This window comes from Giraffa tippelskirchi, chromosome 3 (genome assembly GCF_054371585.1).
Source record: "Giraffa tippelskirchi isolate mGirTip1 chromosome 3, T2T-mGirTip1v1.2.pri, whole genome shotgun sequence".
Classification (NCBI taxonomy): domain Eukaryota; kingdom Metazoa; phylum Chordata; class Mammalia; order Artiodactyla; family Giraffidae; genus Giraffa; species Giraffa tippelskirchi.
The window spans coordinates 92,867,990-92,976,322 of NC_137277.1; the positions used below are offsets into that span (position 1 = coordinate 92,867,990).

The following is a 108,333-nucleotide window of genomic DNA, read 5'->3' on the forward strand; positions in this document are numbered from 1 at the left end:
TATTCTTGCCTAGAGAATCCCTTGGATGGAGGAAACTGGTGAGCTACAGTCCATGGGTCTGCGAAAAGAGTTGGACATGATTGAGTGGCTGAGCACCACTACTCAGGCAGGACTGGGCTAAGGGTCCAAGATTTATAGCTCATTTTTGAAGTGTGGTTTCTCTGAGGTGTAACGACCAGTAGCGCTGAAGAAGCTGAGGTTGAACAGTTCTATGAAGACTGACAAGATCTTTTAGAACTAACACCCAAAAAAGGTGTCCTTTTCATTATAGGGGACTGGAATACAAAAGTAGGAAGTCAAGAAACACCTGGCATAACAGGCAAACTCGGCCTTGGAGTACAGAATGAAGCAGGGCAAAGGTTAATAGAGTTTTGCCAAGAGAACTGGTCATAGCAAACACTCTCTTCCAACAACACAAGAGAAGACTCTACACATGGACATCACCAGATGGTCAACACCAAAATCAAATTAATATTCTTTGCAGCCAAAGATGGAGAAGCTCTATACAGTAAGCAAAAACAAGACCGGGAGCTGACTATGGCTCAGATCATGAACCCTTTATTGCCAAATTCAGAATAAATTGAAGAAAGTGGGGAAAACCACTAGACCATTCAAGTATGACCTAAATCAAATCCCTTATGATTATACAGCAGAAGTGAGAAATAGATTTCAGGGACTAGATCTGATAGACAAAGTGCCTGATGAACTATGGACGGAGGTTCGTGACATTGTACAGGAGACAGGGATCAAAACCATCCTCAAGAAAAAGAAATGCAAAAAAGCAAAATGGCTGTCTGAGGAGGCCTTACAAATAGCTGTGAAAAGAATAGAGGCAAAAAGGAAAGGAGAAAAGGAAAGATATACCTATTTGAATACAAAGTTCCAAAGAATAGCAAGGAGAAATAAGAAAGCCTTCCTCAGTTATCAGTGCAAAGGAATAGAGGAAAACAAAAGAATGGGAAAGACTAGAGATCTCTTGAAGAAAATTAGAGATACCAAGGGAACATGTCATGCAAAGATGGGCTCAATAAAGGACAGAAATGGTATGGACCTAAGAGCAGCAGAAGATATTAAGAAGAGGTGGCAAGAATACACAGAAGAACTATACAAAAAAGATCTTCATGACCCTGATAATCACGATGATGTGATCACTCACCTAGAGTCAAACATCTTGGAATGTGAAGTCAAGTGTGCCTTAGGAAGCATCACTACGAACAAAGCTAGTGGAGGTGATAGAATTCCAGTTGAGCTATTTCAAATCCTAAAAGATGATGCTGTGAAAGTGCTATACTCAATATGTCAGCAAATTTGGAAAACTCAGCAGTGGCCACAGGCCTAGAAAAGGTCAGTTTTCATTCCAATCCCAAAGAAAGGCAATGCCATAGAATGCTAAAACTACCGCACAATTGCACTCATCTCACACACTAGTAAAGTAACGCTCAAAATTCTCCAAGTCAGGCTTTCAGCAATACGTGAACTGTGAACTTCTAGATGTTCAAGCTGGTTTTAGAAAAGGCAGAGGAACCAGAGATCAAATTGCCAACATCTGCTGGATCATCAAAAAAGCAAGAGAGTTCCAGAAAAACATCTATTTCTGCTTTATTGACTATGCCAAAGCCTGTGACTGTGTGGATCACAATAAACTGTGGAAAATTCTGAAAGAGATGGGAATACCAGACCATCTGACCTGCCTCTTGAGAAACCTGTATGCAGGTCAGCAAGCACCAGTTAGAACTGGACATGGAAAAACAGACTGGTTCCAAATAGGAAAAGGAGTATGTCGAGGCTGTATATTGTCACCCTACTTATTTAACTTATATGCAGAGTACATCATGAGAAATGCTAGGCTCGAGGAAGCACAAGCTGGAATCAAGATTGCTGGGAGAAATATCAATAACCTCAGATATGCAGATGACACCACCCTTATGGCAGAAAGTAAAGAAGAACTAAAGAGCCTCTTGATGAAAGTGAAAGAGGAGAGTGAAAAAGTTGGCTTAAAGCTCAACATTCAGAAAAATAAGATGGCATCCGGTCCCATTACTTCATGGCAAATAGATGGAGAAACAGTGGAAACAGTTGCTGACTTTATTTTGGGGGTCTCCAAAATCACTGCAGATGGTGATTGCTGCCATGAAATTAAAAGACGCTTATTCCTTGGAAGGAAAGTTATGACCAAACTAGACAGCATATTAAAAAGCAGACACGTTACTTTTTCAACAAAGGTCTGTCTAGTTAAGGCTATGGTTTTTCCAGGAGTCATGTATTGATGTGAGAGTCAGACTATAAAGAAAGCTGAGTGCAGAACAATTGATGCTTTTGAACTATGGTGTTGGAGAAGACTCTTGAGAGTCCCTTGGACTGCAAAGAGATCCAACCAATCCATCGTAAAGGAGATCAGTCCTGGGTGTTCATTGGAAGGACTGATGTTGAAGCTGAAACTCCAATATTTTGGCCACCTGATGCGATGAGTTGGCTCATTTGTAAAGACCCTGATGCTGGGAAAGATTTAGGGCAGGAGGAGAAGGGGACAACAGAGGATGAGATGGTTGGATGGCATCACTGACTCGATGGACATGAGTTTGGGTAAACTCTGGGAGGTGGTGATGGATAGGGAGGCCTGGCATGCTGTGGTTTCTGGGGACGCAAAGAGTCGGACACGACTGAGTGACTGAACTGATCTGAACTTCTCTAAGCTGATAATGCCATAGTGGAATAAGTATCATGATGTATCTGTGTGATAATCAGAAGATAGAGATTTGCTGTGATCCTCTCAACAGGATAATAATATTTACTAAAAAGCAAAACAAAACACAGCAGCAACAATCCCAAAGATAATTTGCTAAATATCTATTCTGTTTCAGCCTCTGGGGACCCAAATTTGAAGATTACATCATCCCTGCTGATAAAAATTTAAAATTCGTCATGATCAGTGCTGCAGTGTAGTATAAAGGCTGTGGGAAGCAGACAAAAACATAACTTACATGTGGGAAGACAAGGTTGTAGAGAACTGGTGAGATTGGAGTTAAGGCTTGAGTGACAGGTAAGATTTTACCTGTCAAGAAAGGGCAGAGGACATTCTCTGCAGAGAAAACAGGAGGTGTAAAGGTGGGGAGGCCCATGCCCTTGCAGTATGACTTTTGATGGAGGGGTTATGCTTTCCCCCAGACAAGTTCACTAGTGAACAGATACAGTTAGATCCACAGTGAGAAATATTCTATTACCCACAGCAACTTATAATTGAAATAAGAAACAGGTACTTAAAAAAAAAATCCTTGTAAAGCAAATGGACATTAAATGCTTTATAATTACCCTCCCCATTGCCTTTTTAAAGGAAGCTTTTGTGAAAGAAATTAAAAAAAGGAAAGAATGCATTTTGCACCATTTATTACAGAGGTTGTCATGGAAAAGCTGACCTTCTATGCAGGTCCTGAGGATGGGAAGTTACTAGGGCATGCACCAGAAACCACGTCTGTTGCTTTCAGGCATAAGACCGATTCCCCCATGGAATTAGAGACGATCTATTTTGACTATGTAATTTTTAGGATACTGTTATATAGTTAGAATAGGAAAAAGGAGTCCAGAATGGTGGTGGCTAAAAGACAAAGAAGGGAAAATTTGTGGAAATAGAGCAAAGGAAGGTTGAAGGACTGGAGTGAGGACCTCAGGTTAAACAAACAGCCCTCTGGCTAGTCCAGTTTACATAAGGCAGGCTCAGGGGGAGGAGAAAAAACATATAAAAAGAGGAACTTGGGCTTCTCTTCATGTCTTTTGGGTCAGCCTGCCCTCACACCTTGAGGATGTATTTTCCTTTGTTTGCAAATAAAACTGAGCTGTAACACAGAACTGTAACATTGGTCTGTCCACCGCTTCAAATTTTTGCTCTGGTGAGACAGAACCAAGGAAATTACAAACTTCCCCAACAATATTGTCATGTGCAGGGTAAGTCTTTTAAGAGACCAGTTTTATGGAGTCAGCTTTTATAACTGATAGATATTTATTAGGGGAACACTGAAAGCAAAACAGTGGAGTGCAAGGTTCAAATATAACTAACGTTAAATTCATTTGTTTTGCAATATTTTATTCTGAGCACCTTTCTGGGCTTTGAGACTAAAATGACAAACAAGACAGGAGTGAACCTGACTCCAGAAAGCTTTTATTTTAGCGGAAGCATCACTAAGCAACAGGGAGTGCTATTTCATCAGCAGTTCTCAAAGTGTGTACCATGGACCCTTTGCTGGTCCCCAGTACTCTTTTAGTGGATCCATGAGCTCAAACTGCTTTTCATAATAACATAAGACATTACTTGCTTTTTTCCCTACTTTGTTGACATTTGCACAGATGATGCAGAAGCAATAATGGGTAAAACTGCTGGTGCTTTAGCACAGATACCATCAGTGTCACCCTACTGTTTTCCATTTCTAGTAAATTTTGTTCTTACTACCGCAAATGTGTGGGAGAAAGAAAAAAAACAGCTTCACTTAAGAATGTTCTTAATGAAGCAGTAAAGATTAATTTCATTAAATCTTGATCCTTAAGTATACGTCTTTTAAATATTTTGTGTGATTAGAAAAAAGCAGATCTAGTACTTTAGCAAGAAGGCAGAGTAAGAAATGTCAGTTTTCATCCTCCTATAAAAAACATACTGCTATTCATGAACGAAAATAGCTCTGGGAAGGCTCAAGAGTTCAGTTAAGAGGCTACAGCAGCAGTGGAGAAAAAAGAAATGGAGAATAATAGCACAGAAAGGATTGCTGGGGAGACCAGCTTGGCTGAAACATCTGGAGAAAGCTGGAAACAAAGATGAAGGTCAAGAGGCTGCCATAATCCATACAGCATCAGCCACGTGGTGGGTGCCATCAAGATCCCCATTGGCCTGCTCTGTAGAGGACACTGTCAGCCTTTGTCCCTGAAGAGCTCAAGAGTCCCAGCAACAGCTGCAAACCTTGCAACTTTCACAATAGAGACCCCAAAGTCTTTGTAAGCAACCCACTGGCCTATTCCGCAGAGCTTTTGTCATTGCAGTAAACTGGTACAGCGCTTGGAACAGAATAGATGTTTAACAAATGGTATATGGGATTGTTTGTTTGTTTTAGGTCAACAAAATACTGCCAACCAGGGGAAGTTACCCAAGCTTCAGTGTCTAGCATTTGCATAGGGGTGTCATTGCATAAACGTGATTGAGTGAGTCATGGGCTACATGATCGAATTAAACCTACAACCCCCCATCCCTAGATATTGGGCTGCTGTCATGTGGCTCAAAATCCCAATCCTCCAATCACATGGTTGGTCCTGACTCAGCATAAACTTTCTAGGACACCCCTATGCATGGGTAACTAGTGAGATTAACTAGAATAAGTATTAGGAACCACCACTGTGAGTAACAAAAATACTCTTATCAGTTGGGAAGTTCCAAGGATTTAGAGGCTACTCCCCACAAACTGAAGACAAAGATCAGCTAAATTCTTCACTATATAAGAGAGACTAAGACACAGGTACTGAACTATAGAGACCTGAACAAATGTGTGTTGCATGAGTAAAGGCTTCTGGTCTGTGTGGGTTGACTCCAGGGTATTTTGAAACATAAAAATGAGGGCTAATCCATGGAAAGAAGTTTGAGGACATTTTATGAAGCATCTTTGAAAGTAGCCTAAGAATTTCATCTTTTCCTATTACCATATATATTAATTTCCAACTATGTTCATTACATGCATTACTTCTATTTGGTGAAGCTATAGCATCTCCAGGGGCTTCCCAGGTGGTGCTGGTGGTAAACACACACACACACACACACACACACACACACACACACACAAAAACCTGCCAATGCAGGAGACCCAAGAGATGCAGTTTCAATCCCTGGGTCAGGAAGATCCCCTGGAGCAGGGAATGGCTACCTACTCCAGTATTCTTGGCTAGAGAATCCCATGGATAGAGGAGCCTGGCAGGCTACAGACCAAATGTCACAAAGAGTTGGATACAGCTGAGCTGACTTAGCACTCATGCACACATAGCATCTCAAATGACTTTAACAAGGAGGATGGGCCTGGACCATGTTTCTAAAAGTCCACCTCATGTTTATAAACTGTTTCCACTGAGCCAAGAAAAAGTCACTGAGAAACTCGTAGTTTAACAAAACAACTGATGCAGCTATTTAGCAGAGTACCTATTTAGCTTCTTCCCTGAATTCTCTATCTGCTCTGGTCTCTGTTAGCCAGCTACCCATTTTGTTTCCTGACTCATTTTTTTCTCTAGATTTCTAGGTTTCTGGCTCCTTCCTGAAACCTTTTTCTGTGCCTCAACTTATCAATGTCCATGCTAACCCATTAGCTGGTCTGTATGTTACCTCCCATGATGGCATCACAGCCAGATGCCTAATTAGACAGCCCTGTGATCAGGATGGCTGTGCCAGGAAAGGGAATTGCCTACTAAATCTAGCCTTGCATTCCTTTCCTGTGGTGCTTGCCTTTTTCTTGGACAAGAGCCCTTCATTCGATTCCAGCTCTCAGCTCTGAGTCATAGGGTGGGATTCCACCCTTGTACACTGCTTGGGCATGGCACTGTGCATTGTACAGAATGGGCACTCTTACTCAGTCACATTATACCCACAAGCACTAATTCTTCTAAAGTCATCGACTACTATACTGTACATTTACCCTTTTCTGAAAAACATGGATCCTCAGGACTGTGGTATATGGTAAAGTAGTATCTGGTCTGGCTTACAAGAGCTTCTCAGCATGGTCATAAGCTAGATGCTAAATGAGAAATGACATGAGCCATTTCTCGATGGACATGAGTTTGAGCAAGCTCCAGGAGCTGGTGATGGACAGGGAAGCCTGGCGTGCTGCAGACCGTGGGGTTGCAAAGAGTCTGACACGACTGAGCGACTGAACTGACTGAAGTGAGAAATGTGGACAAATGAAAGGAGCCCTGACTTCATAAAGCTGACAGTCGAGTGGGTAGCTTATAACTTTTTTGAATATAAACACTACTAGCTAATTTTTAAACATATCCCTATTACGAATGTCTACATAATAATTACTATAGTAAGGCAGTTCTATAGTCTCCAATCCTTTACGTGCACAAGATGGGTTCTTTTCTCAAAGTAGCCATCCAAAGTGGTCTGGAATGAAAATCTCCAGGGACAAGTAAGTCACATGGACCTTGATTCTTCCTCTGGAATTTAATCCGGAAAAGAGAATCCTCAGGAGCAGAGTATGTAGGAGCAAAAGTTGAGAAGATGTCAGGGAAATGAGAACCATGACTGAAGCGAAGAAATGAAAAAGAAGAAGCTACAAAAAAGATGGACAAGCTGGTTGAGGAGTAGTAGAAGTAAAGAGAAGTCTCCATAATTGCCCAAGAAGGATGAGCTCAGTTAATGAGGTGATCAAATAAATGAACCCTAGTGCTGTGTAGATGATCCTGCCCCACTGTGTTCGGTTTCACTACATCTCAATCATTCAGCTGTTCCTGACTTCCTGGGGCGGGGGGGGCGGTTCTTGCCTCCCTGATTTCCACATGTATGCTTTTAGTAAATCTGTACATTCCCAGGTGGTGCTAGTAGTAAAGAACCTGCCTGCCAGTGCGGGAGATATAAGAGATGAGGGTTCTATCTCTGGGTGGGGAAGATCCCCCTGGAGAAGGGAATGGCAACCCACTCCAGTATTCTTGCCTGGAGAATTCCATGGACAGAGGGCCTTATGGGCTATAGTCCATGGAGTCACATGGAGTGGGACATGGCTAAAACGACTTAGCACGCACACACACACAGTGTAAGGTAGTCTAACTGAATTTCTGCTTCTGACCAACATGCAACTGAAATCAACCTGCATGATGCCATTCAAGAAATAGCCACTCTTGTTTGGAAGATATGGTGAAAATAGGCAAACAAGTAAAATAACAGATTTGTACATCCTTTAGAAAACCTGTTAATAATATACTATTACTAAAAACCCATGACTGTGGCCAAAACAAAATCATCTGGATGAATGTAAAATAAAAGGTAAAATTTCCAGTACAACCTCTAGCCCCCATTTCTACTTTCCAGAAGTAGTAACAGTTTCATGTTTATCCTTCCAGAATATTTCTTCTTATATATACATTCTTATACAGATAAACTCATCCTAAACATGCTATTCTTTAACTTTATTTTCTTACAGCAACTATCCATTTCTGTTAATACAAATCTGCCTCATTCTATCAACAGCTGTGTTGTATTATATTAAGTAGTTGTCACATTATTTAACTAGAGCTCTACTGTCAAGCATCTAGGCTATTTTCAGTTCTTTGCTCTTATAAATAATGCAGTAGTGAGCATTCTTCTTTTTGTACCATTGTGTAGTTGAGTGAATATTAAAGGATAAACACCTAGTAATGGATTTGCTGAGTAAAGGAGATATGTTAATTTAAAATGTCATAAATATTGTGAAATTGCCATCCCAAAAATGTTATTTCAGTTTACAAGAACCTTGTAAAAAATGCCTGTTTTCCCTCACCTATGCTAGACTGGATATTATGAAATCTTTTCATCTTTGCCAATATAATGTGTTAAAAATTCTGTGCTGTTTTAATTTGAATTTTTAAGCACTAGTGATGCCAAACATCAGATGTTTATTGGTGATTTGAATTTTGTTTTCCATGAACTATTTGTTTTTTTAAAAAAATGCTTTGTCATTCATGTTGAAATCTTGTTCCACTTTGTTATTTTTCCTGTGGATTTATTGAATGTTATCCTGCATGTGCATGTCTTTTAAAAAATATTTATACAAATTTAAGAGAATCAGTAATTTCCTTTGGACTCTGAGGATTTTTGTATACTTGGAAAGTCATTTAACCCCCAAAATGACATTTTTTTCTATATTTTTATGTTCTTTTAACATTAATATTTAAATTTGGATAAATTTATTTTGTTTTAAGGGGAAGATTGGGATTCACTTATCTTTCAGATGACTATACAGCTGCCCACCTAAATGCAATAAATAATCCAAATTTTCCCAACTGATAAGAAATATCATCTTTCATATCTTAAATCTCTATCCATATTTAAGTCTATATCTGGATTTGAATGACTATAAATGCATTAATATATCTCTTCCTATGCCAGTACAGGTTATTTAACTTTCCATAGCTTTGAAAATGCCTTAATATTTGGTAAGAGGTGTATTCTTTCTCTAGGGCAACTTGAAAATGTGTGTCAAAAAGGCAAAATTAACTGCAATCTTTGACCCAGCAATTTCACTTCTAGAATTTTTAACTAAGAAAATAATAAAACGTATGGTTTGTTATTCAGTCACTAAGTCATGTCCAACTCTCTGCAACCCCATCGACTGCAGCGCTCCAGGCTTCCTTATCCTTCACTATATCCTGGAGTTTGCTGAGATTCATGTCCATCAAGTCAGTGATGCCATCCAACCATCTCATCCTCTGTTGCCCTCTTCTCCTCTTGCTCTCAATCTTTCCCAGCATCAGGATCTCTTCCAACGAGTTGGCTCTTCACATCAGGTGACCAAAATATTGGAGTTTCAGCTTCCAAATAAAATGTATATATCATTTAATATGTATGATCCCAATTTCCCCAAGTCTAATTGGAATATGGGGCTTCCCCAGAGGCTCAGTGGTAAAGAATCTGCTTGCAATTCAGGAGACGTGGCTTTGATCCATGGGTCGGGAAGATCTCCTGGAGAAGGAAATGGTCAGGAAGATCTCCTGGAGAAGGAAATGGTAACTCACTCCAGTATTCTTGCCTGGGAAATCACATGGAAAGAGGAGCCAGGTGGGCTACAGTTCATGGGGTCACAAAAGAGTCAGACATGACTGAATGACTAAAGAACAACAACAAATCAGAACATAGGACAGATTGGAACACTGTAAGAGTTATAACTAGGAAGACCAAGCTTTCTCCTGGGATGAAAGGATTTCCCAGGACATGGGACTTTCAGTGCTGAAACCAGGAAATTCTCCAGTAAACTAGATGGTTAGTCACCCTAGCTACCCAAATATTTCTAGTTCTTGTTCTTCCTGTTCTATATGTTCTCTAGCCTCACAAATATTTCTAGGAGGTCCCAACTTTCATATGTGCTTACAAGTGTATGTTCTGTGTAAGCATACATGCATACTCATATTTACCTCTACTGCTACTGCCACTATTCCACGTGGAAGTCCCCAACTGATGCTACTCACTTCTACTTAATTGTTAAAACTTTCCTGGCTCTCTGTTGGGTATAGTGAGCATCACTGTCACTCTGATTAGATAGCATTATCCACCTGGCAGTAAGATATCTCTCAAGCTATAAGTCTCTGGTTTATATGACTCTATTGTGGCCACCCTGAAGCCACGAACAAGAACACAGCCTCCAAGAGATAGCCAGATTTCCAATCCTGAAACACCAGGAAGGCTACTCAGAGGACATGATGTCAGGCCCAGAATGTCAAAGGAACAATTAGTTTCCATGTTTCCTATTAGTTAACAGGAAGAGCTACCCTCACCCACTTACAGGAGAAAGCCAAGCTCCACTCCCCCCTGCCAGCCCCCGCCAAGGTTGTGCCTCCTCAGCCTCTAATCTGTTGGGTGAGCATCACCTGTGAACCTAGATGATTCCCCAGTGGCGACATGATCACAGACTCTGAAGTCTGGGCTCACTGCCAATTTCTATGTGCGAGTATATATCCTGCCATCTTTCGCTACTGAGTTTGGTTAAGAAATGAGTGACAGCAGGAAACTTGAATCACCCCCCTCTGTTACAGTGGGGTCAGAAGGAGTTGTAAAGTGAGACTGAATAATAACCACCAGCACTGCTGCACCCTTGAGAGCAAAACAGGAACTGAAGCGGACGGACCCCTGTGGCCCACAACACCGCCACAAGTGGGGGAGGCATGTGTTTCTGTGATATTAGTGGTTGCTATTCCAATGTCTGAGTACTAAATACAGTAATATCTTCAAACAGAAATATATATAATGGCTGGTTTTTTAGCTATTCTCTATATCCTCTTTGGGCATATATTTTAGCAATGAAAAGTAAGAATCAGCAATACACTATAAATCCAATTTTAGGTGACTCAGTGGTAAAAAGAATCTGCCTGCCAATGCAGGAGAGGCAAGAGACACGGGTTTGATCCCTGGGTAGGGAAGATCCCCTGGAGAAGGAAATGGCAACCCACTCCAGTATTCTTGCTTGGAAAATTCCACAGACAGAGGAGCCTGGCAGGCTAGTCTGTGGGGTTGCAAAGAGTTGGACACGACTGAGCAACTAAACACACACACATACACAAAGCAGATGAAGGTGTGCATTTTTTATAGTCAATAATATTTTAATAATTTTGTATGGTGACAGATGGTTACTAGACTTACCATGCTGATCAATTCTGAATACATGCAGACATCAAATCACTGCATTGTATACCTGAAACTGATATAATATTGTATGTCAACTATACCTCAATTTTAAAAAGAAAAAAAATAAGATTTCTCTGTGTGGTTAGGATATCAGTAATCTTTTTGTTTGTTTGTGAGGGCATACTTTTAATATGTGTCATACAATATTTTGTGGGTATAATGAAGGTATCTGATTACTTTAAATTTATTTAATATGCAATAGTTTTAGAGCACTTTTAGGGTCACAGAAAAATTGAGAGGAAGAGACAGCAATTTCTCATATACCCCATGCCGCTACACATGCAAAGCCTCCTCCATTATCAGTGCCCTCTGCCAGACTGGTACCTTTGTTATAACTGATGAACCTACACTGGTATATCATAAGCACCAACCCATAGCTTACCTCATAGCTCACCCTTGGTGCTGTACATTCTGTGGCTTTGAACAAATGTAAAATGACATGTATTTGTCATTACAGTGACCACTGAGACTTCACTGCCAAGAAAGCAAAGACTTTCTTCTGCTGACTTTGAAGGAACAAGCCACCATGGGTTCTATAGCTAAAAGAAAATGAATTCTACCAATCACCACATGAACTTTAAAGAGGACCTCAGGCATCAGATGAGACCTCAGCCCTGGCCACTACCTTGACTACACCCTTGTAATGCCCTGAATAGAGGACCTAGATAAGCTGTCGCCAACCTCTGATCTGTAGAAACTGTGAGATACTAAATAAGTTGTTTGAACCACTATGTTGTGATTATTACTCAGCAATTGAAAGGCAATATGCTATCTAGTTGGTACTTCATGTGTTGGTTTTTAGAACAACTGAATTGAAGCACTTTAGAAAAAATCTATATATGATTTATATATTGATTATAAAGTAGATTGTGGTATATTTCCAGATGTTTCTAAATAAAAGCCTATGATTAAGCTTGTGTTTCTAGATATTTTTTCCAGTTCCATATTGAGTCATTTCAAACTGTCTGTACTGGTATTCCTGCTTCTTATTTTATACAGGACTTAGTAGTGATATCATTCTGATTTTGTTCAGAGGATTGTCTTTATAGTGCTTACAAGATTTCTGAGGAAGGCTTTGCTTTCTCTTAGCATGTCTTGGAAAATGGTAACTGACCACTCTATAAATTAGCCCAAGAATAGCTGTACAATACTATAATTATATGGTACTAATCAGAATGCTTGGATCATATTTCTCTGTGGATTATATTTTCTTAAGCTATTTCTTCCTTGCCACAATTGGGATTTGTTGTTTATGGTAGCAGAAAGACTTTCCTTTTGTAAGAAGAGTAACTTATTGTGTGGTTTTGGATCTGATGATCTGAAAAAATATTCTATACATGGAGATAAATGACATTTCTTGGGCTTCTTAAGAAGCCCTAGCCATAGAAGCTCAGGGAGATTATGATCTAATTATTTTATTTCTGATTAGGCTTCAACAAATGTAGCTTTATTAATTTTAATACATGATGAAGTATTTCATGAATCATAGAAAGAAGTCAAGGCACGAGGTGAGTTGGATCATCAAATGTTACTGTGCTCAGGAAAATACAGATACTTTCAAGACTCTCTCAAGTACTCACAGTAATAACAGGGAAAAACATTTGAAACTTTGTGTTGATATGAATACCTAGACACTTTGCTCGTTAAGCTTTTTATGAGTCTCTGAAATGCTTTCCATTAACTTTTTCCTTTTAGTTTCATAATTTAGTCATGTTTAATTTTTGAACTAAGAGGTCTTCTATACTCAAGGAAAGAAATCTTAATACACCTTTTGCAAACTGCTTTTTTCTTGAAGAGGTATGCTCAAATGTGAACCATCGTTTTTCCAGGAATGTTTCCAAATGTACATTTGCTATCTTTTTTTTTTTTCGTCTAAAATAAATGCAAAACAAGAAGTGTTTTTGTAAGGCTAACTCCTACTCCGCCAAAGTCATGTTTCTAAATGGAAGTGGCGCCCTCTAGTGGATAGAGGTGCAATAATACAAACTTTTTTCCAAACACATTTCCCTTGAGGAGAAATTCGCAAAATATTATCATTTAAAGTGCACGATTAAGTGGTATTCCGTGTGTTAACAATATTGTGAAACCGCTAGCTCTCTCTAGTTTCAAAGCTTTTTAGTCATTCCATAAAATACCTCATAACCATTAGCTAATCCCTCCCTATTCAACGTTTCACCATCCCCTTGCAAGCTCTACTCTACTTTCTGTCTTTATGGATTTGCTTAATCTGGATATATCATATAAAAGAAACATGCAGAATGTGACTTTTGGTGGCTGGCATCTCTCATTTAGCATAATATTTTTGAGGTTCGTGTCAGTACTTTATTGCTTTTTATTGTTGAACAATATTTCATTGTGTGTATATGCCACAATTGGCTTATCTGTTCATTCACTGGTTGAAATTTGGGTTGTTTCTACCTTTTTGCTGTTACAATTAATCCTGTTATAAACATTTGTATACAAGTTTCTGTGTGAATATATGTTTCCTTTTCTTGTGGGTAAATACCTTGCAGTTTTATTGCTGGGTCATGTGGTAAGTCTGTATTTAATTTTTTGAGGAACCACACATGCAAAAAGGCCAACCAAGACACATCAGAATATGGTTTTCTAAAATACTGTCATGTTTTGCAAGAGAATGCTTATTTGTGTGAGAAAATAGTGACAATAGTTATAGTTACTTACATTTCCCTCTAATAATGCCAATCTTTTACAGAAAGCCTTTCTAGAATTTAACATGGGGTAATAACCATCCTTTTCCCATAAAGATTGACGTCAATGATATGCTATAAGATTTATCAATTAAAATATATATGATTATTTAGTATGTCAAGATGTTTGAGTTACCTATTGTATTTTGACTTCTACATAATTTTTTCTCCTTTTTCTTGATTCCTTTTCATCTGAAAAACATGACATTTTTTGTTTCATATAACAGGAATTCAGATATCAATTATATCAATTTAGAGGGGAAAAAACATTGCCCTTCTCCAAACTTGATATTTATAAATTTATAGTAATGTTGAATTTTTACATATTAAGATTCCGAGTTCAGAGAGTTGAATAAAGTATAGGCTCTAGAATAGGAAGAGTAGTACATTATATAAAGGAAGTTCTTGTCTCACAGGAAAGGGAAAACATTTCCTTTTACTCTTCAGTAACAGAACAAAAGAGAAAAAATTAATAAGAAAAGGAGATCAGATATTAGTGACCTGATTCTCTCTCCCAGCTCATAGCTAAAAGTAGTATTAGAAGCGGTGGTGGTAGACTATTACCATTCAAAGATGGATTTAAGTGACTCTCAAGCAGAGGGCATATTCTGCACTTTTCAGGGCATAGCTGAAAGCTGGCAAGTAAATTGATACAGCCATCATGGAGAATAATACAGAGGTTCCTTAAAAACTAAAAATAGAACTTCCATATGACCTAGCAATCCCACTACCGGGCATGTACCCTGAGAAAACCATGGTTCAAAAAGACACATGTAGCCCAGTGTTCACTCAAGCACTGTTTGCAATATCCAGGGCATGGAAACAACCTAAATGTCCATCGATACTGAATGGATAAAGAAGATGTAATACATATATACAGTGGAATACTACTCAGTCATAAAAGGAATGAAATTGGGTCATTTGTAGAGATGTGAATGGACCTGGCGTCTGCCATACAGAGTGAAGTAATTCAGAAAGAGAAAAACAAATATCGTATATTAGCACGTATATGTGGAATCTAAAAAAATGATATAGATGAACCTATTTGCAGGGAGGGATAGAGAGGCAGACATAGAGAATGGACAGATGGGAAGGGGAGGATAGAATGAACTGGGAGATTAGGATTGACATATATACACTGCAGTGCATAAAGTAGATAGCTAGTGGGAGGCTGCTGTATAGCACAGGGAGCTCAGTTCAGTGCTTTGTGATGATCTGGAGGGGTGGCTTGGGGGTTCAGGAGGGAGATTCAAGAGGGAGGGGATGTATGTATACTTACAGCTGATTCACCATGTACAGCAGAAACTCATACAACATTGTAAAGCAATTACACTCCAATTAAAAATTAACTTTAAAAAAGATACTCTTTAATATGACAAAAAAGAAACCCCTACACCTGGGACTTTGCTGGCAGTCAAGTGGTTAAAACCTCGTGTTTCCAATGAAGGGGGGCTTGGGTTCCATCCCTGGTCATGAAACTAAGAGTCCACATGCCACATGGCCAAAAATAAATAAATAAATAACCTATACCAAACAGCATACTTAATAGTAAATAATTAAAATATTCCTCAAACTCAAATGGAAAGTAAACAATCTAACCATTATCATCATACCCCTTAAATGTTATAATGGATATCTATCTAGTCCAGTAAGGGAAGAAAATGAAAATGATGGTAATAGGATTAAAAAGAGCAGAAATCAATGAAATAGAAAATTGAAAAACTGTAGAGAAAACTCAGTAAATCACAAGTTGGCATTTTTGAATACATTAGTAAAATTGGAAAAATCCTTAGATAAGCTGATTACGAGAAAGAGATAAACTACACATTTTCAATACCAAAAATGAAAAAAGGTATATGACTAGAGAGGCCACAGACATTACAAGCATAAAAAAGGGATGATTTGAACAATTCATACAACAAATGCAATAACTTAGGAATTCTTAGAGGAAATCCTTAGAAAAATGTAGCTTACCAAAATTAAAAGAAAAAAAAAAAGTAGGAAACTATCTCCATAGCCTTATATCTGTTGAAGAGATTAATGTCTTTAATTTAAAACTTCTGCACAGGGAAGACTCAAGTTACAGATGGCTTTAATAGTGAGTTATCAATATGGAAAGTGAAAGTGTTAGTCATTCAGTCCTGTCCAACTCTTTGTGACCCCATGGACTGTAGCCTGCCAGGTTCTTCTGTCCATGGAATTCTCCAGGCAAGAATACTGGTGGAGGTAGCCATTCCCTGCTCCAGGGGATCTTCCTGACCCAGGGATGGAACCCAGGTCTCTTACAAGCAGTTTCTTTACTGTCTGAGTCACCAGGGAAGTGCAATATGGAATGGAGAAATAATTCCACTCTTACAGAAATTCTTTCAGAAATGAACACTTTCTAATTTGTTCTATGAAGACAGCATTATCCTGATACTAAACCTGACAAGTTATCCAGAAAGAGCACTAAAAATGAGAGACGCTATGAAACATGAAAGAAAGATTTAGAAATTTCAACGTGTAACTCTCAAAAGTTCCAGATGGAGAGAACAGAAAAATATGAAATGAGACTATATCTCTAATGCTAAAAGTTAGAGTGTTTTTGAAATTTTCTTAATTAAAGATACTGATAAATATCTTAAAATTATATTAGCATAAATTCTGTCAGATTAACAAAAGTAATTTTATAATGACACAAAAAATTTAAAATAATTAAAAAATAATTATAACTAAGCTGATCTATTAAAAATGTGGCTGACTAGACATTTTCAGGAAAAGAAAAACTAAGTCAGCTTGCTGTCCACAAATGTCACTAACAGAATTCCTCATGTATTTCCAGAAGGAAATAGAGCACAAAGCGAAGTAAGCAGAAGCAAATTTAAAGAAATTATTATAATTAACATCTGAGTAAGTCTAAATAAGCACTGCCTAAATAAAGCCTCAATAATAATACTGTTTAATTCGTTGGGTGTCAGACAAGGTAGTATTAAAATAGTAGACAATAAAAACACAAGAAGTGAGCAAAGATATGAAATCAGCTAGGAACTTCATTGTTCCAGATAAGGATACAACTATTGATTGTATTTCACTGTTTAAGCATGCACATTAAAATTTTAAAGTAATCACATAAAAAGGAGCAAAGGAGAAGGAGGAAGGAAGTATGTATCTTCACAACAGTAGTGCTGGAGGGGAAATGATGATAAAATTAATGCAAAAGAGGACAATTAAAAAGAAAAGGAAAAAAAGCTTAAAAAATCAAAATAAGGTGATATAAATAAAATCAAATACATCTGTACATAAAATAAACATAAGATTTTAGATTTTACATTTGGCTTAATATAGGCTATTAATAGAAAATGTTAGGTTGGTTTTTTAAAAAAAAGCAATGTTCTTTTAAAAAGATATGCTAAGAGGTAAAAATACAGATACCTTTAAAAAAAACGAGATGGGAAAATGAAATCTCTGTAAAACATTAGCAAAAAATAGTCAATGTACCCTTATTACTATCATCTTAAATAGGCACAGATGTATCTGATTTTACTGATGATTCTATTGCTTAGGTGCAATCAATCACATCCTGCTGCTAACCGAATAAATTTAAGACTCTAGCATAACTTTCAAAGTTCTTCAGCTTTAGCTACAAAGTTCCTTTGGACAATGAAGTTCATCTTTGATCTCTCAGCTCCTATCGTAAAGCTAATATGAAGTAGAACTCAAATATTTATTTAGTTCAGATGAGAGAAAAAAAATCATGATTCATGCAATCATTGTGACATTTACTTGCATAATGTCCTTTTCAGCGTTTTTTTAGATCTATTTTTCTCTGAGAAAAAATAGAGAGGAGGAGCACATTTATACTGTGGATCTAATGTATTGACAACTAAGCAAACTTTCTTTCCCACATGGCTCTTCTTTTCCTGTTTCCCCTCTATTGCTGTGCATGGTAACAACAAAAGACTTTATTTTTTCAGAGGATAATTTATGAAGAATTCCCTTCTGTTTCTTATACTCCCTTTCCTCAATTTTCCCATTTTTTCTTCCTTCTTCTTCCTTTTCCTGTCCCTTTACATACTCTTCCTTCTTTTCTTCACTCCTCCCTTCTCTTTGTAAGTTGATCTATATTATTCAGAGCTTAGGAAAACAAGTGATGGTAAGAGGTGCCCAATGCCAAAATAGAAAGTCTTTCCTGTTTAGATTTGCGGATTGACAATGACAAATTAAATGAATATTTTATATAAGCTGCCTCTCATTGGTCCAGACCTAATGGTTCTTATCCAACAGGGCATCTGGACAGCTGTTCTATGAGTCCACACTCTTTCCTTAATCATCCTTGTATGCACTAGGGATGGTTGGGGTACAGTTTTGCATGTGTGAGTGTATATGTATAATTTGAAGAAGCTCTCTAAACTATTCTGATAGAATTCCCTTTCCACCAACTATAGTCCTAGAAGAGAATCCCTGACATAAATGGAACAGTGTCACACCTGAAAATAAATACCTCTCTCTTGTAGAGCACAGTGAATGATATTCAGTATCTGGTGATAAACCATAATGGAAAAAAGACTGAAAAGAATACATATGTATGTATAACTGAGTCACTTTGCAGAAATTAAACACATCGTAAATCAACTCTACTTCAGTAAAATTTAAAAAACAATAAATACCTCTCTTACTACAAGATAAGTACTTCCAATGTCATATATTGGGAACTTGTATCTGATGATTTATACAATGAAGCCCTGAAGGGGACAGGGATATTTTCTATAGAACACTTTTTTCATATTGAGCAAGGATACGCTAACTCCTTGGCCCTCAACCTAAGTATGAATCAGCATCAATGGGGAGCCTTAAAAAATTAGGTGCTTGAGTTTCATTCCCAGAGATATGAATTCAGTTGGTCTGACTTCGGTCCAAAAGGCGTTTTTTAAAACTTCTCAGGCATTTCTAATAGGTAATCAGAACTGAGAAATCTTTCCCAAACTTGTCATGATTAAATAGGTGTCATTTGGGGAATTTGTTTATATATTATGAAGAGTGAGATCCAAGCTCACTTAGAACATTTGCCCCCAAAATTATACATATGAACATGTATGAACTTTTTGTGGTGCAGCAGATTATTAGAAGTCTAAGTATACAGACTCTGTTGTGTATAGACGGTAATAAACACGAGATTTGGCAAGCAGAAAAGAAACAAAGAGAATACCCTTAATGAGAAATACTGAGAGCCTAGGGACGTGATGGAAAGTATATAGGAAAGTAGATCAAGAATACATAGGGAAGGAACCAAAATGGGAAAAGAGAATAACAAGACAAAAACAAAGCAGCAGGTAGACAGGAAGGAGAAAGGATGCACAAGTTAAAATGTTAGTCAATTTTTTATTAATTTTTGTAATTTTCCACTATACTATCCAATACCATATCTAGGTTTTTGGCCAATTTTAAAACTAGATATCCAGTACACTCTTCTTAATTAATTTCCATTCCATGAAAAATTTAAAGGTGAATTATTATATTTAATGTGTATTTTTTTACATTTTTTCTGATAGATCATTTTACATGATAGAAATGTACCTTTAAATGGCATTTCCAAGATAGAAACAAAGACAGAACAATTAAATACAAAAACAAAAGCAAAACCTTTATTCTTTGCCTTGATTGTAATGTGGTTTACCGTTCTTTATGGTAATAGCATTTTCCTGCATGCATTTCACCAACACACTACAAGTCAATAGCTTTAGTATAAAGAATCTACATTTAATGTTGCTTGTGAAAGAAACACAAAATGTTTTGCTGTGACTGGTAATATAATTTCATTTATATAATTTTTGTGGAATAAAGCTTGGATCTCATGTCATATTTGATAAAGTTCTAATGTCATATGGGTTGGTAAGAATACGATCTATCTGTGTAAACAAACACTGGAAAAGACTGATGATTTACCGAATAAAAAGACTAGGTGGAAACATCTGATTCAAGCAATGCCAAGAATATCAACTCATCGTTCCTTAAGCCTCTTTCGATGATAAGGCATCACTATGAAAGCAAATAAATGCTGGACTCAGTCTGAGATTCGTTTCACATTGAAATGTGTGCAAAGTTTACAGTACTAATAAAAAGCAGGAATCTACACTGCATTTTAGTCTTTGTTTCTTACTTCGTGAAGTGCTTTAATTTAAAAGTGCTAGGAACAGAAACTAACAATAGTGACTGTGACATCAACCTGAAGATACTTTTAATTTCTCATTTATGTACAAAAAGGCTGAAAAAGAAAATAAAATGAACTTTGTACAATATTTATATTTTCTTAGAAAACTCTAACCATATATTTTCAACAGAATTAAGCAGCTTGCAACGTTTGTACATCGGGCTTTTTACCATAGAGTATTCAATTAAGATTGGAAGGATAAAATGCAAGAAGCTCTTCATTGTTTGCTGCAACCTATTGCTTAATGACATGAAGAATGAGGTCTTGGTAGAACAATTTGCTTCACTTTACCACTGACATATGGCTTCCCATATTAGACTTCTGAACAGTGGAAGGAATAAGATGCAGCAGCAGAGGCAAGATAAACATGCAGCAGTGACAGTGTCAAACTATAATGGAACCAATTACATCATATTACCTGTTGAAAGCTTGCAAACTCTACTTCTGTGGTACATATTTGATGCAATAAATACTGTGCTTAAGTCATCATTTTTGTTTGCTCAAACATGCACCACTGGGTAAAATTACTATTTACAAAGCAGACTTTTTTATTTTTTAAATTGACATATTCTATGTCAACCTTACCAAGAGCAGAAGATGGCTAAACAATACTGTAGGAAAAAGCAGAATCAACTTTATAAAGTGGTGGTGGGGGATGCTTTTTGGTCAATTCAGGTTTTTGGAAAGGACTGATAGGATATTTTTATTTTACGCCAAAGGACACTTATCAAAAATGTTATAGTCATGCTGCCAGGACTCAGAATGACTATGTAAGGGTATGCGTATATGTGTGTGTGTGTGTCTGTGTCTGTGTGTGTATACATATATATGTATATACATGCACATATACATATATACATGTATATGTAATGAATTATGTAAAAATAAAACAACTTTTTAATGCTTGTGGATTCTATGGAACATTTACAGGCACAGTAAAATTTTTCTGGATGAGACACCTTAAAAACATGAATAGCTATTTAAGCACCTCAAAAATCTGAAAACATCCTGACACAAGAAGTAAACTCTTTCCTTTTGTGACGTGATTTTTTTTTTTATGTGAGAATGAGAAGTGCAGCATGCTTTCATTTAAAATATATCCAGTTATACAATAGATAAACATAGAATTTCTTACCTTTACTCCCTCTCCCCAAACATAAACCCATTTACAAAAATAGTCACATATAATAGTAAACAACCTGTGAATTAAAAAAAAAAGTGACCAATTCACAGCATACGTTTTGTAAAAATATGGCAGGTGTGGCAGTTAGAACATAAACAGTGGTGACAATTACTGTTATCAAGTGTCGCATGTTGAATTTACATAAAAATTTAACTTCCCTCCCCCCTTTAAATTGGTTCCTAGAGTCTGAGTAGCCATTACTCTCTGCTCTTCAGCAGTGTCAGCTGGTTGTGAACACAGAAACCTCCTGTCGATGCTGTTTCTCTGGTTTGTTGAGTCCCAGTTTGCTGACCAGAGGCCCCTGTCTTGTTATAGGCACTGACCTTAAGTATACATTTGTAAAAACAGTCAGTTTGGCATAGACCTCCTGTGGGAGTCCTGTTGACACCAACACATCACCATCACGGGCTGTAAACAATTGATCACAAAATGGAATATTCTTTGTTTCCTTTTACTTTTTACTTTCCCTGATATCTTTCCCTTTGTCTTCCTTTTCTGATTTGTCTTTTTCAAATTTTTCTTTCTCGGGTTTGGTCACACTGTCATAGGAAGGTGGAGATGTGGTGGAAGGGGTCATGTCGGTTTTCTCTGGAGTTGAATTCTCATTTAGTTTATCAATGAGGATATCTTCTTTGATGGGTGTTCCCTCACCTTCTTTGCCTTTGTCTTTCTTATATATACATGAAACTTTTTTAACTTTTTGCTTCAAGAGGTAGCGTCTATAAGCCCTCTGGATAACAATAGCAGACACCTCCTCTTGTTTGCGTTTCAGAGTGGTTGTAATGGGCTCATACGAGACTTTGGAGGGGTTTGATGCCATGAATCTTTCTTCCATCTGGATTCGAAGGGCATCCATCTCTCCACTCTCACCCAAAACACGCTTTGTAAAGGCAAATAAGATGTCGAGGCAGTGGATCCTGTCCCCACTGACCATGGGCAGGTCCATGGCAATGAGCTGGACTTTGTTTGGTTTTGCTATGAGAAGAGGAGGATCCAGGGCCGCTGCAAAATCAGAGAGCTTGGAGAACTCTATGAACTGGGTGGCATCCGGATCAAACTTCTCCCAAACCTCATAGAACATCTCAAAGTCGTCCTCACTCAGGGGCTCTGCACTTTCTTCAGTAGCAACACTGAAGTTCTCCAGGATGACAGCAATGTACATGTTCACCACGACCAGAAATGATATGATGATGTAACTGACGAAAAAGAAAATCCCAACAGACGGGTTTCCACAGTCTCCCTTAACTGAGCTGCCAGGGTGATCTTTTTCAGGGTCACAGTCTGGAGGTCCACTATTGAGGATAGGTGCTAGCAATCCATCCCAGCCAGCAGAGGTGGTAATCTGGAACAGGCAGATCATGCTGTTGCCAAAGGTCTCAAAGTTGAACATGTCATCAATTCCAACCTCCCTCTTAACATACGCGAAGTTGGACATTCCAAAGATGGCATAGATGAACATAACCAGAAAGAGCAGGAGACCAATGTTAAACAGCGCAGGAAGGGACATCATCAAAGCAAAGAGCAGTGTGCGGATCCCCTTAGCCCCTTTGATCAGACGCAGGATTCGGCCAATTCTGGCAAGACGGATCACTCGGAACAAGGTAGGGGACACAAAATATTTCTCTATCAGCTCAGCCAGAAACATACCTATGGAAAGCCAAGACACAATGTTATATGTAATGGCAGCAAACAAAAATGTACATTTCTAAGATAAGCACTAACTATTTTTACTAAATGTGGACATGAGAATTAGACACACATACACACATGCACATACTAGTTTTATAAAATGTGGACATGAGAATTTGGTACACACACACACATACACACATTTACATATACATAATCTGCAATATTCATTTAGCAAAATGAAACTGGTATGTTTAGTGCTGTAACATTAACAGTTTTATACTAACTGAAGGTATTAATGGTCATTTTTCCTGGTTCAAGTAAAGCATATACCAAAAGACACAATGTATATGGTAGCCAAGCACAGAAATGGATTTATGTTTCTGAAATACTAGTTTTATACTAGTATTTGCATAAGGACTAATGGATAAAGCATGTGATTTTAGATTAGGAATATGAGACTTATTCTTCTGAGATGGTTTGATCAATTTTATTTGGGAGGTGGCAGAAGAGACAATCCAGGCTTTCCAGACAGACATACTTGGGACTGAATCCTGGCAATGATTTTATGCATTGTCAAATGGTGATAATAGCTATTAAATAGTTTTGTTGTTGTTGGTTAGGCTTAACGTTTACTAAGTCTTTTCTTTGTGCTAGACATAAGTGCTAAGTGCATTTACTTTCATAATCTCATTTAATCCTCACAACACCACTTTACAAAAATATTTCTTGGGAAATCAGGGATTGGAGAGGTGAGATCCCTCTTGCCACAGGTCACAGAACTGGTAAAGAGTGAAAACATGGATGCACCAGGTCGAGTCTGTATAACCCAGGAGTCTCCTCCCTTAATCACTACATTACTTCCCTATAGCACCATCATTGGGATCAAATGGAATATATCTCATTTCAAAGTTCTGTTTAACCAGCAAAAGTATATAAACAGTGGAATACTACTTTTCTATGTGTATGTTCTCTTTCCTCAAACAGGCAGAACTTTACTTCCAGCACCTGATTTAACATCCTACACACAAGCAATATGTATTGATGAAATGAATCTGCTTTGATTTTTTTGAACAAATGTCTACTTTTGGAAAAGAATATTACACACTGTAGAAAATTATCTGAACCCAAATATGACATGAGGCTTGTTTGAGTGTGAATACATATAAACACACAACATGCTATTCCAATTATCAAGGACAATTATTTGACTACTTCTATTGATTAATATGTGTACATGTGTGTGAACTGCTTATTCAAAGCAATACTTGTCTATACCACAGGAGTATGACTGTTCATTATGCCAAAGTTGCAGTTATTTTCTTCTGACATGAGACAAGATGATACATGAAAGCTGCATGTATAATATAAATGTAAATAATATAAATTCTCTTTTTTTTACATATAATTTCATGCACAGCACACAGATAAATGACAAGCTGAGAATGGACACTTCATTAGACTTTATTTGAAGTTTGGGGATGAATGAGAAAGTATTAGTGAAAAATACTTTAAAGTTTTAAAACACAAATTTTTACTCCTAAAAATTGCACTTGAGTGAAAGCACCTCTTCTTACCTACAATGGAGAGAATAACCACCACAAAATCAAAAATATTCCATCCGATGGTGAAATAGTAATAACGAAGAGAGATCAGTTTCAGCACACATTCTCCAGTGAACAGAACGATAAACACCAGATTAATCCAGTACAGAATGTTGGTCATTTCTTGACTCTGGTCGTCAGTCTCCACCATCATGGTGACCATGTTGAGGCAGATAAGGATCATGATGCTGATATCAAAGACTTGTTTGGTTACAAAATCAAAGACCATCCCTTGGAATTTGTTCTGCAAAAAAAAGAGTATGTGAAATTCCCTTAGAGACTGAAAAGCAAATCAAGTCCAACTTATCTGATTTTAACATGCTACTGCTAAGTCGCGTCAGTCGTGTCCGAATCTGTGCGACCCCATAGACGGCAGCCCACCAGGCTCCGCCGTCTCTGGGATTCTCCAGGCAAGAATACTGGAGTGGGTTGCCATTTCCTTCTCCAGTGCATGAAAGTGAAAAGTGAAAGTAAAGTCGCTCAGTCGTGTCCGACTCTTCGCGACCCCAGAAAAGTCTGGACCATCCTAACATGTTCATTCTCACCATGTCCCAAATGAACACCCACCCTCTGCACTCCAGCCTCACTGGCCTTCCTACCTCAGGACCTTCACATATACATTCCTCTTTTCTTCTTACATGGCCTATAGACACGTCCTCCTTCTTCTTCAGGACTAGGCTCATGCTCAGTAAAGCCTTCCCTGATTAATCAGCCCCTTCTTTCTTATCAGCTCTCATAGCTAAATGGATTCTTTCCTTCTTGGATATTTCTATTTGTTGGTGTGACTATTTGATTACCAAATAGACTCTCTATTTAGCATTTAATTCCAAATTCTTAGCATCATACGTTGTAAATGAATGACTGAAGAGATGGATTTTACCAAATCATTTATCAATTTGCCAAATTGTCGCCAATAATATTCTAGCTAAATGTACTAATCATTTCCTGTGCATCCCTACCCCTATTAAAGTAAATCTACATGTTATCTGGTGTAACTAAACAGCCATTAAATTTTTTTTCTCATTATCTACATGTATGTGCTGCTTTAATAATAAATCTCACTCTTTCACTGATTTACCTCTTCTATAATGGTGAAGTGCACAAGACTTCATGCTCAGCACTTTTTTTTGGTGAATTATAATTATCTTTCAAAAATGAGCCTATGCTTTAGAGCTCAACTGAATTATGTCTGACAATGACAACTCTAAAATCCTTATCCCATATTCGTAAGACCTAATCTTTCCAAATGCCTTTATACGACTTTCAGCTACATTAACAGAATCAATAATTTCACAAAACATTAACTGCTTTACATTCTTTATTATCTATATGTCCTCCCTATTTTCCTATATTTTATAGGTTCCTCATCCCACTGAGCCTTCTTGTTGGCTCATTTATTTCCAGTCCTATTGGCATGACCCTATATTGTGGACTCATCTTCTTGTATATAAGGGTTCATCTTCTTGTCTAAGGCCCAGCCTTACTTTGTCTCTAACATTTTCCCATACCAGTCTCTAAAAATCTCTTTTTCTTCACGTTACCATGCTGTTCACTTAACTATATCGTGTTTTTACTTGGCTAAATTAAGATGGATTTATTTGGATTCATAGTGGGCTTGAGTCATTTAACCCAGAAAACCTCGTGTTTCCTACTTACTGTTTCAAAAATATATTGCTATTCTCCACTGCAATATTTATTTCCATGACTTTGGAGTGTATGTTTTTTCATATAGGTCATTACTCTGCTTTTCTCCCTTATCCATTCAAGTTGTATTATTTCTCAAAAAGTAGGCTCAAATTATACACTCCTTATGTTTTGTCCAATATTACTATCCACTTTCTTTGGGCTTTTGGCTAACTTACAAACAGAATAGGGGCATGGCTAGTTTTAGATTAGCTAGTTTTACATCATCACTAATGGAGTCATAGATTCCTGGGGAACACTTGATTACCTTGTACCATGTATACCTTGAGAGAGGAGTTCTGAAACATGAAAGAACTCAGGGACTCTTCTGACAACAATTCCTTGCAGCAACCAAACAGACCAGTAGCCACTGGCAAATATACAATCGCAATCACCATAAAAAGCCATAGAGAATGATGTCATCTGATTTAGAGGCAAGATGCTTGGAGGAAATAGGAAATTTTTCTTAAAAACCAGGAACAAACAAAACCTATGACTTGTTTCATTAATGATTCCATTCAATCTACAAAGTTGGACAGAATATGGGGCCTATCCAAGATGTATCAATTATCCCAATTGGTCCTCACTGCACTCTGAGAACATTCAATATTTCCATACTATGTATATATGAATATGTTTTCTTCTCTACATTATCAGAAGCTCCTCAGTGACATCAATTCTATGGAATAATATTGATATATAAGCCTGAACATTTTTACTTACATATATTTTATGTCTGTGTATAAAATATATTACATAATTTCTACACATTATGTATCTAAAAAATACCGAATACTTAGACTATTGAGGCTATCTGGTCACATTGTTAAGGCAGAAACTGTTTTGCAAATACATGAAAATTAGTATCTAGCAATTTGGGCTATAAAAGTGATAGATAACATAGCTTTTATTAATGATGAAAGTATGCTATTCTTACAGCAGGTCGAGGTATGGGTTTTTGTGGTTTCTTTGAACCCAATTTTTTCATTGCATTGTAGTATTTCTTCTGTTCTTCTGTCATAAAAATATCTTGACCTCCAAAGTAAAGAAATGAAAGGAAAACTTGTAAAAATCATGTTCTTTGCTAGCTAAAAAATCCATATTAGTAATTGTGTCAAAAATATCTCCAGATTCTACTCTAAAGTTACTAACTAACATGTATTTTAGATATGCATATATTCAACATGTAAATTAGTCAGATTTCTATACTGGAAATATCAGCACTTTCAGATAGCTGATAGTAACTCAGCTATCTGAATTATAAATCATTTAGAAACTCACAGATGATTAAGTCAAAATAATTTCTGAATTTTATATTCTTTCTTTTTGATGACTGCACTTGGAGCCAAAAGGAAACAGTGTGATATGTTTAGCTAGCACTTTAGAGCAAAGATGAAGTTTCAGTATACTTATCTTTTTTTTCTGCTGGTTGAAGTTATCTATGATGACACCAATGAAAAGATTTAGAGTAAAGAATGAACCAAAAATAATAAAGATGACAAAATACAGATACATGTACAGATTGTCTTCATACTTGGGTTGTAATTCTACCTACAAAATATGAAAAATGATAACAATTAGACCTAAAACTTGTTTCATAGAAGAGACATCAGTGAATTTTCAATTCTCAAAGCACATCTCTATCACTGGAAATTTTTAAAAAGTTAAACAGATTTTAGGAAAGATCAAATTCAACACACTTATTGAAGAGTCTCCAAACTCTTTCATTGACTTGAGAAAATGAAACAACTCATAGAAAAGTCTGAATAATTAAAATTCATTTCACCCAATAAATGCCTAGGATATGAATGCACTTTTAAGACCCCAATGGGGCATGCAGAGAGTGAGGACTTCCTCTTCCTACAGAAGATATGCTACAGTTACACTAGCTTATGTTAAAAACTTTCACATTTTACTCTCTCTGACTCAGTTTCTTCATCTGTAAAATGGAAAAAAAAAAAAACCAACCAACTCTAATATGGTAGTTCAGGAAGCTAATATGTTACTATATGAGAAGTGTTAGAACAGAACCTGGCCAATAGTAATAGGTAAGAGTAAGGGTTTGATTTCTGTTATATAGTTCTCTTGCTAGACTAGAATTATTACCATATGTGTTGACATAAGTACATCAGTAGGATCTTTCCATTCTGAAAATCAGTCTATTGATTCATTGTACTCAGCAGGTCTTAAGTACTGTTTTTGTAACAATGATGCGCTCTCTTATCCAACACAGTTCTGTTTTTTTTTTTAAGTATGAATAATGTTGATAATGCTCAACTCTTTTAAAGAAATGAAAGTGAAAGTGTTAGTCACTTAGTTGTGTCTGACTCTTTGCGATCCCATGGACTGTAGCCTGCCAGCCTCCTCTGTCCATGGAATTCTTCAGGCAAAAATACTGCAGTGGGTAGCTATTCTCTTCTCCAGGAGATCTTCCCGACCCTGGGTTTAAACTGAGGTCTTCTGTACTACAGGTGGATTCTTTACCATCTGAGTCACCAGGGAGGCCTTTTAAAGGAATATTTACCCATTTCCCATTCCCCTACCCCACTTGCAGTTCTTGCAATTCTTGGCAGTACTAGATATTGTCAGACTTTTAAATATTGCCAATCAGGAAAGTATGTAGGTAATACGTAATTTTGGTTTAAATTTGCATTTCTGTCTTGACTAAATGAGAGTAAGGGTGAATAACTCTCCATACTTTTAGAAGCCAATTGAATTTCATCTTTTGTAAAGTGTTTGAATGCTGAGGGATTATATAATAGTGTGACCTCTGAAGAACTGATGCTTTCAAACTGTGGTGCTGGAGAAGACTCTTGAGAGTCCCTTGGACTGCAAGGAGACCAAACCAGTCAATCCTAAAGGAAATCAACATTGGAAGGACTGATGCTGAAGCTGAAGCTCCAATACTTTGGCTACCTGATATGAACAGCTGACTCATTGGAAAAGACCCTGATGCTGGGAAAGATTGAAGGCAGGAGCAAAGGGGGGCGATAGAGGATGAGATGGTTGGATGGCATCACAGACTCAATGGACATGAGTTTGAGCAAACTCTGAGAGATAGTGAAGGGCAGGGAACCATGGTGTGCTGCAGTCCATAAGGACACAAAGAGTCAGACATGACTGAGCACCTGAACAGCAAAACACAGTAGTGTGTGCTAAGTTATGAAGGAAGAAACTGAGAGTAATTTGCATGTCATGTAGGTTATTGATTAGAAAGGTGGAGAGAACTCTGAATTAATCAAAAGGTAGGAAACTACTGTAGAAAATGAGATAATGTAAGAAAGCCTTTAACACAGTGAGTGGTAATAAATAATAAATTATTAATATTATTCAAAAGAGCCTATAAATGGGACTCCTGATAATAAAAGAGATAAAATGTGGGGTGTCAAGCTCTTATAGTTTCTTTTTTTTAATAAGGTGAAAAAAATTCAGGAACTCTCTCCAAGTTACCACCTGTTTTTGGTGTCAGGGATATAACATCTTGAGCTTAATTACTATGCTCTGACAATATATGAGAAACCAATCTCTTTTTTAAAACGTCATTTCCTTCCTTATTGTTAAATAGTGAGAAATTACATGGAGATTACCACAAAAAAATTCAAAAGTGCTGATGTGTGTAAGATACATTATGAAAGCCCTTTCTGTCATAAAATCTTACTTTCCAAAAAGAAATATGATTATATTTGTTTTGTTTTCTTTTTTCTTTCTTTTATCGTAATTCAGACTTTTCTATCACAAAAAATACCAAAAGCTGGAGGAAATCTGAGACAGATGAAGACAGCACCTGTAAGGGCTTTTAATTCATGGTTAGAACTATTAGAATCAAAAATAAAATGTCTCTATTTACAAATAGAATAAATAGAATCTACAAATTTTTAAGTACCAGTTGCTATTCTAGACACTAGGAAAGATATGCTAGAACATTCACAGTGAACAGAGAAATACATTCAAATAAAATTTTGGAAGAAGTAATGTAAGGTTGAATATTTTATTTTTCTAACATAGATATTCTATATAAATTGACCCGTGGTTTTATTTTATTGACAATATCACTAAATTACAACACTGTAGAAATAGTCGCTAGATCTAATTAAACAATTTTCCCTCTAAATAGACTTACATTTCGTGAATCAACTGCTGCATACATGATATCCATCCATCCCTTAAATGTGGCCTGAAAAAAAAGTTACACCATTGAATTTTTTCCCCTCACAAATTATAATTCTAGAAGAGACTAAATATCAGATTTATTAACCGAGATTTATTCAAAAAAACAGGTATATAAAATAGTTTGAAATTAATATTTAAGGTCTTTTGGCAAAGTTTTAAAACATATGCATTGAAAACTCTTCCTTCATGTTCTTTCATAACATCTTTCTGTGTGACTTTAACATCTATACTTAAATCACGATAGATTATAACAATGTGCTATCATAAAAGCAATTATCAACAACCTTTAACTCTTATGTATATATACAAGAATGTAACATGAAATAATTTCACGTGCATAGTATTACCTTCAGACAAACTGAAAAATATTTTGCATTATTTGATCTTAAGTGTGTCTTTTCTGCTTATCTTTTCTAAATGATATTTTCACCAACCACCAATCATGATGGTTTGTTCTTGAAATTGCCAAATATACTATTTTGAGTCAATTATTCTGTAAGAGGAAGCTTTATAATCTAAAAACTATTGTACCTAACTGCAATTTACTTTTTAAAATTTTTGGTTGAAGAGACATAGCAATTCTGAAGACAAGTCATGTACGTTTGTTTTTCAGTTTCTTAATGCCGCAGGACCCTGCAGTATTCATCTAGTGTTGGGTATCGTGTTAGTGGATCATCTCAGGGAGCATGTGAACATGACTTACAGTGGTCAGTTGAGAAGCTAAATGGAGTTTTGTGAAATTATAGCAGGCATAATAGACTTGATAGGAAGGTTTTCATTTGCAAGAGAGCAATCTCCCTATCTTAAAGCATTCAAGCAACAGGTGGGAAGATGGAAATCAAGGTTGGAGTCCATGTGAAGGGAATATTTGGTTACGGTGTTCATGAAAGTTGGGTGAGTGGAGACTTGGCAAGGGTCTAGATACTGTCTGGTATCTGAGAAGGACAGAAATCTACCACCCCTCCCCCTACTTTTCCAATCCCATCCTCGGGTCAATGTCTCTACTTTGCTCAGATTGGGGAAAACAGTGGGAACCTACATAAAAATTTCAGTAACAAAGACTTGTTTTGGGAACCTAAGGCATAGTCTGGGAGACTTTAAACTTTATACAGCCATCCAGTCTCCAACATGGTGCAGAAAAGACAGTTCATCCATGATTAAGGAAGAATCTAGGCAGATGGGCTTAAGGAAATATGAATTGCAAACTGTGAGTAAGAAGAATTTTATACTCATCTTAGTAACACATCACAGTGAATAATAAAATGGTTACTTACTACCTGAAGCAGAGAAAGATACCCAAGTCCCACATTATCAAAGTTGACTTTCACGTTCTTCCACCGGGCAGTTTGGTTGCTATCTATGAGGGCCTTACATTCGCTGTAGTTGTTGACCACGCTGACATCAAACATTTCTCCAGTAGTGTAGTTAATACAGTGATAAAACTTGCCAGCAAAAAGATTCACCCCCATGATACTGAATATCAACCAAAAGATCAGGCAAACCAGAAGTACATTCATTATGGATGGAATGGCTCCTAAAAGAGCATTAACAACAACCTGGCACAGCAACGAGATGGGAAAAGAAGTGAAAAGAGAGTCAGATCTAGGGAAGAACTAGAAATTCAGGTCATTATACATGAAAACTCAACAGAGGAAATCTAAAAATCATTCTAGTACTGAAAGCTTGATTCTTTTTTTAAAAAATTAAAATAGCTACTGCAAAAACAGGTTTCTAAATTGGTAAACTGAAAAGAATTTAATAGCTGGCCATTCCTTTCTATGATACCATGCACACACAAACACAGAAGCACATACACCTCCACATATCATCCATTTCTGGTTGTGTTTGCAATGTTCAAAGAAAATCCTAAGTAACTATTTTAAAATATCACAAAACAACACCCAAAAGTTCCTTTTCGAATAGCCAAACCTACCTGGACAGGGCATCATCATTTCCTCAGTACTGAGGGTATGTAGTCTCAGGTTTTGTGCCTCAGGGGATGACAAATGGCAGTACAAACGCCTCCCGGTTCCTTTGTACCACCTTTCTAAATGAGTGTTAGATTTCCACAGCTGACCTATTTTTTAGCTAGCTCAGCCTTTGTTTAAGAGCAAAAAGGCCAGGGTTGGACTTTAAAAGGCTCAGAAGACATCATATGGAGCAGGCAGGGAAGAAAAATGATGAGGAATGATTTGGTGGTTTCAAATTACAGTGAGTGGGATTTCCTTCACATTTATAAACTGGAATGAACATAACTAATGTTGACTCACATCAGAAGTCTACACAACATGCTCGAAATTTCCCACAGAGTGAAAAAAGTCCAGGTAGAAGCCATCTCATTGTTTCTAATTAGAACCCATCATTCAGGCATTATGTTGTGTGAGTGCCTGCAACAGTGTCATTTATGGATGTCTGACAAATATTACTGATTGATTTGTTACATGAATATAAATGTAGAAGACACAAATTTAACCTGGTTGTGTCACTTCTAAGGTTCAAAACGGCAGTTTATACTGAAAGTGTTAGTCATGTCCAACTCTTTGCGACTCCATGGACTGTAGCCCGCCAGGCTCCTCTGTCCATGGACTTCTCCAGGCAAGAATACTGGAGGGGGTTGCCATTCCCTTCTCCAGGGGATCTTCCTGACCCAGGGATTGAACTCGGGTCTCCTGTATTGCAGGCAGATTCTTTACCACCTGAGCCACCAGGGAAACCCTGTTTTCAATTATAATCCCAACAAATACTAAAGCATTTGGTCTTACCCTCATTCCTTCAAACCGGGATAAGGCTCTCAGTGGCCTCAGAGCTCTTAGTGTTCTGAGGGATTTGATGGCACCAAGTTCTGAGTATCCCAGAGCATTTGCAGTTAAGCTAACCAATGAGACCTATACAGAAAAACGCAACACAATTTTCTTACTTATAGGCAAAAAAGATTACACAACTCAACCTTGCTCTATGCTATAAACCAGTTCCAAAACTTTAGCGAGTATCAAAATCACTTGTTGCAAACACAGATGGCTGGCCAAGGTTCGGATGAGACCTGAGAATTTGCATTTCTTTAAGTTCCCACTTAAGCTTAATGATACTGGCCAGTGAACCACACTTTGAGAACCACTGCTATAAACTTACAAAAAAGCAGCAGCAATATATGCTCTTTTTATCAAGATTCTTGACAAGAAAATTTAAAAGAATTAAATGTAAAGAAAGAAAAAGAATGACACCAAAATGAAATTTTCATCTATAAATTTATAAAACTTTATCATTTCTCATATTATTTAGCAGACCTGAAAGAGAAAAGAAAACCTAGTACAAGTATGCAAGTAAACTATGCAAGATATAGTTGACTCTGAGTATAAACACACTCAGAAAGATCTAGATTTCTAAACAGTGGTTTAGTCTTATTGTAAATGTCAGTGTGAAGGCCTAAGATTATTAATTACGGAAAAGTGAAATCATTAAGTTTAAAAAGTTGAGATTTTAGTATAACTAATTAGAAATTGTCAGAACAATGTTTTCTTTAGTTATTTATACAGATGGCTAATATAGTTGATATAAGTTGTAACATCACAGCGAAAAAGGAAAAGAATAACTGCCACAGGTGGCACAGAAATGTCTGATTTCCTTTGAAAATACATAGAAAATCCATTAAAACTATATAAGCTAAAGAAAAGATATTTTCTCCTAAAGTGCACCTGAATTTCAAAAGCAGGAAAATGAAAATAGATGTGTAATATAGCTTTTAAGAATATGGTGTTAGTGGATATTTGAAAAATACATTTTTTTAAGAAAAGTAAATGAGGCACGTAAAAATATTTTACAACACAACTCGACTTATTCAAACTAATTTTGCACATGTAATATGAAATAGAAAAACCTTTAAATTTGGACAAAATTAATCTATAAAATTTTGTTAAGGAGTTTCTATATTTTTCCTAATATCTAAATTTTTAGAATTTGCAAATCTCTTCAAAGACAAATGAAAGATAAAGTTACTGAATTATCATTTATTATGAAGATTTTCTAGGTATAAAACATGAGGACTTATAGTACTTTATCTTCTCTGAAGACAGAATGAAAAAGAGATAGGTATAAATTAAAGAATGAAAGATAAGAGTTAGACATAAGAAAAAAAATTCTGAACAGGGGCAGTATTTATTGGCTAAAGAAGTAGTAAACATTCAATTTTATGTGTCTTGTGTAGCTGAATATGAAAAGGAGATACATGTAGATCTTCTCTTTCTGGTCTTCTCTTTTTGGCCTCTAAATATTAATTTTCTTCTATTCCATCCTTGACATGTCCAGCAAATTTCTTTCCCTAAAAAAGGTGAGCTTTTCTTGTCACTTTCCATAGATACTCTTCAGTAGAAGAGTATCTTCTAGAACTCTTCGATAGCTTCTTTACTAAATCACTAAATCATAGATCTATTAACAAATCTCTTTGAATGGCATCTCAGGTCCTTCAACCTCGTCTCCAACTTACCTTTTTTATCTACCAATTACAAAGTATCAACCAATTACTTTCCCTCACCCTGTGGCACAGAGCTTATCCTATAGGACTACTTGGTGGTTGAACAAGCCCTGCTTGGCATGTAGCAGTGTCTTCAAGGCTTTGATGTCCTTGCCTCATCTGTACCTGCTGACGCTGACATCCTTCACATGCCAGTTCACACTGCACTGCCCTCATGAAGCCTGTGCTCCTTCCTCAGCGAAGCAGATGAAACTTCTAATAGAGATGTCACCTTCTCATTTTATACAAATCTATCCTCACTAGTGGCCTGTAAGCTCCCATAGGCCCAGAAAATGGCACACATATTTGTCTCTTCCATACAAAATAGATGATTGATAAATATGTTTGACATAAATCAAAGCATTAATTAGCTTAATGTATTTTTGTAATAATTTTCTTAAATCCAAGAACGTAAACATCAGAATATACTAGGTAACATGAACAGCAGCTCACAGATTTATCTTAAGGTATTCTTTATATTTAGGTAGTGTTGACTTAATGCCTTTATTATTACATGGATATAGTAGACATAAGATATTTGTATTAAAAATTTACAGTGTATCATAACCACAGATGGAAAATAAAGTATCATCCATAATCTCATTATACAAATAAAAGAACTGGTATTGTCATGGTATATTTTTCTTTTGCTCATAGTGCTCAAACACATGTGATTTAAAGTATTATTATTGTCATTTTATTGCCAGTAAACTTTTGATATAATTCTGCATGTAGCTTTACATGTTAATATAAATAATAGGGTTGCTTTATGCAGATTCAGCAAGAGGAAAAGATATTTCAGTCTCTTAAATTCAAAGAAATCTCTTTATTCCTTACAAATTTTTTCTGTTTGGTGACTAGAAAGTTCCTACTAAATTAAGTTGAATTTTTTTCACCTGCAACTATAAAAACTTTCTCCATGAAAGAGTCCATTTTTCTCTTTTTCTAGTATATGTAAATTTTATATATCATAATATTTCTTTAATTGCCAAGGAATTATTATAATCAACAGAATATTATCTTAAAGTTCAGTACTTAAAACACACATTGTTCTTTCCTAAAAATTTCAGTGTCTTTCTTCTTAATTAATCTGAGTATCATTCTATCCCCTCCCTCCAGGTTTCCAGTCCCTTGTTCCCTCTGGCTCTCCTAGTTTTTTCCTAGACAAAAGGCCTTAAATTTCTAGACAAAATTAATTATTAATTTAAAGGCATTTAAGAAGTATATCTTCAAAATTAACTAAAATTGATTTTTAAAATTTTGTCTGGTTAAGATCTTCTTCAAAAATTTCCCTCAGAAGTAAGGGAATAAACTCATATTCATATTTTTAAAGCCACTTACTTTCTGGCACTCCATCTTATTAATATATTGTTTTCAACACCAATATAGTTTCATAAAACTCTTAAGTAATTGGCCCATAGCTAATCTGTTTCTACAATCAAACAAACCAAGAAGTGTCTCTTGCTACTTGGACTTTCGTATTTCTTTGTAATTACTAATCCACCTGTGGGACACACTTTGCAAAAGGTTCTGGAGATGACAAAAATGCTAACATCAAAGATGCCCGTGAAGAATTTAAATACAGTTATATGTGAGAGTGACAAAGCAAAACTTCTACATTTATATATTGCTTTGTGTAACTTGGGATTTTAAATATTAATTTAACTATTTTGTCTGTGAAACTCTGGAAAAAAATGTTGTGGGGCATTTTCTTATTGGGAAAATGGGACCCATCATTTATATTTGGGATCCTGCAGTCGTATTGAGTGCCTACCATGTGCCAGGCACCAAGCAAGGTCTAGAAGTTACCATTCACATGCCAATAAAATGAAACAATAACATGCAGAATACTCACATCGACAATTAGGAAATCTAGCCAGCACCAGGCATTGGTAAAATACACTTGAAAGCCATATGCAACCCACTTGAGAAGCATTTCCAGTATGAATATATAAGTGAAAACTTTGTCAGCATATTCTAACATGGTCTTAATGGTTTTTCGCTGTTCAATATATATATCTTCAAAGGCCTGTAAGTGAAAAAACTCCATTGAATTTCATTGTCATAAACTGTCTCTAATTGGTATTTTATTAGAAAAAGTCATGCTTGCAAGCATCTTTTCAGGTGCCTAAGGCTGGAAGACTTCACACTTCCCAGAGCTGCGTTTTGCTCTATAGTTATCTATATGCAAATGACACTTAACTGGGCATTTCATTCAACAAATTAATTCAAATAATCTTTAAATTTTGGTATCAGAATATCCCATCAGAGCTTAAAATTTTTGAGACAATGCCAGCTGCTTCTCTCTACAATAGGAGGCACAAAATCATCTGCAAGCATATATGTTTTGCTCAGTGCAGAGTTGCTTGACTGTAACCCTAAAACTGTAACCCTAAACCCATTTAGTGATGAAAATGTAAGGCGAGGAGTCCCCTTAGCTTGGGAAAGCGGCAGGGATTAGTCTTTTGCTTTCTCTGTCTCTCTAGCTCAATCTGAGCATGTATGTAGGTGTCTGGAACCTCCCTTTGCCACTATTCTGCAGAGCTCTTTGGAAAGGGCAAGGGAACTCATTTGCAGGAGTCCCTGGGTCTTCTGGAATGAAAAGAGCATTTGTCTATTAATAATTCAATCCCTTCACAGGAAAAACTATCAGGACTTGGTGATCTGGATTAAGGAGAAAGGAGAAATTGGTTATTTTTTTGCTTTTTTGACCATTCTGTTGAGTGAAATCAGATATAAAATAAGTCTGTAATGATCTCACTTTGCTACTTGTAGGTAATTTAATCTATTTACCATTCAATGTGGTTGGCACTAGTGAGCTGGTGTGAACACAGCAATGGAGCTTATGTTAAGCAGATTGATATTTAGCTGACAATCCCATACCCTGTCTACATATTGATTCTTAATAGGAACTGGTTCTGATGACTAAAAGTTAAAAGGGTCCTTCTTTAAATATTCACAAAAAAATCATACTGCTCTAAATTTGATTCAATCTCAGGCCTACGGCAGAACAATAAAAGTTGCTACTTAGCGAGCTCTCAACACTGTGCTAAAAATATCATACAATGTCTCTCATCTTCACAAACACCTTCTTGTGAAAACATGCAATAGGAGGTTGATTGAGGGCAAAGGTAAAGGGTTTCAGGTAAAAGTAAAGGAGCAGATCATGTACCTACCAGTGCCCCACTGCTGACCAGAATCATGAAGACAATGAAGGTTTCGAACCAGTTATGCTCCACTATCTTATAGCAAGTTTTTCTCAAGTTCCACCAGAGTTTCCCTTTGCCTTCGTCTATGCTTATCTGACAACACTTAAACTTCCGCACACAGTCTAAAATATGCCAAAGTAAATGAAGAAAAAATATCACTCTTTGATTATGCATATTTGTGTTGGTGGGAGATTCATCTACATTATTACCTGATACATTATAAATAACTTTATTTTTTAAGGTGGCTTTCATTTGTAGACATAGAAATCATATATATTTTTTAAAATCATTCATCCAAAAACTATTTTTTAGTGCTTATGGGGCTAGTATAATGGTCTAATAATATAGTATAATGTATTACATTATAAAACCACAGTACAGAACAAGAGAAAGAAATGAAATCACCAAAGGCTGGTATTTCCATCCTATCCCTATCCTATAATTCCACTCATATTTGAACTTTATATGTGATTTCTAATTAGTTCACTTACTGATACAATGTAAACATTTTCCTTTTAATCACAAGTAAATAGAATTTTGGAAAGTTTCACAATACTTCTCTAAATAAGATAACCAGACATAAACAAGAATTGATATAAAGATCCTATTATTATTGAATATGTATGTTTCTGCAACTCCAGCCATTATCAGCAAAAGTGTAACAAACACCTTTGTAGCCTACTAGATCAAAGGCTTCTCAACAAATATTTATTGCATACCTATTTATTCAAGGAATTATACTGGACAATTATAATACTAGGTTAATTGCTAATACTAAGCTTTACAGAAGAAGTGGATTTGGGGTAAAACTTTGAAGGATGTATTAGAATCAGGTCTAGTACATAGAGCTGCAAAGGAATGGAGAAGCAATGAAATAAATAAAATTTGGAGGCAGGGAAGTTTGGAAATTGTATGAAGCAGAAAAGTGGGGAATTACCACCAGAAAAGACAGCTAGAGCCAATCTGAAAAGGATCTGAAAGATTCTGTTAGAGAACTTAGATTTTTTGTGCTATCTAATGGGGACAACAATGAAGGGTTTATTTGGGGGTTATGAAGATTTACCTGATAAGAATATTGATTTAGAATGATCTATGCCTGTACAAGGCATTGGATGGCTAGAAGACAAAAGATGGACAAGTAGTCAAGAGTCTAGGAGATTCAGTCAATGTAACATGAAAGAAAGTGAAAACAAGGGTGATGGTGGTGACAACAGTCAGGGGCAAAAGTGTCGACAGGACCTGGCAGCACATGTATATGGGGGCGCTAGGGTGTGAGAAAGAGAGGATTCGTGACATAGAGGTTTAACTAGGACAGAGAGCTCTTGTTCAATGAAAGAAAAATGGAAACCTCATTTTGAAGAAGCATAATATTTTAATGCACAGATATTTATCAGATGCTACTTTATAATGTCAGCCAGATCATATACTTTGTTTCATGAAAATGTAATGAAGTCCTCTTAAATATTATTAGTTCCTCAAGTAATAAATAAATAGCATATATTTCTTGTTTCTTTGAGGGTGATCTTTTTCACATTTCTGTCTTACAAAGGATTAAGAGTAACATGCCTTGAAAATATTTGTTGTAATGAACTAGATGGAACTGAAATTAGTTTTTTTTTTCCCCTAAAGAGGATATGAGATGAAAAAATACTCTTCAATATAAAAAGACCAATGGGAAGGATAAATGCCAAATTTGAGACACTGGTTCACTTCTGAGAGGGAAGCAAAGGATGGGATAAGGAAAGGGTACAAAAGGGGTCAAATCTATATCTGATTTATTCTTAAACAAAAAGCCTGAAGCAAATACAACAAAAATATTCCAACTGTTAAAGTTGGTTGGTGAGCATCTAAGTATTTTTTATAATGTTTTCTATAATGTTATGGTTGGTGATGTTTCATACTGAAATGTTTTTTAACTTCACAAAAAACAAATGTTGATATTACCATAAATATTATTATTAACATATTGTGACCCTAAAAATAAGCTAATTGTCTGGGAAAGAATAACAACTAATGCTACACAAATTATTTTTGTGATATATCTAACCTCTTGAATGTTTTGTGAATTCATAATTTTTTTTCAAAGTCAACTAACTTCACTGAAATATGTGCAGAATTTTAGAGGAAAGAGTGGAAAAAAGCGGCTTCCCTCACAACTTATGCTGAAAAAATATCTCTTCCTCTGAAGTAATTTAAAAATTGACAATGAATACATAAATATTTGTTTTCTCTAATGCATTCAAGTCCAAAAGAAATAGGTGTATTCAACATACTCATCTGCAAAACTCTTTATTGACATCAATTTTGACACTTGCATAATCACATATTTTTAAAATTAGCTTAAAGTTCAAATTAAACAGCTTTAATGTTCTTAAATGAAATGAAAATGAAGGGAACACTTCTAGAATTAGTTGTAATTAAATAGCATTACTACCATCATTATCAAAATAAACATTTGTTTAAGCCTGGGCCAGTGTGTGGATGGAGCTGAGTCAGGCAATTGTCTCATCTAAGACCTAAGCCCTATGACTAATCCCAACCAAGATCAGCAAAATCATCTTGCCAGCCATGGGCTTGTGAGCAAAGATACGTTTTTTTGTTATATGATAAGTTTTGAGTGGTTTGGTATACATTATTATTGTTCCAGAGATAACTGATCCACACCTCAAATAACATAATTTTAGCTTTCTTCACAAAATCCTCTTAGTATTACTCCAATGACATGGTGTCCCATACTGTATCACTCAGTATATTTTTGTATTTCATTATTGATTATCTAGTATCATTCAGAACTAACAATATATATTTGACTTTGACAGATACAGGTAATTATTATTCATGGACAGTTCCTTTTTAATAGCATAGCCACATTTATATAAGAATGTGTTCCAATATCAAATGACAAAGTATTCATGGACAGTTTTAAATGTAAATTAATCAATTCGTACCATTATAACCTGACAAAACAGTAAACAATAAATTACTCCTTCAACTTAAATTTTTTTTCTTTTATTTTTCAAAAGTAGAGAGAGATATGTATGATTTGGTTTTCTTGCCTATCAAAGATTCTACAAGGCCACCAAAAACCCCAGATAGTTAGCAGCATTTCTTAGAGTAGGACAGGATTCACAAAAATAGAAAACTGGATCTGATGCCATAAATTAAATCTTAATTTTTCAAAAATTATCTATGCTTTGATATAGAAAAAGCAACCAACAAAAAAGTAAATGTACAGTTGCTAGATACCTATAGAGGATCAGAAAAAGCCAGGGAGGGAGAGAAGAGACAGCTAGATCAGAGAGGTCTAAGATGCGTACATGCTCTGTTCCTCACCTTCCGTAAAACAGGCTTCAGGCTCCAGAGATTCTTCAGGCTCAGCTTCAGGTTGTTCTCCCTCCGCGGGAGCTCCTATATCAACTGTGCTGCCTTCAGATGAACTAGTTGCATTTAGCTTCTGAAAATCAATCCCACAGAAAAGCTTTTAAAATAGTTTCTTTAATCTATAATATAAAAATTCCAAAGGTGTGCCCTTAAGTCTTCTGTATTCATTTCCTTGATCTGTAATTTAAGAATATCTTAAACATAATGCCAGTCTGCTTTGGTAGAGGTGGGGGGTCACAAGATTAGATACAGCACCACAGTATTTTTTTTTCCTTTAAAAATGTGGTGCTAACAACTTAAGTAATCTTTGATTAAGCTCCTGTATAGAGAGAGATTCTGAAATAAAATCATGCAGAGCTTACATAAGCTGCCAGAGTTGTATGGTAGTCTGTGATCTTGCTCTTGTGAAGTAGTTTAGATGGTTTTATTCTAAAATTGTGACCCAACCAACAGAAGCTGCACAAGTGTATTTTCATGTCAAATGCAGAAAAGATTTGATCAAACGCACATAAACAGCAAAGTCTAAATTTATCCACTTTTCATTGACATGAAAACATATACCACTGGTTGTTATTAAACATATTCTCTAATTTTCTAATTCTGAAAAGAGCAGCACATTGTTAGCTTTATAGCAAGAGCTGGTTGTTTGCATTCTCTTTGGCCAATGCACTCCTGTATTTCATTGTGCATTTGGAAACTACTTGTTACTCTGGCACTCTTACCTCTCCAGTTAATAAAGGCAGAAATGAATCTTTGGTTGTTGTTTTGTTTTCCTTTAAGTTAAATCAAATACCACCGAAAGAAAAATATAATAGAAAGAAGTTGTTTTAAATCTTGAAATGCAACAAACTTTAGCCAAGTCAGGTTGTTCATGGGATCAGCATAAATGAAGGGATTCAGTCTTTAACCCGGTCTTAAAATGCTGCAGGAACGACACAGGGCCAGGTATGAGTGCCACGTGGAATCAGAGTAGTTTGGGCCACAGCATTCTCGGACCTGTTACAATGTTATTACTATTAGTGCATAACATTAGGAAATGGCTGAGCTGATAGGAGCTACTTTATAAAGGGGATGAGATAAGCACATGATAAAATGCACACTGAAGTATGTTGAACCTATTCTAAAATAGATGTTGCAGTCAGTACTGGAAACATTTTATTTATATTTGGGCTAAGGATTCCATGGATTTCCCTAAGAAGCTGGTTTCTTTATTTTCTGAAAATAATTTTCTTTATATAAAATATTTCCTTTGCATAGTAGTGCTGATAAAGTAAAAATATTTATACACACTATAGATATAACAGAAAATACTTTTGTGTGTAATTTAACAATACCACTGATAGAAGCATAAATATCATATGTCTCCTGCATTAAAATTAGTTCAGGATTATTTTTAAATTCAACCAAACCATTTAAAATTAAGGATTACATGTTATAAGGCACTTGAAGTTTATTGATTTCTTTTTCTACTATCAGTTATATCACAACATTGGACAGATACTCAATTATAATATCTTTGTTTTTAGAATTTGAATATACAGTATTCTAAGATGAAATATTAAAAGAGTCGGACACGACTGAGCGACTGAACTGAACTGAACTGGAGATGAAATATTACATGACTTTTTCTAATTTCCTATCCTTTATAGCTAAATTATCCTATCAATCTTATTTACATGAAGATGTTATAGTATTTGGGACCTGAAATATTGATCATATTATTTACTGGATATTGAAACATGACATAGGTAATCAGAATAAGTGAAGTTTAGTTATATCTAATCTAACTACAAACAGCCCAAACAAGAAATGGAAAACATTCATTTTAGGAAAAAGGATCACACTGCAATTACGGGTTGGTTAGGGATTAGGGGATGATTCTAGGTTTACTATACCCCACTTTGCCAGGATTCCCTGGAGAATTTCTTTAATGATCCATTTTCAGGGTGCTCCATACTGGTGAATGGCTGCATCAGGACTTGCAGCAGTGCTAGGTATATACAGCTCAGGTACTCTATAAATATTCTTTAGGGAAGGTGGGAGGGAGGTTCAGGATAGCGGGAAAAAGGTATACCAGTGGCCTATTCATGTTGATGCAAAAATCATCACAATATTGTAAAGTAATTATTTTCTAATTAAAATTAATTGAAAAAAATTAAAAATGAATGAGCTTCTTCATAACAGAATAAAGGCTAGTCCTTGATAGTGACTAGCAGAAGTCACCAGACAACATTCCATAGAATTTTGGTTTAAAATATTCAAAAGTTTCCGGATGATCTCTGTAACATCAACTACAATACCTTTCATTTAGTGTCATGTCTTAGTACTGACACTGAATTAATAGATATCTTTCTAACCGAAGTCAGATATTTGTATAGTTAGAGGTCAGATTATTTTTTAAAGGTGCAACATAAAATTTTGTGCTTCTAGAATATGTATCTCACCAGACTTAACCCTCTGAAGCAAAGATCATGCTTTTGCCATCTCGGCATCCCTAGGAACTATCACTAATGTCTGTGTTTAATAGATGCTCATTGAATAAATGAATGAATGCCCAATTCAGGAACTCTTTTATTCTACCACTAACTACTTCTAACACCTCCTATCTTTTACATTCACATTCAAGGGAATACACATAACATTCTCACGTTAGTACAGAGAAACACAAATCTCTTCCAGATTCTAACTTGCGTAAGTAATGACCAATGACCTTTAGAATCAGAAGTGCTGTCTAAACATCAGGGTTCCAATTAATCAGACCTAAGATGAAACTATAAAATAAACTATGAAATAAATAAACTGTACTTTAATTCTGGAGTCAGGAAAACTAACACTAACTCATTTTGACAATGTTTTTCCTCTTTCTACTCTGTGCACATGGGTCTACAATCCCAGCAGCGAATGGAACCTCTCTAAGGAAAGGCAATCTCATCCTTCTCCATCTTCCTCCTCAAGTGGAACAGCAGAGGATCTACCTGTTACACATATTACTTGAATACCTTTACTTGGTCTACAAATTAAAAAGCTAGGGTGCACATTAATCCTCAACACCAACTAATCCAGGGTCTAGTTAGAGAAAGAAATGTGGCTTTAATTATATTGTCAAAAGGCATACTGAGTTAGTAGCTGGATTCAAGGTCTTCTGTATCCCACTTTGTTAGGATTCCCTAGAAAACTATTTGATGATTCATGAGTTAAGCCAATCTTTATCAATTTAAAACATTTAGTAGATGTGATATGTAACTAAACATTGTGGTTTCAAGATAGTGCCTGGGATACTGTTGAATCCCAGGTGCTATGACCATGAACTAGTATAGTTTGTTATAGTCATATCCTTATATGTATTAATATAAAGTTAAATATACATTGGGACATTTCATTAAAAAGCTTACTTTAAATAGAGATGTAGGCATCTTGAGATGTAGGCAAGAAATTCTGATTTATGAAACCTTTCCTGACATCAATTCAATGACTTTCTTAAAATCACATGAGGCAAATATCATAATATTATAAAATATGTTAACTAAAACAGTTAAAATGCATAAAGAGTCTATAAAATCCAAGTGAATCAAATTAAGAATATAAAACTTTTCAGCTTCAGATAAGGTCGTAATCACGATTACGTATTTTTAACTACAGTACAAATTCACCAATTAGAATTGTCAAATGTATGTCATTTATATGGAATTATTAGTACTCATATACTTAAAAGAATAACTTTCAAACAAAGCTTCTCTGTAAATTTTACAATGTAGGCATCATTCACTGCAAAATGCCACATGAGTAAGAGAGCAAAAAATTAACCAGTTAGATATACAACCAGTTCTTCTTCGCTTTGATAAAATTTAGATGTTTAGGTTCCCTTATTATAATCTACGCTTATTTATTGGAAGACAAGTGAACTGAACGATACTGTTAGTACAGGCCTTCCCTACTCTAACCTTAAAATATGGATGTCCCCCAATGTCAGGATAGTCAAGAAATTAAACACTCATAGAGAATTATTTGCTATGCCTGGCATTGGCAATCCTTTATTTTCAGGTGAAATATTAGCTGAACTTTTTTTTTTAAGTGAAAATTTCATGTTACAAGGTTCTTACTACTGAAAGTCTGTAGGATCCTCAAAGTGCTGGGTCACCATAATCATAGGGGTTAAGCAGGGCAGCATTGTACTTTGCTTAATGATCTAATAAATAAATATCAAGATTCAATATTTCATTTCTTATTTTTAAACACTATACTTCTAACTTTTACTTTCCACATCATTGACAAACTATTATCAGACATCTGCCAAACTCATAGTCCTTCTCTCAGAAAGTAGAAGCATTTTTGAAAACATAACACAGAAAAGGGACAGAAAACATCATTTTCTATTAAGTTTTTCAAAGGTACACTCTTTTTATTATGAAGTTAAGATATTTTTAAGAAAATGTAATCAATAAATAGAGTATATAATTTGGACAAAAGGTATATTCTAATCCTAGTCAATAAAAGAAATTGAGATCTTTTTTAAAAAAAGAGAGATAATTAAAATAGATTAAATCAAGTATTCCATATCTATTTTGGTCACCAAGAATGACAATTCTTTGCTCCACGTGGATCTTAATTCTAGTCTGTACTTAAGTAATTCTAGGTCATTTTATGTGAAAAATCTTAACATCAAAGTAATGAAAGTGATGGTTATGGTTCTTATAGGATAGGCCAAAGTGACACATCAGTAATAGAAAGGAATTATTCTTCTTAGTAAGGGAAAGCAAAATTAAAACTGTTATTATCATCATATTACATTATTAAAATAATCATTTTTGTCTTTATAACAGACACGTTACAAAATTCTGTAATCCATAAATAGCAAAGTTTTAAATGTCTTTCTTGGGATGGCAAAAATAACCCTTAAGTCTCAAAGACATGTTTGGTCAATTTTTTTTCTTACATTAAGCATATTTAGAGCTTTTTAAAAATCCTTGAATCACTATCCCACTGGAAAACTTTCCCTTGAAGATTTATATGTTCTCCAGGATAAAATTATAGATGGGTTTTTACTGAAACCATTCTACCACTGCTTACCCAAACCTTCTCTACACAGCCTTCTCTCCTTTCCTACTCCTTATACTAGAATTCAGTATACTGCTCTATTAGGGCTTCTCTGGTGGCCCAGTGGTAAAGAATCTGCCTGCCAATGCAGGAGACTAGGGTTCGATCCCTGGGTTGGGAAGATACCCTGGAGAAGGAAATGGCAACCCACTCCAGTATTCTTGCCTGGGAAATCCCAGGGACAGAGAAGCCTGGTGGGCTACATTCCGTGTGGTTGCGAAAGAGCTGTACATGACTTAGCAACTAAACAACAATAATAACTCAGAGAATAAGAAAACTAATCTTACCTCTTTCTAAGAAACTAGGAAAAAGAAGCTATTATCTTAAGGAGTCAAATGTCATACTTTCTGAAGAATTAATGCATAACAGGAAAAAATAACTCTCTCTAGTTACTGTGTATATGGCTATCTGTTTTATTTGGGGTCTTAATTTATATGATTAATGATATTGGCCTCATTCCTCCAGTATATAGGGCATTATCTTTCACGAATGTAGAGTGCCAGTGACTGAATATTTTGTTCCAAAACATTAAAAAAATGCTCCCCCAAATCCATGATCGTTGTTCCACCCAAAGAGCCAAATGTGCTTATGTTAGGGTTGTTTTATGCTTTTAATGGCAGAAGGAGAGGAAAATGCATCTGAAGTACAAAGCATTTAATTAACATTTCTTGAAAGAAATTAAATTGGGTTGAGCAATTTGGTTAACATATTTTAGGAGAAAACTATGATTTTAAACACCAGGAAATGAAAGTTCCGCTAAATGGAGCCTATAGAATGGTGCTACATTCACTGCCTTGGCTGAATGACTAGTAGGTCCCTTCATTTAATAAATATGAAAGGAGTAGAGTTCACATTGGTTTTCTTTCTATATGGGTTTGTGTTGCATGATATATTTAAATAATATTCTTCAAGAGAAAGTTTCCCAGAAGTTTTAGATGAAATAAAGGAGAAACAAAAACACAAAGTATTGAGGAGCAATACAATGAAGAAAGTAGATTTCAGATCTTTTTTCAGAATGGATATACCTCTATAACATTTTTGTTTGTTTCTTTTTCTTCCTTCCTTCTCTCCTTCCTATCTTTCCTTTTTAGCGTACAAAAGAAATTCATTTCCTTTTCTTTCATTCTCAGGAGTTTTATGGGTAAATATCAACAGATTCTCCAGGAGAATTGTATTCTAAAGGCAAAATACTCTTGATCAAGTGCTAAATAGAGCGATACCATTTTCTCTGAAATGAAGCAGATAAAAATTGTACCAGTGCTGCTGGCAGCAAAAACATAACATTCCACTTACATTATTATCACATTAAAACATCCTTTAGAAAGTTTGTACATGAATAAGGGATTGCTCTAACTTGCAGATTACCCTTCAGAAAAATTTAATATGACACTGAACAACAAATTACCAACAAAGTACACTCATAGGGGCTTTATTTACTTAAGAAAAGGGCAGAGGAGTGAAAACGTCCTGCAAGAGTTTGTCAGAGAGTACCTTATATTTCTCCTTTAGACCTTTAGCATGTTCAAAACTCTGTAACATTAAATGGAATTAAATAATTTATAAATGCATGCACTTTTATTTTTCACTGAATGTAATTTCTGTAAAAATCTATGTAAGAAAATTAGCAGCTACCTCATTTTTTAAAAAGTTAGGGTTGCCAGACTTGCCTGACCGTGCTTTATGACTCAGCATAAGAGCAGCTGTGCATGTTTTTATTTTACTGCCAATGGATGGGCAAGGAATGTAGCTGAGTAACATGCAGGCCAGTCAAAATTCATTTAGAAACTAATCGTATTTATATATGTACAATTTGCTTAGGTAACCTGAGTAAAAGTGGTGGCAGGAGTCTCTGGCTGGTTAAAAAACACCAGAGCTGCATTCTTGATGGCTCCAGCTTGTTTTTACCCCTGTGAGAAGTAAGAACGGTAAGCAGTGAAGGTCACCATATTGCACTAGTAAATTTTACTTTGAAAAATAATCATTCAAGCATGGCTTAAATTATTAAAACTCTATAAAAGAAATCAAGCATTTGAAATCAAAAGTATGAAAGGAATGACATTACATACGGTCAAAGTAAGTTGAGTTAAAGCATACAATTACCATATGAATTTAAAATGATATACTCTAGAGAATCTACAGAAAGCTGTCAAAGAATCACACAATTTGGCAAAGATAAAATAGAAGAGGATTTAGTTCAAACACCTAAATAACCTCTGTGTCCACTTGGTTAGTCTGCCTTATAAGAAGGGATTCATTATAGGCATTCCAAAAATTAAAAGGTGCTCTATTTTTTTCCTTTAATATTTCAAATCATTTAGAAAGAATATCATTTAGTATGAATATCTTATTCCATTTGTTAATACTTCACATGTAATATTTAATACCACAATCCAACCCTACCAATTAAGAAAATGACCAGACAAAACTAACTTGAAGGCAGAACCCTAAAACGATATCTCAGGTGGGAATATTTGTCATTCTTGAATACTTACTTCAGTTCTCTTTTGTTTTCTAGTGTAGAGTTACCTGGCAAAATGCCAAAAGATTGTAACTTGAACATAGTCCCTTCCTAGACTATTGCTCCAATCCTTTATTTGTTTATGAGTTTATATTTAAGAAGTTTTACATAAAGCCATAATCGAAAATTTTACCAAATAATAAATTTTAAAACACAAGTAGCAATCTCTACACAAGTACTGAAAGGACTCCACAGCTAAAACAACAAAATAATTCTACTTTCAACTGGCAGATTAGCTCTCTGCCTCCAATTCCAAAGTAGTGATTTCACATGTGTTATTTTGGAATACCTAACTCAAATGGAAAACACCTGAAAAAGTCTAATGTTTACAAGAGAAACTGAGAAGAGAGTTTTGATTTTTCCCTACTATAAGCCCCATCTTACTAGATATTTCTCTAATGTGAAACACAATGGTTTGAGATAAGGCAAAATACATGCCTTTTTGGAGAAGTTTGAGGTTTTAAAATTGCTTCAAATTAAGAATAGCGAATGTCAAGTTATTCTACCTCAAAGGATACTCAAACTTAGCCGAAGGTTTAAATGGACTGGTGACTTCAACATTTGATTCTTCATAATTCATTTTTAGTTAACACCATAAATTAAACATGTGCTGTGCTGTGCCTAGCTGCTCAGTCATATCCAACTCTGCGAACCCATGGACTATAGCCCACCAGCCTCCTCCGTCCATGGGGATTCTTCAGGCAAAAATACTGGAGTGGGGTTGCCATGACTTCCTCTAGGGGATCTTCCCAACCCAGGGATTGAATCCACCCTGGGAACCACCAGGGAAGCCCAAGAATACTGGAGTGGGTAGCCTATCCCTTCTCCAGGGGATCTTCCCGATCCAGAAATTGAACTGGGGTCTCCTGCATTGCAGGCGGTTTCTTTGCCAGCTAAGCTAAATTAAACATACATAAAAATAAAAATTGACCTCCCTTACTCTAAAGGAGATATTTACTATTAGGTAAAATAATGAGAGGGGACTACATATTAAAATTTAATGACCCAATTCTATTTTCTAAATGCTGACTTTAGTATCTGGGCTTCCCCGGTGACTCAGATGGTAAAGAATCTGCATGCAATGCAGGAGACCTGGTTTCCACCCCTGAGTGGGAAAGATTCCCTGGAGAAGGGAATGGCTACCCACTACAGTATTCTTGTCTGGAGAATTCCATGAACAGAGGAGCCTGGCAGGCAAGTCCATGGGGTCGCAAAGAGTCAGACACTGAGTGACTAACCCTTAGTTTCTAGAAACTTACAATACAAGAAATTAGGCCCCACCATTTCAGCATAGCCCAGCCAAATACACTTATCCAAAATTTAATTAACTAGATATTAAGATATTATTCAGCTTTAAAATAATGATCTTATTAGTGTACATTTGAGTTCAACTAATTACAGCAATTATTTGTTCCAGGCTATAAGGATTTTTTAATTTCCCCCTGTAATCTCATTGTTGTTTTGTGAAACTAGTACCTATGGTCTTGCTACCTAAATGTTACTTTTAGAAACTATATTTAAACTTTCTCTGAAATTAATGTTTAATACCTACTTCCACCTAATCGGCAATGGCACCCCACTCCAGTACTCTTGCCTGGAAATTCCCGTGGACGGAGGAGCCTGGTAGGCTGCAGTCCGTGGGGTTGCAAAGAGTCGGACATGACTGAGCGACTTCACTTTCACTTTTCACTTTCGTGCATTGGAGAAGGAAATGGCAACCCACTCCAGTATTCTTGCCTGGAGAATCCCAGGGAAGGGGGAGCCTGGTGGGCTGCCGTCTTTGGGGTCACACAGAGTTGGACATGAATAAAGCAGCTCAGCAGCAGCAGCAGCCACCTAACCACTGAATTAGCAATATCTTACAAATAAGAACAAACCGAAATAGCATCTTTTTCCATAATTATATAGGATAAATACAGTAAAACTGATTTAAAAAATCTAAGGTTCTTTTCTTAGAAAAATATTTTTGCTCTTAATTTTATTAACTGATCCCTAATTTTTGTGACACTGTTTCATTACTTAAATTACATCCTTCAGTGTCTCCAACTCTCCCAAATCATCATTCTTAGGGTGAGAATAATAATAGAGGTCTTTCTGTTTCCTGCCAATCAATTCAAATGACAACAAAGAATGAATCTTTGTTTTTGGTTGTTATTTTTATTTGTTGATGCAAGTGTTAATTGCTGGGAATTCTGGCTTCATTTTTGTGTAAATAAACATTAAGGGTTTAAATTCCTGCTCTTTATTCCCAACTCTGTGCTTATTAATCTATAAACAAACCAAGAATATACCCTGGTATTTATACTCTTCTAGTAAATCAAAGAATTCTTTAAATTACCAAGAGTCTTATTGTAGTTGGAAAATTTAGAATTTTACATTTAGACAGCATGCACTGTGCTCAGTAGGGTTAAAAATATTTTCAACCTGATTCTTCATCACTACCTTCACTTCCTTCAAAACACTGTTTACTTCAGGAAACATGAAACTACAAGTAAATATCAAGCCAAGATCCCAATGATACTTCCATTAAAAATATGCCTGTGAAAACTAAATAAAATCACATTTTATGTTATTCCGAAAGAGCAAAGAATGTAGCAAAATGAGGATTGGAACTGCCCCTCACCAAGCATTTTTCTAGTATATACAATAAAATACCATTGTGGGAAAATTAGAAGGAAGAAAGTGGATAAACTGAGGCATTTTTCACAAATCAAAAATTATTTAAAATCTTTTTAAAAATTCATATTAACCTGAATATTAATATTATCAGCAACTTAAAATGGTGACTACTTGAAAGAATGAGTTAACTATCATTTGTTTAGCTATGTACTATTATATTGTCAATTTGTCTATCACCAATTTTGCCACAGAAATTGTTTCAATAGGTATTTCTTATTTTCTTATAGAAAGAAAATAATTTTTAAAAGTCTGGATGGTTTAAAGCAAACATAATACCAAAATATCTTCTTATGTAGAAATTCCTACCTCTTTGCTTTCTTCCATATCTGACTCGCTGCTGAATTCTTCAGTATTTAAATTTTCAAAGTCAGACTCTCCGACAGCAATTGGTACAGTCACAGTGAGGCTGGGGTTGTTTATGAAGGACATGTAATCACTTTCATCCACGACATATTTTTCTACACTGCTGCCTATGCCACTGGTAGTTCCATTGCCATCTTTGAGATAATTGAGGTCTTTGCCTATTTCTATAGTGGTATGATTGGAAATACAGCTGTCTTTTTTGTTATTTAGATCTTCAAGAGGTTTAATTTCATCTAAAGCTTTCTGCTTTCTAACAAAGGCTTTCTGAATAAATTCACGTATTTTTCTTTTAACAAAATCGATTCCTTTCTGCATCCTTCCCACAGCAATCTGGAGATTATTCATTTCATTATCATCATCAGTGGCGGCAAGATTGTCAGAACTGAATGAACTCAAGAGTAAGGCCAGGAAGAGGTTCAGAACCTAAAACACAATAGGAAAGCTGGTGATCAAAACATTCCATTGTTTCTATCTCTCCGAACTACAAATTTTCCAAAGTTGTTCTTACACCTCACTTTTCACTAATAGATATTCTTTCTAATTTATGATAAACTATCCTGGAAAAAAAAACACCCGGCCAATAATACTGCATTAACACTATTTACATTTTAGTCATTGCATAATTACTAAAACCACTGCTATGTAAAACTTCTATATTAAGTTCAATTCCAAATGAAAAATTTTAGCTATCTAGATAACTATACAATGAAAAAGAAAAAAAAATGTTTTATTTGGAATGTCAAGTCTTTTCCCCATGTAACCTGGGTTTTCCAGGACACTGATAATTTATTATACTTTTATTCCTGAACCAAAGATGATTCCACTATATTTAAATATTATTTTATTTTTATGTTTGTACCTATTCTTGCACTTTAGATAACTTGTCAATTTAGAAAAAAAATATACCTACCACTAGATCAAAAATCTCAGTTTTTGGTTCAGAAAATCATGGCCACTAGATTTCTACAGTAGTTGGAAATAGTGTAAATAAATGGTTACAGACCACTAATTAGTCTAATAACTTGAGTCTTCAAAAATAGGACCCACTGATATGGGTTAGCAAAACGATTAGTGACCATAAATCTGCTATGTACACTCAAAAAGAGGTAATTTACTAAGAAATAGAGCACTCTCATGGGCACAAGACCAAGTATATGAGTCCTTGATCATTCAAACAGACAGAACAATGACAAAAAGGGATATGGCCCTGAAGGGATCCAAAGACAAAAAGTAAATAACACAGAAGAGGAATCCTAGGAAAGGTTTTAAGGAGAACTCCAATGAAAAGGATGCTGAATTCTTGCTATATTCCTATCTTTCTAATAGGTTAATGAGCCTCAGAGTTCCTTTGTCTAACCAGTTATGAGTCAATCTAACCAATGGTATTAAGAAAGGTAAAAACCTATAAGATCCAACAAGAACTGCACATAATTCTGTGAGTCTATACTGACATCTTTCAGTTGCTATACCATGGTTGCTAGTATTAGTACTAAGACCTGAGCCTTCACATCTGAAATTTACCAATAAAGTTATATTTTATTGTGATTTGCCTTGAATGTATTATTTGGATAAAAATAGATGAAAGAGAAAAAATTAAATGCTACATTTTGGGTTTTATCCATAATAAAACTGAATTTTGGTACCATAATTTTTTCTAGATTTGATTTATTAAGGTTCATTAATGAACTTTTTCTATTAGGAACTTTTTCTTGACAAATATTAGTCAGCCTTCCCAGAGTGTGATCCAACTATAGCTCCTCTCAAAGCATTGGAACAGGTATCTATTATGTGTCATTTACTGTTATATCTTATGGCCCATTCCCTTTTCACATTAGAATTAAAGCATTGGGTAGGAATCAAGTTTATGTCAATTTTCTCAGTGCTAAGCTTACAAGATTGTTCTAAGGACTCAGTTAAAGGATCCTTGTGGCCCTCACAAAGCTACTGGCACAGGGTAAACCCTTGGGAAAGTTTAGCTGTTACATCACTGTTACTATGATCCAACCTTCTCTCTGTTATACTATCTTTCAATTTACCTTTTTTTGTTTTCAATCTAATCTCTTTTTCTAGACCTCCTTTATTACCAAAGGGTATTGATCAGTGTAACAGCTGACCAAGGTGGTGCATGTGACCAAAGGCAATTTAAAGGAATACAGTTCAACAAGCTTACTCAGGAACTAAAACCTGGGATCCTGTTTCACACATGGTCATGGACAGACTTGATAGCTCACTGAGTGAAACTGTTTCTTTCATATGTCCCCAAATTATTTTCTTGGAATAATAATTTCCATTTGGGATTCAAGATTGAAACATACTGTCTGTATCAATACTTTTTCTAGCCTGATTTTTAATTGGTGAGAAAAACTCACTTTCACATCCTTCTTGTGTGCTAATGCCCCACTTAGAGGTGGCTACTTCTAGATGTGATAATCTTCAAAAAAAAATATTCTCTTTCTGCAGCACCTGTCTTGAACCTGTAAGAGGATTTCTGGCCATAGTGTTAGCAAACCAAGATGATAACCTGGGAAAAGCAATCTATAGCCCCACCTCTGTCTTGTCTGTGGACTAGGCAGTGATTACTCACACCTCTTGCTGTCGAGCATTACATGGAAGTTTATGTGTGTTTATAGGAGGTTATGTCAGCTTGTCTTTGGGGGACATGAACCTTTTGGGTGAGGATGAGAAGGAAGATTTGTAAGAAGTAGTGCACCAGGTTCAGTCAATCTTATTTAAGGAAATGTGATGTGAACATATTTCCTTAATAGTGATAAATGTGACAGATATTATTACCACCTTAGTTACTCCAGAAGAAATATACAAGATATCACAAAAGGAGGAATACTTTTTAACTTATAATAAATAAGGAGATTCTTTAATTTTTTAAAAAAGGTACAGAATTTAAATATATCCAATAGATGGAAATTATTATTTTATCTGTTATACCTTTTTATGTATATGTAGCAATCCAAATTAATATAAATGGCTACTTCCTGAAATTCTCTTTCAACTTGAAATCCTTTGTACAGTTGGAGAGATGTGTCCTATTTCAGTAAACTAAAGATGATATGTGATATGCTGAGTTTCTTTAAATTCACTGTGTTTTCTGGCTACATAAATTCTACCCAAATTCCACTTGCTCATTGCCACTTTCCTGATAAAAAGACATCTGTAGCTTTCAACTGTCTACAGAAAAACATACTCGATTTGGTAACACATAATCAGCCTTTTCATAAATTAAACTACACAGTCTGACCTCAAACACTTCCTGCTACCCCAGTATGAATTTTCATTGCTTGTGTCCAGTCTTCTCACTCATTGTTGTCATAAAGGATTCTGTTCTCTGCCTTCTATTCTCTTCTTCCAATGTATGCCAAATATATAAATGAAATCAAATCAAATCTAAAATACAAACCAATGACATTTTCTCTGTTTTTCTTCTATGTAGCCCTGTGATCGTTTCTTCCTGTTCCATGCATTTTGCATCTTCTGAAAGCAAGCAAGTTATATCTGGAATTGTAGTGGTTTTAAAATTATTTGATACTCATCCCTTCAAAAGTTAAAGTCTAATCCCTTTTTCTTAAATGTGAGATCTTTTTAATGACTAGTCAATAGAATATTGCAGAAGTGACAGAATGTGACTTCAAGATTAGAACATAAAAAGAGCTTTCTCCTTGCCCTTTGCTTTGTGTCTTGTGCTCTGGAAGAAAAAGCCAACTGCCGTGTCATGAAGATAATCAACTCTATGGCAAGATCCATGTGGAGAGAAACTGAAGCCTTCTACCAACAGCCAGTAAGGCTGAACTGGGACCTCTCACCAATAGCCATGAGAGTGAGCCTTATTAGAAGTCAATTCTTCAATCTTAGTCAAGGTAACTGTCTCCCATCAACATCTTGATAGAAATCTTTAAACTAACCCAGGGCCAGAACCGGATAGGTGGTTCCCAAATTTCTGACCCACAGGAACTGAGATAATTAATAAATGTGTATTGTTATAAGCCACTGTTCACATTTCTGGATTGTACACTATTCATGTTTTTTGTTATTTTAAGAACAGGTCAGAATTAACAACAGGATACTGAGAAGACTGAAATATTGCAAAAAATAGAAATAAATAATAATTTTTTGTTTTTTCCCTCCCCCTTTTCTCTTCCTCTAGGGGACTGAGCCAATCAGTCCACTCTAAAGGAAATAAGTCCTGAATATTCATTGGAAGGACTGATACTGAAGTTGAAACTCCAATACTTTGGCCACCTGATGCGAAGAACTGACTCATTTGAAAAGATCCTGATGCTGGGAAAGACTTAAGGCGGGAGGAGAAGGGGAGGACAGAGGATGAGATCATTGGATGGCATCACTGACTTGATGGACATGAGTTTGAGTAAACTCCAGGAGTTGATGCTGGACAGGGAAGCCTAGCATGCTGCAGTCCATGGGGGTGCAAACAGTTGGACATGACTGAGCCACTGAAGTGAACTGACTAGGGGATTGGAGGTTACTTTTAATGTGAAAGAAAATGAAGTCTATAAATTGCAGACTTTAAAATATTGGTTACAATAGTCCTTGTTCTATCCCACTGAATTGGGGCCTGATCAAGCAACTTAGTATAATAAATTTAATGTATAAGAGTCTGATCTCTCTCACATAAATCTATTGTCCTTTCTTCCCCAACCACTGTGTCCACTATCTCCTGGCTTGGGATGGTCTACTTTCTTCTCACATCTCAATTAAAGATATATGCAGGTCTGAACTCTTTGACAAAGCCTTCTGTGATGATCCTTGCCATCGCAAAGCAACATTTTCATCTTGTGAACTTTACATATAACACTTTGCTTTCACATTTTTTTCACTTACTCTTTTTATTCCTGTTTGAGTAAATGTCCTATCACTGTGCCATATATATTGTCCTACCATCATCCCCAGGCCTCCAGGACTCAGTAGAGGTGTGCTGGGCAGAGTTCATTTTACACAGAAATGATAACAAATGATTCTTGAGTCAGTGTTACTTGTTCATACTGTCATTTCTATGCAACAAATACTGATGTGCTTTTAATCAACTGAGATGATCACTATTTTTTTTTAACTCCAACTTGCAGAGAACCCAAACGTGAAACATTTTCAAGTGACAATATTGTTAGTATTTATAAATAAAATGAATGACTGTCTAATAGCACTGCCATACTTTAGCACAAGAACTGAAAGATAAAAGCCAAAAATGGCCCTCTCCATGGAAGAGTAAGAGGTACAGAGATGAAGAACAACTTTGGTTCAAAAGCTATTTTAAGAGTTTGTGTTACATGTCAATTAAAGTTCAATATAGCTGGAAAAAATTTAAAATAATGTAAGCAAATATTAAAAAGTTCATGTAGATTTTATCATCTGACTGACTCCTGCCATCATGAAGAATTTAAACTTGATTTAAAAAATATATACAAAATATTCCTGATGGTTACAATCTTTTACTGAAAATGAGAAAAATGTTTGACCACATACCACCAGGTTTCCAATGACCATGACCATCATGAAGACAGTAAGGCACATGGTTTGACCGGCGACCTCCATGCAGTCCCACATGGTCTCTATCCACTCTCCACACAGCACCCGGAACACAATCAGGAAGGAGTGGAAGAAGTCATGCATGTGCCAGCGAGGGAGTTCACAATCATTGGAAATCTTGCAGACACATTCTTTGTAGCTCTTACCAAAGAGCTGCATGCCGACCACGGCAAAAATGAAGACGATGATGGCCAACACCAAGGTGAGGTTACCCAGAGCCCCTACAGAATTGCCGATGATTTTAATTAGCATATTCAGGGTGGGCCAGGATTTTGCCAACTTGAAAACTCTAAGCTGAAAACAGAAACAAGGTCATTACTGCTCTGCATTTGGAAGAATCTGTATATTTGTTTATAGGGAAAATCTACAGTGTCTCAGTTTTAGGTGATGGGTTATTTGTGTGCCAAACTATTGTCTATATTTTTCATTCTGAAATAGCATATATTGTAAATAAAATAAGAATACAGTTTTTTTTTAAATTGGCATTTAAATTCCAGAATCTTACATAAGCATTTATACTATTCTTTTTGTTTTTCTGTAAGGAACTGAAATACCTAAAATTAATGGTGATTAATTAGCAGAAACGGCTTCAGAGAAGTAGAGGCTCTAGTAGAGGCTCTCATTATTTAAAAGCCCAAAGTGGATATATTTTTCAGTGTACTTGAAATATCATGTTGAAATGCACAAGTGTAAACAACATTAACACTTAAATTAGGTAAGATACAAGGGAAAAACCAACTAATTTCTTTAAATCTTAGACTTCTTTGACCTTTAGCATGTTCTAATATTAGGCTGTATTTTAAAGGAGATTTATTATATTCAAATAAGAAATATTTGGATTTGAATAAAAAGCTGTATTTTGTCAACCTTTATGTCTTCAGTGATTTAATTAATCAACTCATTATAGTGTGTAAATGGCTTGCCACCACTATGCCTGATACATTGGTTGTATTAGCTCATAAAAGCCTCTAGAGTACCATTTACCATTAAACAGCATCAGCATTTTATTTCTGATACTTCAGTAAATGTCAGGCTAAGAGTAGTGCATTATTTAATGGCAACTAAGTGACCCAAAGGAGCGAAGATAAGAACCAAAAATTTTAATTTATTCCCAGAGAATAATTAATGCAAAAGAGCCTGATATACTAAGCAAGACATTAGTGATATTATGCTTTATACCTTCCTAAACTGCATCACATTATCATAAAGACTTACTAAGCATTTTAAAAGTAGTTGCCCATCTTTACTTGTTATATAATCACTGCTAATTTTTTTTTTTAATCCTTCTAGCATCAAATTAGATCCCCAGCTAAAGACTAGGAAAGGAAATCACAGCTCTAAGGAGCTTAACAAATATTTGAAAGTAGTAAGGAAATTTCTAAACAGACTTGATCACAAATTCTTGAAACTAATCACCATTAAGGTAGGTTGCCTATAGGAATCTATCTTTACCACCTATATACAATGTCTGTTGTTTGAAAATAAATCACAAAAAGTTGGACACAACTCAAATAAACAGCGCAATAAAACATATCAAATTCTAAATGGAAGTGGGTCATGATATTTTGTCTCTTAATTTAAAAATATCCCTAAACTTATTAAATATAAAGAACAAATGAAAGATCTTTTCCTTAAAATTAAAATATTATACAGGCAACTTTTCTTAGAGAGTGGATTTGGTGACTTCCTGACCTGGCTGAAGGCACAGATGAATAGTTCTGTCCTCTTTTCTGTGCACTCTACCCAGTCCCGAGTCTTGAATTCTATGGGGGCAAAGTGGGCAACTCCATAATCTCTTAGCCTCTAGTAGAAAGAAGAGCCTATCCAAAGCCCCAGTCAAGTCCCTTATTATGATTAAGCAAACCCCATATAGCTGAGAGGTATGTATTGTGTTGTTTAATCTGATTTGGGATTATGTATGACCTCCATTTTCTCTCTTCCCATTAGCCTTGACATTCAATTACTAAGGAGAGAATTATTGGCTATTCATTTGAATTAAACTTAATCTGTGTATTAAAACTGTAATGAAGAAGAAATTACCATCTGCTTTGTTAGAAACATATTCAAACAAAATTAAAGCTATGGGAAATCTTGAAATTTTTACAAGAAAAGAATGACTACTAATTAAATTATTTATAAAAATATTATGGTTACTCTCAGTTAACTTACCAGTCGAAATGATCGGAGAACTGACAGTCCTTCCACATTTGCCAAACCAAGTTCCATTAAACTAAGGCTCACAATTAAACCATCAAAAATATTCCAGCCTTCTTGAAAGTAATAATATGGATCCATGGCAATTATCTTGAGAAACATTTCTGCTGTGAAGATCCCAGTGAAGACCTAAGTGAGAAATGTTTATTACATGAGTGAAGACTTTGAAAGCATAAACAAATATTAAGCAATTTAATTTATTCCCAACAAATCACAATTTAGTTCTGAGTTTTAAAAATTGGTTTAGACCCAGGAAATTAGTATCCTCAAGTGGTTTGTATTCAAGTTGATATTTAATTGTTTACTATAGTTAAGGTTTATCAAGTGATGAAGAATATAAGAATTAAGACAATAAAACCAATATTCTCATTTTTATATTCTTAAGTGAAAGGTTCAGGTAACTCATTGCGGTCAACACCCTGACTTTGCCTCTGATCTCCCTAGCTTTCCCAAAACTCACAAATGATTACATTTTAAGGCATTCTAACCCTAGAACCAGATTGACTGGCTTAGAAATGGTTCTATAACTCCAACCAGGTTAATGGTATTCAATACTTGGGCTTATGTTAGAAATACTAGTTAGGAGGCATACTCCTTCTGCTTAATGAGCTGTGTCGGTAGGATAGAAGTTGGTAGAACATTGCCATCAATAATATCCTGCCAGAAATGAGAGAAACGTACTGGGAAAAAGCTGGCAAGAAGCTAACTTCCAATGACATTGATTGAGAACTTGAATCTAGAAATATTAAAACCTGGAGCTTTGTCCAAATGGACTTTAGTTACTTGAAGTAATGAATTATTTTTTAAAATGTGTTTTGCTTATTTTTTCTTAAGCCCATTTGAGCTATTTCCTAATACTCATCTCCATAAAGCTTATTTTATCCCTTGCTCAATTTTATAGATAATGTTGAGGTGATTCCTACATATGTGAAAAAATTTGGACTAGGTAATATTATAGTCCTTTCCTAAAGTTCTGTGATTTGGGGGCACAGCTTAAAACAGTCTCTGAAATATCTTTTAGAGTCTCTGATACAGTGTTTAGAGCTTTCATTGCTCTGTCAATTTCTTATGGGTATAGATTCCCTCACTGTAAAATGCAGACAATCATAGTATCTACCTGAGGACTGACTTTGACCTAGAAAGAGGGATTTTATGTAAACCATTTAGCACAATGCCTGGTACAAAATAAGTGGTCAGCATATATATTGTAACTTTATCAGTTAAGACCTATATGGATTATAACAGAACAATAATGGTTACTTCAGAGTCTAAAAATATTTTGTATCATATTTCAGAATATATAATTTACTATCTATATAGAACCTGTCTATATGTTCATTTAGCAAGGTGGGAGGTTCATGAGAACTTAATAAACCTCTTATATTGATATCAATATATTTTTGTTACCTGAATTTATTCATTTTGACTTTCATTTCTATCACTCTACCATGTAACCACGAATGTTAGTACAGAATTTTAAGTAAAAAAGTATGCAAAAATTAATCATTTATAAATTTCTAAATGTATAGGACAAATTCAAACAGAAATGATAACTTCTATATGATGTTTCTTCCCTTAAAAATCCATCTTCAGGTATGAACAGATATTTCAAAATTATCTGACTTAATTTGTTTGACAAATGTAAACATGTCTGAAAGAGTCTATTCCAAATACCTGAGGAACACATCAGCATTTTACCATAGATTATGTCCCCTGTAATTCATAATGATCTTTTTAATGAATGGGCAATCTATATTTAATTCTATGTCAAACTATAAATAAAATCTTTGATTCTTTTCTACTGCTTAACTGAAGCAATATAGTTTGTTATAAAAAAGTAATGCTGAACTTTTGCTGTCCAAGTAAATATGGCCAATTAATTCATATTTAATTTGAGAGTCATATGTGAAATTCATTAAAGTAACCATAAACTCTTTCAATGAGCAGAGTAACCCTCAGTGAGCCTTACCAGGTTCCCAACTGACAGCACACTGCTAAACTGCTCCGTCATGGGATAATGCTCCATGGCCATGAAGAGGGTATTTAAAACAATGCAGATGGTGATGGCCAGGTCAACAAAAGGGTCCATCACAACCAGGTTGACAACATGTTTCACCTTTAACCATGGCTTACAGCAGTCCCAAATCAAACACATGTTAGCAAATTTATACCAGCACGGTGGGCATTTCTGTCTGGATTCTTCAAGTTCTGGAAGAAAACAGAATACTTATGAAAACTGCTTCCTCCCTTTTAAGAAGCCTTTGGTTTAAATTGAAAATGATTCTTAAAAAAATTCTGAAGTTGTTAAAAGGCATTATAGGTTAATCTGATGGTTGAGCAGGAAAGCACTGATAGACTAGCTGTCATAAAAAATGTGGAAGGGCTAGTAAACTTTACAAATGTATCTTAGTTAAACATGGTTTCCAAGATTCTATCTATAACATTAAACTATCTGATAATTATCTTCAAGGCTATCATAAATTAATGGGTAGGACTTGTGTCGAGTATACTTAAACGTCATCTATGATCCATATAGAGCATTTATATTATGACTGTCTCTCAGGAGAAGTCTTTAAAACCTTTATTAGTCATGATGAATTTCAGTTTCCTGGATCGATATGTTTTTTGGGTATTTTAATGAAAGAGTTTTGTCAGTATCACCAATCTTAAAAGTTTCTGGTTAAACCTAATTAGATATAGTATTATATATTAAACTCAGCAAGACTCTTTTTTTCCTCCGTATTTCTTAATTTAACTAAACGACACGGAAGAAGAGGAAATATCCACCCTAAGAAAGTGAGATCCTCACTTTTCACAAAATGTGACTTATGCACTATTGGTAAAATGCAAGAGGATTTTAGATGGAACATATGCATAATTAATAAATTTTCATGAAATGCACTTATTTTAATGTGTTAAAATAACAATCACACCAAACCTATGATAAAAGATTTCATATGAAAACACATTTACTTAAGAAAATAGTATAATGATTTCAAAAAGAATTTCAACTAAATAATAGGAGAGAAAAGACAGAAATGCACAGATCTTTAAGGCGATGCTCAAAATACTGAAAAAGTAAATATTGGCAAAGAATTTGGAAGAATTAGAAAGTGGGAAATTATCTACTATTTTTCTTTGGTATATTTATCTCAATCAATCATTGAGTGAGAAAAGGATAGAGTTGTTGTTTTCTGCCAATATCACACTCTATTACTTGCTCAGCCAAATGTGAAACCTGATTAGCACTGATGAGCACTAAAATTGAGGAAAAAATTCTTTGTTCATCAATAGCATAACTGACTCTGGTTGGTCAATTTAGTATTACAACTGTGGCAACTGGAATATCTCTCCAAATCTGGGACTCAATGGACATGGGTTTGGGTGGACTCTGGGAGTCGGTGATTGACAGGGAGGCCTAGCGTGCTGCGGTTGAGGGGTTTGCAAAGAGTTGGACACGACTGAGCAACTGAACTGAACTGAACTGAACTGAAGGGAATTCATACAATATACAAACACTACCATAGGTAGTGATTTTTGCTTTGCTGATAAACATTTATTACTAATTTTATAAAGTTTGTTACTTCACTAAAGTAAATTAATTTCCTGATTATTTTTCACAGAATTCCATTAGAAGCAGATTCTTCAATTGTGTCTTTAGATACTGAAATACTTTAAGTACCCAGTTTGTTTCCATTTCTCTTAATATGTAATTTTGTAAACAATAAAGAATAGTTAAGTTGTAAATCAGAAGAAAAACGTATAGTTTTTATGTGCTATTCTGTAGATGCTTTTAAGACTCCCAAATAAACTCATATTTATACTGAAGATAAAAGGACAATATCATTTACAGTAAATAACTAAAGAGAACTGAAAAAAATCTCTTTGCCTTTGTACAGTCAGCATAAGTATTTTTTAAAATGCTACTTTCAATTTAGTAGATAAGGAGAAGCAAACAGAAACTGTGTGGAAAAAAATAAGAGAAAAGTTCAAAAGGTAAAACACAGCCAGTGTTGCTCATCTTGACACCAGGAAAAAGTGGAGCCGAGTTGTTAAGTTCTAAAATAAAATCTTTCAATTATTCATGCCAAAAAGAAAAAAGAATTATCACACTTTGAAACAAAACAAAGCACTCAGGAGAGAACTACAGCCACATCTCCATTATTCCTGGGTGGGTTATCCACACTGAGACGCATTTACAACTCGGTTTAGATCTTTGCTGGCTTCCCTTAATTCCCCAGTGCTTCCACCTCACCTCCCACTGTTCCTCCCAAAGATGTGACCAGGAAATATTTCCATATGGTTTTTGCGTTTTAAAAACTTGAAAGGAAACAATTCATTTCTGTGATCTCCTACAGTGTCATTAGGTAGGAGGCTATTCACTACCCTGGACAATGGAAACTGAGCTGTAGTTCAAAAGAGGGAAAACAAAAGTTGTCAGCGTGGGTCAACAAGCCTGGTTGAAAAAAGCAAAGGTGAACTAAAACACGATTAGACTTAGAAGAAAGGATCCCCAAATAAACAGATTATGTCAACCTAAGACACTTTTCCACCATTATCAAGAACTAAAAATGACTATATTAAAGACAGTTCTAGTTGCCTGTGTGCACTATGTAGCTAACAACTAGCCTTGATTAATGCCAGGTTCAAAGTGTTTAGACATAACAGAATAAAGAAAAGTATGCTTTGCATTCTACACAACCAATGAAAAATAGAATGAAAACTCAGCCATTGTTCCTCGCAAAAATATCAAGTTAAAAGCTCTGCAGATATTGAAGCCAAACACTCAGTCTCCTGCTTCCTAAGTTACTCTTATCTCTAGGACATCATTTCACTCTAAGCAATTCCATGAGACACATATTCATGGAGGGTGATATGGGAATGTGTGCACTCATTTTTAACTCCGTATCTTAGTGGATAAGTTCAATTTTGTGGTGGTGGCTTGATGTTTTTAAGTAACTTCTTAGGTTAATTCAAACTTAATGTCATCAGTAGTGCAAATTAGTGTTAATTAAGACTTACCCTGTCTCCTTCTCTACTTCTTGCTTTAGGGAGCAGACATGCTGCTGACATCGGTAGCAGAACCACTGGCAGCTTCCTCTCAGTGGTTTTGCTATGGCAAGGAGCAGAAGACCAGAGAATCTTCAAAAGATTTACCTGGAGGGACAGGGAGGAGCAAGCTACTGGCAGCTGGGGGGGAAGAGGGAGTGCAAGCTAACGCAGGCGAGGTTGGGGAAGAACGTACTGAGTTTAATATCCCATAGAAATCAGTAAAAAGATTTCTGATATTGCATTAGGACATTACGAATGTTGGGACTGTAGTAACTGACATGGCTGTGATATATATGGCCATCTACATTGTGATATTTCCCTGGCTGTGACTCTCAGGTTCTGGGTATTGATATTAAATATCACGGGATCTTTGCATTCAGACTGGAAAATAATTATTCCAAGAATCTATCCAGTATTAAGAGAAGCTACAACTAACAGAGAAGCATGAGCACATGCTTGTGTTCTCTCTTTCTCATTCTCCGTCTTTCATTTCCCTTCCACACACCTACACACACACACACACACACACACACACACTTGGGAGGCGAAGGAAAGGGAGGGTTATAAAGTGAAAGGGAGAGAAGGGCAAAGGAGAGCAAGGGGGGATGATAGAATACATTTTATATGAAAGTATTTTCCAAGGTGAAATTGATAGTTGATGTTTGAATTCATTAACAGTACAGAAAGGCATAAACATGTGAATTAACAAAACAATGATAAGGCAACCAATAATGCTAGTTATTGACTGCCTTCTACATGCCAGGAACATAGATGTTTTATGGATGAGGTCTTATTTAGTCTTTACAACAATGTTATTCTAAACATCATTATCAACATATTACTGATGAATAAACAACTACAGAGCCACAAATAGACACACAGAGCCAATAAGTGATCACAAATCAAGCTGTCCCCAAATTCTTTATTTTGGAATTATAGCATCCAGACCTCTTAACAATATATTAACTACTCATATATAATCAGCAACTAAAGAGAAAGCTGAGATATTATTAAACTCTGATCAGAGAGAAAGGCAAAAGTAGTTTTACAAAATTTTGAAAACTTTCCTTCAAAGTGGTTAGTATTAAACCTTAATTTCCATTTTTTTCATTTATACTTCTAGTTAAATCAATGGGTTTATAGCTTGAGTCTCAAGCAGTTAATACAATTCAACTGTGTTAGTATCACTATAAAAATAAACATTTATCATTACATTCCTTTTGATGTCATGCACATGACAAACTTCAACAGTTTAGGAACTTAATCTACCAAGGTTATATTCCAGGTATACCTTGAGTTTGCAGTAGCTTCCTGGAGGCTAAATGTAAAAATCTATATGAGACAACAGAATCCATGTATTGCATGTGGATTTTACTTTTATTTAGTAAAAGAAATAATAATATTGTGGTATCAGTTCAGGAAGAATTTAACTCAGAATTTATGAAAGTTTTTTATCACCATTACCAAAGATCCACCAAGTAACTGTACTGTAAGACTTTTGACATACCTTCCATGGTGTTGGTCAAAATACTAGCCATACTCATTGCTCTTTGCCTTGCTGTAGGATCTTCCAAAAGATCCATGGAAACATGATAAGAACTGGACCGTCTCTTTCTTATTTCTGTTTCAGTAGTTGTGCCCTAAAAATAAAATTTCATATGAAATAACTATTATTTTTAAAGGGCAGCAAAACCCAAAGTGTTCACTCAATAGGTGTTATTTAGCTAAATATTCACTATGCTTTGTCAGATATAAATAGCTCACTAAGACATTGCTAGAATCATCATTCTTGGGAAGAGTTTGAAAGCCCATCATATTCTCAGCATTCAGGGATGCCTGGGTTTGTGATCAAGATGGACTTTTCTAATTCCTCCATCTTGGAGCTTTGGGCTGGAGGAATCTTGCTTCTTACAGGATAGATAACCTTTTAGCATTTCAGTCAATCCTATCTAGAATTTTAAACTGAAGCATATTACTCCTTGATTTACTCACATGTTATTAGATCTTTATATATATTCATGTGGTTTAATGAATGAAGAGAACTTTACAGGTTTCCCTAATATGCATCAGTAGTAGCTCTCCTAAAGTGTGAATTCCATATTAAAATGCTTCTGTTCATTATAGACAGGTACAGATACAGGACTGCACGTATGATTTTGCATAGAGCAGATGGGACTATATGACCTTTAAGCAACCCCATTTTTTACCTTCACACTTTGCCTTTCCCTGATGAGGCTAAATATTTTCACTTCTAAGAGACAACTTTTTGATTTAAAAAGCTTTGTTTCAAGAGGGTTTGTTTTTTCTCATGAATTTTACTTTTCTTTCATAGTAAAATTAATTTCAGGGTGACCTAAATGAATGTTCATCCTCATTAATGACAATCCTATTAATGGAGTGGAAACTCTGCTTTTGACTATGTATGTATTAGAGGTAACAAGGTTAATAAAATAATGTTAATTACTGATAGCACAATAAAGTAGGTGAGCAGGACTCATATTGCTGTTTTATAAATAAGGAAAATCCTCAGAAGAATAAAAGTGACTTTTTCTTTATTATTAGCACTCTGACTTGCACTAGAAATGCTTGAGTGTTGCCCTTTTTTTCTCCTGTGATCGCTAACTTCGTTGTTTGAACTCTTGAAGTAGGAATAAATTTCTGCCCATAATTAAATTCTGGTGAGTTTATTTTGGAATAGAAAAGAATCAATTCATTATATCATTGCTAAAAATCAAAGATCCCCCATTATGATGTCTTGCCTTAAATTAGAGTTTCAATGCCAAGGATGGGTTCTCTTGTAAGTGTAAGATAAAGTTATTTAGTTTAATTATTATTTAGTTAATTATTAAGAATATAACATCCTATTAATGTTGCATCAGAACTGAAAATATTTTGCCTCATCAGAGAAAGTCAAAGTTTGGAGGAAAAAAAAAATGGGGTCACTTAAAGGCCATCTAGTCCCTTCTGCTCTACACAAAATCATATATGTTATCCGATATGTGTCTAATTTTTAGTGCTAGATTTCAAACTCTCTAATGATATTATCAAGGAAATTCTTTCTTAAATTAAATTGCTTCAATTGAACTAATGTGAAAGTTCAGGATATTGTGTGCTCTGGAAGGTAGCATTTGCCCACAGCTGTTTATTTTCTGTTCTTCTTTCTCTCTGCAGTCTTGCAAAACAACATCTTTGGTCTGCCTCTGCAGCTCCTGCTATACCATGGTGTGGTGCCCTGCCTCACAGCACTTGATTTCAACACTGAAGGACGGACACCAAGCAGCAGGAAACAGATACTAAACTAGGAGATAGGTGGCTCAGCTGGTAAAGCGTCTGCCTGCAATGCAGGAGACCCAGGTTCAATCCCAGGGTCAGGAAGATCCCCTGGAGAAGGAAATGGCAACCCACTCCAGTACTCTTGTCTGAGACATTCCATGGACAGAGGAGTCTGGCGGGCTACAGTCCATGGGGTCGCAAAGAGTCGGACACGACTAAACTAGGCTTTGTTTAAACTGCCCGAATTTACCTTCAGAGATTTATTCTACCCTCTGTGATAGGACAGGAGTGATAATTATTGATAAACGCTAAATATTTTCTGATGGACTGAAATTCTCTTGCATTTATGTAAAGAAGTTGTAGATTTATTTTTGTGTCCTCAATTAACATTTATCAAGATCAGAAATACTCATACTTCATTATGTGTAAGAACCATGTGGGATGCTTTCAAGAAAGAAGAAATCACTGATTCCTGGCCTTTTGGTCTGGGTCTGAGTAAATCTGAGTGGGCCCAGAAATCTTCATTTCTTTCTTTAAACCACTTTTGTGAAGTATTATCAACATGTAAAAAGCTATGTATACTTCACGCTCACAACTTGATGAGTTTAAGGATAAGTATATACCTGTGAACCATCACCACTATCAGTTCATAAACATTTCCATCACCTTCTACAATTTCCTTCCACCAGTTTATCATTGTTGCTGCTGCTATTTGGGTTGAGAACACAGCATAAGATCTATCTTCTTAGCAAATTTTAAGTTTACAATTCAGTATTCTTAGCTCTAGGCACTATGCCATACGGTAGATCTCCAGAACTTATTTATCTTGCATAACTGAAACACTGGACCCTTTGGTTATCAAACTCAGAGAAGCAGAGGAGAATGATGGCTGCCAGGGGTAGAGGGAGGCAGAAATGAAGAATCTCCATTTTAAGAAGTATCCCAGGGAATTCTGAGACAAGTAGTCCAATGACAAAATATATCTTGAGAAACACTGGGTAAAAATGAAAGTGGTTGTTTCCTTAACCATCTCTTCTTTCCATTTAAGAAAATTTAAAGAAAATTAGTGGGAGGTAATATTGCAATATGGACAGAATGTAGGTTCAGTAGCCAGCACATATAGGGTCAAATCCTAGCTCCATCATGCACAGGCCTCAGTTTCCTCTCTGTAAAATGGAGATAATATTAATAACTATGATAAAGTATTGTTGTGAGGACTAAATGAATTAATGCAAGTAAAGTGTTCTGGACACTGTCTGGTACATAGTTAGGCATGATTATTTTTTAAGAGAAGTTGACATTCCTTTTGCATTTTTCCAGGTTCTTTCACAATAAAGTTCTATTTTTATTCATGATTTGATCTGATTCTAGGATACTTGAATATCTCTCTTGGAGAAGTGGTGGGGAGAGGCCAGACAAAAAAAGTAAAGATGATCAATGGCTGTTTCTATAATCCAAGATAAGAAGTTCTTCTATTGGGTGACTGAAAGCTGATTCCATATGATTTTAATGTGGCTGACAGAGCTCATCCAACTAGAATGAGTAAAATTTTGCAAAAAAAAAAAAATCATAGAAAGAAGAATTTAATATGATTTGGTAAAATATAAAGTACAACCAAATTGCTAGAATATTTTTATACTGGCAAATGAAATCTTATTTAATACCAAAGTTAAAAAGCACTTATGTTTTACAAAGGAAATGTCAATAATATATCCCAGTGTCTGGTATTTAGCTGAAACTAAATTCCACTAAGTTCCAAATGCATGATTTATGGCCATTATGTTTATTAAAAAACTCAGGACAGTAATATAAAAATTGAAATCTGCTCTAACAGTTATAACACATTACTTTACCAAGTACTTCGATTGGCTTCTTTACCATATAAATGTACGATGGTCATTGATTGGGAGCTAAAATGTTATAGCACCCTGACCTGCCAAGAGGAAGAACGTTGTGTTGCAGAATTTAGATGCATTTAGTAATACTATCTACTTCAAGTGCAAGTATCAAGTTCTCCTTCTAAAGGATTAGAAATAACAAGATCCTTAAGATGGGTATTTATATCATTTATTGCACTTATTTTGCTTATATTAATTAAAAATAATGCACGATAAATTATTGCTATATTTTTGGCAAGTTTGATACTGTGGTAATAATGATGGAGGTCTTCTGATTATAGTCTATGAGATCCAACCTATGTTTTTAATTCATTTGTAGAAAAGTCTGAAAGGAACAATTTGACAAAATAAGTTCATAACTTGACTGAACTGACCCTTGGCCTTTGAAGAGTAGACTCACTAAAATTCATACAGGTGGAAATAGAAAACCATTCCTGCCTGCACCAGCCACACCTCCCTTCCCAACAGCTGCAGGTTTCACTGGTCTCACCTCTGGCAGGAGCTGCCCAGCAGGAGATGTGAGGGCAGAAGGGCCCCCGACCAGGGAGACCACTCCGTTGCAGTCCACAGCGCTGTGCATCTTCCCGTTCACGGGCAGAATGGGGAGCACCCTGGAGGCACGGCTGGCCTGGCTGACGTTGCTGTGGCGCCGCTCCCCATGTCTGTGCGGCACAAACAGAGAGTCTCTTCTGCTGTCATTGTCTTCAAAGGTGCTGTGCTCGTCATCCGCAAAATCATTCTCAGAGCCAATATCCTTGGCTCGGCCTCTGAAGCTGAAAAGGCTCGCCCTACTGTTGCGTCTTGGAGAGAACAGGGAGCCACGGATGCTCAGTAACGACTATCAACAACAAGGAAGGAAACAAAAAACCAGATGAACAGAATTAAGTGTTCTGGAAAATATGAGCCAGGACTCATCGTTTCATAGCTGCTGACTTACCTAAGATAAGGCATTGGATGGATGTGGTCAAGGGCTTATGTGGTAACTGCTGGTGGCATTCTGGAACTTTCTCCCGGGTTCAGCTCTTTTATTTTGCTTTCCCTGTTTCTTCCTTTCTTCATTTTCATCTTCTGAGCTCTGATTTTTCTGTTATTTTCTTCTACATTACGCATGACTTCAGAGAGTCTGAAGTACTCCTAAAGACTGTTTTGTTTCATTTCTGGCACTCGGAACTGAAATCTTTACTAAACTCTTCTCTACAAACTGTTCTTATTTAACAATCCAATGGAGAGCAATTAAGTACACAACTACATTTGGTTCCTTTGAAGCCAAAACTACACCAGTAAGAGTGCACTAGTGACCACATGACCACACCCCAATGCAGATCTCATCACAGAGAAAAATGAAATCAATCTTGCTAGTAGGTCTGTTTAATTATAGTAACAAGGAGCAATTTCTCCCCTTCTCCTTGCATATTTTATAACAGTCTTCATGAATAATTTAAACAAATCAAACCAAAAAACCAAACTGAAAGACTGTATGATTCATTCCCTGATTTTCACTCTTCTGTCTGTCTCAAGAAATCTGAAGAGCACCATATTTACAAAAACCTGGTTTTCAGTAAGTGTCTGGTCACAATCATTTGACAATTTTCTAGATGGCTACAATGTCACCGGCATCATTCAGTTTACTTTGATTCTCAAGCACAGTAGCATTGAGCACAATGAATCATTTGCTGTTTACTACTAGTCCACTTTTACAACTTCACTCTAGGGAGCACTTGTTTCTGCTTCTCCAATATCCATTTGTCCTTTGTCTGTGGACAGTACCCTGATTATCTTCAAGAAATGCTCTCTGGCAAGACCATGATCCAGGTCTAGCCAATGAGTATATTCCATGCCTCTGGCCATGGATCCTGGTTTAAAAATGTGTAGGGGACTCTGCATGGTGCACTGACAGTCACCAATTTCTTTTGCAGTTGAAAGGGGTGCATTTTTTATTGAGGTTGCTAAAAACCACTGACTATAAGTTCGGAGCCATGGTGGGCATCTTACCACCATATTGGAGGAATCTGTAGATGTGGAGAGATACTTCACCCTGGTAACATGTTTGAGCCCTTGAGTCCAGCTGTGCCTAAAGCTACTCATCGATATTATTTACAGTATCTAATTCTCTTTTTTGCTTAAGTTGGCTTAAGTTGGATTTCCATGATTATTAATAGAATACTAACTCATCATTTAAACATTACTAGTTTCATCTTTTTATCGCCTAAGGATTTAAAGCTAACTAAAATTATTTTGCACCTATATATATTCTACATTCCCTGACTAATAAGTATTCACTTAATTTTATTTTCAGCTAAAGAATGATTTTCTCAGTGACACCTATGAACATCTATAAAATGTCTGTAATCTTTAAATACTATCTTATATTGTGTGATCTTAGTCATTATTTACAGAAAGAAACACATCTAAGAATACTGATCTACTCTCCCAGAAGAACTTATTTCTTCTTTTCCTATACTCATGTTTTTTCATCCTATTATCAACTTCATTAGTAAGATAATTCATTTCCTTTATTATTCCCATATGAATATTTTTAAAACTTCTCTTACACTATCCGATTTCTTTCATGTCTCCTTTCTCTAGTCACAAGGGACTTTAAATTAGATATAAGGACATAATATCTACAGAATTTGTGACCTACTGGTCATCATTACCTCAGAAAGAAAGCCAGACAATAAATGCTTGACAATAGGAAATAAAGCAGAAATTATGTATATGTACCACTCTTAGTAACAGTTTATATTTTTATACTACAAGTACTGCCCTCAATTAGTGTCAGTAGATGGTTTGGAGAGAAATAAGTTATAAAATTAGACACAATGTCTCTCAAAGTTCAAAGGTGAATTATGCCACACAAGGGCATAGTTTACATGTGGCAGCTATATGAAAAATGATTGTTCTCCATGTGTTAGCCTCAAGTACCACTGCTTATATTAATTATATAAATCTATAGCAATCAAATGTCCTGTTACAAATAGAGGATGGATGGACAGTAAAAAAAATCTGCCATAATAAGTGGATCTTTGGCTTATCACAAATACAGAGGGAAATAATAACTTTAGAAGGCCAACAGTATCTTATAAAGGCTTTAAAAATAAAATATCCAGATTGTCTTGAGCTGTGGTTAGAAGCTGAACTCTTGACTTCCTTCTTTCCCCTATTCCACACTAACAAGTCTTATGAAGTCTAAAAAGTATTTCATACAATCCACTTACTCTGAGGAAATTATAATCCAGTGGTAAAAGTATATACTGTATTTTTTCAATATGAAAATAGCAATGGTTACCAATACAATTGCCTATCATGTTCCTATAAAACAATAGTTTTTAATACATTTGGGCCTTGTGCCCTTGCAAAACCTAGCAAAAACTATGACCCTTCACCACTGTACCCAGGCTCACTATTTTCAGTATTACTTACAAGGTCTTGCAAAGTGAAATTAGTATGACTTCAACATCCCTGCCTTCTTTCCCCTCCTTCTCTTTCTCCCTCTTTGTATCTTCATCTTCTTAATTAGTTGCTTGATTACTTCTTTATCAGATACAAATCTTCAGTTCTATTTTTGTACAAATACCACTTCAGAAACAAATATCCATTTGAGCCAGATATTACATGTTGTATAAGTCAGTCATCACCTATGATACCCAACTAGTTAGGAAGCAGAAGTTTTAAGAAGATGGTATGGGGAAAACGTTACATCTTTGGACAACATGTACAGAAAAAGGTGGGCTAGAACCTAACATTTTCAGACTTTACTGTTCTGTCTAGAATTAGTTCTATCGGACTCGAGATAAAGCATACTGGGGTAACTCTCTGTGGTATCTGGTATCTAGTTTGCAGTTTCAAATTTTGGTAGTTTTTCCTCAGCTAACTTATTTCCCTTCTTTTCTCCCTCTCTCCTTTCCCTCTTCCCTTCCTTCAAAACAAACAATACTCTAAAATGGAGATTTTATTTTTTACTTTCACATTTATTGAGATTCATGTCTCCACTAATGGAATCATAATGATTATGACAACAACATGAACAATGCCGATACTTATTTTAAAACAGATTCTACTTCAAATTTGAATTCAACTGCACTAATCCTTTCATTTAGCATATCTCATAATGTTACTGAGACTTGGAGTGAATCAGGCTGACCTATAAAAATTATATACATATTAAACATAAGGTTATGTGAGACTGTGGATACAAAGAACATATGTAATCCTAAATATACATATCTTTTAAATGAAATCAAACTGCACATTTTCTCATCAGTTTCTTGAGACCTTTTTAAAAATATTCTTTCTAGTCAGCCTAATACAGCAGAAAGTTCAAGGGTTTCAGTGTCAGGCCAACTGTGAATGCCACTTCAACCTTTAATAACTATATGACATATAGTTTAATAACTATATGACATTGGGTAATTATTTAACTTCATTGAGCCTAAAAAGAAGTGAAAACAGTCATATTCAGGGTTTTTAACATTAATTACAGTAGAAGAAGAAGAATGCCAAACACAAAACAGGCACCCAACAAAGAATACCACCCCTCCCCTTGTCTTCACATCTGCAGATTGGGGATGAGGATGGCAGTACCCCCTAGGCCGGCAGTGAGTGGCCTCAATAAGTTTATACTATACGAAGCAATGCACCATGTAAGTGTTAGCCATTATCATTGCTTTCAGTGTTCAAATTGTTACTGTTAATTGTATGGACATGAAGTTTTTCAGTACCGAAAACCTGTAATTCTTTTGGTAATTTTAAAAACAATTAATGATCCTAAATTTAAAAGTTACAGCAGCTGGTGTTGGTATATAAGCCAGAAGCATCTAGATAGCATTTTCTGCACTATATAAGTCAACATATTATTTTCATTCAAGTCTCCTTAAACACGAGACACAGGTAATCAAGTGCAATTAAACACAATTGTTTATTTAGTATCATAGATCTTCCTCAGTGCACATCTACCTAAAATTTTTGATGACACTTGTAGAAAAATGATGCTCCGGTTTCCCTTGAAACAAGAACACAAAGAATACATTCCTCAGATGAAGTTGGCAGGTGGATGGGAACAACTGCACAGATGGTCTGAGAGAATCCACTCTTCAGTTCTAGGAAGCTGCCACTCAGAAAACCGACAGTTCACTGGGTCCCGGCACCACAGCTAAGAAGGGACGGGAACCATCTGCTGATTATTCCTCAGGTGGAAAATTGCCCTGAGATGCTTACCAGTCTTTAGGGAAATCTCAAAATCACAAGCCTTCCCAACTGCAGTGGGCTATATGCTCTAAAAATGCTTTCCTGGAATTCCAAAAAGTTGCAAAGCTCACAAATTCCTTGAGGTGATAACCAAAACTTATTCATCAATCATTACCATTCTGAAAGTATCGTGCCATCAAGGAGGAAAGCAGTTTTATCTCTAACCAAATTCTGGCATATTTTAGATACATGTGTTTGCTATAACAAATGCAATTTATATAATATAATATGTTTACCTGATGTGGAGAGGAAAACCTCTTTTCATATGTCAGCCTGCTTCCTTCTAAGGAAAACCGGAAACCTTTTCTTCTTATGCTGTCTTCAGATTCAGATTTGTGGACCCCTTCTTCCTTTTCTTCTTCTCCAGACTGTTCTTTCTGTTTCTTCTTCTTCCTTCTGTTTTTCAGCTCTTTTTCACTCTTGGAGCTCAACTTTGATGCTACTGAAGAACTCTCTGAGAAAACCCCGATCCCACCAGCACCACTGAAGTCTCTTGATTCAGCCGAAGCTGCTGCAGCTGCTGCCTAGAAGGGTCCAAGGGAAATGGCAGTTGCATATAAACTTTGAAAAACTCTATCCATGTTCCTGCTTCACTTATCTTTGGTATCATGAATATGTGACTTTTAAAAATGATTCTTCATTCTAATATGTATTTTGGAAAACAGCTCATGTATTGTCATTGTCAGGCTTCCCAGGTAGTGCTAGTGGTAAAATTCCCACCTACCAATGTAAGAGATATACAGGTTCAATCCCTGGGTTGGGAAGATCCCCTGGAGGAGCACATGGCAACCCACTTCTGTATTCTTGCCTGGAGAATCCTACAGACAGAGGAGCCTGGCAGGCTACAGTCCATAGAGTCGCAAAGAGACAGACATGACTAAAGCGACTTAGCACACACACACATTATCATTAAACCAATTAAAGAATTAAAATTAAGAGAAAAGTGAAATATGACACATGTGACTTCAAGGAAGATCTTCAAGCTGTGGCTTCACACTACACATTCTAATTATCTAATAAAATGCATAAGACACTCAAATATCATAAAGATTTTTTCTATTATTTAAACAAGGTCATAAGAAGCAAATAATTGAAGAACTAAAGGTTTCCTATTTTAACCTGATCTAGCAAAAAAGCAAGAGAGTTCCAGAAAAACATCTATTTCTGCTTTATTGACTATGCCAAAGCCTTTGACTCTGTGGATCACAATAAACTGTGGAAAATTCTGAAAGAGATGGGAATACCAGACCATCTGACTTGTCTCTTGAGAAACCTGTATGCAGGTCAGGAAGCAACAGTTAGTTTAGAACTGGACATGGAACTACAGACTGGTTCCAAATAGGAAAAGGAGCACGTCAAGGCTGTATCTTGTCACCCTGCTTATTTAACTTATATGCAGAGTACATCATGAGAAACGCTGGGCTGGAAGAAACACAAGCTGGAATCAAGATTGCCGGGAGAAATATCAATAACCTCAGATATGCAGATGACACCACCCTTATGGCAGAAAGTGAAGAAGAACTAAAGAGACTCTTGATGAAAGTGAAAGAGGAGAGTGAAAAAGTTGGCTTAAAGCTCAACATTCAGAAAACTAAAATCATGACATCTGGTCCCATCACTTCATGGGAAATAGATGGCAAACAGTGGAAACAGTGTCAGACTTTATATTTTTGGGCTCCAAAATCACTGCTGATGGTGATTGCAGCCGTGAAATTAAAAGACGCTTACTCCTTGGAAGGAAGGTTATGACCAACCTAGATAGCATATTTAAAAGCAGAGACATTACTTTGCCAACAAAGGTCCATCTAGTCAAGGCTATGGTTTTTCCAGTAGTCATGTATGGATCTGAGAGTTGGACTGTAAAGGAAGCTGAGTGCCCAAGGCTTGATGCTTTTGAACTGTGGTGTTGTAGAAGACTCTTGAGAGCCCCTTGGACTGCAAGGAGATCCAACCCATCCATCCTAAAGGAAATCAGTCCTGGGTGTTCATTGGAAGGACTGATGTTGAAGCTGAAATTCCAATACTTTGGCCACCTCATGCGAAGGAGTTGACTCATTGGAAAAGATCCTAATTCTGGGAAGGATTGGGGGCAGGAGGAGAAGGGGATGACAGAGGATGAGATGGTTGGATGGCATCACCGACTCGATGGACATGGGTTTGGGTAAACTCCGGGAATTGGTGATGGACAGGGAGGCCTGGAGTGTGGCGATTCATGGGGTCACAAAGAGTCGGACATGACTGAGCAACTGAACTGAACTGAACTGAGCACATTTTCACTTGACAATGATTTTTAGTACCAGTATAAATTATTAAATTTAATTCAGTCAAGTATTTTGTTTTAATAAACCTTTTTTTCTCCTTGACTTAAAATGATTATTTCACTAAGAAATGTACAACGAAAACAAATTAGAGACTGTATATAAGAAAATCCCCAATCATGGCATCTGAGTGAATTTATAAATTACAACAGTACAATTATTGGAAAGATAAAGTGCTCGATATTTTTGCTGCTATTCCAGTATAATTTTATTGATCTGATCTTTATTACATATTGAGGATACTCAGTGTTAAAAAGGCACTGTACTGTACATTCAATAAAAATGAATACTGGCGATTGTATTAACAACATTGTCAAGCACATATAATTAGAGAAATTATTTTGAAACTTCATCAAGTTCGAATTATAAGATTTACAGGATAGTGGGCACAGAATGTAATGATTTAGCATGTTTATATACCAGTGTTTTCTTTATGCAATCCACAAACTTGCATTTGAACTCTTTAAATAGAAAATAAATATTAAATAGGTCTTTGTCTTTTTTTCCAGATTCTATAAAATAATCTTCTCAGTTTGACCCAGGTTTTCTGACCTTTCCCACCTCTAGTGACACTAAGGAAAAAACAACCAGAACTGAATTCTGCTTCTCCAGAAGATTAAGAAAATAGTTCAACCGAAGGCACGTAGGTATAACTATTTTGTGAGCTTGAGTGAATGAAGAGTCACAAGGGAGAAAAAAATGCCAATAAACTCATTATAATTTGCCATGTTTCGATGCCATTACTATAGTTAACTGATCATGTTGGTGGTTCAGTCACATCTGACTCTTTGCGACTCCATGCATTGTAGACTGCCAGGCTCCGCTATCCATGGGATTCTCCAGGCAAGAATACAGGAGTGGGCAGCCATTCCCTTCTCCAGCATTATCTTCCCAGCCCAGGGATCAAATCCATGTCTCTGGCATTGCAGGTGGATTCTTTACAGTCTGAGCCACCAGGGAAGCCCAAGTAATCATCAAAATAAAAGCATAAGTCTCTAATTACCAAATAGGCTCCAAACACTTATTAAACACACACGGCATGTTTCTAATGTCAGTTATCACTGCTGATTTTGTGTGTTTAAATGTCTCTGATCTTGACAATTTGGTCAGAGGATGGAGATAAACACAAAAGTGCTCGATACTTGCTACTATACCTGAGCTTCTTCTTGTTGCTTTTTAAGCTGTTCAAGCATCTGCTGAAATTCAGCTTCTTTCTGTTCAGCCTCTTCCAGCGTTGCCTGATTCTGTTCTTCATAGGCCATGGCCACCACAGCCAGGATCAAATTGATTAGATAGAAGGAGCCCAAGAAAATGACCAGCACGAAAAATATCATGTATGTTTTCCCAGCAGCACGTAGTGTCTGCAAAAATGGAAGAGATATTTTATTAAATTTTATACAAAATGTTACAAGCATGCACTCTCAGTAATAAAGTATTTTATAGCAGTTCTCTTGATCTCAGTAGTTCATGCTTCCCAGAAGAATCATTTTATCTGTTCTCACCAGTTGATAAAGGTTTTCCCAGAAGTCTTGAGTCATGAGACGAAATAAGGACAGGAAAGCCCAGCTAAAGGTGTCAAAGCTTGTGTAGCCATAGTTGGGGTTTCGACCAGCCTTCACACAGATGTATCCTTCTGGACACTGGCTGTGATTAGGTGAAAAGAAAGAGGGAACATCAGTCACTGCAAGTTGGATGGCTGGCTTTCATGTTTTTATAGACACTGATGTCTATTTTATGCAACACAAGAAAAAGCAGATTGTTCTCACTTTACCCAGTGCTGAGTCCAGGACTAAGAGGACTGATTTACATAACAACAGGATCTGCTAAGTCTATTTTTGGATTTCTCTGTGATTCATGATTGCCATTATTATATTTATCATGCCTCCCTATAAAAGCAATCGTATTATGATTACTATCTTCTGAGATTTGTGAACATGAACAGAAAGATAAGTCTGCAGGGAAAAATTTGATTTGCACTGAAGATATATAGAGGCAGAAGTGTGCTGAGTGTGGAGGTAGTAAAGTGGGGCAAAAAAAAGCTGGGGGATTACATACCAAGAGGAATGAATGAGTCTGCAGAGTGAACATTTCACAGTATGACCTTAATGATTAAGCTGACCTGGACTCAACATTGTGCTTGACACTGGGCTGTGTGATCTTGGGCAAGTTGCTGTTTTGGAACACCTTGTATGTAAGAAAAGGCTAATAACAGAACCTGTCTCCAAACTTACAATCACTGAATAAGACATCATAAGTAAAACACTTAGTACAGAGAAGAGTCAAAATCAGTCTGCTTTACTTATCATTAAGATCTGGAGATAAACACAGCACAGTATCATATGAGCCAAATGCAAAGCTTGTTACAGTTGGGGATTCTGCTACAGGTACTAGTTACTAATGTCCACAATAGCACCTCCCTCAGAAAGAACATCAGAGTTCCATTTATGATTCTAAAATCTCGTAAATACAGAAAGAACTATTTTTCTGAATTTTCCTCCTAGCTTTAGCTCCAGGGAAAATGCTTCTTAATAACAAGCATTCACATAATGCCAGTTATGATAATTAAAAGTACTTGTTGAACGCTGTAATAGCTATACATTCATTAATCCATTTAATTCTCACAGCCACCTTATAATTTATTCCTACTTATCCCTTGGGGAAATCAGGGCAAGGAGAGGTGACATTATATGGTGAAGTTCAGGTTTGAATTCGTGTAAACTCTCCAGTCTATGCTCTTAACCACTTTGCTAAAATACGCTAAACATGTACTCACCACAGATCAGATACTGACATTATCTTCGGATATATTTTATGCCATGGAGACCACATTAGCATATAAAGAATAGCACACTTATAAAAGAACATGGTTATGAATTCTATTAACTTGAGCTTTTTAAGTATATGTATTGTTTTTCTTTCTATTTCCCATTGAACTAATTTGGAAGATTAGCTGTGACCTAGTATGGAAAAATAATTGCTGCATGAGTGTGTGAAGGAGGTGAGAATCCACACTTATCCCAGCTATTTTGAGCCAGCATGAAGTGGAACTTATGGAGGGCTTTGAATGAGGAGCAAGCGGGGGCAGAGTGGGCAGGAGGTGGCGGGTTAAGGCCGATGGAGCAGTGTGGACTGAGGCTCGACACAAAACAGCACTTACCCTGCATCAGAGCTGTTGCCACAAAGCAGAGCATCATTTTGCCCTTCCAAAAAATAAAAGTGACCTATTTAAAAGAGCAAAGAATAGAAAGAATCATTTTGAAGAACCTTCAAAACACTTCAGCCACTGTGTCTGGGTAATAAAGCTTACGTTTTTTTTAAAGCATAATAAAATTGATGAAATAATAAATATGTGTATGAAGTGAAGTGAAGTGAAAGTCACTCAGTCGTGTCTGACTCTTTGCGACCCCATGGACCATACAGTCCATGGAATCCTCCAGATCAGAATACTGGAGTGGGTAGCTGTTCCCTTCTCCAGGGGATCTTCCCAACCCAGGGATCAAACCCCAGGTCTCCCGCATTGCAGGTGGATTTTCTACCAGCTGAGCCACCAGGAAAGCCCAAATATGTATATGGCTAAATGAAAATAATAACTGATACTATACAAATATCACAAACATTTTTGATTAAACAAATGTTCAGAAAATCTGTTTAAAAAGAAGTGTTTGTAAGATGTAACTATTATAGCATTCCCTATCAGTATTTATTCCAAATACAAACTCAAATCGCTTAAGTAAGTGTTAGTCTCTTAGTCGTGTCCAATTCTTTGTGACCCCATGGACTGTAGCCCGCCAGGCTCCTCTGTCCATGGAATTTTCCAGGCAAGAATACTGGAGTGCCATTTCTTTCTCCAGCAGATCTTTCTAACCCAGTGATCGAACCCAGGTGAGATAATTCAAAAAATAGTTGCCAAACTGATGTTTTTTACTTGGCACAGAAAGTGAGAGAAAGAAAAGCTTTGTTGCTTCTAAACGCTGCCATGAAATTACATTTTACTCTACAAATAAATTTTGTCTGTACTCAAAATGGATTCAGACATTTTTCCCCACCACTCTTAACTTAGGTTCTTAAGAAAAGTGGGCTTAGTTGTTTGCTCTTTCCATGATGCTATAAATAAGTGTTTTGTTTAGAGTTTTGGCTTGATTATTGCCTTTCAAGATAAACTTGTCCCTTTGGAAATAAAGATTTTCTAAGTATACCTAGTTTTTATTCTTAAGGAATACTTTATATATGATGCAAATAAGTTGCAAAGAATATCTCAGGAAACAGACAAATGCATAAACATACATATTTACATATTCACATACAAAAGCACACAGACATAAACACATTAAAACACACACAAATATCCCTCACAAAAATTTTTTTTAGTTTTCAGAAATACTTACAGTCTATATTCAAAGAATATCTTAATTTATTATGTAGGTCAATCTGAGTCATAGTTTTATGGAAAAAATTAGATCCTTACCTCATAACATATATCAAAAAATAATTCTAAAGATTTGGAAACAAGTCCATTATATAATATAAAAGTATGAAGACTTTCTATAATGTAGAATATATGAGGCTGTTTTATATGTAGAATATCTAGGTGAAAATTTGTATTATCTCTGAATCCAGAGGCATTTATAAACTTAAATATGGGAAAAAAAGAACACAAATTTGATGACTTGATTGCCTAAAAATCAAAGTCATTTAGGCATCAAAAACAATGAGAAAAAATACAAGCTAGAGAATACATTTGCAAAAAAAAGACAAAAGGTTAATACACTTGATAAATTATAGAATTCTGATGAATTTCCCAAAATATACTATCATTTCATATAATAATGAGTAAAAATACCAACAGATAATTCACAGTATATAAAATATATTAATTGCTAATGCTACTGATAAACATATTATAAATTCTACCATATTAATAATTAGGAAGAGGATATACTTTTCTCTCTACCACACAGTAACAGTTAATATTAATGGGAATTCAGTAAGATAGACACTGCTCTAGGAGTTATATAGCTTGATCTCTCTAGAGAGGAATTTGAGACTATGCCACTCTAGCCATCTTTCATGCAAAGATGGGCACAATGAAGGACAAAAATGGTATGGACCTAACAGAAGCAGAAGATATTAGGAAGAGGTGGCAACAATACACAGAAGAACTATACTAAAAATGATCTTCATGACCAGATAACCATGATGGTGTGATCACTCATCTAGAGCCAGACATCCTGGAATGTGAAGTCAAGTGGGTCTTAGGAAGCATCACTACAAACAAAGCTAGTGGTGAACTATTTCAAATCCTAAAAGATGATGCTACTAAAGTGCTGCACTCAATATGCCAGCAAATTTGGAAAAGTCAGCAGTGGCCACAAGACTGGAAGTGGTCAGTTTTCTTTTCAATCTCAAAGAAAGGCAGTGACAAAGAATGTTCAAACTACCACACAACTGCACTCATCACACACACTAACAATATAATGCTCAAAATTCTCTAGGCCAGGCTTCAACAGTACATGAATTGTGAACTTCCAGATGTTCAAGCTGGATTTAGAAAAGGCAGAGGAACTAGAGATCAAATTGCCAACATCTGTTGGATCATTTAAAAAGCAAGAGAATACCAGAAAAACATTTACTTTTGCTTTATTGACTATGCCAAAGCCTTTGACTGTGTGGATCACAACAAACTGGAAAATTTTTAAAGAGATGGAAATACCAGATCACCTGACCTGCCTCCTGAGAAATCTGTATGCAGGTCAAGAAGCAAGAGTTAGAACTGAACATGGAACAACAGACTGGTTGTTGCTGGGAAAGGAGTATATCAACACTGCATATTGTCACCCTGCTTATTTAACTTAATGCAGAATACATAATGCAAAATGCCAGGGTGGATGAAGCACAACCTGGAATCAAGACTGCCGGGAGAAATATCAATAACCTCAGATAGGCAGATGACACTACCCTTATGGCAGAAAGTGAAGAAGAACTAAAGAGCCTCTTGATGAAAGGGAAAGAGGAGAGTGAAAAATTTGGCTTAAAACTCAACATTCAGAAAATGAAGATCATGGCATCAAGTCCCATCACTTCATGGCAAATAAATGGGGAAACAATGGAAACAGTGACAGACTTTATTTTTGGGGGCTCCAGAATCACTGTAGATGGTGACTGCAGCCATGAAATTAAAAAAAAAAAACAAAAAACCTTGCTCCTTGGAAGAAAAGTTATGAACAAACTAGACAGCATATTGAAAAACAGAGACATTACTTTGCCAACAAAGGTCCATCTAGTCAAAGCTATGGTTTTTCCAGTAGTTATGTATGGATGTGAGAGTCAGACTATAAATAAAGCTGAGCATCTAAGAATTGATGCTTTTGAACTGTGGTGTTGAAGAATACTCTTGAGAGTCCCTTGGACTGCAAGGAGATCCGACAAGTCCATCTTAAAGGAAATCAGTCCTGATTATTCATTGGAAGGACTGATGCTGAAACTGAAACTCCAATACTTTGGTCACCTGATGTGAAGAACTGACTCATTGGAAAAGATCCTGATGCTGGGAAAGATTGAAGGCATGAGGAGAAGGGGACGACAGAGGATGAGATGGTTGGATGGCATCACAGACTCAATGGACATGAGTTTAAGCAAGCTGCAGGAGCTGGTGATGGACAGGGAAGCCTGGCGTGCTGCAGTCCATGTGGTCCCAAAGCATCGGACCACCACTGTGTGACTAAACTGAACTGAACTGAGCCTTAATATGGTCAAACTCTTTGACATTCCAAAATTCTGTTAGTATAAATCTATCTGAAAGAAACAATCAGAAATACATGAAAACTAATAATCAAGAGACCGATGGAAGTTGGCTAGTTAATTGTACACAGAGTGAGGAATTTGGACATTCCAATGACAGAGGGGCTGCTGTCAATAAGAAATTATACTGAAGTGTGTATGTGTGTTTAGTTGCTAAGTTATATCTGACTCTAAACTCCATGGACTGTAGCCTGCCAGGCTCCTCTCTCCTTGGGATTTCCCAGGCAAGAATACTGGAGTGGGTTGCCATTTTCTTCTCCAGGGGATCTTCCCAACCCAGGGATCAAACCCACATCTCATTCATTGGAAGGCAGATTCTTTACCGCTAAACTACCAGGGAAGCCCTATACTAAGTGTATCATTCCTATGTTTTTAAGTACATCTCTAAAATAAAATCAAACAATTCTAATACAATGATTGATACCAAAGAGATAAGCTGGAACAAAAATATTATAAAGGTAGGTCTTGAGTTTATACTTTCTCATTAATAAGTGACACTGGACTAAAGCTGCTTAACTTAAATTTCTGATGAGTACACAAATTCAGATTTCATCTTGATTTTTCTAATCCCATATACATCATAAGTGCTCAGGACATATATTGAGTCAAATTCCTCAGTCTTCTTAACAATTCATTTCAAAAATACTCTGAATACTTCAAATTACTGACTTATTTATTAAGATGACTGAAAACTCTTGATCAATGTCTTTCAAATAAATATTTTTGTTTATACAACATTATATTGTGTTGCTATCAACTCAAGACTGGTTGGGGAAAAGAATATATCTTCAAATGGTAAGTTTTATCATGTTGATCAAAAGATAAGGAAAAAGGAGTAAGGTATCATTTGATTCCTATATCTTTTTCTTGGGGATGGCCTTGATCCCTGTCTCCTGTACATGTCACGAACCTCCATCCATAGTTCACCAGGTACTCTGTCTATCAGATCTAGTCCCTTAAATCTATTTCTCACTTCCACTGTATAATCATAAGGGATTTGATTTAGGTCATACCTGAATGCTCTAGTGGTTTTCCCCACTTTCTTCAATTAAGTCTGAATTTGGCAATAAGGAGTTTATGATCTGAGCCACAGTCAGCTCCCGGTCTTGTTTTTGCTGACTGTATAGAGCTTCTCCATCTTTGACTGCAAAGAATATAATCAATCTGATTTTGGTGTTGACCATCTGGTGATGTCCATGTGTAGAGTCTTCTCTTGTGTTGTTGGAAGAGGGTGTTTGCTATGACCAGTGCATTCTCTTGGCAGAACTCTATTAGCCTTTGCCCTGCTTCATTCTGTGCTCCAAGGCCAAATTTGCCTGTTACTCCAGGTGTTTCTTGACTTCCTACTTTTGCATTCCAGTCCCCTATAATGAAAAGGACATCTTTTGGGGGTGTTAGTTCTAGAATGTCTTGTAGGTCTTCATAGGACTGTTCAACTTCAGCTTCTTCAGTGTTACTGGTTGGGACATAAACTTGGATTACCGTGATATTGAATGGTTTGCCTTGGAAATGAACAGAGATCATTCTGTCGTTTTTGAGATTGCATCCAAGTACTGCATTTCAGACTCTTTTGTTGACTATGATGGCTACTCCACTTCTTCTAAGGAATTCCTGCCCACAATAGTAGATATAATGGTCATCTGAGTTAAATTCACCCATTCCAGTCCATCTTAGTTCACTGATTCCTAGAATGTCGATGTTCACTCTTGCCATCTCCTGTTTGACCACTTCCAATTTGCCTTGATTCATGGACCTAACATTCCAGGTTGCTATGCAATATTGCTCTTTACAGCATCAAACCTTGCTTCTGTCACCAGTTCCATCCACAACTGGGTGTTGTTTTTGCTTTGGCTCCATCCCTTCATTCTTTCTGGAGTTATTTCTCCACTGATCTCCAGTAGCATATTGGGCACCTACTGACCTGGGGTGTTCATCTTTCAATGTCCTATCTTTTTGCCTTTTCATACTGTTCATGGGGTTCTCAAGGCAGGAAAACTGAAGTAGTTTGCCATTTCCTTCTCCAATGGACCACATTCTGTCAGACCTTTCCACCATGACCCGTCTGTCTTGGGTGGCCCCATACGGCATGGCTTAATTTCATTGAGTTATACAAGGCTGTCGTCCCTGTGATCAGATTGGCTAGTTTTCTTTGATTGTGGTTTCAGTCTGTCTGCCCTCTGATGCCCTCTCTCAGTGCCTACTGTCTTACTTGGGTTTCTCTTACCTTGGACGTGGGGCATCTCTTCACAGCTGCTCCAGAAAAGGAGAAAAGGAAAGATATACCCATTTGAATGCAGAGTTCCAAAGAATAACAAGGAGAAATAAGAAAGCCTTCCTCAGCAATCAATGCAAAGAAATAGAGGAAAACAATAGAAAGGGAAAGACTAGAGATCTCTTCAAGAAAATTAGAGATACCAAGGGAACATATCATGCAAAGATGGGCTCAATAAAGCACAGAAATGGTATGGACCTAACAGAAGCAGAAGATATTAAGAGGTGGCAAGAATACACAGAAGAACTGTACAAAAAAGATCTACATGACCCAGATAATCATGAAGGTGTGATCACTCACACTCACCTAGAGCAGGACATCCTGCAATGTGAAGTCAGATGGGCCTTAGGAAGCATCACTATGAACAAAGCTAGTAGAGGTGATGGAATTCCAGCTGAGCCATTTAAAATCCTGAAAGATGATGCTGAGTACTGCACTCAATATGTCAGCAAACTTGGAAAACTCAGCAGTGGCCATAGGACTGAAAAAGGTCAGTTTTCATTCCAATCCCAAAGAAAGGCAATGCCAAAGAATGCTCAAACTACTTCACAATTGCACTCATCTCACACGCTAGTAAAGTAATGTTCAAAATTCTCCAAGCCAGGCTTCAGCAATACATTAACTGTGAACTTCCAGAAGTTCAAGCTGCTTTTAGAAAAGGCAGAGGAACCAGAAATCAAATTGCCAACATCCGCTGGATCATCAAAAAAACAAGAGAGTTCCAGAAAAACATCTATTTTTGCTTTATTGACTATGCCAAAGCCTTTGACTGTGTGGATCACAATAAACTGTGGGAAATTCTGAAAGAGATGGGAATACCAGACCACCTGACCTGTCTCTTGAGAAACCTGTATGCAGGTCAGGAAGCAACAGTTAGAACTGGACATGCAACAACAGACTGGTTCCAAGTAGGAAAAGGAGCATGTCAAGGCTATATATTGTCACCCTGCTTGTTTAACTTATATGCAGAGTACATCATGAGAAATGCTGGGGTGGAGGAAGCACAAGCTGGAATCAAGATTGCCGGGAGAAATATCAATAATCTCAGATATGCAGATGACACCACTCTTATGGCAGAAACTGAAGAAGAGCTAAGGAGCCTCTTGATGAAAGTAAAAGAGGAGGGTGAAAAAGTTGGCTTAAAGCTCAACTTTCAGAAAACTAAGATCATTGCATCTGGTCCCATCACTTCATGGGAAATAGATGGGGAAACAGTGTCAGACTTTATTTTTCTGGGCTCCAAAATCACTGCTGATGGTGATTGCAGCCATGAAATTAAAAGACGTTTACTCCTTGGAAGGAAAGTCATGACCAAGTCTCTTGATGAAAGTAAAAGAGGAGGGTGAAAAAGTTGGCTTAAAGCTCAACATTCAGAAAACTAAGATCATGGCATCTGGTCCCATCACTTCATGGGAAATAGATGGGGAAACAGTGGAAACAGTGTCAGACTTTATTTTTCTGGGCTCCAAAATCATTGTTGATGGTGATTGCAGCCATGAAATTAAAAGACGTTTATTCCTTGGAAGGAAAGTCATGACCAACCTAGACAACATATTAAAAAGCAGAGACATTACTTTGCCAACAAAGGTCCATCTAGTCAAGGCTATGGTTTTTCCAGTAGTCAGGTATGGATGTGAGAGTTGGACTATAAAGAAAGCTGAGTGCCGAAGAATTGATGCTTTTGAACTGTGGTGTTGTAGAAGACTCTTGAGAGTCCCTTGGACTACAAGGAGATCCAACCAGTCCATCCTAAAGGAAATCAGTCCTGGGTGTTCATTGGAAGGACTGATGTTGAAGCTGAAACTCCAATACTTTGGCCACCTGATGTGAAGAGCTGACTCATTTGAAAAGATCCTAATGCTGGGAACGATTGAGGTCAGGAGAAGGGGACGACAGAGGATGAGATGGTTGGATGGCATCACCGACACAGTGGACATGGATTTGGGTGGACTCCAGGAGTTGGTGATGGACAGGTAGGCCTGGCATGCTGTGGTTCATGGGGTCGCAAAGAGTTGGACACGACTGAGTGACTGAACTGAACTGAACAAACTGATTTCTCTATGACATATATTGCATGCATGTGTGCTCAGTTGCTTCAGTCATGTCTGACTCTTTGCAACCCTGTGGACTGTAGCCCACCAGGCTCCTCTGTCCATGGGATTCTCCAGGGAAGAATACTAGAGTGGGTTGCCATGCTCTCCTCCAGGGGATCTTCCCAACTCAGGAATTAAACCCGTGTCTCCTGCACTGCAGGCAGATTCTCCACCACTGAGCCACCAGGGGACTCCCCATCACACATATTAAGTTATCTTAAACTGGTCTAAGTAATTTGGTTCATATCAAAACTGAGACAATTTTCACTATACATACTTGTTTTTTTAATATTTAAAGAACTAAATAGCTTAATGGTTAAAAGAGTATATCTTACTTTTATCTTCAATATATTCATCCCAATTAAACATGCTCACTGTCCTATTGAAAGTGGTACCGTTCCCATCCAATGAGTTATTAAAGAAGGAAGTGATGTTTAGTTCAAAGGAAGAATTATCTGGGGGCCATTGCAAACATTTGTTTCGCAGGTTGCCCATAAACAGCTGTAATCCTATTAGTGCAAACACACTTAGGCAGAACACAGTCAGGATCATTACATCTGAGAGCTTCTTCACCGACTGGATTAGGGCCCCCACGATAGTCTTCAGGCCTACAAATAAAATCAAACAGAGGAATTTAAATATACTATTCAACAGCTATGTTATAGAGAAAAATATCAGGAGCTTGTCCTGGAAAATAAAGATGTCATGCAGAATGCCAACAATATTAGTTTAATGTTTGTGACTGAATAACACTTTCATGAAAAGCCTGCTAGCTGGTGAAAATGAATGAAAGCAGAATTTGTATTTTCATTAGAAAACTGTGAATGGAAACAAACCAAAAGTGTATTTCCAAATACTCCTTAGAGCAAAAGAAATAGTTTTGATATTCATGCTTAAACATCAACCTTGTATAAATACTTTGCTTTTATTTGCAGATGTCTTACTCCCTAACCTCTTACCAGTTTTAGAAAAATCTGTATGAATAAAATATTAAGAAATCTTGAAGTCACTGAATTATGAGGTTATATATTTGTGAATTCCATCAGCTTGAGAATGGGTTAAAAAAGGAAGACATCTGAAAACTGAGTCCCATGCAGCACTCATGCTATCTCTCACTCTTATTTATCTGAAGTTAACATAATTACCAAAGACCTAACTGGTCAAATTTGCATCTGTTCAAATGCCTCATAGTTTAGCTTCTATGCGGAAAGCTTGATGTTACAGGACGCAAACCATGTAGCCTGTTACTGCAAATGCCTCATGCAAAAACTTGTTAAACTCAAAGGCTGATTTAGAACCGATCATTTTAAAGAAAACAACTAGTAAAAGCAAAGAATCAAATCCATCCAAAACATGATGTACTGATTCTTGCTTTTTTACAAACATTTGCAATAAGTGAAAAGCAACAAGGCTTATGCACAAAAGCTGTGATTGTGCCACTAATGCTGCTGAAGTCAGCCTCGGTGTTTAACCTAGCTCTCACCTGGAATGACTGAAATTGTTTTCAATGCTCGGAGAACTCTGAAGGTTCTCAACGCTGAGACATTGCCCAGGTCCACAAACTCTGTCACATATCTGTAATAGGGAGTTCACACACAAACACAATAACAGAACACAAGAAACAGTTGGAGATATAAGGGGCCTACCACCTTATACCAGTTTCTTCTTACCTGGAATTACAGAAATAGTTTTCAAAGCTCTCAAGACTCTGAAAGTTCGAAGAGCTGAAACATTGCCTAGGTTTACAAATTCTGTTACATACCTGTAGAATTAAATCAGAGTTATTCAGAATTTAGGGAAATCTAAGTTGGTCTTTCAACAAGACCTTTTCAACTTCAATGAGCATCGCCATCATATTTCCCAATTAAGAGAAAAATGGCATTGTTGTTGATCATAATCTCTATTACTTGGGAAACATTTTATTGCTTTATAACACTAACTGAAATCAAAGCCATGTATTTACTATGATAATCCCTAATTTCTCCAAAGTGCATAATTGATCGGAAGAAAAAATATCCTAAATTCACAGGATAACCAAGAAACATGCTTGATCTGTTAAGGGAAGCCACCAAGGAGAATTACATGCTTCCACTAATGATTTAGTCTTCCTGGACAGAAAATGTATTAAGGTACTTACGCAAAAGTAATGACTGTGAAATCCAACCAATTCCATGGGTCCCGTAGAAATGTGAAATCTTCTAAACAAAAGCCCCTTGCAAGTATTTTTATAAGTGATTCAAAAGTATAAATTCCTGTAAAGGTGTACCTGAGAGAAAATAGCCAAGCCCTCATTAAAGATCCTGAAGGTAATTTACATGTAAATATATTAAAGGAGAAAAACAACAAATAAAAATTAGAGGGTTCTGTATAGGTCTATATTGGTCTTTCCATGATTTAGACCATAGGTAGGGCTTAAGGAAAAAAAAAGAAACATTACATACAGAAAGACATTCTCATTGACTATATATGAGTATTGTACTTGCTTACATTAATTAATTTGAAGGCCCAAATAACATGATTCTATACATGTTAAATGAAATACACTGGTTTTGGTCTAATTTAAGCAAGTAGTTATTAATACAAAAATAAATGAAGACTTGTTGTTTAATAAAGTGTGCATCATTAAGATCCTTGAAATATAAACTAATAAATCATAGAAAAGTGATAGCTATAAGGAAAAGGACATACAAACTATGTATAAATTTATCATCAGATACACCAGTAATCACTGATGATCTTGAAAAGAGTGTGAGACTCACGAGGAAGATAAAGGGCTATACATTTTGGCAGTCAAATCAGTGCAGTAATCTGAGTAACTGAATAAGCCAGTGCAAGCTTTGCACTACAGAAAATCAGTGGTTGAAATAAACTTGAGTCATTGTGTAACTGGTTTGGAGTAGCCAGTACAATTTGCTGAAGAAACTGATGGGGTGTCAAGATGATAGAAACACAATTCAAAACATAAAGGGACAACAATATTGCAAGATTTTTAAAAAATCTTCTACTTACTCCACATTCTTTGTCCAGTCTGGAGGGTTACTCATGGTCATAAATACACAGTTGGTAAGAATAGTGCACATAATGAGCACATTGAATAAAGTAGAAGAATACCGTCAAGGAAGACAGAGGTCAATGTAAACTTTCATTTTCATACACCATTATGTCTTTTAGCATTATGAAGTTTAGAACTTTTAAGACCCTATGATTTTATTATTGAGCTTGCTTTTTCCATCTCCATAATTTTAGCAACTCCATACTCAAGTCATGTCAGGCCAAGCCATGAACTATTTTGAGGCTATTTATGTCATTTTGGTATTGAAAAAGATTAAACACAAACAAATTAGTGCACTGGTAAATAATTCATCAATTTGCTTTTCTTTAATGACTCAATGACTAAAGTGCAACCTCAGCACATATGAAGACTCTGACAAAAATTCAAAAGGAGATCTCAAGTAACAGTCATCCCTCATTATCTGTGGGGGATTAATTCCAGGACCCACAGTAGATACCAAAATCCAAGGAAGCTCAGGTCTCATAAGGCCCCTCTGTCTCCATGGGTTCTGTCTCCTCAGATTCAAACCATGGATCTTCAACACTGTACACCATCTACTATTGGTTGAATCTGTAGATATAGAACCCACAGATATGAAACCTACAGATGGGGAGGGCCAACTGTAACTCAGTGTATTATAATCCATCCTAAGGATAACCTGGTTGGAATATTCTTAATAAAATTCTAAGTGGAGTATGTAATACACAGTGATTGCTCATTAAATTCTCAACAGTAGAAAAAAAAAAAAGATGACTGGTGTTAGTACTGGCATTTCATGGGTTTGCAACTGTGGCCAAATTACTTATTTATTTCCCTAAGCCTTGGTTCATTTTGCTACACTAGGGAAAAAGAAAAACCATTTCATAGGATTGCTGTCAGGATCAAATTAGTCAAAATACATTAAATCTCTTGCAACTTAATGTGCCTTACATGGTAGATAATCAATAAATTACTTTCCTAATTTCCTAAATCATAGAGAACACTACTTACGACAAATGTCTGGTTTTTCTCATTCCACCCCTCCTTTGCCCATGTATGTAGAGAGAGCCAATGCCCTTTACTCGCCTGTGTGTTGAAAAACAGCAACAAAAAAATTCTTTAAGAAAACATTCAGTAGTCAAATATTTGAAATAACTTTCTTTCATAGTTAATAAAGAGCACAAGAGGGATTCAGTTGTAGTTTTGTAAAACAAGAGCTTTATCAAGGTACATTTAGAAAACGGATAAAAATTCCAGAATGAATAAATGCTATTAATGTCCCTTCTCACTCTACTTTTGATCATAAATCTTCATATTACTTACACATAGCAAAATATCTGCTGATTTTAAGTGCAGTAAAATAGAACAGCATTGTGTTCCCAATGTGTTGTGTTATGTATTGTGTTAATCTATATGAGAAGTTTCTTTGCACCTTCAACTGACTTTAGTCAAAGCAATCACTGATTTTTCATTTTGACTGGCAGTGACGCAGGGCACATGCTTAAGTGAATGATGTGGATCAGCCACGTGAGGGCACTACAACCTAGAGAACACAGAAAAACACCAGTTCAAAGAAGAAATATTTTTCCTTTCTTCCTAAAAAGAAACAAAAAATAAGATAAACTTAAAGATGACTTCATCATTAGTATATAAAACTAGCGGATCCTCTGTGTCTGTTAGGTTGCTGGCCCTACTGAAGGGGGCAGCAGAGGATGAGATGGCCAGATAGCATCACTGACTCAATGCACACGAATTTGAGCAAATTCCAGGAGATAGTGGATGGCAGAGGAGCCTGGAAGGCTACAGTCCATAAGGGCACAAAGAGACGAACATGACTTAGCAACTGAACAATAACTACCTACTATAGAAAACAACCCCTTGGCAGATTGGCATCATTCAAAATACACAGTTCCCAGCCTCAAACATGCTCAATACAGTCTTAATATTTCTCCACTTCACTGTCCTCACTACTCTGCAAATATAATTCTGAATATTCTCCACTCTTCTTTGATCTCCAATCTTCTTCCTTCTCCACCCATTTCAAACTCATGACCTTATTTCTTATTTCGTTGGGAGAAGAGACAGCATCAGAAAGTCATATCTTTACTTCTCAACACCAAATTGACAAACTCTCTGTATTGAGATTCTTTCCTCCTTCCCATTTCAATGGAGGGAGTTGTCAATTCCTCTACCCATACTCTGGACACCTTCCACCTTACCAGAACACTTCAGCAATCTCTTATCTCTTTCTTCTCTTATCTTTAATATCTCCATTAGCAACTCTATCTGCTCTTATGATCAACACAAACTTGCTTAATTCTCTCTTACCTTTTTGGCATAAAAGAGAATACTGTCCTATAGCCCACAATCCTCTAACCACTTATAGACTTCTCTTTTCCAATTTCACGGCCAAACTTCTTAGAAGAGATGTTTATCTTTACTTTCCTTCATTTATCTACCACATCCTCAGCCTACCAGTTTTCTTCCTAAATATGACAAACATCTTCATGTGGTGTAAATGAAAACAAAAGGATAATTTTGAGTTCTTATCTGACTTGGTCTCTCAATAGAGTTTGACAAGCCTGATTCTTCCCCTTTTAATTATGTTCTCTTAGTTTTGCTTTCATGAGATTCCAATCCTTTGATTTTTTACGCTTCATGGGCAACAATTTTTTAATATCCTTTGAAATGTTATATTTCCCTTTTTAAAAAGAAGGACAGAGGCTATCCAAGTCATTTTCCCTCTCTTGCTATATTTATCCTAGTAGAGCTCATTAACACACATAGCTCCAAGTACATTTACATACCCACTGATCTCACTATGCATGGGCTTCCCTGGTGGCTCAGATGGTAAAGCGTCTGCCTGCAATGTGGGAGACCTGGGTTTGATCCCTGGATCAGGAAGATCCCCTGGAGGAGGAAATGGAAACCCACTCCAGCACTCTTGCCTGAAAAATCCCATGGAGGAAACTGGTAGGCTATATAGTTCAGGGGGTTGTAAAGAGTCAGACATGACTGAGCTACTTCACTTTAGCCCACTCTTCTGAACTCAGTAATCCATATTACCCAATTCCATATTACATCTGCACTTATGTGCACTTATTTCATTGACACTTCAAATTTTTTTGAGTTCTAAAATTAAACTAAAAATGTTTCAATCCTATCCCTCTTCTCTTCTCAAATACTGCTCCTTTGACATCTTTGTATTACAATGTCTCATGATTCAGCCAGGATGAATGTGAGATTTGGTCACCTGATGCGAAGAACTGACTCATTGGAAAAGACCCTGATGCTGGGGAAAATTGAAGGCAGGAGGAGAAGGGGATAACAGAGGATGAGACGGTTGGACAGCATCACCGACTTGATGGACATGAGTTTGAGCAAGCTTCGGGAGTTGGTGATGAACAGGGAAGCCCGGCGTGCTGCAGCCATGGGGTTGCAAAGAGTAGGACATGACTGAGCAACTGAACTGACTGACTGACTCAGCCAGGAACCTAGGAGCCATTTTGCATTTTTCTCTTCCCTGAACCTCCACATTCAACTTAACACCAAATATTGTTAATTCTACCTGCTATGCCTGGATTCAGTGCACTTTCCCCACAATCCTCATAACACTACCTAGTCTAAGTATCCATCAAATCTAATGTGAATTACTATAATTTCACCCAAGCTGTTGTTTCTGAACCCATGCTTGACTCTATTTAATCCTTTCTGCACACTGTACCAAAATGACCTTTGTAAATCTAATTTGGATCATTTCAATAGCTTTCAACTACCTTAGGATGATGATCAAATATTTTAACAAAGAGTGAAGAGTCTAGGAGGTCTAACTCTTGTCCACCCTAAATTCAGCTTCTTTAGCCCTAATTTCACTTTCCCAAGTCTGATATTATTGCAATTGTTTCAGGTCATGGAATGAAGCAAGCTCTTTTTCAAATCAGGATCTTAACAAATGTTACCTCTTTCCCCTGAATATGCTCTTTACCTCACGTTAGCCAACTCAAACTTTTCCTCCAGCACTCAGATTAGAAGTTATCTTCAGTAAAACCTGTCCACAATAGCACCTTTCCTGATTAGGTCTATCAGTAATATATCCTTGTAGCACCAGATGCTATTCTTCCAATGCCTAACTGATTTTTTTTCCACTAGATGGTCAACTTCATGAGAGCCATGTCTATATTGTTCACCACCATACACCCTTGCCATTTTGAGGAGTCAGTTGACTATTGAATGATGTTAGTTTGAAAACTTGTTTACTACTAATTGAAGTACATTTTTCCTTTTTAGTGATATATTTATAAATATGGATCAAAAATACAGCATGAAATTTGTTTCCACATATATCAAGTGCACAAGTTTCTACATTTTTTTGAAAGAGAGAACACTGGATAAATACAAAGTGGAAATTAAAAGGCTCATGAGATTTATGTCACATAATAGACTGAGACATGGTTTTATGTCCCTTAAAAAATTTACTCCTTATAATGATAAAATTTAAGTATATATAATAAATTAAAATATATATTTAAATTTTAATAAATAGAAAGAATAAATATTAGCCAGTAAGTCAAAATGAATAAATCGTTACACTCAAATTAGTGTTTTTCACATTGAATGAGTATCATTTTAATTAAAAAAATACATTTAACTTAACAATCCTGACAAATGATCAAAAAGGAAACCAAATAAAACTATTTTTCTTTTAAATCAAATAAGAGATAACTAGAGTCAGTTTTTTATGCTTTTAGTTTAATAGATAATGTCCAAATAGAGAGTTTCAAAATCCATTACTTTTTAAAATCATTATAAATTTATTTTATTAGTCTTATACCTGGAGTCTCATACCTTTAAGATAGCTGGAGTCTGGTGAGTGATTGCAATAGCAGGGTTTCAGATAATGATAACAAATATACAAATATGAAAAAAAAGTATAGACATGGTATTGGTGATACCATACACTGAAAAAATATAGAAATTCCATGTCAAGGCAGATTTCAAGGGGCCAGAACTAGTAACAAAATGCATATGTTGTTGTTGTTGTTTAGTCATTAAATTGTGCCCAACTCTTTTGCAAGCCCATGGACTGCAGCCCACCAGGCTCTTCTGTCCACCGAATTTCCCAGGCAAGAATACTAGAGTAGGGTACCATTTCCTTTTCCGGGGAATCTTCCTGACTCAGGCATTAAACCCTTGTCTCTTACATTGGCAGGTGGGTTCTTTACTATTGAGCCACCAGGGAAGCCCAAAATGCATGTATTTATTTTCTAAATATATAGCACATAAAGTACATTTTTTCAGAAGAACAATGAATTCTAGAATAGTATTTCCTTATGAGACTTTGTATATAAATGAAAATAGAGGCAGGGTAACCTCATATAATATCAAGAAAAAAAGGATTTTTTAAATGTATTAATTTATCTATATCAGGTATTTATAAAAATGTGTTAACCTTTTGATTGGCAGTAACCTGTCAGTTGGCAAGTCTAAAATATTTCCTGTGTGTATGATGAGGAAAGACTTCTTCATATTCATATTGAAAATGCTTTATATAACCTTTGACCTGGGAACTAGATGATTAAGGTACTGGCATGCCTACCCCTATATCCACGTGGGGAGGATGAAGCAGCATGGGTTTTAAAGCAATGAACTGTGGATCAGATGCATCCTTTACCAATCACATGGGCTTCAGCAAGTTAATTATTTAAGGCTTAGTTTTCTTATGCAAATACAGATAATAATACCAATACTTTTCTCAGTGAATAGTTATCTTTATTACTATTTATCTTTTGTTTATTAAATATAAAAACATAGGGCATTTCTTTTTTTTCTTAGGGAAGGGAAAGACACTGTTCTGTTCAGGGATTTTGTAACAATACATAATATCCAGAGAAGTTTCAGAGACATTTTTTTACTTAAAATGTATATGAACTAGAGGCAGAAGATAGTTTTATCTAAAAGATTTCTAACATATAGAATTTAAGCAAAGTAAGATAGGCCTCTTTCTACCTATTCATACCTATTTGCGAGGCAGCAGAAATGTCAACTAAATGTCACATATATATTGTTAACTCTTGAGTTGTTTAATTTTGTTATTAACAAATTCCTAACTATGTGACAACACGTGGTAACTTTTGAGCATTGAAAGCAGGAGAAACAGAAATAGTAAGTTGTTCACCCTCCTTTCCCAAGACGTATATAATATTTGTACTGAAAACCATGTTGTTTTTGATTTCTAATAGATACCATATAATTTTGGAATGACCTAAAAAGCTCACTTCCTATTTAATGAATTAGTAAGTTGGAGCCACTGAAAACAAACTTTGAGGTACACAGAAACACAGGCAGATAAATTATGTACCCCCAATACATAATTTATACCTGAGGGTTTAGAAATCTGTTAGATAGAAACAGCAAAGATAGATAGAAACTGCAGTTTCTGTTAGATAGAAACTGCAAAGCATACTGGGCTGATAATCAAAGACTTAGTCTGAAGTTTTGGCCTTGCCACTTACATAAAATGTAGTCTTAGAAAACAGTGACTAAACAGGTCTGGGCCTCAATGAACTCATCTGCAAAGTGAGATTGTGATCGGGACTGACCACATTATGTTTCTGTCACACAACAGCTTCTAACTCTGGTGCTGCATAAACATTTGTTTGCAAAATCAAGCCCCAAGAGACTAGAGATTTGTACAGAATTTGTTTGTGGAATTCCTTAAATAATATGAGACTATTTCTTTGCTAATCTTGCAGCACCTGCTCCTAGAATTGTAGCTAGTACTACCAAGAATAGCTGTCCTAGCTACAAGTTATCAAGTTCCTACCAAGTGCTGTATCAACCCTGAATATTCGATGGAAGGACTGATGCTGAAGCTGAAGCTCCAATACTTTGGTCACCAGATACGAAGAGCCAACTCATTAGAAAAAGACCCTGATGCTGGGAAAGATTGAGGGCAAGAGGAGAAGGGGGCGACAAAGGATGAGGTGGTTGGATGGCATCATCGACTCAATGGACATAAGTTTGAGCAAACTCAGGGATATAGTGAAGGACAGGCAGCCTATAGAGTCTCAAAGAGTCAGACATTACTGAGAGACTGAACAACAACCAAGTGCTAGTCACAGTGTCAGGTACTTATATAGTTATTATTATTAACATTTAAATTATGATCACAAAATATAGACGGACAAAGTGAGATTCAAAACAGCTGGAGTAACTTGGACCAAGGTCATAGAGCCAATAAGTATATCTCAGAGGTAGAGTTTGAACCCAGGTTTTCTGATTCCAAACTCTGTTTTTTATTTTCCTAACCTGTATGAATGATGGGCAGTTCTGCATTACTGTGTGATTTGGAGTGTTGTAGGTCTTTGTCATCACTTTAAATACCATCTGTGCAGTGACATAATGATGACTACATCCCTCAAAGTTTTACCTCCAGCCCAACCCTTTCCTGAACTCCAGACCTGCATTCCATTTAACACCTCAACTCCTCCACTGAGTGTCCAACAGGCTTCTCAAAAACAAACAAACAAACAAACAAATGTTCACATTCAAGCTCTTGATTTTACCCAGCGTATCTCTCAACCTAATGTCTATCCCAAGCTCAAGGAGCTACAATAAACACCTAGAGTCCTCCTTAGTTCTGCTCATTCCCTCACACCCCACATACAATTAATCAGCATATCCTTTCAACTTCCACCCTTTCCCCTCAGGCAATCTGTTCTCTACACAGCAACCAGAGTGATCTTTTTCAAATCTGACTCAGGTGATGATATTCTTTTGCTGAAAACCCTCCAATCTTCTCTCTCCATCTCATTCAGGGTAAACTGGGTGTCTCACCAAACACCTACAATGTCAGCCCTGACCTCTACTCTCAATGACCTCATCCCCTTTCCCACTCCCCTCCAGGCACTCTGGGCTCCTGGCTGATTCTCGAACACACCAGGTACACTTCCACCTTCATATTTGCTATTCATCTTTTTCCTTAGATTTCCATGTTGCACTTCCTCACTTCCTTTGGATCTTTACTCAGATGCTGTCTTTTCAGAGAGGACTTCCCTGATCATATGATTTAAAATAGTACCTCACCACTCTTCTCTTTTTATACAGCTTTATTTTTCTTAACAGCATTTATCACTAGCTGACACTAGCTGAATTGTTTGTATTATCTCTCTCCTCTTAAACACACACATACACATGAATATAGCTACTTGAGAGCAGGGACTAGCAGGTTCTATGTTGCATCACAGTGTCTAGAAGAACATTTGCCACACAGTAGGTACTTAGTAAATATTTTCAAATGAACAAATGAATAACAAATGCAAAGTGAAGGAGAATGTGCATATTAAGCTAAAATAATAAAGAATTGACATGCAACACACTGAAAATTCTGATAGGAAATTTTAGGAATATGGATAAATTTTTACTTGTTTACTATCTAGAAAACATAACCATATTTTATTTAACTATCAAAACAAGATAATAGGCACATCAAAAGCATTTTCAGTTTTCAAAATACACTCTGGCAAAAATAGAGTAAGCGTAAGATTTTTCTGCCAAAATCAAGACACAAAGCTGATTCGATATGCAAGAATGCCTAATGAAGATAACAGCTCCTTAAGAAATAAGTCAAGGTTTTCATTGGAAATAGAGATACCAGTCTAGGTTTAAAACACCAATTTTTTTTTTTTTTTTTTACTGTGAATGACCATTTTATGGATTATAAACTAATGGTAAGAAATACACAATGCCCTCTTAACTGTGCCTAAAATGCAGATAGCAACCTCAAGCATTTTTATCTTATAGCAAAAGGCACTTAAAATTAGAAAACCAGAATTTGAGCTTAGGATGTGCATTGTGAGGAATAAGACAAAGTCACTGAGAAAGTCATCTGCCAACTGTACAGTATTATTTATAGCAAAGTCTACTAGGACCTACAGTCAAATGTGCATTATCACCAAAAGACCAAAGAATGTGTCTATCTTCTCTTATATCTCTACTCCAAGGTAAGATCGCTGAGATAGAATAGTTTAATTCAGGCAATCAGAGATTTTTTAAAAATCTAATTTTTCTGCATCAGAAGAAATGTGTAGCTCCATGCCATTTATAAGGTTCTAGGAGAGTCAAACATTCAGTTCAGCAAATCTTAGATTTACCTGGCTCCCTTCACATTTCAACTTACACCACTGCAGACCTCCTGACAACTGTGCCCCTTGAAAGTCTTCTTTATTCTGGGAAGTAAGTGCAAACTTTCAAATTCTTCAAATTCAAATTGTATCTTGATTCCTAAAGAGACCCCACCATAAACTTGGTCTTCAATGCCCAGAGTCTCTGATCAGAACTTCTAAAACTACTCTCATCCTCTACCACTGGAAGTCTCTTTTCCCAGAAGGTTTTATGTTAAGATTCCTGGGTCTTCTAACCTCCTAGAATTTTTTGGAGTGGCGATGATATAATAGGTTTCATGAAAGTTTCAAAAAAACATGCTATCTCCCCACGAAAGTTTTAAAACAACAATAACAACAACAACAACAACAATCCTGCCTCTTTTCTTTAATACTGAGCTTTCCTAATGTTATTTCTTCATTCATATTGAAGGCAAAATAGATTTTTCTGACCTCTTCAAAACTTCCATTTTGTCACTTGTTTTGCATCTAATAATTTAACTTCTTGACTCATTTGTCACTTACTTCTTCAACACATACTCTCCCATTACTGACTGTAAACAGAGCAATGGGCTAAGTCTGAATTTTGTGACATAATTTCATGTATAAATTGTGATTACATAGGGATGAACAATTATTTTTAGATACAATGAATAATTTATGGAAAGATTTATTCAGAGCATAGATTTTAACCACTCAAACATCATAATGGACCATATTTTATAGTTCATGAGACTCAAATCTAAATCTCAACTTTACTATTCATTTCTAAAGCTAACTCAAAGACATTTTTTCTTCCTGTAAAATGTTTATTTTATAGCAGAAGTAAGGAATCATTATTGCTTAAAAAAACTCACAAGAAAATTATTAAATCTTAAAAGATATATGTGAAATTAAAATACGTCTATGCAAAACCTGGGGGTAATGGAGAGGAATGACCTAGAGGTTAAAAGGAAACTGAATTCCAGGATGCCACGCTTCTACAGACGTCATTTGCCACATTGCCAGGCCAGTCTGGGGATATGCTTTACAGCCCAGCACCAAGAACGGAGATGAGTTCCCTGTATCAAGTTTATTCTCTCTCCTGAATTCCTTATCTTATCTAATTCCCTGCCATATCAAATTGAACTATTTTCTAGGCCTGCTGGGGAAAGTAAGCTTTTACATTGTAAGCCTTGAAGCAGGCTCTGGACTGATCATGTTGTAAATCAAAGGCGATGACTCTTTCTAATTAGGAAACTAAATTTAAAGTTGTCCTATCTGAGACTTTGCTTAAGTTTCAGTTTCCCCTTCCTTATCTTTGGTTCTTGACATGTATCAGTTCCTTATCCCAAGGCTTCTGTGTTCTTCCTGTAAATGTCCCTGACTGACATAGCCCCAGTCTTCCAAACATTTGCCTCCTTGGTTTTTCCAGGCCTGGCTGTCAGTCAGACCACTGTCCCTGGTCTGGAAGAAAACTCATTTACAACTACTCTATTTAACTTAAATCAAATCACTATCACCCACCAAGGTGTCATCAATTCCATTTCTAGGAAGTAGCTACTTCATAAGGAGAATAAAGAATGAAATCAGAATGCATGTGGGAAGAGATAATTGCAGCAGGACCTGTAAGTTGAATAAAACACAGGAAAAAGTGACCGAAAAAAGAAAGAAAAATAAAATAGAAAATCAATGCAAATGACACTTGGGAAAAGAACTGGAAGAAATAATTGAGAGACTGATGCATATACAGTCATATCACAATTATAAACATTTGCAACTCAAACCTTTCAAATATTAAAGAAAAGCAGAAAGTCATAAAAATTCAGATCAAAAAGAAATAAAATTGTATAATTCAGATTATGCAGATGTATTCCAAATGTAAAAGTAGTAAAGAAAATTAGTCCACAGAGTTTACCCATTATATAACCTTGTAAAAGAGCCTGGTAACACTGTCAAAGTTAATGAAGAAGTCTTGGATGTAGTAAGCAATTCAGAAGAAAGCAGAGGAAGAAAGAAATGAGTAGTGAGTCAAGGAGAGAAGAAATACTTAGAAGATGGGGAAAAGTGGTTCACTTACCTATGATCCCATTTTGCAATAAGGCTAAACTGTTGAGTAAGAGGGAAAAAAAGAAAGAGCACATAATATTGCCAAGCACATACATTATTGAAAAATTCCCAACTCAATAAGTTAATCAAAGAGCAAAATCATATAAGTGACTATTTGAAAAAAGGATATGAATGTACCAAAATCTTAATAGCTAATTTTCTAATAGGATTGAAGGGAGTTAAAATGTACAGGGCAGGGGTGGCACTGAATCGAGAGATTGCTTTCCCTTTATTCAATACTATAAATGTCTGAAAAAGAAAACAAAAACATAAAACAGAATTTAGTAATTTAAAACTAAGAACAATTTAAGAAAAAAGTGATACAATTTTTTTAGAAATACAATTTTATAAAATAATAATATACTAACTACCAACATATGACATGATGCTATGTGTTTTCACTTTCTGAATGCTATAAACTCTCCTAATCTGGTGAGAGATATGAGGATTTAAAGAACATAAAGAAAATATATAGTCATTACCATGGGAGTACTTAGCATCATCATTAAGTTTGAATATCAGTATTCTCAAACTGTATTTATAATTCACAAAGAGCTCAAGAATGAGGCTTTGATTACTTTTTCAGTTTGATAAAAGCCTTCTTACACGAACTTCAGTGTTTCCTGGAGGTGCTATTTGATCAAATGCTTTTACGGGGCACTTAGAAGTCACCTGCTTTTATTTCTTCTTGAGGGAACCATAGAATGGGCAAAATTTATGGTGTGAAGGAATAAACCTGCTGAAGATCAAAGTACCTTATGTAGAGCTAGATATCGTAAAGAGGACTTTGGATACTACTCCTGGAAATATTGTTTTTAATGCATAAAAAATAAACTCCTGTCTTTACTTTCTGCTTCACCACACTGTAAGGTGATCAGACTTTTGCCCTTCCTCGCTTCCCCCACTGCAAGATGCTCTTTCAGCTCTCTGTCTGTCCTAGCTGTGGGTTCAAATAAGTGCTTCCCAAAGACTCTAGGACAATGGGGCCATTGCATGGTCAAGCCCATTACTACCATGGTGATACTTCAGGCAGAGGGGAGGTGGCACAACATTCTTCACCTAACATGCCTGGCACTAGCCCAGAAACAATTAAGAAGTAGAGGAAATAAAGGCAACCTGACTAAGAACTCACTTTCTTATTGATATAATAGGGATCCAGATCCTCCAGCGGCTCTGACACCATCTCTGGAGGAATGTCTCCATAAATAAATGGAAGGGATTTTCCTGCTTCCAAGTCACTATTTGGCTTTGGGCCACTTTCATCATCCTCATCCTTGCGCTCTTGTTTGGGTCTCTTAGCTTTCTCTTCTGCAATGCGTTGTTCAATAGCAGCAAGGGATTCCCTGGTAAAGAAGCGGAAGCTGTCAGGTCCTGGCGGTACCAGCACTGACTGTGCCATCTTTTCATCCTGCTCCTTTAATCACTGTTTAGCTCCTTGCATAAGAAAGTGCTATGGAAACAAGAGAGAGAGAGAGAAAGACAGAGAGGGGAAAAAAACAAAGGTCATTAGGATAAAAGGGCAATAACATGATATTGAGATAACATACATATAAACGAAGCTATCTGTAATATTTCACTAAGGAAGCTGCACTTGGCATTCAGGGGATTTGCCTGCATGCATTCATCTGCTTGCATGGAGATCTATCTTTCACATTCAGTAGGTGTCTATGAGGTAATCTAATCTCCCACTCCCAAAATGTTTTAAGTGAAAATATCCAACTCAGAGCTCGGAAATGGAGGATACTGGCTTGTGCTTGCTGCTTCACTTGTGTGAATTATTTTGGCAGCCATCTTTTTCAGCATCCGTTCTGAAAAAAAAATATATCAGAGATCCATAACAAGAGATGAATAATCACTCGAAATTGTAGAACTGGGGTGCGTGAAGATCTTGCATATATCTCTCCATTTTTTTTCCCATGTTTCTTTTGGCCCACTCTCCACCTTAAAGAGCTGATTCGAAAATCAGTGCACCTGGTAAAGAGCTCTGGAAATCCTGAAATGCCAGGCTGTGGAAACCTAGGTAGATTCTGCTTGAAAGCAAGGAGCGGGAAGGAGCAGGGGATGCCCGGTTGTATTTGGAATTGCTCGGAAGCTACACAGGAAGGGACCTGGCTTCTGCCAAACCAGGCAGGAAGTCACCCACGTCAGAGGTTTGGAGCTTGGACCCCATGGTTGAGCACCTGCTGCTAGCTAGTGTAATTGCTTCTTAAATTAACAAATTTGCAGTACCTTAGGAAATACTGTAGAGACAGCTCATTTTCTAAAATAGTACCCATTTCTTAAAAATCCACATAGCAGATTTGGATTTGAAAAAATAATAAGTTTAAGATAGTTTATCTTTAACATGAACTCCATTTATTTTGGTTTTTGTGGTAACATAAATGTGGTTTTACTGTATTCTAACCGTATTTTACTGGGCTAGCATATATAACTTAAGTGAGCACACCAATCATTTCAAACGTTATCTCTGAATCAGTGGCAAGAGTTTCTATGCTTTCTGAAATAATATAACCAAAATCTTGACTCCTGAATGCCACCTATATGCAATCACTTATCTATTTCTCCATCTTTGTAAAATATCAGTTCATTTTAACCCTTACCCTACAGGAATGAGCATTACCATTTAATTATATGAGGTGCATTATCTGACAGTAAAATTCATTCATATCCAGGTCACTTCTGCAGCATATGTCAGATCAAATAGGGAAACCTAAAATAACATAATTACTGAATCATTTCCACATTTTTTTGAAGTAGACCAGGACCTTTCAGCCACCAGCTAGCAGACTGCCCTCTTCGAATCACAGTGCCTCTAAAACATCCCTCATTTTCCTCACCCATCCCCAGAGACCCTTATGCCTAGCGACAGGAACAGGCATGAACAAAGTCCCGGCACACTTCAGGGAGGAAACTGCCGTGCCTGGATGTTCTAATAGAAGAGACATGCTAAAACATGCAGCCAGCAGCTTCAAAATGAAAGTGGTCCTCTGCAGATTCCCCAAGGATTCTACTGTAAAGGTAGAGAAGCATCACAGAAAATAAGCATAATAAGAATATTAAAACATTACCCCTGCAGAGTCTTTTACACCCAGAGTTTAGGATTGATCAGCTGGCATCAAGAAGACTGCAGCTAAAATTCCATCATGCTTTTTTGCTTTTTTTCATTTTTTTTTTTTTTTTAAATTCTCCTTCAAAGACCACACCTAACTTCCTGTGAAAGGATTCTGGTAACTGAAGTAAAACCAGGCATTTCCTGTGTGGGGACTACAAAATGGCATTATTATAGCTACCACTAGAGGGCAGGGGAGCTGTGAAGAGAAAACCCTCCATGTACACACAGAAGCGTTGTTTGAAGCATCTCAAAGCTCTCAGCAATGGAGCTCTGATCTTCTAAAGGCTTTTAGAAGATTACTAAACGTTAAGACTTAGCCGGTTTCAATCACTAATTTTGTTAATGAATAATGCTTCTGTTCTTGCTTTTTATTTGCTAAGCCCAAAGTCACTGAATGGATAAAAATAATTCAAAGTAAAAAGAAGGTAAATAATAAAGGGTTAAAAATAAAAACTTATAAAACAGAAATTATATTAATAAAAGTCTTACCTACATAGGATTTAACATTAACCTCAGCCCCAGAGTCTCTGAAATCCAATAAAGGCCTTTGCTAGTTCAACAAAGAGTTATCTAAACTAACTTTCCCTAGAAATAAAATTAACTAATGGGACACCAATCTTATTTTATTTCTGATTTAAATGGCTGAAAAGCAACCAGAAAAATCTGAAAGCCAAAAGGACACTAAATTCCAGTACTTAGAATAATAACATAGTTAAGATTTGAGGGCTAATATGTGCCAGTCACTGACTGGGCAGAGTCTGCATATACTATACCATTCCATCTCCCCACAATTCCATCAGATAAAGGCTTTCATGATCCTTATTTGAAAATCTAAGAAAGGAAATATATCGAGGTTAGGAAAAGTTATCTCAAATCACACAGTCAGGATTCAGACTCAAAATCTGTGAGCTTTATTTAATTATAAACAACACAAAAACCAAAACACCTGCTTATTTAAGTAAACCTAAAATAAAGATTGAATAAAATCTCTATGATGAGCACTAACTTCATTTATCAAATGAAAACAAGCATACTACAGAGATGGTTCAGATTTGGTTCTAGACCACTGCAATAAAGTGACTATTACAATAAAGTCAGTCACAGAAATTTTTTGGTTTCCCAGTGCATATATAAGTTATGTTTACACTATACTTCAGTGTAAGTGTGCAATAGCTTTATGTCTTAAAAATGTACAGACCTTAATTTAAACTTAATTTATTGCTAAAAATTACTAACAATTCTAATCATCTGAGCCTTCAATGAGTCATAATCTTTTTGTAACAGTAACATCAAAGACCATTGATCATTGATCACCATAACAAATATAACAATAATAAAATGTTTGAAATATTTTGAAAATTACCAAAGTATGACACAGAGACAGGAAGTGAGTAAAGACTGTTGGAAAAATGATGATGATAGACTTGCTCAGCAAACGGTTGCTGAAAACTTTTAATTTGTAAAAAACACAATAAAGCAAAGTGCAATTAAAAGAAAAACAAGATATGCCCGTATCTGAATATTCTTGTCTTATTTTACAGATATGCTCAACAAAAGGCTAACTTGTTATACAAAAGATTCTGTTAATAATTCAAAAAGTAAACTAAGAAGCAAAAAATTTACAAACTGCTTTGCCAAATATTTGGGGGGCAGTGGTCAACATAGACAGTGCTTATTTTTTGCCAGGCATTATTTTAAGAACTATGTTGTTGTGTTGTTGAAGTGTGTTACTCAGTTGTGTCTGACTCTTTGCAAATCCATGGACTGTAGCCTGTCCATGGGGTACCAAGAAGTTAAATAATTTGCAACATATAGAAGGTCTCACAGTTAGAAATGGAATCAGAATTTGAACCCATGCTCCCAGGCTACAGAATCTATGTTCTAACCATCATGCCCTGCTTCTTAAGTAGTTTTCCAGA

The 108,333-nt window shown here is 36.1% G+C and overlaps 1 protein-coding gene across 1 annotated transcript; it reads right to left on the reverse strand.

The window, feature by feature from the left end:
• Positions 1-21,918: 21,918 nt before the first annotated feature.
• LOC145542438 (sodium channel protein type 2 subunit alpha-like) lies at positions 21,919-107,528 on the reverse strand. The gene is made up of 27 exons (XM_081581247.1): positions 106,371-107,528; positions 104,435-104,752; positions 103,433-103,551; positions 92,032-92,121; positions 91,160-91,288; positions 90,693-90,784; positions 89,358-89,630; positions 81,017-81,080; positions 79,362-79,503; positions 79,014-79,220; positions 75,778-76,065; positions 70,785-71,132; positions 66,631-66,763; positions 62,041-62,279; positions 60,027-60,200; positions 57,795-58,151; positions 52,248-52,727; positions 41,603-41,723; positions 38,237-38,391; positions 36,916-37,089; positions 33,316-33,438; positions 31,828-32,109; positions 30,504-30,557; positions 27,797-27,934; positions 27,321-27,425; positions 24,674-24,944; positions 21,919-23,114 (listed from the first exon to the last, which is right to left on the reverse strand). Exons 2-27 carry the CDS (start codon positions 104,699-104,701, stop codon positions 21,919-21,921), a joined length of 6,021 nt encoding a protein of 2,006 aa, XP_081437373.1. The 5' UTR covers positions 104,702-104,752; positions 106,371-107,528.
• Positions 107,529-108,333: the final 805 nt, after the last annotated feature.

Coding starts and splice junctions, on each gene's coding strand:
- LOC145542438 (XM_081581247.1), bottom strand. CDS start 104,701: ATGGCACAGTCAGTGCTGGTACCGCCAGGACCTGACAGCTTCCGCTTC. Junction 76,066..79,013: donor AGCAACAAGAAGAAGCTCAG/GTATAGTAGCAA, acceptor GGACCCTTCTAG/GCAGCAGCTGCAGCAGCTTC. Junction 24,945..27,320: donor AACCCATACCTCGACCTGCT/GTAAGAATAGCA, acceptor TTTTTTTTGCAG/AACAAATTCCAAGGGATGGT.